The sequence below is a fragment of the Sabethes cyaneus genome, chromosome 3 (assembly GCF_943734655.1).
Source record: "Sabethes cyaneus chromosome 3, idSabCyanKW18_F2, whole genome shotgun sequence".
Taxonomy (NCBI): domain Eukaryota; kingdom Metazoa; phylum Arthropoda; class Insecta; order Diptera; family Culicidae; genus Sabethes; species Sabethes cyaneus.
Genome location: NC_071355.1, coordinates 221,268,532 through 221,412,710, shown reverse-complemented (window position 1 = coordinate 221,412,710; position 144,179 = coordinate 221,268,532). Strand labels below are relative to the sequence as shown.

At 38.5% G+C, this 144,179-nt stretch overlaps 7 protein-coding genes across 7 annotated transcripts; 5 read left to right on the top strand and 2 right to left on the bottom strand.

The window, feature by feature from the left end:
• Positions 1-3,695: 3,695 nt before the first annotated feature.
• On the top strand, positions 3,696-5,401 carry LOC128742413 (probable 26S proteasome non-ATPase regulatory subunit 3). The gene has a single exon (XM_053838768.1). It carries the CDS (start codon positions 3,801-3,803, stop codon positions 5,274-5,276), a length of 1,476 nt encoding a protein of 491 aa, XP_053694743.1. The 5' UTR covers positions 3,696-3,800; the 3' UTR covers positions 5,277-5,401.
• Positions 5,402-10,184: 4,783 nt separating this feature from the next.
• Positions 10,185-24,062, top strand: LOC128741243 (rho GTPase-activating protein gacF). The gene is made up of 4 exons (XM_053836904.1): positions 10,185-11,974; positions 20,401-20,556; positions 20,854-21,096; positions 21,413-24,062. The coding sequence occupies exons 1-4, from the start codon at positions 11,258-11,260 to the stop codon at positions 23,087-23,089; spliced, it is 2,793 nt and encodes a 930-aa protein (XP_053692879.1). The 5' UTR covers positions 10,185-11,257; the 3' UTR covers positions 23,090-24,062.
• A 9,222-nt stretch (positions 24,063-33,284) lies between these two features.
• Positions 33,285-33,962, top strand: LOC128740758 (dynein axonemal assembly factor 6). Its single transcript, XM_053836323.1, has one exon. The coding sequence runs from the start codon at positions 33,285-33,287 to the stop codon at positions 33,960-33,962; it is 678 nt and encodes a 225-aa protein (XP_053692298.1).
• Positions 33,963-37,967: 4,005 nt separating this feature from the next.
• LOC128743832 (serotriflin-like) lies at positions 37,968-43,753 on the top strand. Its single transcript, XM_053840510.1, has 6 exons — positions 37,968-38,043; positions 38,949-39,085; positions 42,359-42,504; positions 42,653-42,853; positions 43,438-43,527; positions 43,591-43,753. Exons 1-6 carry the CDS (start codon positions 37,968-37,970, stop codon positions 43,751-43,753), a joined length of 813 nt encoding a protein of 270 aa, XP_053696485.1.
• Positions 43,754-48,256: 4,503 nt separating this feature from the next.
• On the top strand, positions 48,257-71,876 carry LOC128741963 (protein phosphatase PHLPP-like protein). Its single transcript, XM_053838107.1, has 8 exons — positions 48,257-48,790; positions 53,864-54,155; positions 58,004-58,290; positions 60,941-61,251; positions 68,694-68,847; positions 68,908-69,045; positions 69,107-69,260; positions 69,325-71,876. Exons 1-8 carry the CDS (start codon positions 48,257-48,259, stop codon positions 71,874-71,876), a joined length of 4,422 nt encoding a protein of 1,473 aa, XP_053694082.1.
• A 1,236-nt stretch (positions 71,877-73,112) lies between these two features.
• Positions 73,113-126,669, bottom strand: LOC128740757 (LIM/homeobox protein Lhx3). The gene is made up of 8 exons (XM_053836322.1): positions 126,528-126,669; positions 123,058-123,345; positions 74,663-74,837; positions 74,338-74,549; positions 73,909-74,104; positions 73,687-73,841; positions 73,432-73,623; positions 73,113-73,366 (listed from the first exon to the last, which is right to left on the bottom strand). Exons 1-8 carry the CDS (start codon positions 126,667-126,669, stop codon positions 73,113-73,115), a joined length of 1,614 nt encoding a protein of 537 aa, XP_053692297.1.
• A 6,973-nt stretch (positions 126,670-133,642) lies between these two features.
• On the bottom strand, positions 133,643-139,293 carry LOC128740756 (3,4-dihydroxyphenylacetaldehyde synthase). Its single transcript, XM_053836321.1, has 3 exons — positions 139,205-139,293; positions 134,946-135,180; positions 133,643-134,884 (listed from the first exon to the last, which is right to left on the bottom strand). The coding sequence occupies exons 1-3, from the start codon at positions 139,291-139,293 to the stop codon at positions 133,643-133,645; spliced, it is 1,566 nt and encodes a 521-aa protein (XP_053692296.1).
• Positions 139,294-144,179: the final 4,886 nt, after the last annotated feature.

Below are 144,179 nucleotides of genomic sequence, written 5' to 3'. Positions count from 1 at the left end.
TCACTCATCTTTGAAGTTCAATAGCGAAATGACAATGTTTGCGACGACACACAATGCACAATCAACTACAAAGGTTATCTATCTCTCTTTACGGCATGAAATTAGTATGCTATCACTTTTTCTATTGTATCACAAATCGGAAATGGTATTTCTATCTCTTATTTAAAAACTGACGAACGTTCGTTAAAATACTTTCTTGAAAAAATACTTGTGGAATATTTTTTTATTCTTTGTATGTGCAATGTGAAATAATGGAAATTTGATCAAAAATATCGAATTGATCTGTCATAAACATCAGTTTCCACGAAACTAGTAGTTTCCTGAAAACCAATTTCTCCAATATTAATTTCCCGAAAAACTTTATTTTTGTAAATGTAAATGTAAATGAGGTACTACTTTCATAGAGCAGCATTTTAGAACAGGTATTCGTCCAATTTAACGATACAAATTCGATAACTGCGAAATTTGATAAACTGAAAATCAAAAAACTGAAAAACAAATAAGGTTGAAAAGATTAAAAAATGAACGAGACTGTCGGGATAACATATAACTTAACGTGCTGGTCGAGCTACAGATACTGAACATATAACATAATATTGCTTCTATTATTTTAATTGGGGAACAGACGAAAAACTTTGAGTTTCTTACTTCTTTTAGTATAATTTTTGTACATAAGAAAAATTATTTCCGGATTATATTAATTAGGCTTTTGAACAAGTTTTTTAAAACTCTGTTTCTAAAACAAAATATCTTTGAAAATAACAATTAACAGTTTCCCAAAGCTCAATTATGCTGTCGCAAAGTAATATTTTATGATGGAGTAATATACAAGCATTTATTCTGTTGCAGCTGGAAAATTTCGACAGTGTTGTAGACAATATTCAATCTTAAATTTGATATATGCTGTCCTTACTCGCTGCCGCTCGTTCGGACTTAACTAAAGGATAACCTCTACTAGTCAGTAAGCCTAGGAAAACGCCCGCTCCTAAATAGAGGTGGTTTCTGCGGGGGGGCGGCCCCTCGGCAGTGGCCGGCGCTTCCGACGGCGGGTCCCCGGCGAACACTCGCGGCCTACGACCGTCTCGCCCTGAATCATCTAGGCGACGCTTGCTACTAATTCGGTAATAAGCGTAACTCGGGAATCGATTGCATGAAACCCCTGCTTCCCGTCGGATTATAGATGATTTAGGGCGAGACGGCCGCAGGCCGCGAGTGTTCGCCGGCGACCCGCCGTCGGAAGCGCCGGCCACTGCGGGGGGGGCAGCCCCCCGCAGAAATCACCTCTATTTAGGTACGGGCGTTTTCCTAGGCTTACTGACTAATAGGTGTTAACCCTTAGTTTAGTCCGAACGAGCGGATGCGAGTAAAGACAGCATATACTTAAACACCTCGTTTTCCTAGGTTTACTGACCTCTAGTTACAATCCTAGCCATTCTCCTCGCAATAATTTACAGTCTGAAATTATTAATCGGCAAAGCCGCTGTTATAGAAACTTCAATCCGTTGGTGTTACATTCGGGTATGTGGAGTTCGGGGTATTGCGGACACGGTGAAACGTATTCTTTTTCTAATTTTGCGTCCCGTCTATTTTATTTCGAACTTTCTGGGGAATGGTTTTCTGGGGAATGGTTTTCTAGGGAATGGTTCGTTCTGGGGAGGGTCTTTCTGGGGAATGGTACATTCTGGGAAATGGTACATTCGGGGGAATGATTTTCTGGGAAATGGTGCTTTCTGGGGAATGATTTTCTGGGGAATAGGATTCTGGGAAATGGGTTTCTGGGGAATGGTTTACAATCGGCCAATTCCATTTCATAGAAAAGGAAATAAAAATTTAAATTTGTTACAGTTTTACTAAAGGTATAGCATAAATTTCAATGTCCGCAATAAAAATTGGTAGAGGCATTGTTTTTATTACAAAATTTAATGTAAAACTTTCTTCGGGCAGATAGGTAATTGACCTGTTTTGGTTCCCATCAGCAGCTGTACGTAATTTGGACACTTCCATTTGATTTGGTTGCAAGTGTCCAAATTATGTACAGCTGCTGATGGGGTCCAAAATTCGTTGGTTACCCTATATATCCTCTTTCTAAGGGTTGCTAATGTGTGACTGCATTGGTGGTTTGTGTGCATCGCAAAACGATTTCGCAATGACAAAAAAAATACACGATGAATACAAACCGCGTATTCGTATACGCGGCGAAGTGTGCGTAAGGCTGTGAACCATTTCGCGAAATTTTTAGCTTTTTGGTTAAAATTTGACAGTTCGATAGTTATTTCTCCTTGAGTGGTTAAAATCAGTTCAGAATGTGAACCATTTCATATTTGAAGATAGGACTAACAAAAGGGCGAATGTCGCAAGCGTAAACAAACCGAGTGAGAGTTGATTTTCCTATGCTGGCCCAGCAAAAATTAACTCTCACTCGTTTTGTTTACATTTGCGACATTCGCCCTTTTGTTAATTCTATCTAGATTTGAGGTATTGATAGTTTTTTTGCTCAATGAGAGCATATAAGGTGAGGATGAAAATATTGTTTTTTCTGTCCGAGTTAAAATCGGAGGAATTTTTTATGTTCATTTGCTTTTATTTGATAGATAAAATTCATCTCATTTCAACCCGGGTTGTTTGAACAAATTTATAATGCGATAAGCATCCATACCAATGTAAAAAAAAAAATCTAACGAAAAATCAGTGAAACTTGTCGAAGCTCTCTTCCTCACCTGTACATATCTCATTGGCTCTCAGAACTTGGTTAAAACCACGGGAATGACACTTCCAATACCAACCTGTACAAAAAAAACGTAGCCAACATAGAGCGGGCCCAAGCTGACAGCTTCATAGATGGGCTCAAGCTGACAACCGAGTCGGATGTGTAAATTGTTAAATTTTGTTAGTTTTAGTTTGATTTTAGCCATGGTTTTAGCATCACATAACCAATGACAGGCAGACAATTGATGCGAAATACATGAAATTGTGAAAATGGTTAGTTAAATTCGTTTTGTGAAATCGCTTTGCGTTTGCCGCCTTTTTCATGTGAGCAACGAAAATGTGACGTCATATCAGCCGCCTGGTTAAAACTAACCATGCTCCCGAACAGGGTTATTCTCGGAAAACTATCGAACAGTCAAATTTTTACCAAAAAGTTAAAAATTTCGCGAAATGGTTCACAGCCTAAAGGGTACCGCTAGAGTGCAAGCGACATGCGACGCGACGCGACATTTCTTGCTGTAGTTATACGCGCAGCCCTTTTTCGCCCGAAGCAGGACTGTGCATTTAGAAACATGAGAGCGAAGTCGTGTCGCGTTTACTCTGTACGGGGCCTAAAGAGAAATGTCAGCACACAGCAATTTCTATTAAATCTAGATAGAATTAACAAAAGGGCGAATGTCGCAAATGTAAACAAAACGGGTGAGAGTTATTTTTTGCTGGACCAGCATAGGAAATTCAACTCTCACTCGGTTTGTTTACGCTTGCGACATTCGACCTTTTGTTAATTCTATCTTCAAATGTCCTTGTTTGTACAAAGTGCATGTAAGTGGAAAATACGTAAAGTTGGGTATTATTATTTTTCTGTGTATGAGCAGTGGAAAAAACTTATATAGATGACAACCCAACAACCCCTCGTCCAAAGCTTTTCCAAACTGCACGAATATCCATGACTCGACAATAACGCTTTTGACAGGTAAACCATTTTGGTAATCATAATCATTGCAAAGCAGAATTTGCAGAATTTTCGAACAATAACGTGCCGAGGCGACGATTCCAATTCCATTTTACCAATTTAATAGTCAAAAAAAGTAAAAATGGTGGTCCAGAGCTCAGAACCTGCTATACAGGATGTTGAAATGGAGAGTGCAGAAGACATCGAAGCAACGAAAAAAGACGCGGAACTGATGAACATTCAAGAGATTCGCGAACACACTCGGCAAATTGACAAAGCCGTGACCAATAAGGAACCGAGATTTATACTTCGAGTGCTACGATCCTTGCCAAATACAAGAAGAAAATTAAGTTTGGTAGTAGTTCGATCGCTGGTGGTGCAGTTGTATCCGGCCGGAGCTGAAAGGGATGGCGTATTAACATACATAGAAGAATATCCGGATGGAACTCAGGAACCCGAACTTCCCAGGCCGCGCGCCGCCATCAAGAGTCCGATACCAGAAGTGGATGCTTACTTTCATTTGTTGTTGTTAGTAAGATTACTTGATAAAAAGGAACTTGAAAAAGCTTCAAAATGTTCACAGGATTTAATGTCGAAAATTGTTGGACAGAATAGAAGAACATTGGATTTGGTAGCGGCAAAAAGCTACTTCTACCATTCTAGAGTTGCTGAATTGAACGGAGAATTAGAGAGTATTCGTGGCTTTCTTCATTCTAGATTGCGAACTGCCACCCTGCGTAACGATTTTGAAGGGCAAGCAGTTTTAATCAATTGCTTGCTCAGAAACTATTTACATTATTCATTATATGACCAAGCGGACAAGCTAGTAAACAAATCTGTATTTCCGGAAACCGCTAGTAATAACGAATGGGCTCGTTTCTTGTATTATCTGGGACGTATCAAGGGTGCTAAACTTGATTACAGTGCAGCTCATAAACATCTTGTTCAAGCATTACGCAAAGCTCCCCAACATGCAGCAGTTGGCTTTCGCCAGACTGTTCAGAAGCTAGTTATCGTGGTGGAGCTTTTGTTAGGTGATATACCGGAGCGACAAATTTTCAGACAGGCTGCTCTGCGCCGTTCTCTTGGGCCCTACTTTCAACTCACGCAAGCAGTGCGCCTTGGAAATCTGCAGCGTTTCGGAGAGGTCCTTGAAAATTTCGGCGATCAATTTCGTCAGGATCACACATTTACTCTAATTATTCGTCTGCGCCACAACGTTATTAAAACTGCTATTCGTTCTATTGGCCTGTCCTACAGTCGTATAAGTCCTCAAGATATTGCGCTAAAGCTAGGTTTGGATTCCCCGGAGGACGCCGAGTTTATTGTTGCAAAGGCCATTCGTGACGGTGTTATCGAAGCAACTCTTGATCCGGAAAAGGGCTACATGCGTAGCAAGGAGAGTACTGATATTTATTCGACACGTGAGCCTCAATTGGCATTTCATCAAAGAATCAGTTTTTGTCTTGATTTGCATAATCAAAGCGTTAAGGCTATGCGTTATCCGCCGAAGTCCTACGGCAAGGAGCTTGAAAGTGCAGAAGAGCGACGCGAACGAGAACAACAAGACCTCGAACTTGCTAAGGAAATGGCCGAAGAAGACGATGATGGTTTCTAAATGGTTTGTCTCTACTCACCTGGGCGTATAATGAAATGATAATACCTATATAAGAATTAATTACCATGTTCAACAATGTAACTTGCAGGATACACATTTTTGGTTTGCAATAAAGCTCATTTTGTCTACATTATGTTGGAATTAGCAACATTATCAATGTATGTAAATTGCCCCTTTAAAGGAAAAGTATTCAAATTATTTTCAAATATGAACGGTACTACAATATATGATACATAAATAGAAAATTAGACTATCTGATATAAAAATATAAATTGTGGCCATATAATCTATGCGGGTAATAAAAGCCAAGCTGACTATTTCCTTTTTATTAATGTTAGCGTTGTAATTATAATCCAATCAAATACGTCTTAGGCATAGGAAAGTGCATAACTGTTAAAGTAGGGTAATTAATCTGTTCGCGATGACGATGTTTCTGGGAGGGAGTAGATTGATTGTATACAAAAGAATAGAATCACCCAAGTAACAAGGGTAACAGAATAATTGCGAGAATTGCTGTAATCTATCAGCCCATCGCACAGTGGCCCAATCAGCGAAATATGTGATCGCGTGAGATTACGCCGAAACGTGAGTATTAAAAACTCCTTCTTTTGACAGGAACCGTTATGTGATTAATCCCCTTAAAAGAAAGTTTGGAAATTTATTTTCTCACGTATTCGAGATACAGGTTTAATGTGTTCAGTAAAGATGTAGTAAATATCAATGCAACCAACTTTGTCAAAAATATCATAGCTTTTAGATTTACAAAAATCTCAGAGGTTTGCTTTACTCATTAAATCATAACAATTACTAAGGCTGTGAACCATTTTGCGAGATTTTTAACTTTTTGGTTAAAATTTGGCAGTTCGAAGGTTTTTTGAAAATAATGTTTTGCACGGGCGAGCATAACCTCGCTTTTTTGACGTCTGTCAGTGGTTTGTTTACATGGACTTGGACTGTGGGATGTATATTGCTTATAAGGCCTTAACGGCAAGTCAGAAAAGCACAAAAACTGCCATTCATTCTGAGTAATGTGGTGGGTGACTCTGTTGAACAATTGACCTTGCCAGCGTTGCTGATATTGTTCAGGGTTTTGCGTTAGAAAAAAAGAAAGGGAAGTATTTTTGCTTTTGTCAACACTCACGCGCTGACAGTTCGGCAGGAGATTTCCTGTAAGTGCGAGCAGCCTACGAAATCTCTTTCAATGCTGGCAAGGCCAATACGCTTTTAAAAGGTTTAAGTTTAATTTATGCATATCGTGTTTGCCTAACAAATAGTAAATAAACCACGAGTGAATGTCAAATGGATGTATTTGCGTTCATTCGTGACGTCACCTGTTTTGACAGTTCGATGGTTCGCTTCTGAGAGCCAATGAGATATGCCAGAGGTGAGGAAAGAGCTTCGATGTGTTTCATTGATTTTTCCTTGAATTTTTTTTTCAACAATGTTTGACATATAATAATTTTTTTTATTCAACCCGAAATGAAATGAGATTAATTTTATCTATCAAATAAGAGCAAATGAACACCAAAAATTCATTCAATTCCAACCTGGACTGAATAAATAAATTCGCTGTTATAGAAACATATCTCCATCCTCACCTTATATATGCTCTCATTGTGTAAAATAACTATCAATCTGTCAAATATGAAATGGTACGCATAGAGTGACTATATATAGAGTAGCGACAATGTCAAAATTGGAATGATAATTATCTGTTAGTGTCATTCCAATCGAGCAGACTACCAATCCAACGCGTATGTAGGAAAGAGGAAGAAAATAAGCATTGCTAGAGCATTGCATACTTTTGGGATGACATGTCGCCACTCTGTATATAGTCACTCTAGGTTCGCATTCTGAACTGATTTTAACCACTCGAGGAGAAATAACCATCGAACTGTCAATTTTTAACTAAAAAGTTAAAAGTTTCGCGAAATGGTTCACAGCCTAATAAGCATCAGTAATTTTACAAATTGTTATGATTTACAATTCCAAAACTGTACGAAAAATTACCGAAGAGATTAAGCACAGACAAACAGACATAACTCTTGGAAGAAAAATCAACAAAAAATATCGTACCTCACATTTTGCTTGAACCATCTATGATCGACATTCCCAAATACAGCAAAGTTTCGTTAATTGGTGGTTCGTTAATTGGGCGGTTCGTTAATTGGGTGTTCGCTAATTGGGCTATGTGACAACTTGAATGTCAAAATTGTATGGAATTTTCGAGTTTAGAAATTTCTAACAACTGTCAGTCGGCCCAATTAGCGAATCAGCTAGAGTGCAGTCGTGGCCCAATTAACGAATTCAGGCTGTATCAATCAGCAACAGGATACTCTGAGTATCCCTTGAACTAGCAAGTATTTTTATGGGGTATTCCCCCTCTTTCGTTAAAAATCGCCAGTTTGACCAAAACGAAGATATTCCCAACTATGCCCAAATTTAAAATGACGATTTAATTGGTGCGAAGAATGGAAAACGAGTGTTATGTCTGTTCGTCTGTGGATTAAGTGCGTATAGGGGAAGGACGGTAAAGACGGACACTGCAGGAAAGACGGAATCAAATCTTTGAAGCAAATCTTTGATGGAAAATGTTTTTATAGACTGAATGAACACTTTTAAATTAAACTGCAGATTTCTAGCAGCGCAGCTGTCAAATTTATAAGCAAAACAAAAAAAAAATACCAGATACGCTAACCGATGTAATTTTATGTGTGAAGAAAATAGCTAGTAAATCATTAAAAACAATATTTTTATGCTATATCGACGATATTGCGTTTTGATCCTTCACTGTATATCTATTGGAAACCTGGTGAAGTTTTGAACGTTCAGTGAAAAGTTATTGAAGTTTGAAAAAATGGTGTCCAAGTCGAAAAAGTAAAGAAACTGACTAAAGAAATGACAAAGTAACTCATTTTCGGTTCGTCGAAACCAATTAAGTGCGCATGAATCTCGATGAAAACTATATATGCTGTTTGCCTGTAGGCAACAGATATAGGTAAGCCAAACTTATGCGAGACGACTTCACACCTACGGGGTGAAGTGGCTGTCAAATTCATACATTTTGGATGTCCCACGCATAGGTATCAAGTACAGCCTGAATTCGTTAATTGGGCCACGATTGCACTCCAGCTGATTCGCTAATTGGGCCGACTGACAGTTGTTAGAAATTTCTAAACTCGAAAATTCCATACAATTTTGACATTCAAGTTGTCATATAGCCCAATTAGCGAACACCCAATTAACGAACCGCCCAATTCAAGAGCAACATTTCAATAGGGCCCAAGTGCAAAATATAAAAAACTGGTTTTTTGGTTATATTTAAAGCTTTTATAAGTATCTATAATAATACCAAACATCATAGCGATTTGAAAACTTTATGACTCTTAAAAAGCAAATTTGAAAAAGCCTTATGTGAAAACTGGCAACAAAGTTTTCATTTTGTGCTTCGGCCCTTCTGTATGAAAAAGCCTATACGCAGTTTGTGTTTTGTTTTGCATTCGGCCCTATTTTTGTTGTGGGATTTCTGCTGCTTGCTGCTGCTGCGAAGATGATCCCCGCTGTACAATTGCGCGAGAGACTCGACGGACGACCGAAAAAAACAATACGATGCTACCTGCATAAATAACACGGTCATTCACAGACACGACATGTTTAGTATTTAAGCCTGCGCGGCAACAAAAATTTAAATTACTTTTCGGCTTGGCTTCGGCTTTTCGGCTTACACGAAAAAAGCTATTTCGCTGTATATATATATCACCTGTGGAGGAACCGGACAGAGTTCGTTAGTTGCGCGCCCGAGACATTTACTATCGCTGAACTGCCAAGGCGTGATGCACTTGCACGCTGTGGTGAGTTAGAAATGCTAAATGAATGAACTGCTGCTGCTTCACACTACCAATAGCGACTGCCGCACTGCCGCACCTCACGGGTAACACGTTCCGCTTCACAAACCTGTTCAACGGTGGCAGATTTTCCGAAATTAAACCCCAACTTTTCTAGTAGAAATAATAAAGCTGATCCAGTAAGCTGTCCCAGTTACGAATTTTTAACCTTTTCTAGCCATTGCGCTTCAAAACAACGTGATAAAAAAAAGGCCAAACGCGAAAAGCTGTCTAAAAAACGGCCCAATACCAAAATCATATCACCACTGACAGTAAATAAAAGCCTCATGTCAAAGGCCCCATCAACAATTGATAATCAAATCAGCCTTATGAAAAAGTCGTATTACCGAATGATCTCCGAAAACGGCCAAACGCATATTTTTGCTAATTACAAAGTAAATCAATGTTTTTTCTGCTGGTTGTTGCATTACACATTAAACTATTATGTTTTTGCGTCATAATGTGACATTCAATTCTAAGCAACACTGTTTATATCAAATAAGGAGTTAAAAAATGATGCTCAAGTTTCAACATCGATTTTCTCGAAACTGGCAGTTTTGACTTCGGCCTATTTGAAATGTTGCTCTTGAATTAACGAACCACCAATTAACGAAACTTTGCTGTATCAAAATGTTAGTTTTGACAGGAACCAAAAAATTTGCTGGGAATTCCCCTTTACCAAGCACCATTTGATCAGTTGCTCTCTTCACTCCTACATGAGAAAGAGCTAGCAACACACCATGCCCTTGCTTCACACCAAGCTTTAAAAAAATGAAGCAACGTACCTGCATTTGATCTACTTTGCATTTTCAGTTGTCAAACGAAGCGTTACCGACTGTCACATGAAGTGCTGTCGCGCGCGCTTTACCGCTTGGTTCAAAAAAATTCTGCATCATAGTTTTTAGTCAAGCGAGTGTACAAACCAACCATTTCGATTTATGGTTCTTGATCGGTACCAAAAAGGTATCAAAGTCAGAAGAAGAAAACGAAGAGAAGCGTAAGAGCCAGAGCAGCAGCAGCAAAAGGAAGGAAAATTATATTGCCCTGGACGATTAATCGTGCGATTTGTAATCGCATTTGTTGTGTAGTAAAATATCTTCAATCAGAAGTAGAGAAAAGTTGGTTTATTATTCCACATAGTAATTTTCTTTGCCTTCGATCAGATCTGTCGTAGTTCCAGTGCGTGTATGCAGCCGAAAGTGTTTTCCCGTTTTTTTCTACCATCTTCCTCTTTCTCTTCGGATAGTGTATGATGGTGGCGCAGGAAGTGTAAATCTTGGCTAGCAGCAGTAGTAAAATAAAGTGCCGCGATTTGCATGCATTTTTCACTTTGCGAATGTTATTTCCAAAGGCTATTTTAAGAAAACGGAGATTTTACGAAGTGCGTTCTTGACAGAATAATAAGGAACTCCTTTAACGGGAGTTTGTGAAAAATTTTCATTTTTTACTGTCAAGTATAGTGTTCAGCCGTAGGTGCAACAGCAACGGCATTGGATGTGAAGGAGGAAGCAGCAGAAAATTTCTGACTGACAGTACAGAAAGAGTGTAAGAAAAAGAGTTCGCGGAGCACCCCTAAAAAAAAGAAGTCAACCTTGCTGGCAGAACAAAAAGAAAACGAACAGAAAACGCGATCATCTTGCAGTCGAAGTGAGATAAAGAAAAGTTTTTATAACTTTTATTTTACACTACTTTTGCACTTTCGAATTAATAAATTCAATTAAAAAAAGCTTATTTTTCATACACCGCTTTGTAATTTAATGTTTGACTCTGCAAATTAGCGAGTATAAGTCGGAAAACGAGAAAACTGCAAACTGCTTAATTTTTTCGCATTTGAATGACGGTGTATGCTACTTGGTGTGCTTAAGCATTCGAATGTGTTTGTGCGGATTACTAGTCCGTATGCGGCACCAAAAAGCCGAGAAAAAGGCAGCCAAGAGCCGTTGAAATCTTGAAATTTGATAACGCAAGGATCCTGTTGACCCAAACAGTGCTTGAAGTAATTTTGGTTTAAAATACCAAGAACGACAACAGCTGTAGTAACAAGAAATACAGAACAAAGCCCCTTTGGCCCGGTTGTCATCAAATGTACTGCTGGAAATGATTAATACAAAGGACGAAGTCGTAAACTGGTTCAAAGAGTTACAGAGCTATAACCGGATAGATACGATGTGCACCTTACTCAACATGTGCCTTCCATTCGAATTACGCTTCCTGGGGACTTGCCTGGAAGAACTTGGTAGACGTGATGCTCCGGAATTGCGTGGAATCGAACTTCGAGTGAATAATCCGATGGAGTTCATTTCGGATATCGCATCCTGCCAAAGCGGAGAACCCACGGATCGGAAAAATCGACGAAAAATGGCCCTCTTTCTGGCACTCATAAGAGCGTGTAATCATACCTGCGTTAATGAATTATTCAAAACGCTTGAAGGCTGGGGCACCAGAGACTTTGCGAGGCTCTTCGACGAAGAAGTTTTGCAGGAACTGTTGCTGGTATACACAATGGCCACAAACCATCCTGTTTTCTCGTTTGAACAACGCATGAAATGTGCAGATATTTTCAATAACCTTAAGACTTGTGAATTGAAACCGACGGGCCAGCAAGAGACGGAAAATTTAGCGACTTCGACTCCCCCACCTAGTGCGGGAACGCCGCTAGGAATACCGCCCCCTTCTCAACAGCAGCAGCAACAACAACCACAACATCCTGCTCCACATCAACAACCGCAGCAACAGATTCAAATGCAAATTCCAATGCCACCCCAGCAAGGTCCGATTCCGATCCCGGGTTTTCCGCAGCCGGCGTTGGCACAGGTATGTGTGAAGTTAATTTTATATTTTGATTAGATGAAAACCAACATAGCATAGCATAGCATAGACAACCGTACATACTGATATGGTGTACCCGTAAGTACACCGTACACCTGGCCATGTCCTTACGATTGTAGAAATGGGTACGTTTGCTGAACACCTAATTTATGAGGAAGCGTAAAACTTACGCAATCTTCCTAGGTGTTCATGCACCCAGTAATATACGAGTTGAATATATATATATAATATGAATAAATAAGCGTAAAAATAAAATAAATGAAGCATATATGGACAAAAATAGAACAATCTCACTAGCAATCCGTCGAATAAAATATAATTACGTCATTTAAGAGTCCATCAGTGCATCTAATATCCAATTATCAATTTAATTTTTCACTCTGATATCCATGTGCATTAGTTAACTTGCCTCGGCTAAAGTTTTCACTGTACAGTAGGAGGTGCTTGATGAGCTAAAACAAAACAAATTATTAGAATCATACATTTGGCTTACCTGGCCGTGTGGCTCAGCCGTCTGCCCAAAATCGCAGTTGGCCCCGTGGTATGGCCCCGTGGAGGCGCTAGGTAGAGGCTTGAGATGGCAAGAGTATATTGGTCGCTTTCTTGTTTGCCTTTCCCATTTCATACCCGATTAGATGAAAAGCAACATCTGACATAAAATAGAGCGATATTTTTGCAGTTATACGCATTCAATTCGGGGGACGATTTTTTATGTGTCACAGCAGTTGTTTTCTTTATTATTGAAGATCTACTTTGTTCAATTATGATTTATTTTTCAAGTCAAGCTCAAAGTGTCTTGTTTGCTGATTTTATTTTGACGAAAGATGGTCTTTTCGACAGACCTTGGTTATTATAGAGCACAATTGACACTTTCCAGCGTGTCCCGTTACGACGAGGACCCGACTTTCATTGACATTTTGCTCCCGCCAGCAAAAAATATGTTTGTGACTAAGTTATTAAACAAGTTTTAAATTATGTCTGTTAAATGTACTTTCTAACGTAGTATTTACTTTTTGATTCAGATTGTTATTTAGGTAGGTACAACAAGTATAATTTCGTAACGGTACACCATCACAGAAATTCCGCTTTTTCCACCATGTTTTAATATGTGTACACTTCAATGTGCTAATTATTAAACGTTCTGTATGTTGATTGTGTTGAGAACTACGTTGTTTTTGTAGTTCAATAATCACTGGTTCATATCCAGTAAAATATGGGTTGAAATAAGCAGTTTTAAATACCGATTTCTTGGTGTACAAGCGCGTGGAATGTGTCAATTGTGGTTCTGATCTTGGTTTCAATATATCCTATGGCTGCCAACTTTTGGTTACATCTAAAATTTGGTCTTCAAGCATCTTCGTTAAGAGAGCGTGCATATTTCGAAACCGGGCATCTCTTAAAGGTATTTTGTTGAATTAATTAAAAAATTAAAGAATCGAGGTAATAAAAAGCGACTACGTAACAATTTAGATAATTCATTTTTACATACTGGAAAAAAATTTCAGCCAAATCGGACCACTAGATTCTGAGTTACACGTACCGTCAGCTGAAAAAATATGGTTTCGCAAAAAAAACGTGTTAAAGTTTCATACAGCGATACACTTCTATTGAGGTGACCCTACAGTTTTTGCTGTAACTTTTCAACAAAATCAGATATCAAAAATCCTTTTGGAATGAAATGTCTAAAGGTATAACCTTGACTGAAGTTTTTGGAGCGTCTTGGTAGAATACAAAACCTGGAAAATAAATGAAACGAAAACTTTTCCAATTTAATTCTACTATGTATATTTTATACATGACAGATACGTATTTCGCCTAGAACTTCGAACAGTTCGAAAACAGACACTGAGGAAGCCTGCAAGTCGTAGGCGAAATACGTATCTGTCAAGAATAAAATATACATAGTAGAATTAAATTGGAGAAGTTTTCTTTTTATTTTCCAGGTATAACCTTGTTGAAAATGCAAAAAAATAAAATTCGATTTTTCCGACTTTTCCGAGTAGGGTCCCCCCTGAAGATAAAATATGGCGTTAGCAATATCGTTCTTTGCTGTGTATATGTGAGTCATCTACTATGCCCTGTCTTAAGTTCTGTAGTCTTCGATAAAAAGCAAAGCTTTGGGCTTTACGTTTTTCTAAGATTTGACCCTTCTTTATCGACAGACCGCTGGCTTTTAGGGTCAGGACAATTATGGGGCTAGTGCTACGATTCTGCTGACTTTATCTAGGCAAGCATACGACGACTGGCTTGTGTGACCAGCATCGTACCTCCAAGCTAACTGGGCGAAGGCAAAAATCAAAAAAGTTAAAAAATGGGCAAATTTTCGGGGTACAAACCTATTTTATTTCTTAACGTTTGCTGTCTTTCTTCAATCAGAAATTCAACGAGTTGATTCGCAAGGAAGAAAATCGTATTTCGATTGATTAATAGAAAAAATCAATAATAGGTAAGAAAGTGTAAATTCTTGTCACATTTTCCTTATCATTTCCCAACTTGAAGGAAGATTTTCAATCATGATCGCAGCAAACGTTCACATGTAGTAGAATTTTATTACAGGAAGGTAACATTTTGGCAAGAATGGAACATTTAGTACTTCACAACCTAAAAACGTCTTATCTCGTCGTTAGGTGTTCCTTCTCGATCTATTCGGCAATTCGGTGATAGATAGCGTGGCTGAGAGACACTCTTACAAGGTACATTCTACTACATCATGTGGTGCATAGAAGAATGAAGGTCGACCAGTCTGCCTTACTAAGGCTGTGTCCACATCTAAGTCTGAGTCCAAACTAAATCAAAGTTCAAGTTGAAATCCAATTTCAAGTCCATGCTCGAACCCAAGGCCGTCCAGAACCATCGGCCCCCAACCAGAACACAATGTTTCTAATTCTTTTCTATACGGCTATCATAACAATGTCCATACCCATATGTGTAATACTATTCACACATGCGGTACGGGGTGATTGTACAACGTGTGATCTCGGACATGTATGTCGAGGTTTTCCAGTATTGACGGACAGTCTGCTTGCGAAGTCCGCAAACTATCGCTCTGTTTACATCACGACGAATGTGCGGTGGACTCAGGTCGATAAGTCTGCAGCATTGTTGACAGCTTAGTAGTTGTAAGGAGCCATTCTTCGGAAGTCTCCAAAGAGCAAAACGAACAAATCTACGCTGTTCTGGCTCGATTCGGCTCTGATTTGATAGTAGGGATTCTAAATTATACTTAAAGTTGGAGCGGACTAATGCGCAATAGGGATCTTTGAGACAATACACGTCGTGAAAGTCGTTAGCGATGTACGTAATGAATCCCAGATTCTTGTAGGACTTGTTGATAATAAAGATCGATGCTGGTTGAAATCAAATAAGCAGTTACTATATTTCATGCCGTAAAACCTGATAAACCATACATTTCATGAAGCGCATTTGGTTCGCCATGACCTTCTGTATGATAGATCAACCTCATGTTTTGTTGTCTTGACCTTTATAGTGAGATCAAGCTTTAATTATTAGAATGTACTGACGAAATCAAAGGTGTTTTAGTACCAAACCGAGTGGTACAAGAGGTGATGAGGAAAGGGCGGAAAATTAGCTAAAGGGGGGCCATTGAGGCAACGCTTACTAGGTTCGTAGATCGTTTCTCTTTGCCCAAGCTGGAGGATTTGCGCATTGAACCGAGCTCTAATGTGACCCAATTAAAATTGAAGTCGGTCCAAACTTCTCCCTCAGGCCCTGTCGTGGTTCGCGGATAATGCGTAAAAACGTGCAAGGTTTTCCAAGCATTTTCTGTATTTCTCACTATTCCACACTTGTGACTAATGATATGATATCATTTGATGTTTGGTTGTTGATTAATGTTGGTCATAAATTGGAGATTTTATCAGTCCATTCAGTCGACTCAGCGAAATGATTGTAAAATTGGTTTTCGACGATTTTTGGCAGTATAGGCATTAGAAAACAAAATCAAAAGAGTTATTCTTGAGCGTCTTAGTGAAATCTCAAATATATGTAAGCAAAATTTTTTTCCATTCAATTCCACTATTATGATTCTTGTATTTTACTTCGTAATAGTTTAGGTTTAGGTGCGCAACGACGTTTTCGCTATTTTTTTCTTGGAAATACAGTTTTGCTGTAAAGAAATGGTTGTAAATGAATTATTTAAAATATTGCTTATCACTACTGTGTTACCTGACTCACTGCGAATAGGGGAACTGGGGGTAAAATGAACACCCTTAGCAATTTCGCCATTTTCTCCCCCAGGAACCAACCAAATGCTGAACGCACTATATGAATTGAAAGCTGGATTCATATTCCACGTAGCAATATATAAAGATGGTTGAAAAAGAACGATTTGTCATGAAAAATTTCTTTTTTTCGAAACCGTCACATTCGAACCTGACTATTTTCGTGTGGGTAAAATGAACATGCAGTGAGGGGAAAATGAACATGTCATAGAAAACTACAGTTAACATGCAATTTGGATAAATTAAACATTATTTTACTTTATCATTGTTCTACATAAGCCGTAGATATTCAACAGAGCTGTTGGAATTAAAATGGGACTCCACAAAGTTAACATAATGTATCTTCGCCACGTTCATACAATGCTTGACTTTTAACTCACATGATTTTCCAGCACTCTGTCATTTTCTGTCATTTTTCGAGAGACTCGATCATTTTTATTGCTTGAATTGAAATTATTTCGTGGCTGCTGATAAATGGAAAATAAAATATCATTATACACACTGTTCATTTTGCCCCCATAGTGAGGTGTTCATTTTACCCCCAAAACACCAATTGTTTTCAAATGTTTATTATAAACAAACAGTTGATAAAAATATTTGGAATTTTCGACAGATCCGCAGGATAGTGATGAGCAAACAACACTAAATGATACCAATAGTCGAAATTTAATTTGTTTCGCCAAAATAGCTTATTTACTAATAGTGGAAATTACCATCAGCGTCAGATTTCTGCAAATATTTTTTACTTTTTCAATTTTTTTCACATTGGAAAGGTTATGATCATCACATATTGTCTCAAACAGCTTGGAATACTTCTAGGGGAAGATACCTATTGATCTTGAACAGATTTTAATCGGTTTACTGGGAATTTGGCTGCCTGTTCATTTTACCACCCCTGTTCATTTTATCCACAGTTCCCCTATGCGTTGTATTCGCGGGATCGTGTTGGCTCGAAAGGTTTCGAAAAATATCGCCCTTGTCTCGAAAATATCGTTAATTTTGATCGCTAAAATAACGTACTTAAACGTTATATTTCATGTGCCAGTAGTACGCAATAATTGTATTGTGAAAATGAATTGTTATTCATGAACTTTTTACAAATTAAATGCAATAACAAAAGCACAACTTCGTTTGTTATCGATATTAACTGCATATGCGTTATAAACGAATAAAACGTATGGTAACGTTTTATTTCAATAATACGCATATTCGCAGTGAGTCAGGTAAAACAGTAGCTGAAACTTTTTCCTATATTTCCGTCTGAGCTTGAATACTGCTACGCTAAAAGTCATATGAGCGGAACTGTTGAGAGCTGACCAAACAAACCATGTACCAAACTAATCGAACGAAACAAATACTATCGAATCGCGGTATTGTCTGGGAAATAAGCCGGGTGGGGTAGAACTTCCCATTTGAGTGTTTCCAAGCAGGTTTTAATAAAGCCCTATAATGTAAAGTATGGCAATCAAAAATTCTACAGTTTTAGCAACACTGCTACTCAATAACTGAACCAGCAGCCCGAAAATTTTAACAATACATTGAATACAAGCTTTGTTTTTATTTTAAAATTCAAGTTGGAGTGGAAGCCATTTGGTTCGATTGGCACGCACTCTGACAGTCCAACTGGTGCAGTGTATCACCTCATTGCCATATATTATATTATAGGGCTTAAGCTTTTTACGCGTTTGGTAACGTGAGGAACAGCGTTGTCATGTTGTAGAATCACTTTTTTGTGCCTCTGCTTGTATTGTGATTAATTTTTGTACATGCTTGGCTCAATTGTATCAGTTGAATTTGACGCCGTTCGCTAGTGCTGGTTTCAATAGTTCAAAATAAATAACACGGACCCTGGTGCACAGCATTACCTTTGCAAATACACGAACACATCTACCGCTTCTAGTTCGTGCCCCCTCTGAGCCTCTTCCTTTCATGTATTTGGTTTTCGACCAGGCCAGGCCAACTGTGCGGCAAATACCGCACAGAGAATTCCAAGGAATCAAGTGGAAGCAGAAATAACACCTAATTCCATTAAACTCTTTGAAATCAAAGGGAAGGAAAAAAGCGTGGACCTCCCGTACCGAATGCTTCCCGTATAAATAATGATTTATTTATCTTTGCTAATGAAGGTTAAGTTATACTCCGGACCCTCAGATATGAACTAATGCCATTTAGAAAAAGCTGCTGAAATTGGCTAAGGATATAGCGCCTTATATCAAAGGATACCTATATAGAGTCGTGTAGTTGAATGATTGCCCAAATCTACAATTGGATGGTTAGGAACTGAAAACCACACGACCCCGCATTTCCTAGTTTAGCTACTCAATTATAGAAATTGAAGTTTTTCCAGCTATGGCGCCGTGGAGGTGTTAGGTAGGGGCTTAGGATGGCTATAGCTATGTTCGGCGCTTTTGTCTAGTTGCCTTCCTTTTTATACCCGCTATCGTAAAGCTTCTGGTTATGATATCAAAGTCATCTGCGAAGTTTATGGGGTTGGTGAAGTAGTGGTTGGAGTTACTACTGGAGCCATCTATGGATAAACAGCGGGAACTTAGTCGCATCCCTAACTTTTATTTTGGATTTTTACGAATAACTATTGAAATTAGAATCAATTGCGGAAGTAATTGAAATGGTAACAAAAATAAACTATCTTAGAGACTAGTGAAAAAACTTAATGTGAATAATCTTTGCCTAGATTAAGGTAAAGGTTTGCTCCATTCTAAAGTTTGTGGCAGTTTCGCAATGTGCAATTTTCTTTATACTTGCTCTCGTGTCGCTGCTGAAACCGAATACCGCCGTATGCTAGGCGGTTTGAAACTGTGTTTTATGATGAAAACCGAGCAACTAAATTTTAGCTTCGTTTGCAAACGCATTGACAGCTAATCGGATTGATATGAAACACGAATTTGGTATTACTTCAACCAGCTTTGGTTAGTTTCGGTTATTCACTTTTCGAAAAACTTACTTAACTAAAAATTAAAGTTCTTGAGCAATCATGGAAGAAATAAGAGTTTTTATTTGAAACTCGTTTGCAACAGTTAGAGTGGACTGAAACGTATAACATTGAGCCTATGATCAAACAAATGGAACTGCAAGTAGGCTTAATATTCTCCGAATACATAACGATGAACATGTTCTGAACAAATATAATTTTCTCAATCCTACGGTTGTCGTCTCTTTTCTGTGTGAATATGCTTGGGTAGAGCAACGGGAACAATAAATTGAACTCTTCCACAGTAGCCGACGAATGAGTCATCCCGATGTGCTTTCGCGTATTGTGAATTTTTAATTCCAGTCACCGTCGCTTAGCTTGCGTTGGGATGTGGTTATGGTACAACAACACTAAACCGGTAAGGCGTGCAAAGTGTATGGGTAGTGTAAGAGCAAGATTTTATTAATGGTTGCATCCGTAAGCGTAAAGGCGACGACCGCAACCGAGGCGACACGATACTTGTAGTATGATGTTGATGGCAGCAGCAGCAGCGGTTGCAATTATCGTGGCTGCGCATTGTGCGAATTCCATTCGATTCCGTTCGGTTGCGCGTCTGACCTGTAGTGTCTAGGTCGAGGACGTTTCCACGTTACAGAATAACGTAAGGTTGACATATATTTAAACTAAACTTGCAGTATGCTTGTTTTAGCTGACTTTTAGTTTTATATAAATAGATTGTGAGCGTGAAAAGGCGTCGATCAAATGTGTGAAATAATCTTTGAAAAGGAATTCACAATGATTCTGCTATGAACTAGAACATTTGAAAACAAACTAGGAATATATAAATTACTTCCTCTTAAACTTCTTCGTGGATCTGGTTACATGTTGGATTTGTTGCAAATAAATTGTACGGTCTATTTGGTTATCCGCCTCGAGTAACAATTTGTAGACGCGAGGCAGTAAGAACACTAAGCGATCGCTTTATTAGCGCTGTTTTTCTCTTTTCATTCAGAAATTTAACGCTGATTGATAAAAATCTGTTTACACTGATGTTTGCACCTGTATAACTGTGTGAGTAACTGTCTGTGCTGCATAGGTTAGGTCTGTTCAATGAAGCTATCGCAGCTTGTGCGTTCGTTTAAACAAACTATCAGGTTTTGCAGTGCATAGTTGTAATTGTAGTTGTTGACATGTAATTTGGATTGATTTATGTGTAATATTTGATGTTGTTTTCATTTTAGATGATTCCCGGTGATGGTAGCATGCCGACACATATGACAGTTGAAGGCCTACAGCAGATGCAGATGCAGATACCTCAGGACTTTACTATGCCACCACCGTCGACTGTACCGCCGCACTGGACTTTACGTAATCCGCTGTTCCAGGTGGGACTAGATGTGAGTGTATATCATGCTACTTAATACTTTACCAGCTATTCTCGTAGTTTTCCTACGGTTGCGATCCAATACTTCGCTAACTTTACGTTCAGTGACACATTGCCTGTGTATGTCAAGCAACAAAAACAAAATGTTTTAGCTGTTGATTAACTTCCTGTGTTATATTACTCGCACTTTATTGTGTACAATTGATATAGGATCATTATTAGTTATTTGGAATTAATAAAAAAAATCGTTGCAATTCTTGTCTGTCGAACGGACTTTTGAACTATGCTATCCGGTACTATTCCTTTACAGACGTCTTTTCCACCGCCATCTTCTTCGCCCCATCTGAGCAATCCATCGTCGCCGATTCACAGTCGTACGGCAAGCCCGACAAGAATCCCAGCCAGCAGTGTGCAGCATCGTATCAGTCGGAATCAACAGCCAACACCAGTGGAGCAACAGCAAACTCAGCGTCAGCATCAGCACCAGCAGGATCACCGAGAACGGGAGGTTCAACAACAGTCCCAGCAGCAGCAGTTAAAAACAGTCGATGAGGTCAGTTTCTTTATAATACATTTATAGGCAGTAGTATCATAAGGCGAATTACTGGGACGTATTTATTTCTATTCCGCTTTTTAAAATTGACTTATCAATGTTTTCGATGAAAAAATAAGCGAACTGGCTAGGAAGGAATCCGATACAGATTTCGTTGAACTTCATCAACTTTAGTTTAGTGTTTACCTAGAATCGACTCCGAAGTGCCTTTTGAAACTACATGGGAATTTTTTTTATTGATTAAAGAGATTTTAAACATGGGAATGTTTTTCGTTCTTTGTTTGACTAAATTATTCTTATTCTTAATCTCTTTTAGTCGGTGCTGCTGGGCGTTGACCAAACCATGGCTTTGAACCAGTTGCAGCAGTTACGGAATGGCTATCGTCCCAGTCACAATACTCTGCCTCGTCAATCCAACAAACAGAGCTACGTCAACCAGATTCAGTATCATCACCAGCAGCAACAACAGGCCCATCAGCAGCAACAACAACAGCAGCAACAGCAGCAAACAGGCTTCCATGGCACTAACACCGGAATGGGGTTGTCCTATGCGCTGAATAACATAAGTCTGATTGATCTGACTCAGAAATCTAGTAGTGATTCAGGCAGCTCGGCTGGGGACATTTCCCCTCCTGAGACACCAGGCTTGAATGTGGCACCTTCGAACAACGTTAGCGGACTGATCCGAAGCAGATCATCGAACATGGGCAGGATCAATGGTCGCCCGGACAAGCCGCAGCAATTAGGTACTGGTACTGTGATATATACTCAGACAGCAGCGCAGCAGCAGGTTCAGTCTCAGCAGCAGCAGTTCGTCGGCGGTAGTAACGACATAATGGTAACATCCGCTACACAAAATTTAATTAGTAATAGTAATAATAATAACAATACTATGAATAATAGCAATGGAAATAACAATAGCGTAGTGTCGAGCGCTGTATTATTAGGAGCCCCGACGCCAACGGCCGGCGGTACAAACATTGTTTTGAGCTCGCAGCCTCAGTTTACTGCTCCCTATCCATATCATACGGCGCATTTGGCTGCGACACGACCTCTTATTTCAGCCCATACGGCGACAGGTCTACCGCCGGGAACCGCATTCCGACCGCCAGCTGCGTATCCAACGATGCAGCACAATGGAGAGATCCTCTATCCGTACACGGCCCAAGTTGGTGGAGGCGCAACTATAACTTTTCTGCCCCCAAACGCTGCAGCGCCGGTAGCTGCTAGTACACAGACCCTTCAAACGATTCGGTCAGTTCCATCCTCCCAGCCGCCACCACCAACCCAACAGCAAATTCAATCACCACATCCACAACCTCCGCTAATACAACAGAAAGTGCCCACAGCTTATACGCCACCAGCCGCCATTGGTGCGGTACCACCCCCGCATCCGCCAAGCGCTACTACTCCAACAGGAATGTATTGCGCAATGTCCTGTTTTAACTGCGGTTCCCAAAAACATACCGGACTAGATTGTCAGGAAGCCTCTATGGAGGATGTGACGAGAAACTCAGTCTACAAGCTAGACTACAATGCTGCAATTGCCGCAGCCGCCGCCGCTGCCGCTGCCGCCGGTGTCGGGGTGTCGGGGACATCCCAACCAAACAGCGTCGCATTGGTCACAGGCACAGCCGTAATTGCACCGTCATCGTCAACATCACCGCCCTCATCCGTTTCGGTTGCGTCCCTGCCGTCATCTGCGGTGTTGTCTTCTGGCGCTTCTTCAGCGGCGTCGTCGTCATCATCGTCTTCGTCATCCTCTTCTTCATCGTCTTCGTCCTCTTCTTCTTCTCTAGCGTCCTCCTCGGTTGCGTCCTCGACGGCGACACTGCCACTACCGCTACCACCACACCAACAGCCACAGCACGGACCTAATCTTATTAGCAGTAGCAGTAGTAATAATAGCTCGCTAGATGCCCCTACTTCTGTATCAACACAAACAATAAATAATCAAACCGATAGCAGTAGTAGTAGCACTATCAGTAAATGATTATCAATCTAAAATAATCTTCAGAAAAAGAAACAAAAAAAAAACAACACATATTCTATAAGATAAAAAACTAATTAAAGGTAACTAGTGAGTATACTCTCCAAAAAAAAGGATTAAAATCTAAAAAGTTATAGCAAACGAAAAACACACATACATTCATCTTAAAACTGATAACAGATTAAGAGACGAGGGAACACAACGGAATGATTTTACTATTATGATTATTATCCAAATCTGTGTAGAACAAAAAAAAATGGAAAAGATACTAGCAAATCGCCGAGAAAGTAGCTCTGGAGGCACGCTCCTACCACCAAACACACGACACAACAGAAAATTGTCCAGGCAACGATCACGTTTTTGCAAGCAGAAACAATTTGTTTTGTTCAATGCGTTGTCATTGAGTGCCATTTTCTTAGGTTTGTTTTGAGCAAACAAACAAACAAAAAACAATTTCTTATCGTGATAGTGAGCATCGAAACGAAATTAGCAGTTGGTGGCACAGGCGAAAGGCGCGAAATTTTCTCGAAGCAAAGCTTCCTATCAATTTACACAACCCAAACGGCAAAAAGGTAGGAGCATTAGGCAGAGATGAAAGTGGGCATCTTATTGATTAAGATCATTATGCGCCAGATAGCTACTTTGGAATCCGGTACGCGGCCTCGAGGTGTTTTGTTTGTGTTCGCCCTAATTTAGGACAAGCCGGATAACATGTACTCAAAATATTTATTTTGCCGCATATATTTTTTTCGTTTAGATTTTGCCAATATAGCTATCATTTCGAAAGCTTTTTTTGTTTCGTGCAGTTTTCGGTTTTTAAGATAATTACTTATTATCACTAGACGATAAGGACTACCCGCTCTGCGGGTAGGTAAAAAAGAATGTAGAAGATCAAGTTTAATAGTAATCGAACACACACTTTTTAAAGTTTATTTAAAACATAGTTATGATTTAATGTAATACAGTGTAAATGTACTTGTTGATACGGTTAAGCATACATTTTTTTGTTTTATTTCGTTCGATTCATTCCTTTTTCACTAGGCTACTGGCAGCAGGTGAAGTTAGTGGATACAGTTTCTCGTTGCACTGTTTTGGTGATCATTTTTTTACTTGCTTTAACGTGAAGTAAGTACAGAAACTAGTGTGGTTTTGTACGGTAGAAAGAATTCCGAATTTAGTGGGCTCATCCCATTTCGCGATATTAAAAAGACAACTCAATTTCATCGTTTAACTGATTTCCTGCCGATCCGTTTTCTGATAAATGTTTACTATCTAAAGATACACACCCGTATTCTTTATGAATGGTTTGGTTTTTCGAAGGAAAGTGGATGGTATTCTTTTTTTATTATTTAATGTGGTTTTAACCAGTTGGTCATTCACCAAAGGGATGGTATTCTTTATGCCGCCAGCAAAATCAAAAAAGCAAAACAACCCGTTCGAAACAAATCGAACGAAATAAAGATCCGTTCGAAATAGAAAGATTTTAAAAATTTAACTGGTTGCGCTGAATGTTTACTACCTATATCCTAAGTGAGGGATTTCTTTTCCGATGGTGATAGTTATGCCAGCATTGCCACTATAAATATTTATTTTGATTTATTTGTGTTCTGAAAATTGCGTAGTTCGCAATCGTAATTGATCATCAACGTACCGGCGTTTGGCATATTTTTGGAAAAACGAAACGTTGATCGGAACTCAGCACATGCTTTCTGATCGAAACAGGCCCGATCGGAATGTAGGATCAAGGCATATGTTTGATTATGAAGGAATTCAATAATTTGAAAAAGTTATAAAAGAGATTTCAGGAAAATAAACTAGGAGTAGTATAATTTGAACCTTAAAGTTGGAGTCAACAGCTTGAAAGATGCACAAAATCGTGTAAGAACTTGAAGCAACTTTGAAGCCTGATCCAACAAATTTATTACGAAAGCTGTTCTGTCAAGGAACGCTCTACGAATAAAGATGTACTTTGGTGGAACAAAGCCTTAGAGAAATTTCGAGGAAAAAACCTAGCAGTTATTTAACCGGGCGGCAACTGTGGGTGGAGCATAAACAAACTTTCATTGCCTGTAATAGGGAAATACGAAAATCAAAGGGGATTCACTGGAGGCATATATGAACATACGAGGCATACGCGAGCATTGAAAAAATTCGAGCAACTGCAAAAAATCTTCCTTAAAGATCTTTTGAATGGGTTAGGTACTTTAAAAGTAGAAGAAGGTTCTTTTACTAACTCTAGTAAAAGCAAAGCCTAGGTGCTACATTCCGTTATCGAAACTTGACCTTCTGTTTTTATACGACAGACTTCGCAGCCAGCTGTTAGAGTGCAGGACAATTGCAGGGCCAGTTGTTACGATTCTATTGACTCTGACTAACTCTAGTAAAGAAACTTTTCTCCTGTTTAATCATTAATTCACGCGAAGCCTGAAGTACACCCGCATTGAGAATTGCAGCTCTTGAATTCAGGACAGACATCCATGAAATAGGGAATAAACTAACTGGATTAGATAGAAACAGGTATGATGTTCGCATTTTGGCCAAACAATTTTTTACGAAAAGCGATGTTGAATTGGCAAATGTCCACCTGATAGGGATGTGAAGCAAACGAAATTTCATTGGCATAGAAGGCGCATTACATAATTCGTCTTATAATTCAATTAGGTACTAAATGAAGGAAAACCTTTTCACGATTAAATTTTACTGTTAATTCTATTCACGACAGATAAGCATTTTGCTTACGTCTTCTGCAGGCTTCATAAATGTCTGTTTTCGAAATTCTTTCGAGTTGTAATTGCTTGTGGAAAATTTGATTCTATCATCGCTGCGCTGACCGAATGCAAATTGCTTTAGATTTGATTTCATCATTGTGTGAGAGACAGGGTAATCAGTAATGAGGACTGGATGGAGAAAACAATCCAGTTTTAATCGAATATTTCATGTATCGCCAAGGTTCGATTGTTTTTTACATATATGGTTCAAAAATGGACAATTTAGTGGAGGTAGGAGCAGAAGCTTAACGTGACATTGTGACGCCCTTAGTAAATACCCAATTTTAGCGCGCTCGTGTTTCCTAAATTAGTGTTCCTCCGAAGACCCCATAAGAAGACTGGCAGCTCTGCCAATATTCGACAGACACTGATGGTAGCTCGCTCTACCGGATAATGGGGTCTTCGGTTGCTCCCAAGTTTACATTTTTTCGGAGTTAGACAATCATGCATGATTCATATCTGTTATCCAGTACTTCGATATACTTATTGCTAGGTCCTTACTGTACTTCAGGACCTTTTTGGAAGGCCTCTAGCTAGTACCCTTGGCGGGGCTGATCTGGCCAACCGCTGGCCAATAGACATTCAAATATATGCACCTTCCAGTGTCTAAGCCCTCTAGTTAGCCTCGAGGTACGACGCTGGTCCAACAAGCGAGTCGTCGTATGTTCGGATCTCGACTGGGAGAGGCTGTTAGAGTCAATGGAATCGTAGCACTTGCCCTCCAACTTTCCTGTACACTGACAGCTGGCTGCGAGGTCTGTCATATAAAAAACAGAAGGTCAAGTTTCGATAACGGAATGTAGCACCTAAGTAGGCTTTGCTCAGCTGGGCATGAACCATGCTATCTCGTTCTCGTGTAGGAGTGGAGAATGCTCTGAGATTGCTCTCCGGTAAAGGGAATATCCATGAGCAAAGTGCTAGTTGTTAGTCATGTCTGTTTGATGCTAGTCATGGGGTTTGACATTTATTTTCCAGCCCTGGCACAAACACCATGTTTTGATTTAATATTAACAAACATCAAACCATCAAAAATGACAAAGTGTTACGTGGTACAGTTATGCTTCCACCGGCAGCACAATGATTGCACAATTTTGAATGTTGATGTAACCAATTCTAATCAGAATTTTGTTTTGAATCGATAAACTTTTGTAATCAGCTGTATTACCTATATAAGTCGAGTCGAGTAAATCTAGTCGACTCAGCAACTGTTGAGTCATGTGAAATGGCCACATTCTACAAATCGAATAATGTTTCTTTGCTGAGCGGTTGATCCCAAAATTGACTCGACGCTCTCGCAGTTCAAATCGACGACAACGACTTCCGTTTATCCTGAATGCTACCGTATGTGACAGCTTTTTAAGGACAATGTGTGACTAAGTCGAAGAAAATTTTCATAACTCAAACCACGTAACGTATGTAGAACAAATTCTTAGCAATTCAGAAAAAATAGGTGGAAATTTCTTTTCACCTATTTTTTTAAAGATTTCTAAGACGGAGAAAACTTAAAAAAAAAGTTTAAAAAAAGTTTTCTCGACGACGCGTCGTTGACGAAAAATTTTAATAAATGGGGGAAACCTTCATTTCCAATTTATTTATTTTTATCTACCATCTTTTATTCTCTTTATGCTGAAAATTTCATAATAACATTACTTTTTCATTCTTGAGAAAACAAACGGACACGACCGATCATGTGCTGTCGTCAATTTCAATTGTTAGATTATTGGCCAAAACTTAGGTACAAAAATAACGCTATCTGATGAAAAAATAATATTTTGAAAAGATTCCATAATGTCTACCTGGTTAAATATTTTATTCGAGTTTTTGGGGTTTTTCGCCGCCGTCGTGGTTTATTTTGTGAAAACTTTTTTCAGGTAATATATTTCTGGATTGCTGTGAAAATTTACTTACATTCCCATAAAATGTTTTTACGATGCCTCGTTCAAGAGTTATGACAGTTTGAAATAAGTACGAGAATATAAATCAGATTTTCTTGGGTAAATAGGCTACCTTTAATTTGTTGAACATTTTTCTCGTTTATAAATACATTAGTTAGGGTCACTTACAATATTTCATTTAACTCTGGACACTTCGACTGTATGAATTTTAAACAATTTATGTTTTCAAACCACAAGGGTTAACACAAACAAATTGGTCCCTAGCATATATTTTTAATTTGATTAAACTTTACAGTCTGTCATTGCGTCAGGGGTTGCTTTTTCGACATGCTTACCCAGGTAACCAATAAGCATTAAAATAAGCAGTAAATCAGTCGTTTATTAGCATCCCTGGCGTTTTATACTGCAGGTTGTTGTTTATCAGCTTTTTGACTGCATAACTGTTGTAAATTGGCATCCACAATTCTATTTAAATTCTTCTTGTTGGTAACTAGCTGCAAATAAGCATTGTCAGCACTATAAGAGGGCTAGCAGTAAAGTAGCCGCATATTTTGTCAAAATAGCATTTAAGTAGCATTTAAGGCAACTTAAATGTTTATTGGCTTGCTTTTAAATTGCATTGGAAATGCTTATTGGTTACCTGGGTAATTTACGTTTAAGCAGTTATTGAGTCCTGTTGAGTTTGATGAACAATTACGTTCATTATTTTATACCAGGTCTTGAGAGTATTGCTAGTTAAACTACACAATTTAAAACCAAAGTATTATTTGCTAAAATACCGATTTTCTTAAATCTGACACTACTGCTGGTAGACGCTCATACCTATAGTTGTGCTACTCCGTTTTTTCACCTAGCAATGTATACGTAAAACACGTAATTAACATATTTAAAGAAACACGAATATCTATTAAAGGAACATTAGCGCAACTATTGGTACAATCTAATTGGACAGGAAAATTGATTTTTTATTGAGTTTCTCCTAAAACGAATGCAATTGTCTTGCCTTGATGGATTTTTGCTTTCATGTTGAAATAATTAAAAAAAGAACAGTCTACAAAAGTTTGAGCCTCGCGGACGGATTACAGATATAATGTAATTGTTAAATAATTTTGGAGAAATTTATATCTGTGTATGAAATCAGTTCGTCTTTTATGTTTACATAACTGGTTCAATTGTCATAACATTAATTATCTTAGAGATAAATGGTCTTGCTCAAATCTTTGTGGGGGTATGTGGCGGGACCATCATCATCATCGTCATCATCATCATCATCAACAAATTAATTGAAACATATACCGCTTCTAAAACAAGAAAAAAAATTACATTGTGTTTAGCTGCGCGACTAATGGAACAGCTACCCTATCTACTGTATCCCGTGCCGTGTGCTGAATTTCGTAAACATTACGAACATTGCTGGCATTAAGAATTCGCTTGCCCATTTCCTATCATAAATCGAAGGTTTGGAACTTAGTAGTCATAGTTGTAAAATCATCCTGAACGTAATATTAAATCGTCTGCTGAAACTGCAATGAAAAGTACACGAACGACGAGAGGTGCTTTCCTCGCACCTGCCGATATGTTTTGCTTCAAAGTTTTAAAACTATAGGTGTAAACACAGTAGCGATTGTTTCCGCCTAACAACGACGAATGCTCGATGTTTATTTGACAGCTGTAAAGATTTCATTCGATCAAACCAAAATGAGGCAAAATAAAACACTGAATAAGTAAACACTCAAAAAAAAAATTACAGGCGACGAACGTTATGATGAGTTAAAATAACAAGGAAGACTTAGCTTCAAAAGCGGTAGAAGTATTTTGATATTATTAAGGGGTAGTTTTTATGATAAGACATCGTGTTTTTAACACCTGATGAACGAAAGTGTATTAGGTTTTGTATTGTATCATGGGCTATTGTTTCGCAAAAATATTGGAAATATTTTTTAAGCAATTATATTTATCCAAACCTTTTTTCGCGAGTTTCATTTTTCATTGTAGCAATAGGTGAATGGTATAGTGTGAAACTGCAATTGTGTGTCTAAAATGTTGTAGAAATACAGCGCTTCAGTTTTGTATATGCAAATCGATGATTGATTGCAGAAATAGATAGATTATGGAGGACGAGATAATAGAATCAAAAATTGTTTAAAAGTTGGTATAAAGACTTTGTTAATCTATAAGATAAACTTACTAAAATGCCAATTTTAGTAAATGAAAGAAAATACCGATGGAAGTAATATGATTAAAAACGGAAGGTTGATTTTGTGTACATGTATATTCGGTACCGCATTGTGAACATCTACAACGTGCAGTTGAGAAAAACAGTTTTTCACCGGGACTAATATCTACTACTCTACAGATTCATATAAGCAGATAACGCTTAACTTGAACAGCAGAGCTCGTTTTTATGAAATGGCAATAGCCAATTGCAGATGTAATCACTAAGGTAGTTTCGAATCAATTTCTACCAGCATTGGAATATCCTGAAGAATGGTTCCATTCATACGAGGATTTAAATTGATAGTGAAAATTGGTATGCGAATAACAGCTGAAAGAAATAAGAAGTAATAAGAAATAACATCGGATTTATGCGTTAAAGGAAAGGCAGAATTAATGCAAATAAGTAAATTTACAAACATTTTTGCCGGAATCATCAATAAACTCTAGAGAGCAACTTTCTATTAGTACACATGTAAATACGATGGTGGTAATGTGATTAGGACGATGCGATTCAATTGAAAATGGTAAACATAAGTGACAGATGCAAATTTGGCTTTTTTGCTCGATTTTTAATCTCGTTTGTTCTTTTTTTGTTGACCTTGTCAAGTAGTGTTAAAGTTCACGATAATATATCTATATTGATACCGTTTGTTTTCGATATCCTGCCGGATAAAAATTTTTTTCCTCAAGGACCTCACTGAAGTGCGAAATGGCAGATAGCGACCAGATTGAAGCAGACTTGCTAGTGTGAAGGCGCAGGATGAATAGTCGACGAGAAGCCCAATTTCGGGTGGAAATTGCTGAAGAAGCTGCTGAACAGGAAGGAAGGTTTTACCATGTGTAAGCGTACATGGCTTATAAAAGAAAATCCTTTCAAAAACATCGTCAGACGTATTTTGCCCACTCCCTAACTTCTTCTGTTATATCTTGTAACAATATTTTGTAACTGAAGCATTCTTCGTTGTTTATTGATTGCCTGCGGTGAGTCGCGTCTATTGGTCTGTAGTTCTACTCACACAATTTTTTAAACCATGTTAAATTGGCGATTATCGATCCTAGTGAAACTGTTTTGATCTTATGAAGATCAAATTCTGAAGTGATCGACGTTGCACTCAAGAGACACTACATGAAGGTGCATTAATCGATTCTTAAGAAGGAAAAAAACACGGCATCGTTATTTGACTTCAGTGCAGCAACTTTCAACTTGAACCGCAAAATTTGCAAATATTTTTTTTAATGGGAAAAAAAGTAAAAATTACTTTTAAAACTGTGTTATTTGAAGTAAGTTTGTTTTAAAAGAATTCGCATGAGGCTCGTAAGAATGAGAGCCACATAAAGTTAAACAAAAAACATATCCGCCACTTGTGGATCACATTAACCTTAAACTTTGGAGGAAATTAATCGGCGGAGTATAAAAATTTTGGTTTGCTTCTCTATCTGTTTTGCTTCTCATATTGTTTAAAAAAATCTTTTTAGGTTAGCATGTAAACAATACAGTAGGGGAGAGATGTCTACAGTGACAGAGACTGTTTTTTTCCGGCGCTTCCGATGGCGGGTCACCGGCGAACACTCGCCGTTGCCTACGGCCGACTCGCCCTGAATCATCTAGGAATGCAACCATTAAGTCGTAAAATAATGTTTGAGGAATTATGCCAAATGGCGTTGGGCGACCCCCCGTTCATACAAAGGACTAATCCTGATCATCTGACTCTTAACTTACACCAAAGAATTCATTTACAGTCAATTCATGAGGATTGATTTGTAATTCAACACAAAAAAAAACAAAAATTAAAATAAAATTTGCATGGCAAGAGAATTCTCTTAGTGTTATCCAGGTCTGGTTGTCTCACTGTTCCTAATAGGAATGTTTTGTGAAAAAATAGTGAAATAGTGGTGTTAGCAAACAAATCAGTTTTATATTATTAACTCTTATTACTATGTGATTCCATGAGCAAGGTTATTCAAGAGAGGTTTTCTGATGTCCAAATCACCCACGCTGGGTTACTCTTGACGATCACCGAATTTTTCAAAGTGGAAACTGTTGAATGTGATAAACAACGTCGATGGTTGCTAACCAATCACTCCGTGCACTTCTGTTCAACAAACTGTGAAAACTAGTTCACCTATTTTAACTGACCTTGTCCATGAGTAAATTTAATTTCAATTTAATCATTTTCAGGTGATTTTCAACAACATAATGGTTGAAAACCACCTGAAAATGATTGTAATAAAATTTCTTAGCTTTTGTTGAAAAATATATTAAAAAGTTTACAATTTTGTCTTAAACTACATCACGTGATGTAGGTTCACAAACTTCACTTTCCAGGAAAATATCTTAGAACATAAATACGGTACGACGTAGTTATTCCTGTTGTCTCACTGTTGACTACTCTCCCCTAATCATAATTTTATTGGTCTGTAGTATCATGTATAAAAAAAACTCATCTCTGAATGTCCACACTTTTTATTTGGGCTAGCTGTTTAGAGCATTATTGTTTGATTGCATGTTTTGTTTTTTTTATGAATTTGTAATAAATTCGAATCATATGCTGTATCAATTGAAAAGCGTTTGTCCAATTTAGGATGTGTAAAATTCCGAACAAGATAGGAACAGAGAGATTGTCGATTGTAATTAATGGAACTAAGCAAAACGAAAGGGATAGTCTATTAAAATGAAAACTGTATTTATATATTATAAAAAATCTAACAAATAAAAATAAAATGACAATTTAATATGAGGTTATACATTCAAGCCATCTGTGGTAGATTTTATCACTCTGAAGCTTGTTAAAGTTTTAGTGGGTAATCGTGGGAGTGATATAGCACTACCCAAACAATAATATTTTCATTTGTAGGGTGCCAACTAGCAATAACTCTCGAAACTATCCGAAAAAGGTCGCACGTAATATTCCAACTGTGAATATTTCAACGCTGTTTTATTACTTGATATATTAACTGAACGTAGGAGTATGAAGGAAATACTCAGTTTATTCGTTCACGGTTATTGTACTATGTGATCCATTACCGCTTTTTCTTCTTTTTGCTTTCCCGGATCATTACAACGATGATGATCAAAAGTTGGTCTTAAACCAACTTAAAAAAGACTGAAATTTAAGAAGCTGAATCGATATTAGGTATTTGTTCACAAGGTGTAAGCATTTTCAGCAACTTTTTTCGCTCTTGGTTTGGAAATAAACATAGTAACCAGTAAGCAAAAAGACCGTTCCTGATTGTTGTTAGATCAATAATCATATGCAGTTTGTTTTCTTGATTCTATCTCTAAGAACTGAATTTTAATTTTGTTACATTTGTACGGAAATGTCACTTTTGGGCGCTGAAAATATTAAACTGCTGAAAAAATTATTCATTACGGCTAATGAAGATAGTGATTCAGATGGCGATTCACCAAAGGAAACTGTGTCTCATATGGGTATCAATCAGATTTTTACATGTATACCTACTTTGAAAATTACTGAAATAATTGTACTTTCTTTAGGCCCCGGAGATATTGGATGTTCTAGCAAGTCTAAAAAACCGGATGGAACCACCGAGAGCTTAGTTGACCAAAATTCGTACAAGAAGTTAGAAGTTGAGACTAATCAACCTACGACCCTGGAAGAATGGGAGCAGCAGCAGGAGCAAGAATGTGATGCATTACTGGAGTCACGTCCACGTCCGGATTATAGAATATCATACAAACAGACTGTCTGCACGGAAGATCTATATCTACAAATGAATGGCAAAACACCGAGCACGGCGAGCTGCGAAAATATGGTGGTTGAGATTTTTTTGACAGGCGAAACGGTAGGCATCCATCACATTGATTTATCGGTTCAAGAGCAATGCGTTGTAGTGAAATCTCCGAAATATTTTTTGAAACTTCAATTGCCGCATAAAGTTAACCCCGATAAAGGTAGCGCCGCTTGGCTTTCGGAAGAAAAAATCCTGAAGCTAACGCTAAAAATGGAACGAGAGTTTGATTTTGTGAATTTCTGATTCATTGTTTTGTTTAGGAATGTGGCTAACTAAAAGCGGACGGAATATAAATCTAATTCAATTTGATAAATTAAGTAGCGTTATGTGTTATTTTATATACAAACAGAATAACATACTGCAAATTTTTATTAAGTAGTCAGCTTAATTTCGATTACAAGTATCAATAACAAAAACAAAAAGCGTTTTCACGATATTCAAAAACCTCCTAAAAATGTTAACATACGATATACTGCACCCAAAACAATCGATGCTATGCAAAATCTGCAGGTTGCATAAATCAATCATAAACAGGCTGACAAGTTCCTGGATTGGTTTTGCTTTTTGGATCGCAACGGATAATAATCAAAAAACTGCGCTTGAACACGATTTTCGGCTTTGCCTTTCTGGCCAAAGGCAGGTTATGGTTTCACTCGAAAAAGTGCGGTCTGTGAAATGAAGAATGTCTTACAGGTTCCGAAAACGGAATGTGGCACCAAAAATTTTACTGTTACACACCTATATTGTGTTCAATATCAATAATAAATCAATAAATAGAATAAAACTTCTTTGATTTGTTTGTGTTAAAAAATTAATGGAGCAGAATTTATCAGGTGGTTTTGTACTTTCTCCAAAAAATTTTAAGAAATTTTTATATATAAACAATGCCTTTTTTGCAAGAAGGTTTATGCTTGTTAATAGTCATCGGACCCCCGTTGTTTTCAATTCCCCTTCTTGTCTCCCAGCCACTTGTGCATCCATGCAGAAATTCGTATAATGCGAATCAAACAAAGCCCTTTTTGTTTTCTGGACCTCTCCCCCCACTAAGTTATACCAACCGTTTGTCGACTTTCCTCTACCAATTCCCTTAAGCAGAGAACATGTATGTCAAGTTTTATTAAGAACCGTCCAGGCGTTCCAGAGTTATGACGAAACATACATACTCACAGACACTTTTATATTTAGAAGACATGGTAACTTTGATAAAAGTAGCTTGCCTGTATTGTATCATTGTATGCCTGCGAAACGTGGTACGTCTCAGCGGAGAAAACGCAAATCAACGGCCGATAGCTACAGAAATTCGATAACGTAAGTGGAAGTGGATCCGACACTTCGAGGAGAGGAGTTAGAGCACTGAATTGAGATACTGGCCATGTCACTCAATAACTCGCATCATTAAACCAACGACACTCACTGATTACGTGAAACGTGTGTCGCTGGTTTATGACAAGTTCTCGCGAGCAACTGAGTTACTATGGTCAGTCTCTAAGAGGAGTAGATCTCGTTCGAAGAGAAGCACTCGATTCGAATGCACAAGGACATCGAAGGCAGACTCAGAGGCGCATGGCGACGCAGCTAAGACAACGACAGCCGGGCTGTTGACGTGAACCTATCCTGGCAACAGGTGAAAGTCATGGCGAGTAACCTTCGACAGGAGAGAATTTCATTACTTTGTTCTGCCGGACCGGCGGACTTCGATAAAATAAGTTTAACCTTGGCTTTAACCATAAAAATGTGGTGGTATACAATTTTCTCACAGCTTCATCGTTCCGGAAACGAACGTTGCAACATTAGATTCGGATGAAGGAATGCGGTCATTGATGCTTCTGCTTTCATCTGTTTCACCCCCGAATTCTCGGGGTCAAGTTACTGGTTTCAGCTGGCTGACAATCAGCATGCAAAATCGGGTATGTTTACACGGCTGTAATTTTGTTATATGTAACATCTGAACTTTGAACAAAAACAGGTCGATTAGATTTTTTACCGATCTTCCTTTGTTTCGTAAAGTCCAAGTGATATCTCAAATCTAGCCTTCCCTAGAGTCCAGCCGAAAAGCATTCTTTTTATAAACTGATTTTTAAACGTCCTATCTGATTTTGGTGCATTAAAGTTCCATTGTTCATTGTAATGTTTGTTTTTTAATAGAGGCACTTTACACCGACCATCTATTGTAATGATTAGTTCTCTGTTCTCTGTATAGATCTTAGATTAGATCAGGTTATTTGACTTACACGTAGGTTGTTATTCCTACTATGTAACTGATAACCTTATTTGCGACAAATAAACCTAAATTTTACCATTCAATTTAATTCTAATAGTATTAAAAATGTACCATTTTTGGTGGTACACAGGATATGGAATATATAGATAACTGCTTTCATGTACACTAAAAATAGCAAACGATCCTTCCCCTTAAAAGTAATATTTTGTGGTTGCAAAGGACTAATCACACCGATAGGCGAATTGCTTCCATTGATCTCTGCTGCTTTCGCGTTCTATATAATGTTTCTCTCGAACCAGGTGCGGCGCATCTCAGTTAGCTTGAATGTGATATGTGCGATCGGTGGTGCGGCGGTTTGATTTTGTTTACTAATCGTTCTTCTCCTAACATCATGATACGGTAGATGTAGTATGTAGATATTGTAGATACGAAACAACCACAGGATCTCTTTGTAGAAGCCGGGTATTATGATACTGAGAATTATTGCGCTTTCTTGCGACCGGTTTGCGATATCCGAATCAGTTCACTGCGAGTATTGTCACGGTTCGGACGCGCCAAACCATTCACCACTCTTACCGAATTGAGTTCGAACGTTGCCGTCGATCCTTCTAGGCGCGTATGTCAAGCCACACGTCTGGTTGAGATTGTTTATTAAGATTCTTGTGTTGGCGGGCTGTGCGTGACTAACGCGAAGTGTATTTACAAGTTCCCCCATCGATGAAAATTTTGTGACGATTAGTGTTATGTTGATAGCTGCTGGCTGTCAAAAGTTCGTGCATGCTGAAGATTATCTTTGTTTGAAGATATTAATGGCTTAAAAGAAATTATAGAAACTAAAGTTGATGATTTTTAGTTCTATTGGGCAGATATTGGTGTAGAAGACTAGTGACGCCCATTTATAATTAAATCTAGGCTAGAAATAACATCCAGGTGGGACTCGGATCGACCAAATCAGAAGAAAAGCTTCAGTACCATGCGTGTTTAATATTCAATTTAATTTGTTGAATCAGACTCAGGTTTGAAATCATACTTAACCATCAAACAAAATATAATTATAGTCTTCATTTAATCGCAAAATTTCTTATAGTATTCAAACAAATACCAGACTTTATGGATTTTTGCACTATAACAGATAACACAAAACGTATATCATTGTACGAATGTGCGATCACTTTGCCTTGCGTGTACATTGTTGGCGGGCTGTCTCAGCACTTAACGATTGCAGATGTTTTTGAATTGCCCATTAAAAATAATTTATTGGGACACTTGAATGATCTTCCTTCTTCTTTACTTCCCATGCTGTCGTCACTTTCCGTACGGTGCGTGCGTGCAGAGATTTGCAGAAAAATAATGGAAGTAATGATTGATGTGAGTCACAGTGGAGATTGTCACCAGCTTTTAATTGATTTCTGTCCCCAGTAGCATTTTTTGCGGCAATGTTAATCGCGATGGGTATTATACTATAAGCATTCTCGATGGTGGAATCGTTTCCTTGCAGACTAAAACAAAGAACCATGCGTCTCCATTGCATTATCGCAATTTCATTTTTTTTTAAATTGTATCCCAAAAACAATACCAATTATACTTTTTTGAGTTTTTGATATGTTATGTAAAAATACCAAATTTCTGGAAAAAATACATTACATGCTACTCTTTGGTCTTTGAACCTTGAAAATATAAAACACGAATATTTTTGGTGTCTGCCTTCATAATTGAGATTGAATCCTATATATCTTCACAAAACTCGGTCAAATATCTCTTATTTGATACCAAAACAATTGAAATCGGTTCAGTTTAGCACAAACAATTCAGTGATTGAAAATGTCAGCGATTTCCTATCTAATCGATATCCAACAATGTATTTGAAAACTATCAAGTTTCTTCCAACCGAAAGTAGGACGAGCGTGCTAAACAAGTGCTTTTTTATATTTATTTCTAATAAGTGCCTTTGTAAAGAAAATTTTGATTTCCCTCGCAAAAGTGTTTTTGGAACGATAACTATAGTTAGATACGACAAAGAACGCGGAATGGTTAAGTTGTCATCTCTTCTAACACTGTTGGTACTCACCTTGGACTTAACATATAGTTGGAGATTCGACAGATGTAAGTCGCTATGTACTGTCTTAAAATGTTCGCTTTAAGTACTGCTTTCATTTTCCTTTTTAAACTGATGTTTCCATATTGCCGTATTTTTATTTTAAATCATTTGTTTTGGATTTTGTGCTTATCAAATTCCCTAAATTTGGTGTTGAAGATAATTTTATTCCATTTAATTTTCTAATCTAATTTTATATTGTCACAGTTTCGTGCAAATAAGTAAATTTGACTTTCTTATATTTTGATTTCGTTTTAATTTCTAAGTTGTTATTTTAATGATATTTAACTTATTCTTTTGTCAATTTCATGTCAGTCTTATTGTTGTAAATAGGTCAGTTATTCAACCGAAGTTGGAGGAAACTAAAAAAAATGCAGACAAAATATGTTTGTCAATCTGTTTAGTTCTCGTTTTGTATTTCAAATTAATTTTGCTTCCTCACATTTTGAAATTAATTTTAGCTTGTTTTTATATTCGGTTATTTCAGCTCTGTTTTCTAGTTCTATCCTAATCTTACTGCTGGTAGTATGAAATGTTTCACATTCTTTTTTATACTATTGACTACTTTTTCAATTGTATCCCTATTGTATCCTAACATGTTATAGCTTGATTTCTATTTCTTCAGTGAGGTATTTCAATTTATCTGCTAATTATGAAATGTTTAGCTTCAATTATGAAAACATCTGGAATATATGCGTCCTGAAAATTATCATCAGTCTATATTTTTCACAACAAGAACAAAAAAACCAGAAAAATTTCTTCGTTCATAAACAAATATTCCAAATAAAGCAGTTCGTTCCCATTTTGTTCTCTCCTGGCATTCACAACAAATCGTCATACTCGCGTGTCGTGCGTATGGATGGATGGATCACCTTCTGACGCAACGCAACTTGCCGCGACCGACGGACGGTAGTGCCCAGACTGTATGGAGACCGGCTGTCAATGAAAGCGATATCACCGCGGACGCGCAAAGTTCAGCGGAGAATAGTTGTGTTGCACGATTTTTTCCGCACAAAAGTGGTTCCTCCAGCTTCCAATATGCTGAGTATGGTGAGTATCAGTCGGACTGAACTATTTTCTCAAAGGAGAATGCGCGGAAACAGTTCGGAGGTGTAACTTTAAGTCATATTGCATTGTTGCCCAGACTACGAGAAACTTGGCAAAGGGCTACTTAATGGGAAAATAATTGAAATTGACGAGTTTAATCCTAATTGATTATCGCTGGTAAAGATTTATTCTGTTCGTTTATTATTCTTAATTTCGAGAAATAAATATGAAAGCATCTTGAACAGACAACAACTAATGAATAGAGTATAAGTTTGCCAATAAAAATATGTATGGAAAATATTATTTGAAAAGCAATGAAACATTAAAAATGATTTTTCTGTTGGGAAGAATAAATGCTTAATGCGAGAAATGTAGATTCAGGCATTAAGCATTTCTACATTTCTCGCATTAAGCATTTATTCTTCCCAACAGAAAAGTAAAAAGCCGACTGCTATACGTCGTTGAAAAGAAAGGAAAAAATTAAAAATGATTACTGTTCAAAGTTACACTGATTTAGGGTATCCTCATTTATGGTTATCAAATTTATTGATACGCGAAGTGATTTTGTTGTACATCTTCATAATAAGCTCCAGCAATAAAAATATATGTGAGTGGGAGCTCAATAGCTCCTTTGTCAGTATGGGACTTTTTTCAAATAGTAAATTTAGAATGAAAAATCTAGTAGTTGCTGTGTCATATATTGCATAGATATTTTGCAAATAGTTTCGATAGTGTAAAAGTTGGCGGTTAACAAGTCTGGTTGGAGTTATTGTTTCGAGAACAGGAGACGCTAAATCACCATGGGCGTTGACATTCGCGATGGCTTTTTACCACATGCGGTGGTATAGTTGTTTTCGATTGAGCTAGTTTCCTAAACGGGATGACATTGAGAAAAATTCATGGTACCAAATGTGGATAGTGACGATGGACGGTAGGTTTTCCTTGTCTTTGATTTTCTTTTATAGTTTTGGAGGATGGCAGATTAATTTTTTATTTACATTATTCATTTTGTCTTAGCATTTTGTGGCAAACATTCCACTAAGCCAATTTGACCATAAAAATACCATTTGACAAATGAATAAAGGTGTTGTTGACTGTTGACTGTGATTTTTTTAGATTGACAGAATCGCTTGCTTGATAGACCAGTAATATCCCAGCAACGTCAGGTTCAGGACCATGTGACCTGTGACCTGTGACCATAGTTACCATGTAATTACCATGAAAATAGATAATATTTTTAGCGAATTTTTCTAATAATAAAAACTTTTACCATTTTACAAGCGTGTAGGGCGCTATGTCTCTGCATATTAGCCTTGATAGGAGGAAATGCTTATCAACTTAGAAACTATATCGGCTCGTTTCATTCTGCCTGATTTTTATTTTCATGTAGGTATTATAAATTCAAGTTTGTCACGAGTTTTTCGAGCCACCGTAAATCTCGCATGTGCATAATATTTTTTGATTTAAATTAACAAATTATGGTTGATTATGCAGTACCATTACCATTATATTAAATTTATAAAAAGGTGTATTTTTGATCTTAATTTTCGTAATTACTGCCTTTACAAGAAACCGCCCAGTTAGCTTCTAGGTACGATGCTGGTCTAACAAGCCAGTCGTCGTATGTTCAAATCTCGGTTAGGCGGTGCTTGCTAGATAGAGTCAGTAGGATTGTTACACTGGGTCATTTTGAATTCATTTGAGCCTAGTTAGCAATTGCACGTTTACAAACGGTCTGAAGCTTTAAAAACGTGCATTTGAGTCGTGAAATCGGTTACCTAGGAATATCGTGCGTAATTTCTATAAAGTAGTCAGAGTTTTTAGGCAACTTTTATTATCGAAAGATAATAAGTTATGGTTTTTGATGCAATTAACAAAAAGACACGTTTGTCTCAGGACGGCTTTCGTGCATAGCAACATATGTCTATCGGTATTTAATAACCGCCCGCGCGCGATTTCGAACGAATCGAATATCTGGAATTCAATAAAAGGAAAACTACGACTTGCAGGCTTCCTTAGTGTCTGTTTTCGAACTCCAAAGTTTCCAAAAACTTCAGTGAATCGAATACGTTGATAGCACATAATTTTCGGTGCGCTAAACTGATTTCTCATAGTTTATTTCTGATATCGGTATTTCGGATTTTCAATATCTATTTCGAAATGCTCATGTAACCAAACACGACCTCAAATCGTAGGCGAGCTCGAATGATAGTGATCGCACCACCTGCCTCGGTGGATCCAGATTAATTCCTTTCCACTAACAACAACTCCTTGCTGTGACACTTGTGGATGATACAGAGGATTACTCCGTCTCTAGTAGCAGTAAGTGTCGGCCAAACATTCCTTTCCCTCCCAAATTGACCTGCATGGCCGTGGCCAGCTTTACTATTGATCATCACAATGAATTAGATCATCAGAAAATGCTCACTGAGAATGATCTACTACTCCCAAGCATCATTCTGATGGTTCATGGTGCAATTTCAGCTGATCTGGATTAATCCCAGGTAACTCACGGGCGCTCAAACTATGCTATGCCATGCTAATGAAAACTTTCAGCATTTTAGTAAATTGAAGAACAAAGGAGCAATTTTATTTTGCAGTGTTGTCTCATTTCGCAGTCACCAATTTTATGAATTTTTGTTATATTGTGCTTTGCAGCTGTACCTGGATTAATCCAGATTATTTTCTCTAATGTCAATGTATATGACAAAACAAAACAGCAACATTGCAGTTGTCAGTCTTTCTCTTTCTTACTCACAGCATTCGCATTGTCGCCCTTTTTGTGCCAGTCGCACTTCTAGACTGCGGTGTCCAGTAATGTGCAAAATGCGGGATATATGTCTAGAAACCTTTTAAAACCTTTTTTTTTAGAATTTGGGAAAAATTTGATTTTTTCTTAATTTTTATCAACTTCTCCGAACGCTGCTTTCAAATTCACAAAAAGATGAAAAATTGAACAGTATTGTATTTTGAATCCCATTACAATCTGTTTGTGTGTTAATGTCTCAATTTCAGTCATATTTCATTTCAATTTTGCCTTTCAATAGTGTCCGGCTATATAATCTATGGCAACAAATTCAAAATAGAAGGTGCGGCACGCTCTCAGCGTGCCCCTCCCTAGGAGGCCAATGCTTCGTAGTGTTTATACTTTGAACTTTAGTTCGATTATTAGTTTTCTGGTCAACAATCGACTGTGATACCATCATTTACCTACCTAGATGTAAAATCGAATCATATCTGATGTGAACATAATTTTTGAATGTCATACATTTGCAGAAGTGGCACTATGGGGCAGCGCGATCGGCACAAAAGTGGGCGGATCAGTGCCGGCTGCTAACTCACGATAGTCCGAAGGGACGCTGGATCGACAGTTACGGGGCCTGCGGACAGAACATCTTTGTATCTACCCATAAAGTTCCCTGGTAAGTTCGACTGGTTTTCACGAAACTGGTTTAATCGTTACGCTCTGGTAATGGGCCCATAAAAAACATTTCTTTCTTCATCTGTCGGAGATTTTTTTGCGTAGTATTGATCGCGACACCTGTGTCATATATTTTTTTACGCTTGCAGGTTATTTGCACTCCGAACGTGGTTTCTGGAACGGCAAAATTTTACATATGGATCGTATAAAAATGATTTGGTGGCAGTTGGACACTACACACAGATGGTGTGGGCGGCCACACACAAAGTTGGCTGCGGTCTAGCCAAATGTGCCAGGGGTGGTCCACGAGGTAAACCGTTCTTCAACTATGTATGCAACTATTGTCCCATGTAAGTATAATTATGGAGATATCTGTATGCTAATTGTTATATGCGATGAGTAATTTAGTATATTGAAGTTAATTTACTTTGATTTTTTTTGATTCATTCATTTTGGGCCCTGCAATAATCATTTATTATTTATTTCTTATGTCACTGAAATATTAGCCAAACAAAGGTTCTTTTTAGGAAATCTAGGAAGTATAACTAAATGTATTTCAAAGTATTCTCTAGTTACTTTTAATTGCATTTCTATATCGTAAATTTTCATTTTGCAATTTAAAAAAATGGCTGGCTATCAATTTTTTTTCTAACAATGGAAAATGTTTAATTTTTCTGAATTAGAATTGAAGCGATTGTGTAGTTGCTACTCTCTGAACCGTTCTAACCATTTAGTTGTGTAATTATTTGCTGAAAGTTTTATAAATAAAGTTTATTTCAACATATTGGTATTGTTAATTTTTTTATAAGCTATTTAACTGCGAAGGTGGTATGGAACGGTACCGTCACTATTTCACTGTAATTCTTGTTTTATTCCAATCACAAGCTAACATGGACAAAAATACTTATAACTAATCATTGTCGGTTCGTTTCAGTGGAAATCACGAAGACAAACTGGGAATTCCCTATAGGCGTGGCAAACCATGTGGCTCATGTCAGCAGCAGTGCCACTCGAAAAAAATCAGGTACATGTGAATGATGCATATTTCGGTTACACCTTTGGTAATACATAAAAATGTTCTTTGTAGATTATGCACGAACTCATGCAGCACGGCGGACTTGTGGGCCAACTGTCGGGAATTGTACAAAACATGGCCCGGTTGGCTGTGTAATACGGTATCATCGGAAGGGCTGGAACGACAGAGAAACTGTATGGCCACCTGTACTTGCCAAGGAATGGTACATGACTGATCCCTTTAGGTGCTTAAGGAGAAAGATTGAGCTACAAAAATGATCAGTAGCATTGTCGCCGAAACGTGCCATAATAGTATAATAGTAGGATTGGACTTTATCATCAGTAAAAATAGGAACAGTTGCCATATAAACCACTTCAAACCAAGCTTTGTATAGAAATGCATTGTGAAACTCCAACTTCGGTTGTTGCCGGTATCCTTCGGAAAGTTCAGTGGAATATAAGACGTAATGCAAATTTATGTAACGTGACTTGAATACTACGCTTATTTTCATTCATGATTTGAACAGGCCCTAATTGAATGGAGGGTGTACCACTTTAGGAGATCTGCTGCATGAATTGCATATTGTTGCACTACGATGTCTGCAGTCTAAAATAAAAGGTGAACCACATAAAGAACCAACTGTGCTGTGGTAAGCATAGGAGCGATCACCAATCATTATGATAAACAGATATTCTCTTGTATTTCTGCTCCACCGGCAACGAGCCTTTCTTTAGCTGTTTATGTATTCCATACGCAAACCGTTGAATTTCTGGAAATTATTCTGGTAGGTTTAATGGGAAACTTTTGCTGTCATTGATTGTTTTGCTTTGCGGTTCTCTTTCTCTATGTTATTTATATTGAACCAAAAGAAGAAAGATAGGTACATATATAACTACATGTGTACGCACCAATCTGCTTAATTTACAATTCGGCAGCCGGTGGTCACAAAGTCGTGCTGGTGGAATGCTAACCATAAACGAAGTACTTGGTATGGAGAAGAAATGCCTTTATTGGGCTCAAGAGCCATTTGGCATAATTGATTATAAGTGGCTGTTGGCTAGCAGTAAACAGTACAAGGTCATTGTACGCTGCTATTATTTGCATGATTTCATTTTGCTTTGGATTTACTCTCCTAAATGTAACACTCAGGTAAACTTCAAATATTTATTTAGCATAGATGTAATTTTCACCCTTTTGTTCGCTCTACGAATGTATGAATTTAGTAAATGATCAGAAAGATCGAGTTTGTCGACCATAACTGGGGAACAACGAAAATTACCGGCGCTAGAAGACTAGAACACTAGAAGACTATGAATAACACGGGAAAAAATTGGGAAAATATGCAGTTTTCGCAGAAACCAGCCACTATTGAGATGAGGTCTTTAAATATTAAACTTTTTGTGCCTGAATGTTTGAAAATGGATAGAAAAATGAGAATTACACTTTCAATATCATGAAACAGTGAACTACACGTTCACCAAGGGGCAAGCCAGTTTTTCAAAAAAGTTTTTTTAGGGAATCTTAACTTGTTTAGATCACTGTAGTATTTTTCAGATTAGCAATTATAAGAGACAAACTTGATAACATTAAAAACCATAATTTTGCGCTACCAACCCAACTGAGACAAAGACGAAATAGTCAATAAAAACAAATTTAGCAAACGAATCGAGGCAAAATCAGTAATTAAAACTACCTAAACTAATCACAAATTTATATGGCGGCTGATGCTCCAAAAAGCCATAACCATTTGTTCGTTGATTTTAAAGCTGCATATGATACCATCGACCGAAAAGAGCGATGAATAATCATGGTCGAGAAAGGTTTTCCTAGGATACTGGACAGATTGTTTAAACATAGCAATGCCTAGGTGATACACTTTATTTTCAGAAACTTGACCTACTTGACGCTGGGTGGCAACGATTGGGACCGGGTACTTTACGTCCCCCATCAAGGAGCAAAGCGATCAGCGGGAAGGGTATGGCAAAGCCTGTGGTTTGTCCTTCGGAGCTTATGCCGATCGGGGATTCATACAGTATGAAGTGCCTGCGTGAAGCAGGATGTCTTTTTGCCAGACGTGACATCTACCCATTCTGCTAAGAGATTACTGAAGAAGATAGATCGGTTGAAGTTAAACGTTATAACGAAAACTGTCAATGCTCCCGATGCCCTCCTACTGCGACCAATAGAAATTTTTTTGAGGGAACCTCAAATGGGGGGACTACTCTAATAATTTCATGCTCAAAATGGAGAAGCAGTTGATCACCAAAGACACGAAAGAGCTGAGAACCATGGCTATGGTTTTGTATAATTGCCGTAAGGACACCCGATAGGGCATCGAAACATTTTTGTAGAAGGTTTGATAAACGTTGTTGAGGTAAGTTGTTCCATTGAATTATCTTTCGTAGTTTTTTTCTTCGCCATTCGAAATTAGTCCATTATTGTAATGCATACGTTAGCATATCACTAATTTTTCCTTCTCGTCAAAACACACGGGAATTAAGGCCCAAACTGAACGCAGCGTTAACGCGCCCATCAGCGTTATTCTGACAGTTTTCCCATGGGTTTACTGTCAAATTGACGCTGACGGTTGTGTTTTATTATTATTATTATTTGGATTTTCTAGTGGATTTAGTGGATGGTCACAATTGCACAAAATAAGATATGTTTAAGTGAAAGAACAAAGTTTTGATTTGGTTCAAAAGCTTGCCGATTTATATTTGGGTATTTTTCAAAACAATCGTAAATGTTTTGGCCGAAGGATTCGGGAATTTCATGAAATTTCGTATACAAATCTGGCCTGATTTTTCAATAGGTCCTATCTGCAAATGAGAAATTCCCTATGTGTCTCCTCTCGTACACTTATCCCGAAGCTGCAAATGCATTTGAACGCAACTTGTTGCATGAAATGGTTGCTGACATCATGGGCTAACTAATCATTAAGTAAAATTGCATTGATATGCTTTATGCACGGTGAAAAGCGCAATTGAGGAGTCACGAAGAGAATCTCTCATTTGCAGTTAGGACCTATTCAAAAATCAGGCGAATAATATTTTGTATGAAGAAGTTTGCCTATTTTCTCAGCAATCTAGAAAATTCTATCCGGAAAAAGTTTTTCAAAGCTTCCATGATGATAGAACGTGATAGAACACGCCAAAGATAAACCGTAAAAACTATGATATCTTTTTTGTTTGCCAAATCATAGCCTTTAACGGCTAAAAAAATCACGATAATGTTTTCATTCGTTTATTGTTACGGCCAAAATATCGCGACCGGTCATGCGCCATTTGAAAAAAATATTTTCCTGGACATTTTGCTACTTCAAAAATTAACATTTTCTTGGAAAGTGTAAGCAAACATTCACAGTAATCCAGGCAAATATTATTTGGAAAATTTCTCACAGAATTTTCAACCACCGTCGAAAGCTCCTAAGCTCCAAAAAATTTTGCATTATGATTTTCTTTTCACAAATTACTAACTTAATAGTGCTGGAAATTCACTTTTAGATATTTTATCAGAAGAGAGTTGGATTCATTCGTTGATATATCCATTTTATACACGGCAAATGGGTAAGCATATTTTAGTAGAAACTCCTAATGTTTCCTTATAGCAATGCAAGGTAAACAGTCCGGGGAGGTATTTGAATTTCTCGCTTGTTCATTAAAATATTCAAATTTGTATCCATATGATTAAATCATTTTGTATTTATCTAAAAGGCTTTTTTATTGCAATCTTTTCAAACATTCACCTAATGTACTATCCATAACCTCTGTAACCACTTTACGTGTCGGCACTGGAACTTCCAATCAAACGCTCATGATCCACCGGCTCTTCGTCGTCGGAGCGTCGCCGGGCGTTTTTATTGCAGACACGCGGTCAGCAACGACCAAGCCGCCAGGTGAAGCGTGACGCGTTTTGTTTTTAATTTGAATTACATTTTCGTACGCTCGTTGTTACCTCGTCCAAGTATATGAGGGGTATTTCTGCAGTTTTCGCTTCGTACCTTTCTCGGTCATTTAGTTTTGTTCCTATACCTACCTACCTAGCAATGCAATGGCTCTTAGTTAATCTTGAAGCCGTCCAGAGCGTTGAGCCCCCGCACCGATGACGGTGATGATGGACAGTCCAGTCTAATACCAGACGCGAATCGAGCCGGTGCGTTGTTCCGTCAGTGAAGGTGTTTCTATTGCTATATGTACATGCAACATATTGGGGTGGATCAGTGGACGGTTTACTACTGGTACAGTTCGTTTCAACCGCCGAGAACATGTATGTTTTGCAGCGTGACATTGTGGGATATATACGTATCATGTACCGTTTGATCTAGGCGAACTAGGTGATCTGCAGAAACGAGGTCATTGACAAGTTCGGAAGTGCGCAGTGCTTTAGTGAGAATAGAATAAATTGGAATTTCTGGTCGTGCATTGGGGTTCAATCACACATTATTATCTCATCATTTTCGAGTATTATCTAAGGATAGTGGTTACGGTAGTGGTGTTATTCATGAGTTTGTGCAAAGCGCTGCTGTTATAACTAGTATTATAATAGTATATAAAAATTGTTTACAATAAGAATCATTGTTTAAGGTTGTGAAACATGCTTACGATTGTGTAAAATATTTTGTAAATTTAAGTTTTGTTCAAAATAGGTACGTTATTTTTGAGTTTTAAGCTGTATGAAGCAGTGACCGGAAGTTTTTGTTGAAATAAACAAAATCAAGTGGCAAGTGGCAATAGAAACGATGGAGATCGTAAGCTTTAGCTCTGCCCGGCAAGATCTGTTAATGAGTTGTGGCACTGGAGTAAAGTCCAAACAAGTGCACACCAATGGAACTCTCCGTTCAATCAAACAGCGAAGAAATGCGAAATTACAACAGCAGCAGCACCAGCAAGTGCAAAAACCAGATATTAATCGCATCGTTGTGAGTGCTGAGATAAATTATGATAAATCGACAAATTCAGGTGATAGTGATAACAATAATAATAATAGTGGTAACATGAGCTGTAATGGTGGGAGCACTATCTGGTTAAACAATAGTACAGGATATAGCAAAAGTGGTTCCAGTTTAAGTTCCGCTGGTGGGAAACCGGTAAATTTGACGTTGTCGAAGATGTCATTGTTGTGGAATACGAGCGGTTGGATACGAGTTTATTGCGGTCCCGATCGAAGTGATGTAAGTCTAGAAGATCCCAGCCGGATGGTACATGTTATCACAACTGCGACGACACTTGATGTTGTGAAGGATATGAACCTACCGATGGACTACACATTGTGGGTAAGATAAATTGCTTTATGAGTAATAATTATGAATTCCTTAATGAAGATAGTTATGGGACTTCAGAAGCGTTTTAATTCAAAGCATTGGCTATTTACACCAAAGCATTTTTCTAAAGTTTGTTTGGACAACAGAATTAGGCTTGATTCTGCATTTTTTTTACTACGGGGAATTTGCAGGCATATCAGAATGGAAAAGTTTGGTTATTATTATTATTATTATTATTATTATTATTATTATTATTATTATTATTATTATTATAGAGTTTTGGCACTTCTCAGCAAAAATGCTGGAAACTTTCACCTACCCTCGGGCTTCTTTATGCCAAGAGGGGTTAGGCTCTGTGGTTCTCATTCACATTTTTTTTTTTTTGTTACGTCTGCTCCAGCTGTGTTTAATTGTGGTGATTCAGGAACCTCCTCGTAATATTACAGGTTTCAAGAACCACCGCTTTTTGGATATTGTCCAAATTTTTTTGGAGCTCTAGCTCTTCCAGGGAACGTTGTAGGCTACAGGGCACTACTCCGGTGGCTGAGATGACCACCGGAACTATACGTACGCCCTCAAGGTGCCACATCTGCTTTAACTCCTCGGCCAAGTCGTGGTATTTCGTTATTTTGGCCGAGAATGTTGACTGGACATTGCGATCCAGCGGTACAGCGATGTCTATGAGGGTAACGTGCTTCCTCCTTTTGTCGTAGATCACAACGTCAGGACGATTGGCACGTATAAGGACGTCCGTAATAATCTCACGATCCCAGTACAACTTTATGCAGCTATTTTCCAGAACCGGGCTAGGCAGGTACTTATAGTAGGGTACGTAACAGTTTACCAAGTTGTGCTTCAAGGCGAGTTGCTGGTGCACAATCTTGGCAACTGCATTGTGGCGTCCTAGGTAAGCCGTTTCGGCTAAGGCTGGACAGCCTGCAATCACATGCTCGATCGTTTCCCCTACTGAATTGCACTTTCGACAACGGTCTTCTATATCTTCGTGCAATATGTACCTGCGGTAGTTCTTCGTCGTAATAACCCGATCCTGAATGGCTACCATGAAGCCTTCCGTCTCCGAAAAGAGATCACCTCGCACCAACCACGCATTCGATGCCACTTTGTCTATATGCGCTTGCTCTAATTGATGGGGGTGCGTCCCATGTAGTTCCTTTGCTTTCCACGTTTCGACCTTTTCTGGTACGGTTTTTAGGTCGCAGTTCAGCTGGTAATGCTCCTGCGCCAGATGCAGGGCGCTGAACCCGTGGTCTGCTTCACAGACAGTGCGGTAGACAACATGACGAGTCTGACTATCTATGAAATATCTCCGCAACTGCTCGATCTGGGATACGCATAGCGCTTGGATGTCAGTGACACCTCTTCCTCCTTCCATGCGTGGTAAGGTGATTCTTTCGACTGCCGATCTTGGGTGGTGCGAACGGTGCTTGGTTAGCGATACTCGCAAGGTACGTTCAATCGCTTCCAAATCCGTTTTGGTCCATTTAACCACCCCGAAGCTGTATGTCAACAAAGGCACGGCAAACGTGTTTATCGCCTTTACTTTGTTGCCGGCAGAGAGGAGTGATTTCAAAATACGGTTGACACGATACAGGAACCGTTCCTGCAGTTCTTTCCTGATAGTCGTGTGGTGAATACCTTTCAGTTGCAGGAATCCCAGGTATTTGTACGATTCACCTTCAATCATACTTCGAATTTCCTCCCTTTCGTTGATGCGGAAACTTTCAGCGTCCATTACTTTACCCCGATGGATATTTACGAGACGACATTTGTCGACGCCAAGCTCCATCCGAATATCGTTGCTGAACGTTGTCACCAGCTGCAAGAGATGACGCAGCTTCTCCATAGTTTCCGCAAACAGCTTCAGATCGTCCATATAGAAGGTGTGGGTAATTATTGTACTCGTTGTATTATTATTATTATTATTATTATTATTATTATTATTATTATTATTATTATTATTATTATTATTATTATTATTATTATTATTATTATTATTATTATTATTATTATTATTATTATTATTATTATTATTATTATTATTATTATTATTATTATTATTATTATTATTATTATTATTATTATTATGTTTTGGCACTTCTCAGCAAAAATGCTGGAAACTTTCACCTACCCTCGGGCTTCTTTATGCCAAGAGGGGTTAGGCTCTGTGGTTCTCATTCATATATTTTTTTTGTTGTTACGTCTGCTCCAGCTGTGTTTAATTGTGGTGATTCAGGAACCTCCTCGTAATATTACAGGTTTCAAGAACCACCGCTTTTTGGATATTGTCCAAATTTTTTTGGAGCTCTAGCTCTTCCAGGGAACGTTGTAGGCTACAGGGCACTACTCCGGTGGCTGAGATGACCACCGGAACTATACGTACGCCCTCAAGGTGCCACATCTGCTTTAACTCCTCGGCCAAGTCATGGTATTTCGTTATTTTGGCCGAGAAAGTTGACTGGACATTGCGATCCAGCGGTACAGCGATGTCTATGAGGGTAACGTGCTTCCTCCTTTTGTCGTAGATCACAACGTCAGGACGATTGGCACGTATAAGGACGTCCGTAATAATCTCACGATCCCAGTACAACTTTATGCAGCTATTTTCCAGAACCGGGCTAGGCAGGTACTTATAGTAGGGTACGTAACAGTTTACCAAGTTGTACTTCAAGGCGAGTTGCTGGTGCACAATCTTGGCAACTGCATTGTGGCGTCCTAGGTAAGCCGTTTCGGCTAAGGCTGGACAGCCTGCAATCACATGCTCGATCGTTTCTCCTACTGAATTGCACTTTTGACAACGGTCTTCTATATCTTCGTGCAATATGTACCTGCGGTAGTTCTTCGTCGTAATAACCCGATCCTGAATGGCTACCATGAAGCCTTCCGTCTCCGAAAAGAGATCACCTCGCACCAACCACGCATTCGATGCCACTTTGTCTATATGCGCTTGCTCTAATTGATGGGGGTGCGTCCCATGTAGTTCCTTTGCTTTCCACGTTTCGACCTTTTCTGGTACGGTTTTTAGGTCGCAGTTCAGCTGGTAATGCTCCTGCGCCAGATGCAGGGCGCTGAACCCGTGGTCTGCTTCACAGACAGTGCGGTAGACAACATGACGAGTCTGACTATCTATGAAATATCTCCGCAACTGCTCGATCTGGGATACGCATAGCGCTTGGATGTCAGTGACACCTCTTCCTCCTTCCATGCGTGGTAAGGTGATTCTTTCGACTGCCGATCTTGGGTGGTGCGAACGGTGCTTGGTTAGCGATACTCGCAAGGTACGTTCAATCGCTTCCAAATCCGTTTTGGTCCATTTAACCACCCCGAAGCTGTATGTCAACAAAGGCACGGCAAACGTGTTTATCGCCTTTACTTTGTTGCCGGCAGAGAGGAGTGATTTCAAAATACGGTTGACACGATACAGGAACCGTTCCTGCAGTTCTTTCCTGATAGTCGTGTGGTGAATACCTTTCAGTTGCAGGAATCCCAGGTATTTGTACGACTCACCTTCAATCATACTTCGAATTTCCTCCCTTTCGTTGATGCGGAAACTTTCAGCGTCCATTACTTTACCCCGATGGATGTTTACGAGACGACATTTGTCGACGCCAAGCTCCATCCGAATATCGTTGCTGAACGTTGTCACCAGCTGCAACAAATGACGCAGCTTCTCCATAGTTTCCGCAAACAGCTTCAGATCGTCCATATAGAAGGTGTGGGTAATTATTGTACTCGTTGTCCCACTTTTCAATTGGTAGCCATAGCTGCTTCGGTTAAGTGCTTTGCTGAGGGGGTTCATCGCAAGGCAAAACCATAGCGGACTAAATGTATCGCCTTGGAAAATCCCCCTTTTTATGCTGAGAGTTCTGGATCGTAACAGTTATTATTATTATTATTATTATTATTATTATTATTATTATTATTATTATTATTATTATTATTATTATTATTATTATTATTATTATTATTATTATTATTATTATTATTATTATTATTATTATTATTATTATTATTATTATTATTATTATTATTATTATTATTATTATTATTATTATTATTATTATTATTATTATTATTATTATTATTATTATTATTATTATTATTATTATTATTATTATTATTATTATTATTATTATTATTATTATTATTATTATTATTATTATTATTATTATTATTATTATTATTATTATTATTATTATTATTATTATTATTATTATTATTATTATTATTATTATTATTATTATTATTATTATTATTATTATTATTATTATTATTATTATTATTATTATTATTATTATTATTATTATTATTATTATTATTATTATTATTATTATTATTATTATTATTATTATTATTATTATTATTATTATTATTATTATTATTATTATTATTATTATTATTATTATTATTATTATTATTATTATTATTATTATTATTATTATTATTATTATTATTATTATTATTGTTATGAGCGTCTTAGTGGACGACTAAAAGTTATTGTGTTGATTTAGGGATCAAAGCAAAACCGTGACGGTTTAATCATTAGACATTATCCTTCTTTAACGACAGACTTTGCAGCCGGCTGTTAGAGTACAGGAAAATTACAGGGCCAGTGTAACGATCCTACTGACTCTATCTAGCAAGCACCGCCTAGCCAAGATTCGAACATACGACGACTGGCTCGTTAGACCAGCATCGTACCTCGAAGCTAACTGGGCTGTGTCGCCGAGGATCCGGATTTAAACCCCAACCCCGCAGAAGTCAAAGTGACTATATACAAATAAACTACAAAAGTTCAATTCTATGAACAAACCAGTTAAAGTTCTCCCCCCTAACTAAAAAAATAACCAAACAAAAAAAAAGATATTGATTTAAGACATGAAGATAACTGGGAATACTGGGAACTGTTTTGGAGTACAATACAGTACAATCAAATTCAACATTGCTTGGTTTTTAAAGGTACATTATTTAACATTGTTTCCTTTAAATTCAAGGTTCGAACCAATTATTATTTATTATTTCAACTTTAAACTCACTTCGAAGAATGATCGAGTGTTCATCTTCCAGGTTCAAATCGGTGGTTCCAAAACACGTCGGCTGGAGGAAAATGAATATCCATTATTGGTGCAGGAAGAATTTCTCAAATCACTGGGATACCTAGACGAATCTCGAAGGGGTCGTCTCGGCATTGATCCGGAGCTGAAGCATCTGTTTAGATTTCACATCGGACCGTCCGAGATTGCCATGTGTAAGGGAGTGTTACGGTCAGGTTCGGTGGAAATTCTAAAAGGACTTGTTTTTCCTCAGTGGAGAAAGCGCTATCTGGCAATCGTGGGAAGTAAGCTGATTGTCTTTCCCGGTAAGTTTTACCTTACACTATGTTATGTTATTTAAATGGCACAGTACTTTACAGTTAATGTTGGTTTTTAAAAACTCTGCATGAAACAAACATTTTATTTAATTTCAGCGGTTTGGTTTTTGGCTTGTCTATTGATTTTTCTTAAAAATCGCTGCCAAAATCCTGCAATTAGAATATGTATAAAATTATTTTTCTTTTGATACCAAAAGATTAAATTTAATATAGGGCCACAGTGGGACCAAATCTCAAATTCGTGACTATTTACTATTACGTAAAGAATGAGTAATTTTTCAAGGATGCGTCTTTTAATGCGTCCAAAAATATTATTCTTTAGTAAAGTTGAAGAACAACCTAAAATAAGCAACCTTGTGAATACATATAATTATGAATGCTAAATCGATATATCCAGTTCTGCTCAAAATATTTACACGCGATTATCTCATTGCTTTCAAATACTAAATAATCTTCAGAAAAAATGTATATTTTAACATACACTGAAGTCGTTTTTTACGTGGTTTTTAACGCGAATTTAGGAATTTAGACGATATTTTTTACGTCGAGCGTAACCATCGTGTAAAAAGTGACTTGAGTGTACTTAACAACTTTGTAGAACATTTGAAAAAAATAACAAAATCGCGTGCGAAGCTACTGAGGGATTGATTTTTACGTGATTTTTTTAACAAATCATTATACATAGTTCGCAACCAGTAAGAGATAGATAATTAATATATTCAGCAAAATTGCGTATTTTATAGTGTTATACAAATTTTTTTTGACGCGGATTCACAGTTACCCTAGCAATAAAAAAATATGGGCAAAATTTTATTAATAAACTTTTCCAAAAACCCCCTCTTGAAAAATACGCATTATTACATATCAGCCCCCTGGTTCGAACGGCTGGGTTTCTTTCTACCAGTTTTGCACATCTATCCTTAGTTTTCTCGGTGTGAGTGTACCCAATTAGGCATAGAGATGTTAGGCATACGCACGTTGGGCATAATGGACGTTAGGCATAAATACATAAGGTATAATGGATGATAGGCATAAAAGACGATAGGCATAATGGACGATAAGCATAATGGATAATAGGCATAGTGGGCGATATGTATAATGTGCGGAAGGAATAATGTATGGTAGGCATAATGGAAATTTTCTAGAGTTTTCTGATGTTTTCTAGAAAGCATCCATGTGCTCAGCTGCCACCAGCATAATTATCACTATTTTGGCATCCGAAAAATACACAATACAACTTAACGAAACTCCAACACGTAACTTTAATTCCAGCATCCGAAAAAATTAGAAAATCCCCCATTTTTTGACTTTCCAGTTTGGGTCCACCCTTGAGAGAAAGAAAGCAATTTCAGTCATCTCTACTCTACTATTTGTATCTTATATATAAAAATGGATTTCTGTCTGTCTGTCTGTCAGTCTGCCGGGATGTTCCTTATAGAATCAAAAACTACTGAACCAATCGGCGTGAAAATTTGCATGTAGAGGTTTTTGGGGCCAGGAAAGGTTTTAGTGATGAGCGGGGGGGCTCCCACACAAATGAAACACAAATTTCTGCATAACTCGAGAACTAATCAAGCAAATGGAACCAAATTTGGCATTTGGGTGTTTTTGAAGACAATTTTTTTTTCTATGATGAATTGGGACCCCTCCCCACTTTAGGAGAGGGGGGGGGGCTCCTATACAAACGAAATACAAATTTCTTCATAATTCGAAAACTAATCAAGCAAATGGAACAAAATTTGGCATGTGAAAGTTTTCAAGGGCAAGAATATTTTCTATGGTGAATTAGGACTCCTCCCCACTTTAAGAGGGTGGGCTTCTATACAAATGAAATGCAAATTTCCTCTTATCTCGAGAAATAATCAAGCAAATGGAACCAAATTTGGCATGTGGAAGTTTTTTTGTATGCCAGAAGGGCATTAGGTGTGGGAGTTTTAGATGGCAGAAATTTTTTCTATGGTGAATTACGACCGTTCCCCTTTTAAAAGGGGGAGGGGGGCTCTCATACAAATGAAATACAAATTTTCTTATAACTTGAGTACTAATCAAGCAAATGGAACCAAATTTGGAATGTGGGGCTATTAGGGGGCAGAAATATTTTCTATGATGAATTAAGACTTAAGGTTTAAGGTCCGCTTAAGGTTTTTCGCAAAATAATATTCGGCGAAATGTTGTACAGTCATGGCGAATATTACTATCCGCTTTCTGGCTATGCAATGAGGGGGCAGGGGACTTGTTTTCTACTTTACTGTGAGGAAAAATTGCAAATTTGTATATTAAACTACCCATTCCAGGTAACTAATAAGTATTAATATAAGCAGCAAATCAGCGTATCTGGCATTTTATAATGCACGTTGTTGTATATTAGCTTTTTGACTGTATAGGTGTTGTAAATTGGCATCCAAAATTGTATTCAAATTCTTCGTGTCGGTAATTAGCTGTAAATTAGCACTGTCAGCACTATAAGAAGGTAATCAGTAAAGTAGCTGTATATTTTACCAAAATAGCATTTAAGTAGCATTTAAGGTGACTTAAATGCTTACTGGCCTACTTTTGAATAGCATTGGTGAAGCTTATTGGTTACCTGGGATGCTTTCATAGTTACGTAACCGCCAAAATGAGTCGTCTAAGGTTGAACTCCTCAGAAACTTACAAAACTCGAGATTGTGACAAAGATCTTCCGAGATTCATGATTTATGTACAGCACAGGTTAATTTGTGGCAATACGAAGTTTGTCGGGTCAGCTAGTTACAAATAAACACGAAAATAAAAAATTAGGTGCAAATGAACATTATTTTTATCAATATTATTTGAGAAAACAATTTTTGACGTGATTCGAATAAGATTTGGCCAAATAGGATTTCGCCTTTTTGTGATTCGGCCCAATACAATTTCGGACTTCTGCGACAGATGTTGAATTTTGGCCATTTGGATTTCGGCTATTTGTATCAGCCCGTATACCACCGCAAGTGGTATATATTAACCTGCTTGTACTCATTGGAAAAAATATTGAATACTAAATAAATCAAGCGTTTCCTGTCATCCATTTTGACCTAGGTAACCTTTCGGACCTCATTTCATACAATCGAAATGCAACAACCGGTTATTTACTGATTTTGACGTACTAACAACACTTAACCCTCTAACGGGCAACATCGTAAAAACGTTGCGATCAAGCAAATGACTACTTTATCATGAAAGAACACTCAAAACAAGCTCAAGTGTTGATTTTCATGGAAAAATATTTATCTGGAGGACCGCCAGGAATGAAAAAATCCAATTTCTCTTTTTCGATTTTCATGCCTAACGCTCTACCCAAATATTTTTTCAGTTCAAATATATCATAAAATTGAAATAATGCGTGCAAATTACTCATAGAAAAAATTTGAGGTCGAACATTTTGTTCTAGATGTCCTTTTTCTTCAAAAGTAAAAAAGGCAATATTCGCACCATAATTTTTTTTCGGAATTTTTCGGAATTTTGGTTTTTGAAAGATGATAACTTTTGAACGCAAGGTCAGAATGCTGTGATATCAATATCAAAAGGTCAGGAAATCTGTTTTGAACATATTTTTCATATTTTCAATTCAAGACAAATTTAGTATGTGGCTCTGGAGCTTTAAAAGCGAAGGCCGTCTACAGACGGTCTTACCCGTTAGAGGGTTAAGCAATAGACCTTTGCAATAACCGATCGTCAAACCAAACCGCAGCTAATTGAATCACCTTTGTTAAACTAAAGTTTTTACTGTCACGCTGTTAGCGGGAATAAGACAATGAATCATTCTAACGATCTGATGCTTTGATTAGGCCTAACAATGGAAAATTCTCATTTCGCAGCAAGCTACGGCATGTCACCGGAAGTGTACGACCTAGCCGGAGCCGACATCTTCGAGCACGCACCCGATCACAACCGCCTCATCATAAAAATAGTGCCAAAGTCAGCCGAGAACTGCAGCGGAAGCGACATGAGAGAAAACCTTGGTCGGTTCTTGGACAGTTCTAGCACAGCTCATCTCTACCAAAGCAACGGCAGCATGCAGTCAATCAGCGACCGAGAGACGGTGTTGTTTCTTGGATTCGAAGAATCTTGGGAACGTGACCTATGGAGTGGTTGGTTTGCCGAGGTAAGAACAATATGATCAATATTGAAAAATCTGCTTTCAAAGTTTTATGGAAAATCAACACTTACTAGTCACACTGCGATAAATTGGAGTAATTTTCCCAATGAAAATATGGAGCAATGCGGTTAGGTAATTGCTTGAAGGAAACCGAATCCGGCGCCGCAAGCTTTTTCATTTTTTGATGGATTGATTTAGTTAACAATCAGCCATGCGTTACGAACGGGGTAGCGTCATTTCCATGCGGCAGGGCAAACGAAACAGAAACGAATGACGTTCGCTGGAGATTGAAAGAAGCCGATAGCTGCACTCCACCTGTTCTTTCGCTATACCCTACACTACAACAGGTTGTATGGAGTTGAATTTTGCGATTTAAACTTTTGGCGTTTTCTTGTAAATGGTTAATTATTATCTTTTTATGAAAGTTTGTACGATTTTTCAAATCAAATTTGTCAGTTGATTTATTTAACATTAAAATAAAAAACAAAGCAGTTTGTTTAGTATCATTATTTCAGTTCTTACTACATATTTAGCCATTGACGGAACTAGCGCTCATTTCTAGAGGGGACGATAGCCCCGTCATGTTTTTCGACCATTTTATTGGTCGGCCAAGTCAATTTTTCTAGGGGGGGCTAAATCTCTTCTAGGGGGGGCTAAATTAGCCTCCCCCCTTGTTCCGCCAATGTATTTAACACAAGTGATAACCGCTCACAGAGGCGTAGAAACTGAATTGAAATGATTTACAGACTCCGACATATTACGGTTAGTCTCATCCTGACCTTTCATTATTTGCTTTATGCAGGTTCATATCATCAGCTCATTTTAGAAGAAATTTTTAATTAGCAACCTTCAATTTTTGTTGGGTTAGTGAAGATTTATGAAATTTACTCCAGGATACTTTACTAGCTACCACCATGGTTGCTCAACCATCACTCTCAGAGGATTACTATAAAGTTCAAACACCTGCGCAAAGCGCATGGGGGAGTATCTCTACAGTTTATGGTCACGGATCAAGGCGGCCAGACACGCATGAGAGTGTGCTGCCGTCGCTCTACATATATACATGCTTAATGTCCGTCAAAAAATCTTACTCGTAGTAGGCCTAATAGGGTAATAATTTGAGGTCATGCATCTTGATTCGCACACAAAGGGTAAATTCTTTTATGTGCAGCCAGCAATCATTGTGCAACGTCTGTTGTCTGTTGTCACAAGAATAACTTTGTGGCTCAGATTGGATCATTTGGAAACTCATACTCTTTGTGAAAGAAAACCTTTCATTTTCACTTTGTATTAATGGAATTATTTTTCAATAAAACATTCGTAGTAATTTTTATTGATATTGAATTGGTAACCTACTGTTCACTTTCAATTTCGCTACAACTATAAACAGAAAAGTCATCGAACCGGACAGTAGTGTTGTGTTTGATATTTGTACCCTCCATTCGTCTCCAACAAGTGGAAACCAACCGTGCGGGTGCGCTTGTGTGGTCATCAAATTATTGAGATAGTTGATATTGTTACCGAATATATTATAAAATTCGTACTAATTATAAATTAACAATCACATCTCGTGTTAGGCCATAGTACCTGCCATAGTAAATGACATAATGGATTCAATCAATGATTTCGATGGCCACAGCACAAGAAAAAGCCTAGTGGTCTAATAAATTAATGTCAATTGGACAGGTTACATTTTTTATTTAAAGTTTTTACCGTTTATGTGTCGCCCGCTGTTTAAAAAAGGCTAAACATGCATAATGATGGAGTTTCGCTTAGTCGTAATTGTGTAACCTCTCAGTTTTGCATCAAATTTGCTCCTTTACTTGTGTCTAACTGCACTTATAATGGACTTTTTCGAAACTGTATTTTAACTGGATGGTTTAAACATTGGTTTACTACTAAGCGCACAGATTAACCTGCTTATGTCGTTAAATCCTTGCTGCAAAATCTCTTCTGCCAACGGATGCCAGACGCATGCTAATAATTCATGTAAAAATCATCTTACTAAGACACAGTAAATATCCGCAGCTGGCAATATGATGTATGTTTTCGTTAGAATGTTTCATAGTAATGCTCACTACTTAAACATTTATAATCACCATTATCGATCGCAGTCACAAAAGACGCAAAAGACGCAGCAGTTTGATTAACAACGGCATTATTCATTATGAACAGCGGGAGATCATAAATTGAACCAACCTACCGCAGATATGTGGTTGCAATTTGTCGCACGCTTCTTTGGGTTTGGTGCGCTACTTGTGCGCACACCCGTGGCTGTTTAGTGTCGTCTATTCGGGGCACTCGAATGGGGATTGCCTCCGATCGAGGTCTCTAGCTCTTAGTTCTACAATGGGTACGGGACGGTGATGATCTGTCTATTCTCCGCGTAAGAAGCTTTGGTGGTACTTCTTGGTTGTTGAAAATTAGTAACGGGCAATATGGTATCGAACAAGTGCATCATCAAAACAAACGATGGAACTAGTAGTATAAAATCAAATAAGAGCCGCGTTACTTTTTCCGATGTGGAAGCCATTGAAGTCGACTCATTAGAGATCGATTTAGAACAGCTTGATGACATTAAAGTGCTGGAAGATGCTGTTAGTTACTATCCTACCTGTATAAGATGTAGTTCAAACATTGTTTTCGTTAATTGCAGACCAAAACTGATGACAACAGCGATGGCGATACTAGGCGATTGGACCTAGGAGAAGCCGGTTTGCAACAGATCCCGGAGATTTTCATGCAATCGTCGACCAGTGTGGTCGAACTATTGGCGGGAAAGAACAAACTTCAGGAGTTGGCCTTACGAGCGTTAGGAGAATTCACGGAATTAAAAGTGCTTAGACTGAACGGTAATGGACTGAAGAGTTTTCCGGACAGCTTGTTCAACCTGCGCAATCTAACGCTGCTGGATTTGGAAGAAAATGAAATCAGAAAATTGCCGGAAAAAGTCGCTTCGCTGACGCGGTAAGTTTAGCCAACGTTAGACTGTATAACAGTTGTGGGTGGTGAACTTTTGGTTGGTCTACATTTAGGCGTTTAAGGTTGTGTGTTGCATGCATGTAATTTACGAATGGTTTCATATTTAACAGTTATAAAAACACTTGTTTCCTCGAGTTAGTTATACATATTTCACAGGTTTTGATAAATAATTTTTTACTCTCGTATACCGTCGTCATTTGTTTTGTCTTAAGTATATTGTCCGGCATAACACAGAGCATGCTTTGTTTAGCGCATTAGAGAAAGCAGAAATTTATTCAAATTGTGCAAGTATTATGACTTTTTTACAAGTTTTTTTTTCAAATCTAATATAATTCCAGTTAGGTACATTTCTCCACATTTTCTTAATTGGGACCAAACTTTTTCAAAATACGCTATACCCAGGAAAACAAAACATCAAACATCAACCTTTTTAGGGAATGTTACCTATAAATATCCTAATACAATTTAAGCTCTCTTTAACCCCAACTTGGCACCATAAACACCTGAGCCCGAGCGCGGAGTTTTCTTTGTACCTGTGTGGCATAACTAACGTACATTTTTTTTGCCAAAAGTCATCCAATCGGAAAGAGGAAACGATTGTCTTGCAAGAGCTGCATCGCCGACTGGACTGCTTATTGCGCCTTCAAATGGTCCGAATAAAGGGTGGTTCATTGTTGTTCGAACCTCTTCTTACCTAGCGATGAAGAAAATGAGCACTTATAAGTTGAAACAGTTTCATCGAAAGGAATTTCAATCAAACTTTCAAATTATTTTTGAGAATGTTGCAATCCGGTGCCATGCTAAGCAGTTCAGTTAACTTGTTTGCGATAATTTTTCTACTTCTATTTCTCAATTCACTAAAGGTACCGTTCGATGTCCAGAAGCCGTCGACATGCACTGCCGCAAGCTGGAATGGCGGGCGCGCCGAGTGCTTTATGGCGTGCAGAGTCTTCTTCACGGTGGACGCGTTAGTGTTTCGCGGTTTTTCTGACCGTTCGGTTGTAGGTTTTTCGAACTGAGTTTTCGTTTAACAAAATTGTTCCAACATGCAACTTAGTTATGTATTAGACGAAAGTTGTCTAATTAATTTAATTATTTTCATTAATTAAGGAAATATGCATCACATGACATATTTGAAGGTATACACAAGTGTTAGAATTATTTGAAATCAATGCAAGATGTGACCTAGATATTCCGCATACAATGCTTAATTTTACGTAAAAGTGTGGAAAAATTGAGTGGAAAATCGTAAAGCAAGAATGTGCTGGAAATAGTTTCTAGTTAATGAAGGCACTATTGATGAAGTGTTTAGTAGTTTAGTAGTACTGGCAAAAACGAAAGCTGTGGTATGAACCGTGAAGATCTTCAAAGATAGCTTAGCCATTCATAGCGGCGAGTGAGGAAGGCCGTTCATGTGAGTGTGCGTACAGTGAAACTGAACTAACTGGATAAGCTGCACATTTATTAAGAAAAACTGACCAAAACGGTGGAAAATTTAAGTTGTAATTCAATAAAAAGTCGGCCGTTTATTGAATTTTATGTGTGTTTACTGGTGGAATAAGTGAAGAAGAAATTGAAAGTTAAAATTTTTTCAGTTATGAACGCCTTGCTAAAGAAGCAGAAACAAGAACAACAACATTTATAGACATTCTATCATTATTAATTGAATCAAAGCCTATGCGTGAGTATGTTAACAGCCTTCCGATATTTTTACAACTTGCAATCGCTATCAGACTGCATGTAGTAAATGTTTACTAGAGGGTGAACATATTTCTTGGCATTCGAGCGGCAATCAATGAAAAAACCGCTCTAATCCACGTATAATGGTGAATGCATGTTGCCTTCACAATGACTCTTAGCCTTCTTATATCTAGTCTAATTATGTTTACGAGAATGGGTGTTAAGGAAGTTCTGGATGTACCCATTGGGATGCTTTCGGTACCTAAATGTTTATTAAATCCCAATTTTTCTATAAGCTAAACTTTTACGATTGAGTAGGACTGCTGTTCTGCTATCCTGGTATTAACGAGCCTCCTGTGATTCGAATGATCAATGCAAATCCAGTTAATAGTTTCTTTGCTAGTTGATTACATTCCAGTCAGCAGTCATCCATGATTTAATCTGCATGTCGAGTTAACAAATGAGCCCTTCCGAATTATAGTGGTCTATTGACCATTTAGTTAATTTTACAGGAGACGCAATTGTATAAAAAACTCTACAATAAAGAATTTATTATTTTCAATATAATTATTATTATACAATTATTTTCTCCAAACCAAGTGTTCTAATATGTAGTGTATAAAGTGATTTAACATGAGAATACACAAAAATCCCAACTTTTGACAAAATATGCAATTTATTCATACCAATGTACATAGACCACTATGACTTCATATATATATTTTTACCGTCATCCCCAAAACCTTCCGCAACATAGTGGTCTATATCCAAGGGATTTCTAATTGTCAATAAATCATACAAAATCTCCTATAAAACGGGTATTGATGAAAAAGTATGACGACGGAGTATGGAATATTCTGTTCATTTTGGAATCACAGCGGGCGACTTCCGACTTTCTGAAAATGACCGTATATGTGATTTCGAACAAGAACGTTTCCAGTAAGGACGGTCCCGAGTGATTCCATTAAGGCGGTCGAACGTCCTTATTGGAGTCTACATATGTAACATATCCCTTTAAGCCCGAGCCCTCACAATTGTGTAGGTGAGACATGACTACTTTTAAAAAATTTTCCTTTCCTTTCTAAACGTCGTACTTTTACATATAGGGTAATCAACCTATTTTGGACCCTTTCAGCAACTGTACATAATTTGGACACTTCCATTTGATATTGCTGGAAGTGTCCAAATTATGTACAGCTGCTGATGGGGTCTAAAATACGTTGGTTACCCTATGGCGCCAATCTCTTGTGTAAACACCGTAACTCATAAAAAAATAGAAAATAGCTGAAAAGAAGTTTTCTTTTGTGTTTGGATTAATTATTGTCTAGTCTTCAAAATCTTGTGAAAACAGCAAAAAGTTTTATCTGTCGTATTTTCTTATTGGATCCGTATTTCGAAATTGCTTAGATAAAAAATTATTGGTAATAAGTATTTCTAATTGATGTAATTAAAAATTTACGCGAAATAACTTTTACAACTTACTTATGCACATTGATTTTCATACCTACACAATTGTGTGGCCTTATTGCATACCTACTTTAACCTTTACGTTCCTGCCGGGACTTCAAAAATTAGTGTACTTGCCGTTACACTTTTGGCTCTATCTTGACTTTTTTTTGATCGATTTTTATACAACTTGTCTTCAAAGAACCACCTTAGATTGACCTTCAATGAAAAAATATATTAGCAAATTTTGGATCCATTTTCCCAGAGATATTCCAGATCGCAGTGGGATTATTTTTTCACGTCATAAGTAATAGATAAAATAAAACGAAATTTGCTGCTGCCATCTCATTTTGAGTCAGTAAGAATGAATACATTATACTGTAGAGCATTCGTTTATGCTCCACACTACGGTACTTCCGTTTAGAGTACTACCAGAACCTAAAATTGGTCATTTATAAATTGTAAAATAATAAAGAAGTGTGGCAAATGATGTATTCAACTACGGGATTTTCTAAGACAAATTCTTGGATCAACATTTGAATGTTTTTAAGTCAATCTGGACGTTCCGGTATATCTGTTGTATTAAGGTTAGTTAAAACTTAACTTGCAAAAAGTTGCGCGTATTTCCATAGCTACGTAGCGACCGTTCCGCTGCTTCAGAAGCTGAAGTCTATGAGCCTCGAAGCGATAATCTCGCTCTAAACTAAACGGGGTCAACCCTATTCAATTCTGTGGACTTCTTTACACAAAATAATTAGGTTTTTCATGTTTTGTTTTTTCAAAGCCTAGCTTGGTATAGTCCAAAAAGGGTAAAAAATGTTAAAAATAGGGGAAAATGAGCAAAATGGGGCACTTCTGGATGACAAACAGGACAGCGGTGGGCACCATGCGATTCTCCGGAAAATTTTACATAAGATAATTTACATTTTATCAGCCTGCAGGCCATATCTTATTTGCATCCGTTTTTTCGGCCCATAGTGCAATGGTATAAGATAAGGCCGAACCCACACAATTGTGTAGGTTGCTAAATTTAGCAAACATTTATTGCAATGTGTAGAATACACTGGTTTTGGTATCTTGAGCGATAAAAAAAATTTATGTTGATCCAAAAACCAAAAATATCGTAACTAAAACCCTCCGTGCTTAAAGGGATATGGGAATTGACTTAATTGGTTCCAACATGGAATAAGTTGTGATCCTGGCCGTACTTCAAGGTGGTATGGAAAATAGCGCAGAATTGTCTCACTACGTGGCGCTAGTGTATATGTGTGCTGATCTGCGTATCGAGTTAACAAATATTACACGAATCATTATGCAACAAATTTTGAAAATAAATGATTTTGTGGAATCTATTCGCCTAGAAGAACAACGTGGATGATGTGTTCATACCATGAAAAAACGCATTAACCGCTGTAGGTATTTAATAAAGAAGTTAAACAGTTTATTTTCACACAATTTGCCGTTTCGTAAAAAAATATAAAATTGATAAGTTATATTGATTATTCAAACCTTTCTAAGTTTCTTAGAAATGGGCAACAGTAGTACAGTTAGTTAATTGCAGTTTTTTCGAAACTTCAATTGACCGGAACGATATTGATCTATTTTTCCTGGAAGGCGCAAATGTTTGCTCGGGTCTTGAGAGGCGGGGTTTCCGTTTCCATTCTATAACTCCGTCAATGGGTATAATGAAGTTGCATTCACGTTCATATCTATGTTTTGTAACAAACCTAATGTCAGACTCGTTCGGCTTCTATGCTTTAACGAAAAGGATTGACGAAGTAACACACATTTATATGTTTACTCGTCCTCACCAGATGGACTAAACATTTAATGTTACTCGGAAAGATTCTAGCAACTTTTCCACATTCGAAGTATCAAATATAATAGCCTGCTGTTTTCGCGAGTCAGCACGGAATAACTTCGTGATTATACGATGACATTTGTCGTCGCTTGGCTACAGGCATTATTTTCTCTATAGGCATATTTTTGCTGTTTTGAACTACAATACATTAAACTAAAACTGTAAACTGTCGATTCATAACAGGGGGGTGGGGGAAGGGAGGCCATAACTCCGAAATGCCTAGACAATTCTTCATCAAACTTGGCACACATGTTCCTTGACAAAAGAGAAACAGCACTGGGGGTTAACAAACAGGAGGGGGAGGAACAGGAATAGGCGGGAGGAACAGGAATAGGGGGGAAACCGTAACTCCGAAACGCCTAGACCGTTATTTATCAAACTTGGCACACATGTTCCTTGACATACTGAAAAGGTTGACAAAAGGAGGGCGGGGGGGGGGGGGGCGGTTATAACAGGGTGAGGCTCCGAAATGTTTGCACGGTTCTCCCATAGGTGACGGTGGGGTGGGACAGGAAGGGGAGTAACGCCCACATGACTGTAACAATTTATCCGTATATGCTCGTAGTTGTAGATTTGTCAAGTGTAATTATGCACCGAATCAAAGTGACCCGTATAAAGAGTGTTCGATTATTAACGTAAAGTGTTGTTGGCCGACTCTATTTGAGTTACAAGGGCAATCATTTAAACAGTGTGGAGTTGATCTGAGAACAACATGTTTTTCTCATGCATTAATAAAAAGCTGTGTTCAGAAAAGTACAATAACAAAACTATCCATTTCCAACGGGTGGGGTGGTCATTGTTAAAAGCGGAAGGTGCATATAGCAAAAATGTCTTTGTTTCTCTTTTTTTATAGGGTTTTATAGAGATTTCCGTAAAGAAAACAGATGTGCAAGTGGCCGGGAAAACAAAAAGGGGGAAACTGACAAATGGGGAGGGACGTTAAAAAGAGGAACAAGCGTTATATTTTTGCATTATAAGCTTTTCGGTTATAATAACTGATGTACAAGTGGCTGTGAGACAAAGGCGCCCTGAGTAAGATCGGGCACTCCGCTAGTATTCGAATAAAAATGGCAACGGTTCACCCCAAATACCTAAAAACCTAATTAAACCTAAAAATAAAAAATAAGAAAACTTATCCAATTTAATTCTACTATGTGTATTTTATTCACGACAGATACGTATTTCGCCTACGACTTTATTTTTAGGTTTCGTATTCTACTAAGACGCTCCAAAAACTTCATCCAAATACATTTCCCAAATATTCCGTTTTGTGGGTTATGTCTTGATTCCAATTTTACTTATTTTTACTTATTTAGCCGTACCACTTCTGCCAATCTAAATTTGCATTTGCACTACCAAACAACGAAATGAATTTGATAAACAAATAGTTGAAGAGTTTTTGTAACAATGAGTTCTAATAACAATTTATGGGTGTGATGCATCCTCATTGTCGTCGAAAAAATCGATGTTTTTTCGCAATCATTGAAGTTCGTTCTCCGATACCCCGTTAGTTTCCTGTTTTCTTGAGAGTGTCCACGGGCTAAGTTGCCATCATAAATCACTAATTCATGAAAAAAAAAAACAAATTCATCTTCAAATGTACCTTCACCAATAACCAAAATAAACCTTCAATTAAATTTAATTCCACCATCCGAAAAAACCATGAGTGTGTAATCAAAACTTCTGATTAATATACATTTCATGAGTTTAAAACCTTTCGACACAAGCATTCGTAAATTAGACTTCATAAAATGCATTTGGCTTTATTTGCTTTACGACCATTGATTTTTTATGCCCTTCAGCTTTGCAACAAATGCAGTCGTTGTATAAAAAGTTACATTTCACGAAGCTATTTTTTTACCAACTGTTGGAAACATTTCTTTGCATGTTGTTCCTAGTATTTTTTAGTTACTTTCCCAAATTATTTTTTTTCTTATTTATTCGCATAAATAGGACTACTTAAAGTATTTACCTACGCATGGATGCAAACATGATTGCAATCAGAGAGGGGAATGGTTGAAGAAATGCAACGGTCCACTAATCCACTTGCATTTTCAGATGCAAATTCGCAAATGCAAATGTTTCTTTTTCAAACCAGGCACATTGGTACCTGCCATGTCGATATTGCTCAATCACTTATTGTTTGTTATAGTCTTTGGTTGGTCGCTTACTGCATGGAAAAGAAAATTGGCGTTCAACATAGTTATACCTGTGTTCATTTTTGATTGTTGCAACCTGAAAATTTGCTTTGTATTTGCTCTTGTGTGGATGAAAAAAGTATTGTTTGAAAAGTATTTTGCATTTTTGCAGGAGAAAAAAATTATGTTACAAATGCTTCTAGTTCTGCATATATCACTATTTACGTGCCTTTCTTGTGCTAATTACCGAAATATATTTTGGTTACTTAATTTAATAATTAATTTTGCTGTTTATTTTTTAGTTTAGAGGAGCTAATACTTGAGAAGAATGAACTGCTGGAATTGCCAGAGTCGTTGCAAAAATTAACTAATTTGAAGAGTTTGAATGTTGCCTATAACCAATTAGAAAGATTGCCTTCATTCATGGTGAACAATATGCATTCAATGAGCATTTTCGTAAGTATCATATGTACTTTGCTAGGATCCATACCTATTTTAACATGGAGTATATTGTAGCAAAGAAATGACTCGATTCGGAATAGTCATAGGAGGGATTCACTGGAAAAGGACGATTACAAGATCGATTCTACTTTGACCAAGGTTAATCTGCGAGGAAACCAGCTGAAAGGAAGCATCATTCTGGGCAATTATGGAGTAACGTCATTGATTAATTTACTCAGTTAGCGTATGTAATTTTTTGTTTGTTTTCAAACAGCTCCTTACTCAACTGGATGTCAGTGAAAACTCAATAGAGGTTATGGATTTGTCAGCCTTGGACAAGCTGGAGACGATACAATGTTGCAGAAACAATTTAATAGAGTTAACACTTAATGGTCGTCATTTGCACTCTTTGATTGCTGGAAATAATAGTGAGTAATACACATGTGAAATCCAGCAAACTAGAAACATTTTAATATGTTATTTGATCCGCAGATCTCACTAAAATATCGGTCAGAGCGACTCCAACTAATCTCAAACACATCGATATCAGCTTCAATAGTCTGCGAGAGCTTCCAGAGTGGTTGGTTGGTTGCCATCAACTTCGGACTCTGTACGCAAACAATAACCGGCTCAATGTGATTTCGGAGCATTTGCTCAACAACGAACATGCAAAAATTGTGACTCTACATTTGGCTTACAATAATCTTACGAGCTTTCCACCGATGGTTAAACGGAAGCTGTCACTTCAAAAACTGTACCTGCAATGCAATGCTATCGAAGACTTACCGGAGAATTTCTTTATCGCTTGTGAAAGGCTCACTATCCTCAATATATCCAGTAACAAGCTGATGACTTTGCCGATAATTTTCGGAACAAACTGCAACTTGGAAAGGCTTTATGCGACACACAATAGCCTATCGGATCGAGTTCTTGATTCCCTAATATGTTTAACGCGGCTAAGAATTCTTCATCTAGCTTACAATCTACTGACGACGTTACCGGAAACCTGCATTACCTGTTGGGGTGAATTGGAAGAGTTGGTTATCTCAGGGAACAAACTGAGACATTTGCCGGAAAACTTGACATCTCTTCGTACCTTGCGTGTGTTGAGGGTTCACTCAAATCAGTTGCAAACCGTGCCCGCTCTAGCCAAGAATCCCAGTCTCCGTGTATTGGATCTCGCTCACAATCAGCTGGATAAAATTAACATGGTTTCCATCGTATCCAAGCATTTGCAATTTTTAGATCTCTCGAGTAACAGCCAGCTACAAGTCGATCCGCATCAATTACAAGCTTGTCGGTCACAGCGACCGATGAGTTTAGTTGATGTTTCCGGTAAAAATAGGCCATCTCTTCCTTCTGTACCAAGCTCTTATCAAGAGAATGATGAGTATGAACCCTGCTGGAAGGTGGGCTTTGCCGAGACTCCAGGTTGTTTACCGAAATTATCCATTGCGCAGCTGCGGTTGCCAGGCTTCTGTAACTCAGAAGGCCTGTTTGGCATGTTTGATGGCGAAGTGAGTAACGTAATTCCACGAATGTTGATAAAGTCGATTCCGAAAATATTATTGGAAGAACGAACTGTGAAAGAAACAGCAAACGATTACATGAAGTACACGTTGCTTTCCGCTCACCGAGAACTCAAACAGCTTGGCCAAAACGAAGCTGTTAATGCGATACTGTGTCACATTTCACGGAGTAAAGTTCCGAGTGAGGTTATGAGTTATTTACCACAAGCAGCCAATGGAAGAAAGTTCGTCTTGCGAGTAGCGTCCGTTGGGGAAAGCTTGGCAGTGTTGATAAAACACAATCGCTGTGTTAAGCTGACCAACGGAAATCCCTGTCGACGATTGGGATTGAGTGCTAACTTTCCAGTAATGTTACCTGATCCGGAGATAAATGAGGTGGTGCTAAGCGAAGCGGACGAGTACTTGGTGATAGCAAACAAAAAACTATGGGATGTGATAACGATGGAAACGGTGGCTGAAGAAATTAGAAAGGAGGAGAATATTTTACTTGCTGCGAAGCGAGTACAGGATACTGCCCAGAGTTACGGAGCCGAGGAAAATATTAGTATTATAATTGTGAAATTCAACAATCTGGGAACGGATATTGATTTTTTGATGCGAGAGTTGAGACAAACAATACGCAAAAAGCCAGCGGGAGGAAGTGGTTTGATGTCGGGGTTTTGTAAATGTGGTTGTTGCTGCGAATCGAACAACAACTGTTGTCACTCCGGTGCGGCTAGTGCATTTTCGAGGCATCCATCAGGAAGAAGTGACAGATCATCTCCAAGTGGTCAGAGTGACCAGACGTCGGGAAGTGAAACCCATTTGAGCGGAGTAAAACCTAGGTACTCGGATGTGACTACGCTCAACGGTAGAAAAGCTAATGCTTACTTAACGAACGAGCGAAGAAGTTTAAGGGGAGGCGTTGTGCGAGCTGTTCGAGCAAGGATCGAGGAAGAAAAAGAAAGAGAAGTCGAAGAATCTGATTCTACCATGTCTGAAGAGCAATTTAAATGTTGGGAGTATATGCTTGAACAAAACACTCAGCTGCTTTTTGATAAAGAACTAAATACCATTTCTCGTGCGTTCACAAAACGCCCTCAGACAAATCTGACTAGACCACAGATGAGGTCTCTCTCCTCCAGTTCACCACAGCTTGCGCTAGAAACCAATAACGGCGGATTAAACACTGCTTTGGACGGATACAATACAATTGGGAACAGTACACGGCCAGCGGTTCCCTTTCTTTCGAAGCATTTCGGCAGCACCAGATCTTTTCAACCGACCTCTTCGCAAAGTTTTTTCAAACCTATTCGTTATAATACAACACGGCCGCAACCCATTAACACTGGTCCTAATGCAGCGTATTTTGGCTCACTGCAACGACTCATGCCGTACAACCTGGAATATGACTTTTCCGCGTTGCAGGAACGGTATGACATGAACATCGAGGGTAGCGCTATAGAGTTGGACACGGTGGATCCAGATGGAGGCCGGATGCAACAGTACTGGGGTGTTGCAACGACAGAACTGTGAGATTATCTGTCTTGCTAATAACTGACCTGTGGTAAATGAACGAAGACGGGAATGTATTCATTTGTAAGATCGTCCATAAGTCTCGTTTCTTTTTCCTTTAGCAATAAATTAAATAAATATGTACACAGTAGATTTACAATTCTAGTTGCTTGTCTAGACCTACGGTTGCATTGTATAATTTTGTGTCCTTGTTAATTACATAAAGATTAAATGTTCTTCCTCAGATTATATACAGCTTTCAACCGTACTGGAATTAGGCGAGAAAGTAATTTGTACACTTATAGATTGGCGTAAAACTGATAACTCACTGTATTTGTGACTGTATCTTTTGCAGAAAATTTTGATTCTTCGTCTATGCAGGAACCAAAGCCCGAGTCTAGAGCTTTAAGTGATTTGGAAACCAAAACATTTCTCACCTTGTAAATAGTATACAGTCTATTATTTCAAATCTATAAATCAACTACAATAGTAATATATTTGGTACAGTTTTTGTTATGAAAGGAACTCATACGTGTAGCATGTCAAACCATACTCCCTACTAAATATACATAAGAAGACTATTTTATAGTGAAACTCATTGGGTGTTGTTTGTTTTTACTAGACTTCGAAATCTGAATCATTCATTCACACAAGACTTCACAACGACGATTCCGTGACAAATCATAGACACCATTATAAGTACAGTTTATTTTTGGACTAGCTTGATCTCGCGATTGGTGTGTGTGTGTGCACTGGTAATGTGCTAAATTACCAGCCGGTTGACACACAATCCATTAATTAGCTGCATTGTATCAACTTTAACTTGTTACGTTACTAAAATACATTAGCTTCATTTGACGGGATAACCTTCGAGCTGTGAAGTGACCGTACTGTTTGTTTTTGGATAATAAATAAATCGTATTCCTTTTGTAATTCTTTCCTTAACTTTTTAAACAATAAAATAAATAGTACTATACAGTCAATTCAAAACTTATGCATAATTGTTTAACTGAAAGACAGAATTTGACAATACAAATCACAGGATGAAAATATAACCTTTTCGTGGTTCCCAAGGAACAAGAGAATGAATGTTTCGAAAAAATGTCATCTCTTATTAAAAACTGAGACGGCATAAGCTCACTGCCCAAAGGTTATTATGGTTTACAATAAAAAAAGATCCTAATAAATCCATAAACAAATACCCTGTGCTTATTAAATTTTTTTCTCGAAATGTCCTAGTTGGAACTACCTACAGAATCAATAATGCAACGCGGTTGGAATCTGATTACCGTTGGTTTGCGGTGGCTGCGGAGCCGACTGTTGCTGTTGTACAACCGTTGGAACGGCTCCGTTCGGAGTGCAGGATTCACCAAGCCACGAATCGGGACTGGGTGGAAAATCTGGATACCCGTGGGCGGGACTAGAATCGTTACTTAAATCTGATACGCCACTACCGTGCAGTCCGTGGGGACCCCGGGGATTGCCATGGCGTATCGAGTTGACAGGCTGACCTGACAATATGTGATCATTACTTTAATACAGTTTGAATTAAGAAACGGTTGAGCTACTTACTCACCTAGTGGTGTATATACAATGTTATCCGGATAGGAACCATAGTGGTGACCCGGTCCGATGGGCGGAGGAGAATGACTAGACAAGTACGGTGGAGGACTTCCATTGCCATGTATGTAGGACCCTCGTCCACTGTGTGGCGAAGCACCGTCCTCCAGGCCCATATTTGAAGTACTATAACTATCGTTACTCAGATCTGCAAAAGTGAATAATTTGTATTGAACTAAAGAATATACCAGAGCCTGTGTCTAAATTGTACCATGATGGCTGAAGCTATCTAGATCCAGTTTCAATTCATCCTTATCTAACAGTTTATCGTGTCTACTTGGCGAACTGCCACCCTTGATCGAGCGGAAGTATTGACTCCATCTGGTTCGGCCAGCATCCTTTTTCAGTCGTTTCTCTTTGGCTCTTCTGTGAAAACCAAACATTTATCAATTGATATCGAACATTAAAAGTCAGCAGGAGCATTCACCCTTACCTGTTTTGAAACCAAACTTGGACCACTCGCATATCCAATCCGGTGTCCTGAGATAATTGTTCGCGGACATGTCGTGCTGGTTTTGGACTACTGTTATAAGCACTCTTGAGCGTCTCCAGCTGTTTGGCGGTAATTGTTGTGCGTGGACGTTTGTTTGATGATTCCCCGTCTAATGATCCATCGGAAAGATACAAACCTATGTGGCACAGATGGGAGAGAGAAAATGCGATGTAATCGAGGGTAGTCTTTATAATTAACGAAATAAAGGATAAGTCGCTCATTCGATATGTTATTGAATCATTAACTTATAAGTTGTAGATACAAAAAATAAGAAAATAGAATTTAAAACAACAATTTATAAATTGTTAATTTTTGACCCAGGAAAATCATATAAAAAATCAATTGAATTTTTGCGAGAAACTGTGCTACCTTTCGCTTTAGCGGCTTCGTAGTCCGGCTTGCAAACCAATTTGCCGTCCTCCATCAAGTAGAACTCGTCGCCGGTGTTGAGTTGTCGGGAGCACATCGAACACATAAAGCACTGCAGGTGGTATACGTTATCCTGTGCCCGTCGGACCACTTGCGTAGGAGGGATCCCTAGATCACAGGCCGCACATTTCGTTCCGTACCGCCTGCAGGACCCGCAACATAGAAGAGAGTTAAACATTAACATATAAACAATTTCCTCTCCTAATCAGATGCGTTCGATCCATCTGAGGGTTGGGTAATTGGAGCCGTGATGTTTAATACTTACTTAAAAAAGTCGTCCTTGCAGAACAATTGACCGTTTCGAGCGAAGCATTTCTCGTTCAGTTGCACGTGGCACTCACTACATTGAAGGCACTTGGCGTGCCACGTTCGATCGGCTACTTTTAGGATGAACCTGTCCAGAATCAGTTCATGACAGCCTCCGCACTTCGGAATTGTCGCTGAAAGGAATGAATATACAAACTCATCAGTTTTGTAAAATTTTATAATTCTTATTTTTTCAAAGAATCTATTGTTGAATTTGGTTTTCTATATTTCTTCAGGTTGTGAAAATATAATCAATCATCAAAATTCAAAATTGATAATTCGTCAAAAGCAAATGACGAGTGCATGGTTCCGACAAGTAATTGGCATCTTTGCACGTACTATTATCACAATTACAATAAGCACGGATTTTGTGTATCTTGTAACAAAAATTTTTCTGACAGATGCGCCAGACAGATAATAATGCATTAAAATAATGTTCAATACATTAGCGATTTTTCATGTTATTAACATGCCACCTGGTAGTGTATCGATCTATGCATCGCCAATCATAGCAACCCTGTTCTACATAGAAAAAAAATTACAGTGTTATCAGTTGATTTGCGAAGCGGTCAAGGAACTACGCTTGATGCTTTTGTTCGTACTACCAGCTCCACCCCAGAGCGTAGAAGTTAGACATCGTGAGACATTTCGTGTTTACACGATATAGCTGAACAATCATTTACATCATTTTCTTCCTTCTGGAAAAACATGAGTGCGTCGAACGGAAACCTGGTTCTGGCCGCCCAACGGTACTGCGTCCATAAAGTACGGCAGAAGTTGAGGCAGACCGAGAGCATTGTGGCCTCATAGCCCTGCGTCTTTGGCCGAGTGGCCGGAGCAACCAACCAAATGACCAAAAGCAACAGCCGAGGCCGGCCAAGTCTTAAGTCAAGCAGCTGCAGGTGGTGATAAAATACTTCTTTCAGTTCTGATTCCCTTATGTCTAGGAGCATGTGCGCTAAGTTTATGAAGATCTAACCATTTCGGAGTTTTGGGCTCCCCCTGTTATGAACCACCCTCTTTTGTTAACCCCATCAGTTCTATTCCATTATGTCAAGGAACATGTATGTCAAATTTGATGTAGAACCGTCTAGGCGTTTTGGAGTTATGGCCTCTCCCTCGGCTGTTAGTGACCTCTCCCCCTTTCTTGTCAACCCCCCAGTGTTGATTCCCTTAAGTCAAGGAACATGTGTGCCAGGTTTTGTGGAAAACGTTCAAGGCGTTCAGGAGTTATGGGGGAACGCACAAACATACAAACATACATACATTCTCAAGCTCACTTTTATATATATAGATTAGCATGTTCTGCATATTATTTAGCAAATTTGTTTGGGGGTTCAAACCCCCCCCCCAGGAGAAAATTTGTTATACATATTCAAGCTTGAAATTTCAGCTGTTGTTTAGAGCACAGGAAAATGTACGGAGCTGATTGTACAATCTCCGTCGGCGTCGTTAACTTAGAGCCGGGGTGGTTCGTACTGTTTTAAGCTCCATTCAATTCGATATTGGGTTACTCGTCGCCCATTTCCCACGCATCTCTGAAGTCGCAGCTTTTTACGGTTAGGCTATGTCAGATGTTTTCTTGTAAATTTTTTGGATTTTTTTTGGTTTTTTGGGAAATTTTCTTTGGAAATGTGAAAATAGTTTCGTTCTAAACCTTATATTTTCGGAAAATATAAGCAAAAGGTAATACGCCCTTTTGAAGTTACTATTGACGAAAGAATTTTATTTAATTTTATTTAATTGGAATTATAAAATATTTTTCTTTTGACATCAAAAGATTAAACCTACGTAGCTCTGCGGCATTCTGAGATATAGAAAAAACCCACCTTTTTCGAAAAAATCCCCACGGTGCAATGTTTTTGATTCAGTACTTAGGTATAACACCGTTAAATGTTCTGATCAAGCAGTTCCGTTTTCTAATAATTTTTTTCACATTGTTGTAAGATATGGCAACAAGAGGAAGAACAGACTTTATTTGAAAGCTTCTAGCGTGTAATATCTCAAATGAACTACAAAGTGTTTTGATAACGTTTACCTTGGCGGTGCTAGTATGTAGTTTATAATGCATATATGTCGACCAACATTTGAAAAGGGCGGATAAGCCAAATGTCAAACAGACCGAGCGAGAGTTATGTTTTGCTGAAGCAGCATAGGAAAATGAACTCTCACTCGTTCTGTTTGACAGTTGGTTTTCCGCCCTTTTCAAATGTTGGTCGACATATATTAAGGATAATTACGTTTTAGATTTTTGCCACATATGAACAAAACAAAGTTAAAGAAAAGCAAATTAGAGTCAGTTCAAACTAAAACAGATGACCGTTGATGTAAATTTTTCTAAAACACTGAGTAATTTAGGTCCGTCGGTCACCGAGTTCAGAGAGTTGTTTCAATGGCTGCGTCTGTTTGGGGTATAGGGGAAATGTGTATAATGTGCCCCCCCTAAGAATAAATGGATATATCTCTGTTATGCTTCCCCAAATTAACGTTTCAACTACGAGTATATGTTGGTAATTGAATTGAAAACTAGTTGCAATTGTTTATTTCATTTAGTATTGTGGAATAAATATGCTAGGAATTATTTAATAAAAGCACCTAAATGTTATGTTACTCGTTTGCGCGGGATAAAATGCCCCACCTGCAGTATAATATGCCCAATGCGTTAATTTGAGTATTTCTACCAGTGACGGACCAACTCTATTTTGTAGAAAGTAAAACTATTTCCGTTGTTTTCAAAATATCGTATTTAAAAAAAAATAAACCTAGTTTCGGCCTTCTGGTGCACTTTTTCTTTTCTGCATGGGGCACCTTATACTGCAGCTGTTGCATTTTGCACCGCGTAGTATAATTACCTGGAATTTGGACGTTGGCAATAAATTATTCCCACCACGGTTACTTTAATGGCAATTGATTTCAACTTAGATCTGTTTACCTATGTTTATAGCCACATTTGCAAGGGGATTAATTGCACCACCGCAAGCGGGGCATATTGGCCTGCTTTTATTTATTTGAAAAAATATTAAATGCTAAAGAAAATCAAGCGTTTCATACCGTCTTTTTTGGCAGGGATGTCGTTTTGAAGCTCACTTCACGCAATCGAATCGCAACAACCGGCTATTTACAGATTTTGACATAAAAATAGCTTATGGAAACGACGCAAAAAGTTACATGTTTTTACAGCATGTGACAACTGTCATACTTGCATAGTAGGCTGGTTCTATCAAATACTATGGTTTCTGGGTGGTTTTGCATTTTAATTTCGTTTGTTTAGGGAAAACGAAAGGGGGATGGGGGCAAATTGGCCAGGGGGGGCACGTTCTACACAATTCCTATAATACTGACTTTTCACGGTTATGATTGTTAATATCACAATAGCAACAGAATATAGTTGCATCTACTGAAATACCACAAACAATTCGAGGAACAGCGGATAAATTGACCGTAAACTCTATCACAACACTCAGCTAGTTTCGTTACGTAGTAATAATTTTCCGTGATTTTCGACTAGGAAACTGTAGACATAGAAGTATGTTTTGAAAATATTAGTTCTAGTCACCTCATCGAAAACCATTTTTATTTTGTATCTATTACCCCGATGACTAGTCAAAATGACGGTGAAAATAAGGATCACATACTTCATCATAGGATGTGAAAGGTTTCATACAGGATGTAATGTTTTTAAGTCTATTAAATAGCTTTGACCGTCATAATTACATTACTTTGACTATGAAAGACAGTGTGATGTAGCTATTATCAGCTACTATTTACTTGCACTGTTAGCTGACATCAAGCAAGTTATTTCATCTGTTTTTAATGGAATGAAAATTAGGGAATTACTGATTGAATCGCCTATCGAACTATTTAAATATTCACGGAATTTACCGATGTAGGCATGGGATTGAGGCAACATTGATCCGCCATAAAGTTGGTTAGTTCCTGAGAGGCGGTATCGTATTCGTACATTATTTTTACACACGTTGCACACTAATTATGTTGATAAAACTTTGTTCGATCTTATGCTTTGTTTTAGTAGCATCAAATCTGCAACTTTTCTGCTTTCAGTACCTTGTGTTACGTTGAATTTAGCTTCGATGACAGTGAATAACACAAAAATTTAAAATTATCCACGGAGACAACGAAACGATTTATTTAATAATTGTGGTGATACAAATAAATGCAAACTATAGTTTGCATTTACAGTATATTGTAAGAGAGGTAAAGGGTTCAACCTGTTGCAAATTATAACAGATTTTATTCCATCAACCGATATAAGAAAATGGTCACTAAAAATTATTATAGTTTCGAGATTGTGCTCGTTATTTCTCCGATGGAATTCAAACAGAATCAAAAAAATTCACACTCACAAAGTAACGCTTCGGGCAGTTCGTCCAGATTGATCGGCGGTACCCTGTATTCCGGACTAGGCGAGCGTTGAAGATCCTTCTTGTTGATTTCATTATTGTTGTTATTATTCACATTAGCTAAATTAGCCATGTAGTCACTGGTATCCATCATCAGCTTCAACATTTCCATGATTTCTTCTTTTTCCGACGTCAAATTTGAGGTAAGATATCTCACAACTGTGCAAATCCGCTCCGTTTAATATTTGTTTCCGTTCCATAAACCAACCGACCGACACAGACCGCGCGTTGCACCTCTCAATCACATGTCGATCAGATTTTACGACATTCGTAATTTCGTTATTTCATTTGACCACATAAAAATTCACTGTCAGCAAATTTTCACCACCAGACGCGGGATGCACAGATAGCAAAGTGCTAAAAATAATCGATTTTCCGATTCCTGCTTTTCCGGCTTGCAAACGTGTACACACACCCACCGCGGAGGTTCAGAACGAATATCTTCTACCCGTGGTCCTCATTGGTTTTCTGTTTCTGGTCCGTTTTTCGCGACGTCAACACCGAAAGCTCTATACGTGCTTCACATCGCAAGCACCCTTATCGATCGGTTGACAAACTCGAACTGAGCCCTACATCGCACTGGTTGGCGCCTAGCACCATAGCAGGAGCAGCGTATTGTAGCATAGAGCATGTGGGTGCGAATCAACCCCTCTCAGGTGCCGCGCGCTCTATGCGCCGAGGCTCAATTTTATGCTCGTATTCTTGGCGGAATGCCTTACGCGCATCAGAGTGTTGGTTTTAGTACAAACCGAGCGCGCTCGCTGATTGGATACGCACTTTGACTGTGTGCGAGAGCAGGGTGTGGCTATGTGTCCGTTTTGTTTTGTTCGTTTGTTTGTTCGCCGTAGGTCGAGAGGCTCTTTAAGAGGAAAGAAGATCGTCGAAGATGCAAGCCCAAATTCGCGTGAGGCGAACTGTGGCCAACGACGCCAAGTTGCTGAATTGCCCGCACCGGTAGACATACCTACATATGTGCTGGCAGTATCGCAGTACTTTGCCAATTTTGCAACTTCATAAAAGTAACTGCATTACCGCAAAAAAAGAATAAACTGAGTCATGATATTTTTCAACAGTTTTCAAAATAAACACTAAACAATAAGTGCAAAGTTTAAGTAATGTTCTTCAACTCAAATATACCGACGACTTGTTAAATTGTTTATCGTTTACCGCTATACCTATTAGGGTATAATATTTTTAACATTTTTTAAAATTATGGGACGAAGACAACAAGAGAGTATCTAAGCTGATAGAGAAATTGACTACCTCGGCAGTAACTCTGATGCCATTATCTTGTCGAAGAGTAGCATACATCTAACAAAGATAGTTTGACGTCAAATAACATGGGTTTTTGAGCTGAAGACAGTATAAACTATGTATTAGTTCATTTTCCCATTTATTATTTGTTTTTATATAGTTTGTTTTTATTTGTTTGTTCTTAATTATAAAATGGTAAAGTCTTTTTGTATTTGCGGTTTTATGAAAAAATCAGGACTTTTCCAGCCTCACCGGTTGAAAACATCCGTTTTTACGTACTATATATTCATTGTGTGAGGAGTAAATAGATCTTAGTTTTTTAATATTTCCTGAAAACTTCAGATTTTTCAATACAATGTATGGAAATTCAAAATTCTCGTTTTGTTTATTTTTATTTGTTTTTGAGCTACAATTAAAAAAAATATTTTGATAGGGCAATGGAGACGCATGGCGTTTTTCGGAATTCAAGGAGACGGTTATTTCTGGCAAATTTAATTCAAAAAAGTCAATTTCATCACTGGAATTTGTGGCATCATGTGGCATGTGGCAGTTTAGTAAGAAACCATTTGTTGAGCGATCTGAGAATTAGTCAGTGCAAAGGATATTTTCAAAAATAAAATTTTATCTAGAATGAAAGCCATAATAGTAAACATGGCCCGTCCAGTTAGCTTCGAGGTACGAGGCTGGTCTAACAAGTCAGTCGTCGTATGTTCGAATCTTGGCTAGGGGGTGCTTGCTAGATAGAGTCAGTAGGATCGTTACACTGGCCCCGTAGCTTTGCTGTACTCTAACAGCCGACTGCGAAGTCTGTCGATAAAGAAGGGTGATGTCTAATGACGGTTTAAGCCCACGGCTTTAATAGTCAACATGTGTACAATATACAAAGTACAATATACTAAAGCTGATCAAGTTGTTGATGTCTAAATAGTGAATTCCATTTGGACATGGTAATTTCGATAGTCATAAATCCGTAACATGCAGCTCCAAAATACGTGTTGATAGCAAAACCAAACCTTGCACCCGGTAAAGTTCGCTGCTTTGCATTCACTCCATTAACCTTGACCTGATGTTCGAAACCTGCCACATTTCCGGTCTTCAAACAACCACATTAAATTTGCCTCGAAATCCATATTCACCTCATAAAACAGACACGGACACCAACCTACCGGTACCTTTCACGTACCAACCGTATTGCTGCGGCAGAAATTCAATCGAATAATGAACCGCCACACCCATCTCGGGTTAGCTCAGGAAACCTTTGGATAAAAGGGCTATTTATCAAACGCAGAGCATAAAGGTGGCAGCAAAAACATGTGATATCATCATGACGCTCTCGTTTGCGGGGCATGACTTCGGATCGCGTGGATACCGGCCGTATTGGAGCGGAATGTCTAACGTCTAAATGCCAATTGTATGCGTCGTCAACGTCGTCGTCACTAGTTTAGATGTTTTCGATGAATGAACCATTCATGCATCAAACCGCAATGCTAGGGGCTTCTGTTGTTTTGCCATAATGCGGTGTTGGCGAATAGTTTCACAAAACTCAAAACCATCGCACAGGTGAACTCTTTGTTGAATAATTTGATGCCTGAGCAGCTCTGAATGAGCGAGATTAGTTGTATTTGGCTTTTGAAACCGTAATACTGTGAATGACGCATAATGAACGATTGTTGTCTCAATCACTGTCGAGGTAACTGTATGGCCTAGTATAAATAGGAATACCGGCGATAAATTGCAATAAAGCAAATACTTTATTTTACCGGTAGATGTAATGTCTATGCGATTAAAATCAATACAAAGATGGAAACGCAAATTGTTTGGAGCAAGAAACAGGCACATGTCATGTATATTGAGCGTGCCAAAAATATTGCGGAATATTTTAAATTCTAACCTAAATAACACAACTCAAAGAGGGTGAAATTTACAGCAAACAAAAGTTGAGAAATTATGTGTGTATTTTTTAAAATTGCTAAACAAATCAGACTGAAAAGTACCAGAGTTTTGTGAGATTTCGACACGGGTATTGTTTATGACTTATTAAACGAAAACTACATTTAAAAAAATTCAAGGTCCTTTATTTTCCCAAGAAATTTAAATGAAATTTCTCAATATTCAGGAACATCGCTTATTTAACAACTCTTGAACCAAGCATCCTAGAATAGATATTTTAATGAAAATGTAAGCAATTTTGTTATTTGTTTGTTGTAAGTAATTTTGTTAGCAATCGACGAACAATACAATGTGGAAAATGTTTTAAACAAAAACTAAAAAATTCAAAAGAAAAGTTGGAAAATCCTCATGGAAAATCATAAAAAAATTGTTGTAGTCTTCTGGTGATAAAAGTATTTTTTTTTCCTGGTTTAAAACCGAAAAGAATCTAATTTAAAAAATGCATATTTCATAAAGCATGCATCATAAAATAAACATTTTTTCATTAAAATCGAATTTTTCAGCAATCCAGGAGAAATATTAGCAGGGAATAGATTTTAACATTTTTTCCATGGCAATGAGATCGCATGGAAAGTTTTTCTTGCCATTTCTATTTTTTTAATAGTAAAATTTTACGTGGGTGTAGCCGATCACTTGTTTAGCTTACTTTTCATGTCATATAATCTTAAAAAATATTGATTAATAGCAAAGAATATTACCATATTGGAAGCATTGATTGTGTAATATTTATCAATCACTAATACACAGAATAACGCAACCGTATTTTAAATAACTCCCTTCGAATGATGGTTTACCATCTGCTGTATCAGAGCAGAATCCAGGCTGCAAAAATAGACGGTAATCTGTGACACAAAAGGACCCTGTTTCAATGCCGTGTGCTCAGTGTATACAGTACAGCTCAATGCATGGTAAAGACCCAAATAGAAGTTTTCCTACCATTGCCTAAGCTGGCTTTTTTCTGAACAAAGACTTCAAACAAAAGTCGGTAGGTACGCTGTTTTGCAACAGCAGCAGCGGCAGCAGCAAACCCATCGTATGCTACACCCATAACACCCCAATCCAGTATCCGCACATGTATAACAACATTACTGGGGCGAACATAAACGAGAAGATAAAGTCGAAATACCTACTCTCTCTTTTTCTTGTGACCCTCAAACCTATCGATAGAGTCAGACCGGAATTATGCTCTATCTTCACATAAACCGAACGACATGACAGGCAAAACTCCCCACGTTCGTTCAATGGCTTGGCATGCCAGTCGTATTCATACTGCTATAGAAGCAAAGGGGAGCCAGGAAAATGCTTTTTTCCCGTCACATTTTCACAATTTCTCCACCACTTACCAACAGCTATAGTTCCTGGGTTGAATTGAATGGCGTACGAGCAAGGCAGACTTTCTTCTAGTGCTGCTTTACAAATGTCGGCACGAAGGACGACAGCAAGCTGTGTGGAAAAATGGGAGCGTTTCATGGAAGACATAAATAAAAAGCGGTAAACCCTCTTCGCATACTATATAGAATAGACCATGCATCTGCTCGTGAAAAACGGATCGAAGTCCATGGAAAACGGTACAGCCATGAAGGCGATGCGTACGTGGGAGGAAGAAAAAGAAAAACGGACCGAACGGAACGGCTGAGTTGAACAAAAGAGCTTCAGATCTTTGGAAGGGGTTGACTAGAAGGAGCGCTAATAGCTCATCTCTTTGGCTGCTATTGGCGATTCAGCTGGGGGAGAAAATGCCAACTGGTACAGTCTATAGCAAAGTTTTTGAGACGACTGTAGGCCGTCCTGTTTCTCGGTGGCTTGGTTTAAACAAAAGCGGAAATCTAAATGATTGTTAAAGTCAAACATAGAAGCGTGCCTAGTATCGGTCATTCGATCGAACAAAAAAATAAGGAAAAATGCATTGATATTTGCTAGTCATTGTTGCAAGAGTTAAATTTCATACTATGTATGCATTTGTTATTTGATAAGTAAAGAAAATAGGCTGATCCAAAAATATTATCGAGAAGTCCTAGCTATGAAATGCAATTATGAATTAAAAATCAAATCATATTTATTCTCTAACCGCCGCTTATAATATTTATTTTGCCGCCACTAAACTTCTAAAATTTCACAGGTAAAAAGAAAAAAGTAAAGTGAAATTCACCGTCGGAACTAGACCTGTGCGCCGGTTATATCATCGGCGGCGGCGTAACGCCATTCGTTATCGTCATTTTAAATTTTTGAACCTCCGTATTGTCAATAGCCAGCTCTTCTCCTCTTATACAGAAATCCCCTCTTGTCGTTCACTTACTTACTTATGTGTCCGTGTCCGTCGCGCCGGTCCATCAGTACAAAGGGATGAAATCAGAGATCTCCACTGTTGACGGTTACCCGCCATAGCTTTTACCTGTCACCAGGACAGGTTCTCGTCTACAGCCCGGATGACGTTAGCTAAGCTGCGTCGCCATAAGCCTCTGGGTCTGCCTCTGCTACGCTGTCCTTGCAGCTTTCTGTCGAGTGCTTCTCTGCAGATTTTTTTGCCAAAGATGTTAAATTTGAACTCATCTGCAAAAATAATATCTTACTGGGAAGAAATTCATCATCTTTGGCTAAGATGGTCATCGTTTTGTATTGGGAAAACCAAACGATGAACTAAATATAAAAAATCTTAAAGCAACGGTTAATCACCGCGGGGGTAGAGTGATAGTAAGGGTGGATTACGGCCAATTGCCAATTTAGTCTTTAACGATGGCATAATGGATCAAAATGTCTATTTGAACATTTTAAAGCAAAATATGAAGCCAAGTGCCCACAAAATGGAATTTAGTCAGAGGTTCAAGTTTTCCAGATACAATGACCCACATAAGAAACGCACATGGTTACTTTACAACTGCTCAAAACTTTTTGATCCTCCCCCACAATATCTCCAGACATCAACCCTATTGAAAACCTTTAGGAATATTTCGACAAGAAAGTTAGAAACCATCCAATTTTTAACAAAAACGATCTTAGAAAGCACTTGATGGACGAACGGGACCAAATTCCCACCGAAGACACGAAAAAACTCGTAGACAGCATTCCAGAACGACTATAGGCAGTTGCAATGACCAAGGGATACCATACTAAATACTAAATTTTGAAATTAAGCCACATTTGCGAAATCAAAACTGTTAATTCGAAACCCGTACGAATATGAATTTGAGTGGATTTTTCATGTGCTAATTTATATTTTTTTTTTCAGATAAATAAAAACCATTTTTCCAATACCAGATATCATACCTTAAAATTAACATATGACACTATGATTTTACCTAAATAACATGTCCCTAAAATTTCACGAAATCTGCATGTTATCGTACGAATTCGGATTTGTATCACTGTAAATTGCTATCGGCCGTTGATGACATCAACGATGAAGCTCCTGATTGGATATCATCCAGTTGTTGAGCCACCAGGTATGAATGATATACATCGCAGGCACCGATTAAGAAATACCTGCAGTTTTTGCGTTGTCTCCGCTGAGATGCACCACGTTTCGCAGCCATACAGCAGTACGGATTAACCGTTTGAATTGAAAATTCGGGTTTTCGTATGTAGAGTGATCTGGTTTGAGCGTGAAATGTTTCGCAGACCTGTAAAGGCACCCCTAACCTTCCTGATCCGTGTGGCTATATCGGTCTTGGCACCACCATCATGTGTTGTCAGGCTACCAAGATATTGAAAGGCGTCTACCTGCTCAACTTGTTGTCCAGCTACTGTGAAGATGGTGGGATTGTTAGTGTTCACTACCATAGACTCAGTTTTTGCTACACTGACTGTGAGACCTGCAGCCTGGGAGCTCTCGGAGAGGTCATCTAACTTGCTCTGCATATCGTTTCGGCGTTGTGCAAGCAAGACAATGTCGTCTGCTATGTCGAGGTCATTTAGCTGCTCCATCGTTAGAGGATTCCAAGGGAATCCTCGATTTGGTTTACTATCAATTGCTCCAACTAATATCTCATCCATATCTCATACAGAAGCGGAGATAAAATGCACCCCTGTCTCACGCCAGCAGTAACCCTTATAGGGTCGAACAAGACTCCGTCGTGCAAAACCTTGCACGAGAACGCCTCGTACTGAGCCTCAATGGGATGGACTAGCTTAATTGAAACTTCTCTACGCCCGTGCATCCCAGACGTTTTCGTGCTTGAGACGGTCGAATGCCTTTTCGAAGTCAACGAAAACCAGCAGAAGAGATTCCTGGAAACTAGAATTCGTTGATCTGCTCCAATATAATGCGGAGCGTTGTGATATGGTTTACACATGATCGGCCAGCACGGAATCCAGTTTGCTGCCGCCGAAGAGTAGCATCAATCTTCTCCTGGATCCAGGAGAGTACAGAGTATTTTGAATATACTTATATTACTCCAGAACAACGTGATGCCACGCCAGTTACCGCATGCAGTTAGGTCTCCTTTTTTAAGGATTTTGATCAATGTGTCCAGCATCAAGTCCACCGGAAAAGTTGCGATTTCCCATATATTGCAACTATTGTCGGCGATGAATTGGAAGTGGTTGTATATTTGAGATTTCTGGTCATAACCGACAGTAATACGGAAGGAGATTCAACGGCGCTTTCAAGCCGGAAATCGCGCCTACTTTTTCCTCCACAAGACGCTTCGATCTCTGCATAAAGCTAACGATGTACAAAACGCTAAGACTGGTAGTCCTCTACAGACTTGAGATAGCAACGTTGCTTACGGAAGACATACGTGCACTTGACGTATTTGAACGAAAGGTGTTGTGGACTATTTATGGCGGAGTACAAACGGATAGCGGAGAGTGGCGTAGGCGGATGAACCACGAGTTGCAGGCATTACTTTGAGAGATTCCCATCGTACACCTGGCGAAAGTTGGGAGATTACGGTGGGCCGACCCCGTCGTAAGGATGCCGGACTGTTCAGTGAAATCCGTTCTCTTCAAGAACCCCACTGGCAGGAATAGAGGGACCCAACGTGCAAGATGGCTCAACCAGGTTGAAGCCGATTTACGTGTGTCGAGACGCGCAACGAATTGGCGACGAGTAGCCCAGGACGAAATACAATGGAGAGGAATTCATGTTACGGCAAGAGCCACTCCGGCTCTCGGCTGGTAAAAGTAAGCAAGTATCACAACATTTTGACCATGCGTTCAAAAATGACATCTTTCATAAACAAGAATTTAGGAAAATTAAAAAAAAATTTTGGTCTCTTTTTACCTTTGAAGAGAAAGTACATCTGGAACAAAATGATTGACTTCAAAAACTTTCTATGACTACCGTAAACGCACCTAATATGCGGTGCGCAATATTTTCCTTAAAAGTCATAACATTCTCAAATGAATAGCTTACACTTATTTTCAAATATGTGTTAATTAAGATAAAAATTTGCAGGAATTTGGAAGTCATGGCTGAAATGTGGGGTGCACACCAAATAGTTATTAGCTTGATCGCATTATTTTTACGATGTTGCCCATTAGAGGGTTAAAGAAAAGAAAGCAATACGCAGGAGACCTAACAAATTTTAATACACTGAAGTCGCTTTTTACGCGGTTTGTTTTTTACGCGACTATTTTTACGCGAATTTCGGAATTTACGGTGTTTTTTTTACGCGATTTTCGGAATTTACGCGGATGTGCTCAATTAGTCTATTTTTCACGAAACGTTGAAATCCACAGATACGCAAATTTTTGTTTTTTTGCGCGAATTTTGGAATTCACGCAGTTTTTTACGCGAATTTCGGAATTTACGCGGTTTTTTACGCGAATTTCGGAATTTACGTGGTATTTTTACGCGATTTTGATTTACGCGGAACGTATCCTTCGCGTAAAAAGCGACTTGAGTGTATTATTATACAGTTGGATTTCGATTTTGGCATGGTTCGTTTTTGGCATGGTTCGATTTTGGCATGCCTCGATTTTGGCAACAAAAGTATTCGTTTTTGGCAACACAAGATATTTTGCTTCCCAAAATATGCTTAAATATCAATCAGTTTCTGCATACATACTTTAAATGACGAAGAAATGATGCCCTCAGTATGTTCGTGAAAAAAAGTTATGTGGTTTCGAACAATAATATTTTTATTGCCGTAGGACTACGTCTTAGCGCAGGGTGTCAATAACTTATTTGCACCGGACGGATATCTCTTAGCGAACTTTTTAAACATAAAATGGTTGCAATCGTTGATTAATGATACTTAGTCAATTTCTAAAGCATTTACATTAAATTTTTTCATATCGAAAAAGGGTCTCGATTTTGGCACGGCTTCGATTTTGGCAACATAGGCGACACGCATTTGTTGCCAAATTCGAAATCCTACTGTAATTCAGTTAGCATATAATAAAAACAAAATCGAGAGCTTAAATGAAAGTCAAATAATTTGCAATAGCATCATAACTGAAACTGAATGATGTAGATCTGATGGTTTGCTAAAAATTCCACATTTTTTAAAACTGTCGGGCCCCTTGACGAACGAGGGGTCTACTGGTTTTAAAGTGTAATTCTCATTTTTGAACCTTTTTTAACCAATCAAGTACAGGAATTCTAATATCTGAAGACCTCGTGTCAGTAGTGGCCCCGTTTTAACGAGAATTACTCACTATCACTCGCTTACAGTACTGTAATGACTAATACAGCAACTGCGTTGTTTTCTTTCATTCCTCAACAATGCATTCTGATTGAAAAATAATGATAATAAAATTTGAACGCAATTTATATAAGTTATTTGGTAATGTTGGTTTTGATTTTTTTATTGTTGACGTTTATTTGTATGTTGATATTATTCTATTATTTAAAATCGCACCAAAAAATATTGCGTTATAAAGCCGATACCGGTTAATTTATTCGCGGGTCTCTTTAATCAATTCGGATCTTCCGGTTCCCATTTGTAACCTGTACCGAGTTTAACATCACTCCCTGTATTCAAAACTTATACGAGATTGACGCAAAAGTATCGAAACGACAGTTTCCACTCCCTCAACACGTGCATACGAACGGAACAGAATGAACCGTGTAGGTTATCCGGCGACTTGTGTAACAAAATGCTCAGGGGGCGGCATCCGTACATAGGAACAGTGAAAAACGAACTACGCATTGCTGCGAATTATACCGAAATAAAATTGAAATAAAAATTCATTGCTACACTTTACGGCATGTCCCAGGGAAGCCATTAGGAGTGGCTGCTCCAGAACACTAACCACTCCGGTTTCGGTTTTCCTTAACCTTCTGAGCAGGAGAAAGAATTCCGTTTTATCACGTCTACCGGACGACGCTTGTCTAACGCTGAAAAAAAAACAACAAAAGGGACTCAGGGCAAAGTTCGTTTCAGTTCGACAGAGAAAAAAAACTTGTAGAACTTTAATAGAGTGGTATGTTTCTTTCCTCTTTTTGGCAATGATGTGGGCGGCTGATGGGCCATAGTCCTCTCCCCTCTGGTGGTACACTGGGCTCTCGCAGAACTTTGTCCTCGAGCAGGTCAACCGTGCCCAAAGATTCTCACAGGTATTATAGGACTGACAATTATCGTAAATTCGTTCTCGCAAAATGAAAACGCTTTTCGACGTTTCTACTAGCTAGGTGTGTGAAGATAACGACACATGCCTCTGTATTCTTGCAACTTGCAAAATGATGCTAGTTTATCGAACTACACTACCGATGCGATGGGTTGAACTTCCAGGGATAGTCTCCTGAGCTCTGAGATGAAAATTGCGAACTGTTCGTAATCGAGTAAAAGTTAAGATTCTTCTTATTAAATTATTTCATTATCTTTGCCAGGGAGTTGGCATGTCCTGGCGTGTTCTTCCACGGTTGTCACGTAAACGGAAAAAGGAAACATGTGAGCTGGGAGGGTACGTGAGGTGAAATCGTTTCCGATTCTGTAAGTACCGCACGGCAGCCAGACTACAGACGGGCGGGCAGGGCGCGGTGCCGTAGTGAGTGCAATATGCTCTAATGAAAACAAATGAAACAGTTTAGTTCAGAGCGAATGAAAATTAACGAGGAGACAGACGCACTGAATAATTGATTTTTATCGTTGAACTGGTGTGAACGGGGACCGGATTTTGGTTTATTGGTAAAATTACATGATGGTGATTTTGCCCTGTAAAATAAAAAAATTGTTCTTAACTGAATTTCAATTATAGTTTTAAATACTTTATAAAACAATTTAAAGTGCCAATGTATAAGGATAGCGATCCTTGAAGTCCTGAAACGAATATGAGAGTGAATCTGTTGAACGTTAGACAGATCAAATTCAAGACTAAGTAAATGAGTAATGCAGTCTTGATATGGTTAGAGTTGCACTGTGAGAATCACTAGATATTGCAATGAAGCTGACATTGTCACGATAAAAAATGATATTGAGCCACCAAAAGGAACATATAACGGCGAAAATATTAAGTTCAATATTTAAAGTTGTTGGCTGATTAAAGGTTAAACCTTCTTACCATCACGTTTTTCAATAGTATTTTTCATTAAATGATATATTCACACTATAAATATAAAATATTTATGCTAATTTTCAGCATGTTTATTTCCAATATACAACCACAAACATTGGTCCATTCCAATCCCTGCGTGTTTACGGCAGGGCTTTTAATTTTTACTGCTCAGTGACCTGATCCCTAGCCAGCCAAAGTCAGCGCGCAGATTCACCTGTTCGGGTCACAATACTTTTCATTTATATAATTTAGCTTCCCTTCTAATGGAGACTACCGTGAGCAGTTTTTGGTTAGAATAAGCGACCCTTTTCGTGCTCGCTTGTGGTGGAGCCAAGTTTTGCCATAAAAAAGCAAGATGGCATAACAATTGCCCACTCCGCTAAATGACAGAGTAATGGGCTCTTGGTTCGTCATAGGTTTGCCGGCTCCTTTGCAGAAGAGAAAAGTTCGCTCCACTAACTTTGGATGGAATGGTACAGAAAAGGTGAAAATAAGGATCAGGCGCGGTTAGAGGGCTGACGAGGTAGATAATTTTCATCCAGGCTTTCTGTTTGTTCTATCATCAGTGCCAGCGTCGGGGTTGTTGGCAAAACTTTCTGACGCTGTTGATGCTCTCAAAGTTAGGATTTACACTCGTTCATTTATGAATGAGAAGGCAAAAGAAAAGTCTGATGCTGAATAACACCGTTGCAGATGGGATCAACGCATGGATAAAAGTAAGAGCCAGGTTTGATAAAAGGTAGTTTTCACAAGTTCTCTAAGCTCTTGCTAGTTCTGGTTCTTAGCTGGCTCAATGAACGATTGACTACCGGTGAAAACTTGAAACGAAATGAACTGCACCGAATGGTACCTACCATGAGCAAAAGTTGAAGCATTTAATATTTAAACACACAATTGTGCTGAATATTTTATAAGATATTAACGAGCGCACTTGGTAGGGGGCTTTGGGTGTTGCTGAAACTGTCGGACGGCATTTTGGTTCAGGCAGGTGGCGAGATGACGTGTTTTGTGGTAGGATTTACCAAACTGTAAACACGAAAGGAAAGCAACACAACGGTCCGACGTGACGCTCAACATCAGATTTAATTACTTAATTTCTCCATGATGGCAGGTTGTATCAGTTAGGGCTGAGATTTTAACGATGTTCCTCGGGGCAGGGTAATTTTGTGGATCCTTTGATTCAAAAATTCGTACTTAAAAGAAAACAAAATGTTGGGCGTAACTTAATACCATTGGGACTTTCAACTGCAGAGATGTGATAATCGGAAAAGTGAGATGGGTTTACCGTGGTTTTAGACAGGGCTCCCGTTTACGTTGAAGAATTGGAAGCATATTGTAAAGCTGTAAAGCTAAAAATATAGTAAAAAAAAATATTCATAAAAAAATAGAAACCAAATTAAGGCAATGTATGGTAAAGTTGGAAAAAGGCAAGGTAGAGTCACAGTAACAATGTACAGTATTAGCAGTATTAGCATTAGCATTAGCATATGAGGTTGCACACATCGTAGATGGCTATATAATCGAATTATATACCTGGCTACGTTCGAACAATCGCGGGGAGTAAAAATGTACAGTATATGAAAATAATTCTAACAAAATTAAATCTGAAATGGCAAAAATATTTTGAAGTTTAAAAGATAAAATTGAAGCCACAGCGTTGAGACAAAAACCAAAACTGTTCGAATTGGAACACCGGAACAAAGCTATAGAACTGAAATATTATATCCGAAAAAATGTAACAATTTTATAATAAGGCCATTTCAAATATTTTATAAAGTTTTTGTCCCTCCGGTGTTGGGCCACTGAAGGGAGGGCTGGGGGGCGAAAAAAAACAAAGAGCAAAAAAAATGGTTTTTAGGCACGAAAAAAGACTACGAAAAACTACGAAAACTACGAAAAAAGACGAAAACGAGAGATAATTTTTTTGCCCGATTTTCGGAAATTCCGCTGACGAATTTCTATTTCTATTTCATGCTAGAAGCGTTTACTCAACTTGTACACTCATTTTTCAAGTTTTTCAGGCTGTAGAGCCCACAGACAATTGATTTTATAAAAAACATTTTAACTCATATCCTATAAATTATTTTTTTTGCTCCGCGATTTTTCAAGCCAAGGGGGCCAGGGGGGGGAGACAAAAACTTTCAAAATGATTTGCAATGACCTAACAAATCCGAATAAAACTTACAATACATGTTTTAAATCCTGCCACTAAATTTCTGCCGTCATCCCTGTTGCCGATTGAGGTTTTCGGATCAGCGCGTCACATCCACCCATCCACACGTATGCATCAACCACGTGCAAAAAAATCTCCGTTTAGGTAGGGTATGTTGCTACATCGTCGTAATTGGCTATTCCCGTCCTATTCAACACAAATTATTAAAACTATCAACATTTTTATGACACACAATGCAAAACTAGTTATTCCCTAATATTTTAGTTAGTTGTCTATCATACGCGATCAATCAAAGTGAGCTGAGATCTATTTAAATGCTCTTTATCATTAAAGAGGTCCCAGCAGCCAAATTTCCTAGGTTTTTTCGTGCGACGAAGAAGACAATGTCGACTAATCGTTTTAATTTCCGTCATTCATAAATGAAAATAACTCACGCAAGGCATTGTCGTTATTCTACAGCCAGAAAAACTTGCCTGACCTGCAGAAATTTTGTAGAATAACATTTGTCATGCCGTCCTACACAAATACAAGCGATCGACGGATTTTAAAACGGTACGACGAATTTTAGAAATAAAGTCAGTTGCGTAATTTCAATAATATGCTTTAATAGTCGCTTTTCAGTGCTTTCAAAGTTCACGGATCGGAAGGTATATGTGTTTTAGTCAAATCAGCACAAGAACTTTTGGAGTATTCATTAAATCCATCCAGCAAATGATGAAAATTAGAATGGCTTTACTTATTACGACGGGAATTAGAAAAAGACCCTAGATATTTTCTCACGCACTGCCAGTCCAGGGTGTGTTTCACCAGATTCCAGCTATTTCGCAGGGCCATTACAGAATCCATAGAGAACTTCTCCGACTCTCGTATTCCGTTGGAACTCAGTTCGGGCGTCAATGATTAGTGGTCGGCTTAGAGGGACGAAAGTAAACGATCGAGAGTAAACCATACTTGCGACCACAGAAAGCACTGTAGTCAACAACTCGAACAATATCCACTGGAATTCTGCTATCCTACTTCGTATCCGAGTGCAAGACCTCGTTTTCAGTGGATAACAAACAATCCAACAAATCCCAAAGAGTCGAAAATATTCATGACGAGTCGAATCATCTCTCGCTTTAAAAGAATCGATTGTTAGGATACTGCAGTTCGAGTCACAAATGCTACTACTGTTAACCAGTTTTGACACTTTTTTAGAAAACTTCATTGAATATGTGAAGGTGTCCTCGTCGTGTTGCCAACTCATTGCCAGTACTTGCCTTACCCAAGCTAGCCAATACGGTTCGATCGCTAGACGTCCCGTTGCGAATATGAAATCCTGCTGGTGCTTGCCTGTGTATCTCAATTACTTCTTTGGCTAATTCGATCGACTATCTGGCACTATCGAAACTGTCCACGTAATTATCCAAGTAATGCTTTCTGGTCACTACTCCTGCTGGGTTCAAATCCGGTTATAATTAGCTTGGTTCGATCTGCGGATCCCCCCGTTTGGGTGAAAGTTGCGGTATACAACTTTTTAAGCGTTGCTTTAATGATCTTCCCGACCCTAACCTAATTTTCTTTCTACTTCACACCTTGTCCCGTTCATTTTGGACACTATTAACACCTTTGTTTTATTACTTTTTTCTACCTTCCTTCCTTCCGTCAATTGTAAAAAAAACTACCGTTATAAATAAATAATTATTAGCCTGACCTCATTAAAAGTCTGACTGAAGTTTTTGGAGCGTCTTAATAGAACGAAACCTAAAATTAAAAAAGAAAAAAACTTATCCAATTTAATTCTACTATGTATATTTTATTCACGACAAATACGCATTTCGCCTACGACTTGCAGGCTTCCTCAGTGTCTGTTTTCGAACTAGTTCGACCTGGTGAATAAAATATATATATAGTAGAATTAAATTGGATAAGTTTCCTTCTTTTTTAATTTTAGGCTCATTAAAAGGTCAAAGCAAAAAGCCCCAGATGGAAACTGTAGTGAATACCAGTGATTTGGTGGAATGTAATCAAATCAATAGCACTCATAGAATTATGAATTATAAAATGTGTCACTCAGGAGCTTGAACACAACACATTTATATGCTAACACTGCTCTAACACTAATTAAGTTGGATGTATTTATGGAAACCATGTAAAGAATTCTTTAGCGTGTGAGCGACATATCCCGTAAGGTCGAGTAACATTAGAAAAATGTAATTGATGATTCTGTGTGCAACTTTTGAGAAAAACAGACGTATGGTTCTAGATCTGAATACGACAGAAACATCTACCTGCGCTGCGTCGCGTATCAAAAGTTTTGGTTGACGCTTCAACAAACTTAACACCTTCCTAACCTTCACCAGTTCAGTTGTGTCCGGTTTTCTGCCTTGCCTAACCGAGAACGATCGCCTGTGATTCCTTGAATGAGTTAACCACCCGGGACACCGTTGAATGACGGATACTCAGGTGTTTCTCGATCCATCTGTGGGATGTAGTCGAATATTCCACGACGGCGCCCCTAATTTTTCGGCGAATCTGCTCTTGCTGCGATGAATACTCAATAGATTGGCAGAAATTCTGCCAACGGAAATATTACACGCTTTGCTATTTAGTTCCAGTTACAAATTTGTCAATTGTTTACCACACTCTAAAAAGTTACAAACTAGTCTATGTGTCTCACTTTTCTCGAGTACAGTCCGAATTCTAAGTGAACTTGACCTCAGATAGCCTACACTCCTTTGGCTGCTTATTACTTTTCCCAATAAAATGATTTCAAAAAGAATATAACTTCAACTAGAAGCACAATCAAAAGCAATGGGCAAGAATGACATACATACATGTATTTTGAACATGATGTATAAAATTTTTTTTGGCAAAATACCAAAAAAACTGTAAAATGTGTGAAGTGTCATGTAGATATTTTGCTACACACAAGCACTATAACAAACGATAATCCAACATACTCAATTGTTAGTTTCATTTAAGTTAGAAAATTTAAAAATAAATTTTCTTATCCCCAATAATCTATAAAAGCATACTATATAAAGAACAATGGATTATAATAGTGAATGGAATATTTCAAAATGGAAAGGTTGTACAGACCAACGTACAGTATTACAGTCTCTGTACGACTGCAGAATGCCTATAACAGTCCGAACAAAACGCAGTCTCCCTTTTTATTTCATTCAGCTCAATGCAGCCGTATCAAAACGCAACCTGCCATCGAGTACTGCCGGAGATAAATATGTTTGTTTTAACGTCGGAAAGGAAGTGACTTTCCAGTTGGTGCTACGCTTTTCGGTTTCCGATCATCATCATCATCGCAACAGATTGCCTCTCTTGAGAGGGGTGGTATTTACCGACAACTGTACTGCTTTGCAAAATGATTTCGAGGGTTTCCCTGTCACGGAAAACAATCGTGCTACTCGGAAGGGATGCTTGACGTATTGTTTGCTCAACGCACCCACCGAGAGAGCCAGTTGATTTGGTATGGTTTCTTTGGTTTTCTATCCCGATTTAGTGTTTTGCGTAGGGGAAGAACCGGGAACGATAATTAAATTAATTATATAAAAATATACAGAAACCGAAGCCCAGCAATAAATTGTTTATTGGCATGCATAAAAATGGTAATTAACATTCGAGTGAAGATATTTTAGGTTACGAAATTTTGTTCAAATTATTATACAAAACAAAAATTCAGAATACAAAAAATCCGTTGATAACCAATATTTCATAGTGATTTCATTCTATTGAATTTAGTAGTTTTTTTTCCATTCCACTCATTACTGCGATTTAGTAGTTTAATGTAGTACCTGGAGCTCGCTCTGTGTGTTTGTAATGTAACCAGTAATAAAAAAAATAAAGTCCAGGCGCTACATGTCGTTTTCGAAAATTTACTTTTTTTATTCGACATATTTCATAATCAGCAGTTGACTCTAATAGCCTGTCCCAGTCGAGATTCGGACATGCGACGATTAGTTTATTAGACCGTAATGGACACAACTTTAATATAGTAGTCAATATGAAACAACCAGCTCTTTAATTTTGAGTCATTTGTGTCATGTCATAGCTTTGACAAGTGTCACCCTCAACCATGTTTAGAAAAAAAATAAAATGTAAGGGCTTAAAACTTTGTATATACGCCCAATAACAATTACTTAACCGCATTCATATTCATGACCCGTAACGTTTTGCATCGCGTTACGCAAAAATCCTACCACCCGCCCGATGGGTGAACGAAAGAGGGAACGACACAGGACTATTATAGCAGACTTATATAGATTTATCCACATGGTGACAAATGTTGTAAATGGGTGATAATCACTTAAAAGCCAACGACTCTAGAAGAGCTTGTTCTCGGTCGGGGTAAATCCCAAATGCTGTGGCACTGCGAAAGGACACTACACAGCAGCATACGATCCAGTCCAAGGGATAAAGTTGCGAACGGCTGCACATACCGGTTCTAGTGATAAATGTTGGAAACCGGCCCGGTCCCCATAATAAGTATACTGTTTCAACGTTCTATCTGTAGTCGTCAACAATGTATACGTTTTCATGGGAACTAATCTTTCTTAAGTCTTGCCCACAGTTATGTTGGGGAGAACAAACGCTGCTGGCAGCCGACCAAGCAACATATTTATGTACTACGGCAAAGCGTTTATGTAGTAATGGCAGATATTTTTGCATGGCCTCCCCTGTGCCCGTCGGGCAAAAGTGTCGAGTGAATATGTTAAGTAGAAATAACAATAATAATAACGATAATAGTCTGACCATATCCTCCGTATTGTAAGCTGAAAGAGTTAGAGAAGGTGTACGCTTGCGTATACCGGCGAGGAATAATATGATGGTTCTCTTGGATTTCGATTAGTTTAATTAAACATTCAATGTTTGTTATTGGTTTGATAAAATCACGTGCCAATCAAATTTGATTATATAGAATATCCAACAATATTTACTTCTAAATTGGATTTTTGCCAGCAAATAGGTTGAAATGTACCTCAGACTCTATCATTCACAGAAAAATCATGAAGTGCTTTCTAGCATCTATTCTAGCGGTGAATTGCAAAATACGACTTTCGTGATGTTGGAGAGTCCAAATAAAATATTGCATGTGAAGTAAAGCCTACGAATATTTTCACCGTTTACGGCTATCGTTAAATTGTCTTCTAAGGCAATCTATTTTCCAAAGTGTAAATGCATCGCTAGAGCAAACCACATCCATCAACAACTTTGTTCCGCTTACAAGCAGAATATGTTGCGCGGGCCATCTGTTCAAATGCCACTCGGGTACCGTGAACAGTGACATATTCGACTGCGATACGACCTAGCCAAAACGGGTGCAAATGTTATTGAGCCATAACCGAGCGAGACAGAGAGACGATCGAAATCTTGGTCTTTTGTTATGGGCTTCGTATTAAACGCATTAAATACTTCTGTCGACTAAGTGCGCTGTAATGGATTGATGTCTTTTGCCACCCTCGTTCCGAGTCTAAATGCTTCTGGCACGGCTCAACAGGACAGTACTTCGCCTTGGAGGGATTATTGTTAACGCTTTAGTTCCAGTTCCAAGCAGGAGGGTGACAAAACGGGTAAAATGCTTTGGTAAATCGGCGAAAATACCTTATTGACATTTATATGCATTTTTCAGCACGCACTGTTTACAGGGATCATTACCAACTGCCGAGCTTTTGGGTAGCGAATAGCCGATCTACGGGAGATGGGAGGATGCATAAATAAATTAAGGTCAATTATGAGGAGTAGGGGTGGATTACATTGACACCGATTTCCGTAGGAAAGTGGATAATTGATATTGGTTTACAAACCAAGGGATGATACTGATACGAATATCTAAGAAAGTTATGAACCTGAAGTTTTTAGTTTCTTTCAAATATCATTATGCAAGTACAAATTTATAAAATAATACATATTTACAAAATAAAAACTGGCGACTTTTCGACCACCCTAACTCGAACGCTCAACTCATTTCTAAATGCGTTCGAATGCTGTCAGACATTAACTGACACTCTGGTGGCTGCCAAAGGACATGCGATAGGACAGTACATATGAACCAGTTCACCTGGTTCAGGTGTGTCTGTCTGTAATATGACATCGTACGTATATATTGTGGATGGAAAGTAAGCAGAAACCGTATGCATAACGTCGGATACGTAGCCCATTTTGTTGAAGTGGTATTCTGATAGTATCTTCTCCATTAGAGCAGCCCGTACTACATTTGCATTTACTTTTCATAAGTTATCATTGAGCCTGCTCTATGTTATTACAATAAAATCGTCTGCATAATTCACCATACTTTGAGTTCCGATGGAAACTATGATGTTTTCATACACATCAGTGGACCTAATACGATTTCTAAGCTCTCTGGTAACTATGTCTAGTCCTATGTCGTCGGGCACCGTGCGCAATTACAATCGGAGGCAATGAATAGTGTATAACAGTACTCGCAGGCAGAATCAATTGGATCGATATCCATTAGTGAGCATTAACATTTAAACAATCAACGATCATCAAATTGCGTGTATGAGGGATTGTGAGATTACGAGCTGGGTCGAAATGGTTCGGAGATGAACTATCATTGGATAAAACTAAATGAATATGTCACAATTGTTTACATGATGTATTTTTCCATTCCAGCAAATGATGGGCTTGACTATTATATGATAATATGAATTACTCATTGGTCAATTTCTTAATAGTTCTTAATAGCTAATCCATATGAATATTTTATATACACTTTTTGCTTACTATCTACTCTTGTGGCATTCATGAGAGTAAATGCTGCAATGAATCAGGATTATGAATTTTTGGGAAAAGCTTTTTCTAAGAGTTGCATATTATGTCCAAAGATAAAAACCCAACGTTCAGAAGAAATTAAGAATAATTTCTTCTGCCGTGATTGTTCGATATTTGCATTTTATAGATATCGTAAAGATAAAAGAACAGGTAGCCAAAATTCCAATAAACCGGATAAAATCTGGCCCATATTAATAATTACCTTCTCATAGGAGAATTACAAGCTGTTTGAAACATTATGTGCGGATCATAAGCTTTCTAATGTGAAAAAAATTGAAAAAGTCTAAAATTTTTACTAAAGTAAGACACCGATGGTAATTTTCACTAAAAGTAAATAAGTTTTTTTTAACAAAAAATTAAATTTCAAAGTTCAATTTATCCGGTATGCTATCTTTAGTTTTTTATGATATGTTCATTTTGCCCCCACTGCACGTTCATTTTAGCCAAACAAAAAACAAGCTCGAACGTGACGTTTATGAAAATAAAGAAATTATCATAGAAAATCTTTTTTTTTTTCAAACATCTTAATGTTAAACATCTAGAAAATGAATCGAATTTTCAATTTACGTAATGTGTTCAATATTTGGTTGGTTTCTGGAAGAGCGAATAGCGAAATTACTAAGGGTGTTCAATTTGTCTCCAGTTCCCTTACAGTAGTGATGATAATAATGCGGTCCATGGGCCGCATGCAGCTCTGGTATATGGTCCTTGCGGCTCGCGGACTGGTTTGAAGGATGGTGGACTGGAACTATAGGTTGAACTAATTAATGTCAGAAGTTATTCCGGACCCAGATCTATTGAGGAGATCTGATTTAACCCGCATTATGCTTATACCATGGCCACCACTGCCCTACACGTATTTTTGGCTATGTACACTGGGAATATAACATGTTTTATACACTAAGAATAAAGCATGTTTTACCTTTGTTATACTATAACAAAGGTTTAGGAATTGGTCGAAAAACACGAAATTGATCCGAGGCCCGGAGGGCCGAGCCACATATACCAATCGACAGGGTTTGACGAACTGAGCAATGTCTGTGTGTGTGTGTGTGTGTGTGTGTGTGTGTGTGTGTGTGTGTGTGTGTGTGTGTGTGTGTGTGTGTGTGTGTGTGTGTGTGTGTGTGTGTGTGTGTGTGTGTGTGTGTGTGTGTGTGTGTGTGTGTGTGTGTGTGTGTGTGTGTGTGTGTGTGTGTGTGTGTGTGTGTGTGTGTGTGTGTGTGTGTGTGTGTGTGTGTGTGTGTGTGTGTGTGTGTGTGTGTGTGTGTGTGTGTGTGTGTGTGTGTGTGTGTGTGTGTGTGTGTGTGTGTGTGTGTGTGTGTGTGTGTGTGTGTGTGTGTGTGTGTGTGTGTGTGTGTGTGTGTGTGTGTGTGTGTGTGTGTGTGTGTGTGTGTGTGTGTGTGTGTGTGTGTGTGTGTGTGTGTGTGTGTGTGTGTGTGTGTGTGTGTGTGTGTGTGTGTGTGTGTGTGTGTGTGTGTGTGTGTATGTGTGTATGTGTGTATGTATGTGCGGGGCGCAACTTTTCTATCGCCTGTTTCTCGGAGATGGCTGAACCGATTTGTTCGCTATTACTTTTGTTTGAAAGGTATTATTACCTAGTATATCACTATTGAATTAGTTCGAGGTCCGACATTTCGTTTAAAAGTTATAAGTAAAAACGTGAAAATTACGTGACACGATTTTCTCCGGAACCAAGTGACCGATTTCAACGATCTTGATATCGAATGAAAGCTCTTGTTAACGCTAAATTTTTCGGGTAAATTTTATTGAAAACAAACAAGTAGTTTAAAAGTTATCCTAAAAAAACCTGTTTTGACAAGGTAATAATTATCGCCTGTTTCTTAGAGATGGCTAAACCGACTTAGGCGCTATTAGTCTCATTTGAAAGGTAACATAGCCTAATAGATCACTATTGATTTGTTTTTTGATTGGACGTTCAATTTGAAAGTTACGAGCAATTGAATACAACACATTAAAATTTATAATAATTTATAACCATTTCATCTAAGATGCTTTATCTAGTTTGAATTATTTTGACATCAGATTAGAGATTTTAATGCTGCAAATATATCTGCAAAATTTCAGTAGAATTGGTTTTGCTGATCAAAAGATATTAACCCTCCAACACTCGCGCCAACTTTTGTAATACGGGTTATTCGCGCGCACAATGGCCCAAAGCCAAAGAGACATGCGCACTAGAGTTTTGACTGGGAAAACTTGGTTTTAGGTTTATGGAACCTTTGGAAGAATTTCTTGAAATTGAAAGTTCTATCGTCTGGTGCAATTTAAATTTTGATTAATCCCCCTAAAAGTGGAATAAAAAAATTATTTTTCTTCAGTTTCAATATAACACATTGATGTATTCTGCAAAGTTTTAGAGTATATTATTACAAGAAATTTTGCTGAAGACAGTAACCCCCTATCTCTTCAGCGAAGCTAGAAAAATATTATTTATTGTATATGAATTAGTGAAATCAGTTTTTTATTTTAGCTCTTTTCGTAATTGTTGTATGACTTTTTCATGTATTACAAAGTTGCACAAATAGTAAAAATACACAACTTTGCTGAATATAGTATACCTCTATGTTTGCTTGTTTAGGAACTGTAGAACTTTGATTATAAAAAATACCCTAATTTTGACCCCGAATTACTCGACTACCAACAGACGGATACATTTTAAACATTTTACATTATTGCTGATTGTTTTGATGCATACAGACACCATTTTTCCATATGAAGAAACGAGAGAAAATTCCAGGCCAATTCCGGTACACCTCATATGCTGATTGCTTCATTTCTGTGATGTCAGTTTATGCTGATCAATTTTCCCAACAATTTAAAGTATTAATGCATTGAATAATTATGACATTTTGCTCATAACAAGTTTATTGAAGAATATACGTTTGTTACACAACGGTTTGTAACTTTATAACAATATGGCGTTCAAAAACCTACACGTGCTATACAAAATACAACAGCGTGAGTAACCGAAGGTTAATAAAAATTGATAAAATTTATTCTAGAAAACTTTATTGGTGTGAATCAAATAGGCATTACAGGAAATTATGCGTAGTTCAAAAATCTATAAACTAGACCTTTACTACGCAATGTATATGTTAAAGAATAATATTTGCCCTTACAACCTACTTTTACTTGCACTTACTCAAATTATTAACAACTTACTTATCCTTATTCAGCAATTTCATGAAAAAAGGATCTATCAAAATTTATAAGTAAACGTATTCAATTTTCAAAAATTTTATGTAAACCAGCGCACTACGCAACGTTAACCAATAGATGGATTATACTCCGAAGACGTGTCGGTTTCTATCTCAAATAGCAAGTAAGACCGTATAACAAAGGTTCCTTTCACCACTAGGTGGATTAAATCGGGTTTTATAGTATGAAAACGAACGTTTGTCTCACAAAATCTTTTGTTGTTTTCTATCACGGAGTATATTCGTAAAATCATTCCTGAATGAATCGTATATATTTATACTAAGTTATATTTGTGCGAATTATTGTATTTAAAAAAATGCTTCGTGCGTTTTACGAATATACGAAAAAGCTCACGATAAAAATAGTATAATACCTACCGATACCTATCGGAAAATAGCGAAATCCCTTTTTCTCTGTAAAAAGCTGTCATAATTGGGAATCGAACACCGACACCGCAAACCACAGAACCACGACAATTGCACATTACGCAGGTTACAATTGCACAAGTATATTTTCTCCTTTTATACAACCATACAAAATGCGTTCTGGTGCAAAATGTGCTACGAATGAGTTCTCGTACCAAATACGAATCATTCGTTATAAAATAACATTTGCGGTAATAAATTAGCCTATAAATGTTTTAAACGGAATGGTTCTTTCTCAGTTACGAACATGTTTTACGAATATTTTTTCTAAAAAATACGAAATTATGTTCTCAGTATAGTGTGTAATGGTTGCCAATGGCGACAGAATTTAAATTTATTTGATAGCAACACCAACTGTACAACAACAGTGGTCGGCTCTGAAAAATTTTGGCAATAGTTTCAGTTCTGAAAATTTCGTCTTGATACGTACAGTTTCATAGAAATCAAATTGAGCTGACCCAGTTGACTTAAAAATCTCGTAAACGCTAAAATTTGTTAATGTGCACCTGTAATGAAGGATTCCTATAACAGTATGTTAGTACAAACCTAAAGCTATTGAGAACCAGGACGGTGGATCCATAGACGTACAAGCACGTACTAGCAATCCATGTCTATCACTTAAAGATAACAATGGAGTCATCAACGTGCAAACGTTGGGAGAGAGGCCCTTGGTGTCGGCGGGGTTGTTGTAGACAGTCGTTTTCGTCACCCTGTCATCCGGTATCCTTACGACGTGTCTGATCCACTGTAGCCTTTCGTCTTTCACCAGATGTACGATGGGAATTTCTTCAATCTGTAGTTTGTGAATTATACAACTCCGCCACTCTCTGCTTTCAGTTTGTACTCCGTCAATTATCGTCCGCAGTACATTCTGCTCCAACCCAAGGGCAAGGGCACCTATGTCCTCCGTGAGCAGCATCACAGCTTCAAGTGCATAGCAAACTACTAGTTTCGTGAGAGTTTTTTACGTTGTCAGCTTCGTACAGCGAATTAAGTTTCTTGAACGTAGCGTTTGCAAAGGGCTAAGTAAGTTCGATTTTCTGCTTCAATGCGCTGTTGGGTCTTTTTACTAATGTCGTTGTTTCTTCAATCAACAGTGATCAAATACACGAACTCATCTACCATTTCTAGTTCGTTGTCGTTAACGGTTACGTTCGTGTAAGGTGCGCACTTGTCTCGTTTGAGGCTCTTTCTTTCGTGTATTTGGTCTTCGACGCATTTATTTTTAGCCTAATCGTCTTAGATTCCGCCTGTCTTTTGGCGTAGATTGCCTCCGCCGTCATAAATTTCCAGAACTTCGGATCACCACCTTAAGAATGATGATAAAAAGTTTGCAGGATAAGCCGTCACCTTGTCTTAAGCTCAAAGGGACTCGACTCGCGTCTCAAAGGGTCTCGAGAGTGTCGCACGAGATGCGCACGAAACACATCACGCGATTTAATGATAGCTCTAAAGAGTCACGTTGGTTTGTCCGCGTTCATCAACATTTAAACAACATAATATATGCACTGTATTGGTTGCCTTGTGTTGTTGTTTTCATTGACAAAAATAATAATTGGCTCAAATTATAGCTTGGTTCGATCAAGGGATGCCCCCAGTTTGGATAAAGAGGAGCGGTACACAACTTCTTAACTCTTTCCTTACGTAATTTTCCGCTCTTTCCACTTCACGGCTTGTCCCATTCTGTTTGGAAATTATCAACACCTGTGTTTCATTACTTTCTTCTACCGTCCCCTCCGTTGATTATTAAAAACTAGCGGTATAAAAAAAATTAAAAACAACCAAAAAACTGATGCTAAAATGTGAAAAATCAATGGCGTTTAATGTTACTGAAATATTAAACGAGAAAGCGCAAACCTAGCGAAACAAGAATTCTAATAAAAGCGAAAATACTGTCAGATGGTCTGTCAAAACCGATGGTTTCGCGATTTTCAAACAAAAGGTTTTGATCACATTTAATACCCGTGTATACATTATGCTTTAAAATGTCCACATAGATTTCAGATTATGATAGAAAAATAGGCAGTTTTCTAAATAAATTTACTAGGAACCTAAATACCCACAAACTGCTTCAAAAATTACAACCAATATCTTGTATAATGATATAAATAAACTATTAAAGCGTTGTATTTTTTGCTTTTGAACGATTTATGGCTGATATTTTATTTTTTTTAAAAACAATTTGTCATTAGGCCGAACATACATATAATATAAGACAAATTGATAAAGTGATTAGGACAAGTATTTTTGGTTGCCTGGATAGTTGGATATTGTACGAATATCATCCCGATACATTTGTGTGACACAAACGGCAATGAAAATTTCATGTTGTCACCAGAATCACCAGAGAATCCGTATAATTTCCGTTCGGTTTCAGGACAAACGACAGAGCAGGACCATAAATTCATTTTACACCCCAGCAGACATCGCAACCACTCGCTTTCGTCCATAACGCAGCTGGCTGACGCGCTCTGCTGTAGGTTTGTTTATTTTTATTGTATTTTATCACTTATAATGCAATAAAATTTAATATTTATACACTTAACCCCTCAGAGTGAGAGAGCCGTTATCAAATTACGCTGCTCTTAATTCGGTTTAAATTCGAACATGTATTTTCGAGCGTCGGGCGAGTACACTCCCTTCGCTTTTGGAGCAATATTTTCCGCTTAACGCTAACACTAGTGTGGCATCACCAGCGGAAAATTAAGGAAATGGGGATTGTTCGCTGTTAGTATTTTGTGGTAAAAGGCACTTTAATGCACAGTGATAATACTATAGTTTAGATCGGTTTGTGTGACACATAATTTCTGCTGAGTGCTTTTAAGTCGCACATTTTTGTTTTTTTAACATCATCATACAAACTATTTATCCGAATTTATTGTGAAATGTTAAAACGTTTTGTGTTCCTATTTCAATTGACTATTATTTCTATACTCCTACAAAATATTCAACATTGTTTGCTGTCTGATGTTAACCCCATCCTACTCTTGTCAACAGGAGTAATTTGGAAACCCAGGAAAACAGGGGTCGTTGAAAAAGAGCAAGGACATAAAATATTATTACACGCGAGTGACATTTTCGCAGCAGGATGCCACTACATGTGAGTTTTCGGAGCAGAAAATTTTCCGCCTATTACAACATGCTGCGTCTGTACAGACACAGCGATACAGTGTGTTCCCGTTTGGCAGGATCGGTGCGGTGGTTGGAGTTTTTCCTCTAGAGCCGGTTTGTACATAACAGGGGCAGACAACTCTTTTGAGTGCCCATATGGGACCAATTGGGCCGGCAGGAAAAGTTCAATGCTTTATGTGCTGTGCTAAATCATTCGGAAATGTCAGCAAAATTAACATAAATGGCTTGGTGCAAACATCTGTTTAGGAAACACGCTCACTTAACTTATGAATAAAATCAATTTTAGAAGCCTACACAATATTTCGGAAAACGTTAAAAATATGATACTGACTTGAACTAAAATTTTATTTTACGCCTTATTTAAATATTTTTTGTGATTATCTGTAGAAACAATAAAATAAGATAATCACATAATTCGGTTCAACTTACCAATCTTTTACCAATGCTATTCTGCAAATGTTTTATGCAAACGATACCTCAAGCTCAAGCGAATTGAATCGCTAAACAATCGATGATGGAACTAACGGGAAAACCTATATGCAAATATTTTATACATGAGGCCATTGGACTTGGGCTACAAAATGGAGGTGCTCCAATTTTCTCTGATGAGCAATATTCCTATGTTCATTTATAAATACATATAAGCCAAAAATAAATTATATTACGCAATTTTGTTTGTTTCAAGGAGCGAGCGTAATCCTCAGACATGGATTGTGACCGCACCGTGACAAATATTTGACAAACACATCAACATTTTGTTTCGTTTAAATAAGGATTACAACATCAGAAATATTATAATAATATCAAATCACTATTAGGGCAAACATTATTTACTACACCTGAATTTACTACAGAAAGAAACAAATAAATCACGTGCTTATTTATTTGTCTGCTGGGTTAAATAAATGAGTTGAGAGTTTTGCCGTCGTAACGAAATAATGGCAATAAATTTGATCAAAAGAGCGAACCAGTGCGCCGACTATATCTACATAGAACAAAAGAAGGAATATTTTCTAGTCCGTAGGCTAAAGGAGTTGAATACATTCGTGAAGATAGTGTCGTTTTTCATATACCGTTCATGGAATTTTAAATTTATTTCGCTAAACATTAAATTGAGTATTTTGCTTATAAAGTATGGGTTAGGTATGTTTGAGAATTCTTTTTTTAAACTAATAATGAAATAGCTCAAAACTTGTGAAAAATTAATTTAAAGTTAAAGTTTGACTTTGAAAATAGTACCTAATCATTATCTTTTGTGTGTATGGATGTGAAACCTCGTCGCAACCGAATTGGCGTAAAGCTGTTCAAATACATCCACCCGAATTCACAATAAGTTGTACGTCAAACGTCGCTTTTCTTGGTGAGAAACTATGAATAACAAAGCTGGTTGAAATTTCAGATGAAAGCTGACACGCTATTGCGGACGACTTTGCACACTCGAACCGAAGCAGCACGCTGTGCTTGTTGACGTTCAATGAATCCTCATAAAGGTTCCCCGCCAACAGACGTCAAGCAGAGCAAAGCCACCCGAATCCTCTGGGGACGCCTAGTTTGTGCATTGCTGCCGCCTCGCTGCTGAAGCTGATCAGCACAATCGGAACGGCATCTAGCAACGAGATTATATTAAATTAGTTTTGATAAATTCTGGTATATTCGCCGTTCATGCACGTCTGGCAACGAGCGGGCACGGGTCGAACTCTCATGGGGTTTCTTGTGATACGTCTACGGAGATGCGCGACGACCACCGCACCAGGCGATCTACCAATTTCAGCCGAGGGAGTGTTATTTGTCTTCCAGAAATCCCACTAGTGCACCAATGCAAAGGCAAGGTTCAGATGATGTGGCTACAGATTCAAAAAAGCGAACTAATTGGTGTAAAATGTGCGTATTTAATACGATTGAACTCAATACAAAAGGGTGGGAAAGATAATTCCAACCTTGTTTTTCACGTATCCACGCGACCATAAATAAGTACAAATCCATTCCATAAACATAAATGATATTAAAGTGTTTATTAACATCCGATGAACAAATCCACAGGAAACCAACTTGTCCTTTTTGATGTTATCACAACACTCGACATGCACGCTTTACAAATCTGTCCGCCCTCACTCCTACCTAATAGTTATCGGATACAGCTCGCACGTGACAGCTCTCCAAAGCCGCGAACAATCCACAGAAATCATTCCCACCAGGCGATGCGTTATCCATGTGTGTCAATCCCGAAGGAAACCAGTAATTAAATTAGCAGCACGTGCTTCTCGGGTTCTGCGTTCTAACACTACATTTTTCACACAGAATTTGCAATTTTCCTTTGTACCAACTATTCCCGGCTGTTACCCACACCGAGATGTTTATCATAATCGATAGACATTAATCACTTTTCGTCCACCCACCACCGACGAGAGCAGGAACCATTTCGGTTGAACAAACTGGGAAACGCACTTGTTCTTAGCTCATGCACGTGGCGCTGATTGTGTTCGGTCTCTCGCTCAAAGCGTGCGGATGCTGAGAAAGGATGTGATCGAAAAGAAGAAAGACATTCCGATTTTGCAAACACATTCGTTCCTTTTGTGGAAATGGGGCAGGGTGAAAATTATAAAGCTACCATGCTAAATATATGCTTCAACACGGACCAAGTCACGCCTCGTACTTTGTCCTGACTGACACGGGCGACAAACTCGTGTAGTATTAATGTTTAATTAAAGCAAATGTAGTTGCATGAAACATATGAAAAAAGATACAAACCTTTACGTGTTGCATTCATTTCTATCATTTGTAGGTTTAAATTATGATTGCCGACTTAATATAATTTCATTTTGTTCTTGTGTTGCAAAATAAAGGACAAACCAGAATGCTGCGTCAACGCATCCGTCAGCGTCAATTTGACAATTTACTCATGGGATAACTGTCGGTCTACGGGCTGTCGAATTTCTCTATACCACACTTCCTTACTCTCCGACAAATCCTCCAGAAATGTCGAAAGTACAACATGCCCACGCATCATATTTTCGTGGTTTTCAGAGCAGCATACGATACAGTTGAACGCGAACAGCTATGGCAGGGTTGCGGCAAGAGGATGGACTGTCCTGTATGTTATTCAATATTGAACGTGTGATCCAACGAGACGGCATCGAAACGAGAGGTATGATCTTCACCAAGAGTTGCCAATTCCTAGCCTTGGGACTAGAAACCTTGAGACGGCGGAGGCAATCTACGCCAGACTAAAAACGGAGGCTAGCAGGATAGGGTTGCAAATGAATGCGTTGAAAACTAAATATATGGTAGGAAGAGGCTTCATAAAAAGCAATGTTTGCCTCCCACGGGCAGTGACTATTGACGGCGATGAACTGCAAATGGTAGATGAATTCGTATATTTGGGATCTCTAGTCACCGCCGTCAATAATACGAATAAGGCGATCCAACGGCGCATTCAAGCTGGAAATCGAGCTTACTTTTCTCTCCGTAAGACGCTTCGATCAAGCAGCCGTAATCCTCTATGGACTTGAGACTGAAACTTTGCTTACGGAAGACATACGTGCACTTGCCGTATTTGAGCGAAAGGTATTGCGGACTATTTTTGGTGCTATAAAAACGGATAGCGCGTAGTGGCGCAGGTGTATGAACCACGAGTTGCAAGTACTACTTGAGAAATTCCCGTCGTACATCTGGCGAAAGTTGGGCGGCTACGGTGGGCTGGCCACGTCGCAAGGATGCCGGACGACTGTGCAGTGAAATCCGTTATCTTCAAGAACCCCACCGGCACCAGGAATAGAGGGGTCCAACATGCTAGATGACTTGACCAGGTTGAAACCGACTTACGTGTGTCGAGACCAAGGAAGGAAGATCAGTGATTTTGATAAAATCTGTGAGTTATCGCCATACGCACAGATCACGATCCGTACAGATCATGACAAACAGCGTTGAATCTTTAGCGTTGATCACAAGATTTTGTTCTCTAAACAGTCTCAGCAGTCGATCACAGTGTTACATCTTACTTAGCTGCGTGAAAAAGGTCATAATCATGCAATGAACATGATCTGACATGAGGTTTGTCATAATGTGTACGGATCGCGACAAAGTGTTTGTCGCTTACAAGTAGTGATGTTAATGAATCTGAATCTGATCGCTTCTATGATTTTGGTCGCTAGAAGCGATTTTTTCCATCCCTGGTCGAGACGCATTACGAATTGGCGACGAGTAGCATAGGACCGAGGATGAATGAATGAAGAGGAATTCTGAATACGGTAAGAGCCACCCCAGCTCTCGGCTGCTAAAGCAAGTAAGTAGTACCAGGGGATAAGCAAAATGATCGCAAAATTTAAAAAAAATCAACAAACAATAACGTTGCCTCCAGCTGCACATAGAACGCTTCCTTCTCGTCGTCGGGTCTACCTTCGTGTGGACAATGCACGTTTATAATGATGTAGTGGAAGAAACGGTCTTTTATCCTCAACACGCACATCCTTTCATTGATCCCTTTCCAGTCAATTACACGATCCTGCATTTTGCCCAACACTACGAAGCCCGTTCCCAGCTTCCCTACTAGTGCGGTTGTTCCAAAGTAGTTGTGGTAACCGAATTATGACTAATTTCAGTCGTAATTCGGTTGCTTCAACTAAATGGACCTAAAGTGTGCTACTTGGGTTGTTGGTCGTCCACACCTTCTCACCTTTGCGACAGATCTACTGCAGTGCCATGATGCCAAACTTTCGGGATTCTAACTGTTCGAGCAGCACCTTGTCGCGACCAACGAAATTTAGCGATCTGCAGTTCCAGGTGCCAAGCTACCATTCCATGTCCTTATTTCGTCGCCTTTGTTCATGCCGAATATTCCGCGTAGAATTTTCTTGACTCTTTTTAGCTTTTAGGGTTTAGATAGGTAGCCGTACTAAGGCCTACACTATTGTATCTCGTGATGGGGCTGACATCTTAAAGTGTTGAGACATACTGTGCCTCCTTCCCTGTTGATATACTACCTTAGTTTCCACCGGGGTTGGTTACCAGATCTCCGCTCCGGTTGTTCGTATTCCGGCTGGTACCACGGGGAGGTAAGGATAAGAGTTGCTGGATAAGAGGCTAACGACCACTATGGGATCTGTTTTATGCATTTTCCAACAATTTACCAAACCCCCTGATAGTCCTACATTAAAAGAGTGTAACACACAATGTTCCCTGAAGAATATTTCAACAAATGGATGAAAGTCCGATCTCAGCATTTCCGGATTGGAACAGAAAATCGTGAATTGTATTCATAAGAACAAATCTACCACTATCCGCGCTTTGACCAAGAAATTTATGACGAGCTTCGGAATGATCCAAGTGGATTAAACAATCACGGAGCAGCAATATCGTATGAAATAGTGCATATGACCGCATTTTTCAAAGTACCGAATAGTCCATTTTGATGGACGACGTGACATATGTGAAAGAAGACTCTAGAACGCTGCCGGGGCTTTGTTTTAAACTAAATCGGTTGGGAAGAGTTTATCGATAGCGTTTTAAGACTTTTCTACATTCAAAATATAAGCTTGTTCAGTGAGCCCCAAAATTTAAACGATTTCAAATTTTCAAAATAGTTTGCTGAGCAAAATAGTCTCGAACAAGAATCGTAATAGGTTAGTAAATGGCTTAGGAAGATTACCTGATAATAACACCGTAGTGGACGAGAATCCTGAATCATTAACATTGGCATTTTTCCTATACCATTTGCTCTTCGAACTACATCCTGGCACACATCAGGCAAGGTAACGATTAACCTTTGATCGCATTACGTAAGCGCACGCGATATTTCGTTCACGCCAGATGGTGAACGAAAGAATGCCAGTCGGCGAGTTCTCCCCTTGTAATCCAAATGTTTTTTTTCGTTCGGTGTTTTACTCTTCTGATCACACTTCGGTTAAAGGATGCGTCAGGTATTTCGACATTTTTATGGGCTTTTTTATGGCTTTCAGACGGGTGCCCCGATGTTGGTGCCGTGAATGTTATATCGGTGCTCTATTCTCGAGTGACTGTCGTGCCCCCGATTTGTTTTTGTTCCTCTATGCGTCATATAGGAACCTACGCTGCAAAGGATATCGTTAGAGTAGGGGATAAAAAAGTGGTAATGAATATGAATTGATTCCTGTGTAGTTTGTTTTGTTGGCGGTAATACAGGCGAAGGTTCTTCCTAATGAGAGGAATTCCCCTGATAGTCGGAAGTGACTTTTAGCCGCGGCATCAAAATAGGGTAGGGGAAGAACATACAAAAAACCTTATAGTTAACAGGCCTGTACAACCATGAAATATTAATACGCGTATTATTTGTCATGTGCGGCCAAATGGGAATCCGCATAAATCACTCACGGATGTGATGAAGATATCGACCATATGGCATCTTCTATCCGGATATCCGAACGTGGCTTGCTGATGAGGTGTTTCGGAGAAGTGACTTTTGAACGATTGCAATTACCGTTTAAACTTTAAAATTGTTGCGAAAAATGTTGTACAATTTTTTTTCTTTACTGAATCCAAACTGTATGACGGTGCAGCTAACATACTTTTAAATTGAAATATTGCCGTGAAGTGGGACTGCAGGCTTAAGAAATATTTAACCAAAATATCAAACATCACTTAATTTATTCATCATCATATTTCCTTAGCAAAAAAGGAAAAATCAAATAAAACAATACGGGCTCGCGATTTGCTTCTAACTTTTATTTGCCAGCCTGTTAGTCCTGATTACTTCGTGTTCCCCTGCGAATCAGTGCACGGTGAAAAATTAAAGGCAAATAAGATTTATGAATTGAGTAAATATTTGCACACTTGTCTCCCGGTGTAACAACATCAAACTTTTGTGAATTACCAAACCCAACCCTAAGTCGGAAATGGAAAACGTTGGCCGTATCCAGTGAATCTACAGCACACGCTGCGCTGGTGGTGGATAGGGAAAAGCGGGAATGGGTTTTGTGCTTCAGCACACATAACCATGCGACGCACCACGTCAACATCAAAGCATAGCCAAATATTTGTCCTTCAAAGTAGGTACTCGAAGCAGAAACCCAGCTCATAGTTGGCTTGCGGGTACTAGAGTAGGTATTTGTACACACTTGGCAGCCAGTTACTTGGCGGGAGGCTTTCAGGTTAATTGTGAACAGGTGAAATGTGGGCATCAAGTTTTTATGATGTAGCAAAATTATATTTATAGATAAACATATAAACTTAAACAAAAGTTGTATTTTCATGCACAAGTCAAATCATTAAAAATTTATTGTACTTTTAAAGTGGACCGGTGAAATACAGATATACAATACTCCCATGAATTTAAAAGAGAGCAACTTTTGCAGTTTTACTGAATAAGACGTATCATGCTCAAATCACATACATGGGTTTGCCGAGTGCCGTTGGTTCTTTGCAAACAGCATGGGGAAGGTGTGGGAGCAGTTGTACGCATGCGTTGCCCCACACCTTATTCGGGGTTTTGCTGTAAGAATAAACACTGAAATAAAAATCAACATGGCGTTTGCTTCGAGTATTGCTGGAGACTAAAAGTTCTACACGACGTGTTCAATTCGCTACCGAACTTGGATGCTGTTGTTTGTTTCAAGTTTTTTTTTATCAAATAATTTTATGAAGTAATTTTAACCGAAAACTAATGAAGGAAATATATAGATTCAATCGAATATTAATAAGCACTTTTGGATGCTACCACGAACAAAATTGATCTTTTAGTTAAGTTAGGGCGTTCAAGTTTGGACAAACTCGATTTTTAATACGTTTTCAAACGCTTATCTTGTTACATTGTCAAAAACAAAGTGCCAATAAATGGGTCAAGTGTTCAGAAATCGTCGCGTTATTCTTCGAACACCCCAGTAAAACTCATATTTATGAAATAATTTTCAATATCTTGCATTGCAAATGCACTAGTAGTAAAAAGAAAAGGATTATTAGAACCAACCCATATCTTTATAACATACCCTAGCGAGGATTTCTTTTTCCGAACCGTGCCAGGGTATCTAATGCTTTTATATGCGTTTTACGGTCACCCATTCGCCGTGGATACTTTCTTAAATTCGAATAAAAAGCCAATAAATTTTCATCGATTGTACTCGACATGACAGCTTAACATACAACCCTACAATCTCCCATCATCTACCGATATCAGGTGAATGCAGTGTGAAGACCCCCTCCCCCATCTATGAATTATCACCATCAGCCATTCTTATACGGGCACTGTATTCGATTGATACAAGTATTTAAAGTTGGCCACATACTGAAAGATGCCCCGGATTGTCAATGTATGCAGGCAAAGCTTTGATTGATCGACGTATTGATTGACAAAAACAATTTGTTATATTGAACTTTACAAGAAAACAATTTCTATTGAAATGAAGATACTTTAAATTAATATTTTGATTTCTATAAGCGGACACTTGATCAGGTGTATATCTGGAAAATGACAATCGCACACGGTAGGGCACACCTCTGCGCTCCAGAGCTGGCGCCCCGAATGTTTGATTGTTTAAGACTCTGTCGCCTTATCTGCACGGTACGTTAGGCTCTCCGGCAGTATCGAAGACATAATATCTAATCACCGAACCCGCCGTGATTGATGGTCCAAATTTAGAGCGGTTCGTAGACGTGCTTCTCGAATTTGTACAGTTGATGTCCCAGGAGTGCGCCTACAATTTGGACAGTGACATTGGCATCAGCATGAACGATATGGACGCAGCGGGATTTGCTAATGCCGGAGCAAATCCCTTGAGAAATGGCAGCTTTTAAAGTCACCTGGCTTAATTCAATTTCGCTAATTTGGTGGATGATGAATTAATAGGCTCGAAATTGGGCTGCGATGATTGAGCTGAGTGGTCGAGGAGAGCAATCATACTGGCCGGTGAATCTGTGCCACAATGTCGATAATGTGTTGCTGTTTGATTTATGGCATACGAAATCGAGGTAATTAGAGTGATTAGTCACAATAGTGAGGCATTGCTGTCAGTTGGATTGTTGTTCGTTGCATGTTCGATGCATTTGCGCAATGACTTGTGGACGGTAAGCTTTGCTGTGTACAAGATAGTTGGGTTTGGGAAAACTGTTAGATTTTTATTGGAAAAACAGGATTTTATTCGGCACGAGAACTGGTAACCATAAGCATTAAAATACTCGTATCTCTTGATTCAACCAATCAACTGTCTGCAATTCGTGGCTCTCCAGTTATTTTTGTACACCAAGAAACTCAAAATCCCGAAGAAATCCTCGATTGAGCGCACTGAGACAGATTTTACGGGTCGTGGTCTTCGGGTAAAAATGGGATCGAATGGGTATTCAGGAGCTATTGTGTTTTTTTTGGCATAATGCGATGATGCTCTATCCGGCCAAAATACGTATTGTACATCTGCATGACGTTTTTGTAGAAATTTTCAAAATTTTCTTCGAACATTCGTCTGGCACATCTTAATTGGTAGCCAAACCAGCGGGCTTGTTGTTGAAGAAACGAGAAAGAGAACGATGTCCTTCTGCGTCCATAATTTTGGCTGGTCTTCCACTACCTTGCTTGCGAATAGTTGTTGGGCATCTTAGGATATGGTAAACAGTCGAAGCCGCAACATATTCGCTTTTTAAAGGTTGTACCGTAAACTTTTTCCTGAGATTTCTGTGGAGGTTCGTACAAGTGTACAACGCGCTCGCGGAATGCTTCTTGTTTTGACGCCATTTTTAGCAAAACTTGGCAAGCATAAACAAAACAAAAATACTGACATAAAGAGGAGAGAAAGAGCTAACACATACACACTCTCATTTCTCCCTGAGCTCGTTTGTTGTTGAGTGTAGGGGTCTTGAAAAAATCTCATATTTTAGTTGTCACCCGTTATTAGCGTTGGTAAGAGGAAATGCTTATCAACTTAGGGACTATATTGGCTCATTTCATTGGACCTGATTTTTATTTTGAGGTATAAGTAATTCATGTTTGCCACGTGGTTTCGAGACCCATAAATCTCGCAAGTGCATAGTATTTTTTGATGTAAGTTAATAAATTATGGTTCTTTATGTAATTGACCAAACTCGTGATTTTAGTCATGACCTTGAAATGCGGTCAGGCATATATTAATATTTTTTTTGAAACGATGATTCTACAATTGTTGAAGGGACGGAAAGCGAAAGTAATGAAGAAGGATTTTTGGGAATGGAGGGAAAAGAGTGGAAAGGAAGGGGGGGGGGGAGGTAAAAGGTAGCTACGCTTAACAAGTTGTCGTTGTGACTCCTATCTTTTGTCCAATGCTGGAAGGTGCATGGGTCGAACCAAGCTATAATCAAAGATTATAACCGGATTTGAACCCACAACACCTGCCAGGGCGTGTGGCTCGTTGGTACCCGTGTACCTTTGAATCATAGAGGCGCTGGACAAAAGAAGTCTGCACAACGCCCCTTATTAACCGTAGCGACATGGGTTGGGCTATTTTTAGATACAAATTATGCCTCTTCCTCCACCTACTGTAGAAACCACCGACCGAGAAGTACCGTCCCTTCAACAATTGTAGAATCATCGTTTCAAAAAAAAATATTAATATATGCCTGATCGCATTTCAAGGTCATGACTAAAATCACGAGTTTGGTCAATTTCAAAGGAACGAAGCCTTTCTCCGAAGAACCGCGCTCAGAAACGCGGAGTAACACGCTTTCGGACGAACAACGTCACACGCAGTACCTTGCAAGTCGTAAGGGCCTGCATAGTGTCGTCGTCCTGAAAGTAAAAACAAGTTAGATTAAAACTTCTCGGTCGGAGGTTTCTACAGTAGGTGGAGGAAGAGGCACAATTTGTGTCTAAAAATAGCCCAACCCATGTCGCTACGGTTAATAAGGGGGGTTGTGCAGACTTCTTTTGTCCAGCGGCTCTATGGTTCAAAGGTACACGGGTACCAGCGAGCCACACGCCCTGGCAGGTGTTGTGGGTTCAAATCCGGTTATAATCTCTGATTATAGCTTGGTTCGACCCATGCACCTTCCAGCATTGGACAAAAGATAGGAGTCACAACGACAACTTGTTAAGCGTAGCTACCTATTACCCCCCCCCCCCCCCCCCCTTTCTTTCCACTCTTTCCCCTCCATTCCCAAAAAATCCTTCTTCATTACTTTCCCTTACCGTCCCTTCAACAATTGTAGAATCATCGTTTCAACAAAAAAACAAAAAAAAATCTTTATGTAATACCATTACCATGATATTAAATTTATAAAGGTGTATTTTGGATCTTAATGTTCATAATAATACTAATTTTACAAGAAAATTTTCGATATTCACGTTGGTCTTATATGGCCGGTGCTTACATACTGAGTATCATTTCGAATGGCAATTTGGCATCGATTGCTTTCTTGCCTCTCTCGTTGTATTTTTCCGAAAGCGGTTGTTTTTGAAGGTCATTATGAATTCACTAGGGCACATTTAGCAATGACGTGCTTACAAACCGGAATTTCTATTGCAGCGTTATAAGCGAGGTATCTCATGCGTTCGAGTCGTCAAATCGGTTACCTAGTGTGGAACATATACGATTTACGCGAAATAATTTTCCAGAGAACTTCTCAAAACGGCACGAAAGTAGGACGTTCGGATTATGGACCAGCTTGTCTTTATCTAAGATTAATTTCGACTGACTGTATATTTAATAGAATTTATCATTTTATATCAAAAGTGTTTATATGTGTTAGTAATTTGATCGTCGATATCTTCTCTCCAATTGGACCGGTAGCACCAACTTCTTATTGATTTACACTAGGAACTGAATAGCTTTTGTACACCTCTCTGATAAAGTAGTCAAGGTTTTTAAGTATGTTTTATCTAATAATCATTTTCGTAGTGTACATATATTTAAGTATGCACACAGAAAATTTCGTACCAATCCGGCAAATATTAACGAAGTTAAACGTATTTTTGTAACGACGTATCAGAGCGATTGCAAAAGGAACGCGAAACTTTGAACGGGCGTTTCTCCAAACCGTGTTTTAAAAGTCGGTGAGCAAGATTTCTAGAAAACGGCTGAACCGAACCACTTCAAATTTTGACACAAGTATAAGATAAGAATATATTGAACAGATTAATCGAAGATTTTTCCTCACCGATTAATATTTCTTATTTTATGGACAATTTAAGAGCAAAATTTGCCCCAAAAATCGATTTTTTATGTTTAACAAGCCGCAATTTCGTCAAAATTAATTATATTGCTAAATCCTTCGATCAATCTATAGATAATATATTTTATCACCAATTTCTTTTTGGTTTTTCGATTTTCGATGATTCAGTCCAAAGATATCGTGCTCACCGCAAGACGCGTTATTTTTGAAGAGTTCCAGGAGATTAACTATAGAAGCTATTTAAATAACTTTTTTCAAAATAGAATATGTTAAAATACATCCGAAAGCTACTGTAAAATGTGTACAAATTTTCAGTTGAATCAGCTAAAGGGTTTGCTCTAGAAAAATTCTAGAAAAATCCACTTTTTTAAGCCTCTTAACTGTACATAACTCCTTTATATCTCGAATTTCCACCACCTGTTTCACCGTGGCCACGTGACCAAACACGTCCTCAAATCGTACCCGAGCTAGAATGACAGTGGTCGTACCACCTACCTCGGTAGATCCAGACCAATTCTGTTCCACTAACAACAACTCCTTCCTGTGACACTGCATGGGATGATGCAGAGGATTCCTCGGTCTCTAGTAGCAGCAATGTCGGACTAACATTCCATTCCCTCCCAAATTGGCCTGCATTGGACGCGGCCAGCTTTGCTATTGATCATTACAAAGAATTGGATCATCAGAAAATGCACACTGAGAATGATATGTTACTCTCAAGCATCATTCTGATGGTTCTTTGTGCAATTTCAGCTGATCTAGATCAATCGCGGGCAACACACGGGCGGTCAAACTATGCTATGCTGTGCTGTGCTTTTGACTTTTAACATTTGGTTTTCAAACCTTGACTCTGACCGTTAATTTTTACCTTTTGAATTTTGATTTCGGCTGTCAACCTTTGAATTGTGATTTTTGCTTTTTGAATTTCATCTCTTAAATTTTTGACTTTTAATTGTTTATTTATATTTTGACTACTAAATTTTTACTTTGGCCTTCAACTACGGGAATTTAACTTTGGAATTTAAACTTTTTATGTTCATATTTTGGCTTTTACTTGTTGCTTGTGGCTTTTGATTTGTTGCCTTTGGTTCTTGATTTTCAACTATTCTGTGTGTGACTTTTGGCTTTAGACTTTAAAGTTCAATATCAACTCCGATTTTAATTCTACTTTCAATTCAATTGTAAGCCTTATTTCAAATCCTATTTTAAGTTCTACTTCATGTTTAGTTTCAGATTCAATTTGAAGTCCAATTTCTAATTAGTCCAATTTGAAATAAAACTCTAGGTTTAAGTTCAAATCCAAGCCTGAATTTCAATTTAACGGTAGTTTAAAAAGGTAGTTACTTAAATTGCAACGATAAACAAAATAAGACGGCTAAAACACGATCCCGGAAGTTGTACACGATGATGCTGCCGAAGTTCGATTGCGTGGAGATGAACATCGAAACCTACATCAAGGCAGACTTTGAACAGCTTCCTGGGTAAGACTTTTCTACCTCAACAAGAAGAGAAAAGATGACAGAGATTTTCAACCATAAAAAGCTGTCAAAGCTCACTAAAAATATCTGGTTTGTACCTCTGGCTTGAAAAGCGACATTTTCATTGCAACCGGGACTGTTTTTTTTTGTTTTATTTGGTCGGCCACCAGCACACCAAATGGCTATTGGGCCACAACCGGGACTGTGAATTAGGTGATTTACGTGAAGAAGTGTCTGGAAACTCGTTAGTTGCCTCTTTTTCGAGCGACACGTTCTTGTTCTAGGGGCCCTGGAGCGGTTTGCCGTCAAGAACGTGCCCGTGGTGCTCAAGAACAAGAACTCTTCAAACAACCATAGCTCCACCCAATCAAGAAGTGTTGACCCATCGTCAAGCGGAGCTTTAAGAATTATCAAAGCCAGGAACACAAAAATGCTGAAAAATAACAACTTCACAATAACTTTCTGGGTGGATATATACTGTTAGGATCATGCTGCAGTTACAATAATTGAAATTGACGTAGCTATGGTAAACCAGCTTATAGTAGTAACTAAATATAGTTAGTAAGAGTTGAGCCAAATAATCGCGTATTTCGTAGATCTACTGTCAACTAAACATTCTCCGTCCACTTCTAGAAATCCGATATCCCTGACAATTTGGAAACCATACAGGTCTTGCATTATTCTGCTACTTGGCTGTCACGTGTCGGTTAAAAGTACCGAAACTGCTGCAAAGCGACGTGACGACGGTTTGTTCACTGCCTGGGGACAAATATTGTGTTACAAAATAACATTTACTCTTTACTGTTCACTTTTTTTCTGGGCGCACGCCCTCACTGTTGCAATAACACCGAGCAACCGTCTCCCGTCAAACGAAGCATGGGCAGGAGCAACAACTCCGAGCGAATCGCTAGGGGTTGATCTAAACATCCTGTTCTGGTTGGTATTTAAAAACATAAAATCAAAGAAAAAGTTTTTCTACCATTTTCCCAGCGAAATCAACTCACTCACCCGCCTCGATCACTAACTCGTGTTATGGGTTATAATTGTTTCCTAAGGGCAAAATCCATGCGTAAATTCTCGAGAGATTCGGTTACACTATGCTTCCAATGCGAAACAATTACAATCTGATATGCGATGCAATTCGAAGCGCGGCTGTGTGGTTGTGGTGGGAACATATTTTTTCGGACGTCAGAACGCCGGCAGAGAAAACCTGTAGTTAATGGAACAAAAAATAATCGACAGCCGAATGTACGAAAAACTATCGGAAACTAGTTAAACTGCAGTTTACGCATTCAATTAGGGCTGTGGTTTCCACACGGGTAAGTCAACAAGTTTTCCCTTTACAGTCAATCTACAACTTCCGCTGCCAGGGTGTAAATAGCGCCCGTGAACAGGCACAAGGCGGGCACCCTTTTCGGTATGATGTGCGTAGTGTGGTATGCTTTCAGAGCGTGCTTGGTGTACATTGGATCTTCTCCGGCACTCTGGAACAAATACGCCCGGAAGCTAATGAGTGTGGCCGGCACGTGGCTACTGGAAAGTGGCTAAATGAAAAATAAATTTAGTTTTTCCGTTGGTAAATTTGCTCTTTTGCTGCCCCGTCGGAATTGTGTGACGGTTTGTTAAATAGTTTTTCAGACCACGCGCATCATTTCGCTGGTTGTAGATATATCTAAAAGGAACTACTAATGCTAATCATACTTTAAAATATTGAAGTTTTTATCAAATCAACTATTAAATGTCGTTCATGCGAAATCTATTTTTGGAAGTGTCGTGCTTTTAAGCTATACAGAAAAAATCGAATATGGGACAACTTGTGTTACAGTACAGTAGGTAGTTAAAGGCCTTACAATGTGTGCATAGAGGTGCCACTTACTCTCTACTCTACTGAAGCAAAGCGCAAACATTACAACTTGTTGCGTACTCGAACCTTCGCGCGTCTATTTAATCTAAGATAAGGGCGATACCCCTACTTAGCAAAGTTTACTCATCGGTCTGGTTCTGGTTTCAAATCGTTTGCCAACGGATTAACGTAGAAGCTACTTGACTGAAACAACACCAGAAGCACTTGTTCTTCAAATCCCTTAGTAAACCTTACTACGCACACGTGTGTTTGGCTGAGTGACGCCGAACATCTTACACTCAATTTTCACCGAACCGAAAAACAACGCGGTTCTTGCCCGTAGAGAAGTAGTGATGTCGAATATGCTTTTCAAGTAACGTTGACGTAACATGACAGTATCGCGATTACATGTCCCGTTGGACTGCCGATAACAACGATCGTATCTTTTGTGACCAGCATTTTAGACCTGTTTCGATAACTTGTAACAAGGATGTGCTGCTACGTTGGCTACCCATATAGATAAGTACGAACATGTGGAAATAGCGGCGAACAGTAATAGGCACTTAGGCATCCCCCATAACCCTCGGCAGATTTTTTGTCGCTTGTTCCAAGAAATATGTAGTTGGTACTTCCTTCTCAGGGGTTTTTATTACTTTAAAATATGATAAATTCAGCGAGATTTTACAACTTGCACTTTATCATTGACTATGAATCTTCATATACAATACACCGCGTAAGTTAAAAATACATTAACCAAAAACAATGGTAACGTACGATACCCTAATCGATATTTTGGTGACCTTTACCGCAAACAGAAAGAGATTATTATCATACAAAATACTCGGCTGGAAGAACTGTGTTTTTTTTCTTTGCGATAAGGTACAAACAGTTTTCTTTCGCTACTATAAATATCGGAAGGTGCTGCTGCTGCTGCGTTAGCTGTTCAAAAGTATAAACAGTGATAACAACCTTGATTTGGTTGATATAATATAAGTCCGACGCCGCCCAGTACCTCAACCTTTCCTGCGCAATATTACTGGGCCAGATTATGATTGAGCATTTAAGCGTTGGATTGGCTTTTCGATGTGCTCGATGACTGCTTACAGATTTGGACCCCTCATAAATCACTTACCTTCGAATGCTTTATTCCGTGCTATCAGTGCCAGCAGCAGTTCCGGATTAGGTGGATCCACCATATCGTTCCGTGGGGATTCATTGCTGACCGCCGGTAGATGTAGGAGGTTGTGATGCTGGTAATGATGCGCCTGCGGTTGTAACAGGCTGGACGTGTTTTGCGGTTGATCAAGTCCCGGCATTGTCAGAATCGATGGGTGGGACAATGATTGCATCATCGACGATGCCACTGACATGTACGGTGGACTGGAGACCAGACATGCAAATCGACATAAACCAGTTGTAGCTGTAATTTGTCTAGTGACACTGAGAATTATCCTTCATGATGCTAACAACGCACACTGTAGTATAGTTTACACAACAGATATCACTGGTATTCCATTGAAACTTTAACTCTTGCTACACAGTTATGTTCAAATCATTCTTGTTGTTTAGTACTGAATTGTACTAAAAATTGAATACCCCTTACATACTAGCATACGCAACTACGACGAGTGTAATTTTTTATCTATTCGATTTCCGCATTCAGTTCATTTCGCGTTACCTATCCATACTGCTACTTGAACTTTTGATGCTCTGTGAACATTTGTGAAAATTCCTGAAATTATATAAGAAAAGTTTTGAATTATCTCATATACTGATCAAAGTAAGCTAGTCGATAGTATCGCATTTAATCATCACCTGCTCCATGCATAAAACGGGTAAAAACCCCTAGAAGCCTGAAGCTAGCTGTTTTAGTGTGAAAACACGATATTTTGAGAATATCTAAAATAGTTTTACTATCGATAACATTTACGGTAATTAATTTGGTGCTAGGGCGTTTGGCCGGTATATTCGAGGAACCTAAATTTGAGTCGCTCCGTCAATAAACAACTCCTTGCATTTTTATTCTACAATATGAACAGCTGAATAGTTTTCAAAAGTATTCCTCAGGTTTTTTGCCGAAAACACTCAAAATTTCGCATACGGGTATGGTTTATGGACTTATTAATGAAAACTATATTGAAAAAATTCGAGGTTTCTGTATCCTTAGAATATTCCAAAGGAAGTTTTCCATTTTTCTCGAACATAGCTTATTTCCAAAGTACACAATTCCTTAACCAAGCATCGTAGAACAAAATCTTTCTTGTGAAAATGTAAGAAAATTTTCTCAGCAAACTGGGGCAAATTTCAATTGGTTTTTACTGATAACATTTTTTTAATATATTTTTTTTCATTTCCCAATTCATTATTTTTTAGTGACAAAAATTTCTCAATAGCGTTTTAGTTATTTTTGAATTACGGTTGAGCTCTTATTTTTATTTCAAAACATTTATTTACTTCAATTATTCATATTTCAGGAACCAAGCATCACAGCGTAAGTATTCTTCCATGAAAATGTTAGTAAATTCCATTATCTATCCAATGTATTACCGAATTGGGGCACAGACTTACAACTATCCCGCGCAACTCCACCAATGGGTATGAGCGGTCCGTAAACTGTGCACAGCAATCGGGGCCTGCCACAAAAAACGATCATTGTCGACTGTCGCAATTGCCTTTTAACCCAATGCCCTTCTGGCATACAAAAAAAATATTATCTATCCAAAAAAATAGCGATGTCCGAGAAAATCAGAAAATTGCCTTTGTCTTTCAGAAAATCAGATAATTAGAGTGGCTTTACTTACTACGACGGGAATTAGAAATAAACCCTACGTCTGTAAAGTCTAAGATGCAATTTAGTTTCTGATAAAATACTTGCAATCCTTGATAATTTTATTGTCAACTTCAATTTCAATCGTTGTAAAAATTATTCAAAAAAAAAAAATGTGTGTCAATTTATTGACATATTTTCAGATTAATTTCTTAGATTAGGAATTGTGAACTATGCTATTCTATAACTATTATTGTCATTTGATAAAGCTTTCATATATTAAACATCAGTTGATAAGATAGGCAACTAAGATGAGAAAGATGCTTCAACATTATTTTCATTGCTTTAATGTAGGTACTCTCCAATAGACGAAGCAATAAAATTTGTACTTGAAGCAACAGTTTTGGATATAAACACTCAACCCGTATGAAGTGTAACAAAATATTCGACTTTTAAGTGACATACAGTTTATCGAAAATAAAATGACATGATAGGACAGCTGACTAGGTACATACCTACCAAAACCTGTCGCCTAATAGTACACCCGTGTAAACTGACAGCCGGTATCGGTACGAAACTAGGTACATATTACGGACCGCGTGGCAAAACAGTTGATAACAGACAAATTCGCGCTGCATATCCACGAAAGAAACCGCGAGAGACAACCGGCAGCGAGAAATATAAAATATTACGAAAACGAGTTTTATCACCCGCCAAACAAGAACAAATAGCAGGTCCTATCGCTTTACGGTTTATTTTGTACATTACAAACGTGCAAGCTTCTAGAGGAAAAACGGAACGGGGGCGATTTCGTGGCCAAGCAAACGCACTTGTTATCATTTTTCGCTTGTTTCTTCGTATTGTTGAGCTTTTTTCGTTTCACTTTCTCGGATACCGCACACCGGCACTAACTAGCTCTGGAGTCTTGTTTTTATCGTGCTATGTTGTTTCGGTCGGACAGTTGCTTCCGATACAAAGTGCCTACCAGTTGGAAATAGGTAGCTTATCTTTTGTGATTATATGTATTCGGAGAGTTTGTCTTTGTCATAACTATTCAGTTTATATACTAGCAGTTTATTCGGAACCGAGTAAACATTTGTGCAACAAATCCTCTGCTAGTTCTACCTTCGAATTCATGGAATGAAATTTTCCACAGAAGTATTTTATTGTAATACTTGTAATGTTGGCCTCCCAGATGGTCGCGAGGTACGACGCTGGGGTAGCTAGTCGGCTTCAACCTTGTCGAGTCTTCCAGCACGTTGGGCCCCTCTATTGCTGGTGCCTGTGGGGTTCTTGAAGAGAACGGATTTCACTGCACAGACGCCCGGTATCCTTGCGACGTGACGGGCCAACCGTAGTCATTCAACTTTTTGCGGAAGACACCCCATTAGCCATACATACGTTTGCTATACATAAAGGACTGCGTAGAGGAGTACCGGTCTGGATTAACGTTTTGTACATCGTCATTCGTCAGTTTTGTGTGGCGACGTATGCTCCTTGATTTAAGGGTCTTCCGGACGGAAAAGTAGGCTCTACTTCCAGCTTAAATGTGTCATTCAAGCTCTTCAATTATTGTCGGCGGTGACCAGAGATATGAATACTTCAATGGTCATTGTCCGTGGGAGGCGAATGCTGCTTTCTCTGGAACATCTTCCTACCATATATTTGGTTTTAAACGCATTGATTTGTAGTTCAATCCTCCTAGCTCCCGCTTTTAGTCTGGTGCTTGCCTCCATCGTCCCAGGTTTCTAGTAATGATGTCAAGGTCATCTGCGAAGGCTAGAAGTTCGCCAGTTTTTGTGGTCTCGTTTTGATACCCGTGTGTCGGATCACACCTTCAACGTCAATGTTGAAAAGAGTAATATGCTCAAGAGTGCCCCCGAAGCACGCATGCAGCACATCATTCGCTCCAGTGTAGCTTCGACCAACCACGTTAGTTTGTCCGCCGGAAAACCGTTCTCGTGCATTACCTGTCATAGCTGTTTGTGCTCGACTGTATCGTATGCTGCCCTGAAATTCACGAAAATATGTGCGTGGGCACGTTGTACTCACGATATTTCAGGATTTGTCGGACAGTAAAAACTTGATCCGTAGTAGCACGAGCCCTCATAAAGCCCGCCTGAAACTGCTCTACGAAATCCCTCGTTACTGGGTTGCAAAGTCTGTCGAATGAAAACAAAACGTAAATCTTCGAAAACGGAATGTAGCACCTAGGCTGCCTAGGCTGCAGCACCTTAGTGTCGCACCAACGACCTATAGCTTAATTTGGAAATTATTTTTGAATTAATGGAACAAAAATATTTTACATAGTCCTTTACTGAATGCAGTCGATATCTTGCATTGTCCTTTTTGATATGAAAGAAACGTTGCATAAAAACTTTTGGTGCCAGGGAATCCCGATCAAACGAAAATCGCATATTTATAACTGAATGAATACCAAATAACAAGTTTTTTTATAACAACATTTCCTTTGAATTTTGTATTAATCTAGATTCCCTTGGTAGTTACAGGGTGTCGTACATCAAATCGCATCACGGAAAAAACGCTGTAGGAAATTATCTAGTGGATTCTTTTTAAACTTTCAGAAAATAAAATATAATTCATTAGTAAGCTTTTGGCATATAACCGTTTACTCGCACCCTACGCTCAACTCTACTCTTAAGGTTCTGTACAACATCTGGCTGCAGGTTATTTTGTACAGAAACCCCACTTTTTCTTCATGACTTTCTCAGATTTGACCTCCTTGGGATGCTCCTTAGTGCCTGCTTCATAATAGCGCAATATTTTTCGATGGGCCTTAGTTCCTTAGGTGCATTGGGGAGATCCATGTACTTAGGTAGTGTACTCGTGGGCTTCGTACCACTCCAGGGCAGGGATGCCACATATAATTCTGTGTTTTCTGTTGGAAAAATCTGGCCATCTGTACAGCGAGGAAAAATATCTGTGCAAAAATCTGTCCAATGCAAAACAATGAGAGTGAAAGAGACGGAGAGTCATTTTGCTGACTATTTCCGTCTCTCTCGATCTCATGTAAAAGCTCAAAAATCTGTTTAATCTGTGTAATTGGCGAAAATCTGTATTCTGTGCATACAGATTCTGATTTCTTTCAAATATCTGTTAAACACAGAATAATCAGTGCATGTGGCAACCCTGCTCCAGGGCATCCTTTGAATAGTGGCACGAAGCTAGATCCGGCCAGAAGATCGTAGGGCCCTAGTATTGCTTCAACAGATAGAATTGATGACACTCATTTAGGTAGATCTGCCCATTTACAGTCCTGGTAGTGTCGAACGGCGTACTCTGTTTGCCACATGGGTAGATCGTTTGCCAAATCATGTATTTCTTGGCAAACTTTGAAAGTTCATATTTATGATTATAACTAACGCGAACTATAATCAAAACGACTAAAATTTTTCTCAGACAACTAGAGTGGTATACCTTTCAAATGGATTGAAGAGCTAACTGGTAGCTATCATCATTTTTTTTTAATTTTTGAAAACAAAGTCTCTCACTGCGGACGTGGGTATGAAAGGGGGAAGGCAATGAAGATGCGTCCAACATAGCTCTAGCCAACCCAAGTTCCTATCTAGCACCTCCACGTGGTCATATCCGGTAATGCTCTTTCCTTAAGATTGAGTAGCTAAGCTAGGAGGTGCGATGCTGCGTGGATTCCGGCTGCCTGATATTAAAATCGTAGTTTTGGGCAAACGGCTGATCCACCCAGCCCCGTTGGTGGGTAAGCCCCTAAAATATATTTTAATTGTTTGTTTCGTTCTAGCTCTTCAAAAATCTACTATACAATGAAAACATTGACCGTAAAACTTGCTAATAATGTACATGGATATTGTTGGGTTGTTGTACATGTAGGATTGATGGAAAACCAAATGATGGCATCATTATGATGCGACTATATTTGATGCAAAGGACTGCTGGTGAGCTGAGGTGGTGAGGTTTATTCATATTAATTTCATTTCATTATATATCATGTGATAAATTCATTATATGCATTAAATCCATGAATACTGAGGCAACATATGAGTGGAAGACTGGAGAATGGAGTAAGGAGTCAACCGGAATCACTAGGAGGAAACTCCTGAAGGTCTGAAACAATATTTATGTTGCACTCTTCGAACAAACAAACCATCACGTGGATTAAAGCTGGTGCAGAGAAATTGATTGTTACATATATGGATCCTAATGCTGGAAAGAAATTCTTATAATCCCGGAATGCGCACAAGTGTCTCTGCTTGTGGGTCCGCCCAATCCCTTTTGCCCCTCTACAACAGCTTTAGTGTGAAATTCATTTGACAATCAAATTTGGATCTACTGTAAGTCTACCCACATATACTGGCAGGACCTTGAACTGATGGTGGATTCCCCCCATACATACATACATACATACATACAAAGTCTCTCAGTGCGGACGTCTTTCTTCTACTGTCCATATCTATAATTTCATAGCTTTCTTCTACCATTTCCTTCGCATATCGTAATAACAATTATTTAAATACCTAGTAGCTTCTAAGGTTGAATTAAGACAAACGACAAACCCATGAGGTACAAGGTAACATGTTACTGGTACAAGAAAAACATTTTCAAGGATGGCTTAAGGCCCAGATACAACGCATACGGGTTTTAATTCTCCGTTGTGAGACTTTGTCATCAAACCCATAGAAAGACCAAAACCATCGAGTTTCCACAATGTTTTAAAATCCGTATGCATCGTGTCTGGCCCTTTGGACCGCCAGTCAAAACAATTGCTAATAGAAAATAGTTTTCTGTTGAGTCGCCGTGGAGTTTTAATACGTAGGTAGCTGCCATAGTTATAAAATCTACAAAATAGCTCAACTAAGCTAAACGATTGAAGGTAAATATTTCTTGCGTTACTTTTCAAAAGGACTTTAGCAACAATGAAAGATTCTCTTTTTTCTTTCGCTTATCACATTTGCAATTTATGTAGTGTAGATATTTTAATTGTATTTTAATTTGTTATCCAATGGAATCCGGATTAAATATTTTCAACATCAAACTTTAATAAAAGATGATATGCTAAATGATTGATCTCGTTCTAATTGTGAGTAAAGGCGAAATTTCAGGGAAAATGCCATTGGTGGCGCACAGTTAAACCGGCGGTATTTTCCGAAACGTTGTTAAAACAATATTTTCGCAGGATACGTACTCGTTTACGAGAACACTTTTGGATCATTTGATTTTCTCTATCCTAATTTCTTACACTACAGCTCTTTTAATATTTTCACAAGCACAAATAATGATTAATTTCATCATAAGAAATCGTGTTCTCTCCAAACTCCTTCCTAAGTTGTTATCATTCAATTGAAAATATCGTCAGTTAATGTTAATGATGAAAAGTGTTATTTCTGTGTGATGAAGCGTTAGTAACGAAGCAATCGTAGGTAACAATTCGAGCAATAGTATATTTTTAAAATTTATCAGGAAACCAACCTTTTTTGTCAGATTAAATTGTTAGTCTATCCAAATCTATTCAATCAATACTTTCTTTTAAATTTCGTTACACTAATTCTAAGAGAAATCCACTTCCTGGAAGAACACCGCACTGAACTCAACAATTAGATTACTTTCGAACTATGTACCTGTATTCTATATTAATCAGATTTGTCACATTAAAACAACTTTTTCAGTCAATGGTTTGTTACAAGACCGAATCTTCACTCATTACAAAAAACGTCCTATTCCGGAGTTAAAGTATTATATTAATTACCACGTTTTTTTATTTCAAAAACCGCTAATAAAAATCCTTTCTGTGGCACACGCGCTTGACATACCCTTTTGCCGAAGAGCTAGGATGACAGCTAGAATTTCCCAAACGACGGAGACCTTCTTCTGAGATAAAACGGCAACCGTTGCCGGACGCTATGCTACAAACCTGCGCAATCTAACATTTCTGACTCTTGAAAAATGTTGCTGGCTTGCGTGAAAGAAAAATACTTTAATGGGCATGTAAAGCGAACAGACCTGTTTGGTTTGCTTCAAGTTTCATTCAAATCGTTGAAACACTGTCGCATTGTGCATTGGTTGGTTGGAAGGGGCTATTTTCAACAGATCTCTGATTTTCCGTACAAAATGGATAGAGAAGAAATAGAAAATTTTAGTACAAGTCTCTTGGTGGTGGAAAACCATCGACTGGTAAGCTCCACCCACCGTTGCTAAGGGCAATATTTTCCCGATACATTCACAGCGGAAACTGGAGGAACGAAACATACAACCATTAGATGTGTTGGTGTGTTTAACTTATCTCGTTTCTACTGAGTTGTAACAGAGATTTGCACATCCCCTGTATGTGGTGTCTTTCGTCCCCCGGGATCAGTTGGCGGAAGGATAGGAAACTTCTCGTTTTCTCCTCCCATACTGTATTGCCATCCCCAACCATCCGGTCGGGTTGAATGTATGCTAATCTCATGCTGCTTATGGCGCTACTTTTATTTTGTATGTATGTACTATTTATGTTATGCATAGTTTCTTCTTCTTTTTCTTCGAGTCACATATGAATCAGGAGCCCCAAAGTGTTCCAAGAGTGGCAAATGTGCAGCGAACCGTGGGTTTTAACACTTTTCACCCTCGCTTATACTACTCTATACACATACTTACATATGGTTGCACATGAAGGACAAAAACTATAGCTACTACAGGTTCGAGGCGTTGAAGATGCGTTATTTGCCATACCGACGTTATCGGACCTATCAGCAAGCTCTAATCGATGCGAAATGTGAATTTCACAGGCAGTACAGGAAGAACCATAATTCAGGCACTGTTTTTCTCGTTTCGGAAAAGGCCAATGAAACGATCAATGACCAGTTGATGGATTTGAGGGCTGCTACAATTGCTGGCAATTGATAATAAAACTTGGAGGTAACCTTCAAAAATTAATATGGACATCCCGAGATCAATGAACCACTGAGGACTTAATAATTTCTTAATAATAAGAAAAGAAAAAGTGTTGCTTAATATGACAAATGAGGCAATATTTTGGTTTTAAAGTTTCTTCAGGATTTGCAAAAATGATAATGAAAGATTGGAAAGTGTGTTTTCACCTAATCTACATATTTGAAATTTTTGAAAGACAAACGGTAACAGTGTGGACATATTTCCGATACAAATAATGTAAGAAATAAAATCATTTTTAAGATTACCAATTTCGTTAAGCCTTAACTATAAAGTTTTCAGATACAGCAGAAGAAATACCTTGTATTCACTTGAAACATACTATAGATAAACATCAAATATTTTTTTTGGAAACATGTAATATTATGTTACGAGTTGATACCAACAATGCCAGAGCCGAGTTTAACGGGCATTATATTCCTTCTCTTTGTGGTTTGTCTAAAAGATCCTAATAAAGCCTAATATCGAGCTTCAGTATGCATAATATAGGAATCCTTCGAATAAGGCGATGGGTGGTCCATTAATCATTAAAGTTGATTTTTGGTAGTTTACTACCAAAAAGGAAAGGGAAATACTTGTAGGGAAAGACTTCCAGAACGCACCGGAGGTTAGAATGGTCCATGCTATTAATTGTTTAAAAACGCGGAAACTATTTTGTGTAATTATGAATGCACATTTTATTTTGGTGCAAAACAAGCCAATTCATAATTGTGTAGCATGTAAAAGCATCAAACATAGCCACATCCAATAAAATAAAGCGATTATCCGCGATCTCATTCCCCATATAAGAAATCAAGGTTTTCTCTTATGCTTTTACCACTAGTCGGTATGCAAATTTCATAATAAATACAGTCTATCTAATTGATATACTGTCCAATTCTGTGTAATTGATATACTGTCCTGTCCTGTCCGATGATTCATCACAAAAACTGCTTTAACTAGGCATGTTTTTCACATAAATTGCAAAAAAACTTCAAAATACAAAACAGGGGTAGAATGCACCACAGCGGATCGAACAATTTTAAAATATTTTTAATTTGCAGTACATCTTTTGTTTCAGATTATTTATTAAAAATGTAGCAATATTATGTATTGTATAGAACTTAGAATTTGCCTTAAACCTAATTGTACTTTGTTTAACTTACAATATTTCATCCCACATCAGTTGGAGAAAAATAAATGAATAAATTTTATTGCCAATTATGTTGAGATATGAACCCATTATAACCCAACAAACAAACGTATGGACAAACGCTATAACAAACGCTTCCGCCTAGTTTCAGGAGTTTATACAACATGTGATTATATGTAAATTTGCAGGTTGCGTTTAACGCCTGACTGGGCAAACTTGGTGCGTTTTGCCCACGGGTTTTGGCGTTTTGCCCCACATAATGATTTTGACTCTAGCTAAAAATCGTCAAAAAGAACAAAAATTACCGGTTTTTGTTAGGAAATTTCACCAGGAGTAAGTGTAAAAAAGATTCCAAAGTCTTCTAGAGGTTGAAAAACGTGGAACAAATACACCGTTGCTCTGCAAAATGATGTTTTGCTTAAGCGGTGCGTACTGCACCACTTTACCCTACCAGTACCCTACCCTACCCTACCAAAATCAACTTTATTGAGTAATGGACAACTAAGAAATCGCTTTAGGCGTACATCACCACCCAGCACCTACCTTATTCGGGGGTCTGCTGTATACGTATAAGTCGATTGCTATCAATTGACCTCCAATCAACAGCCACTCGCTTGTCCTAGCGAAAACAGTCCTCAGATATCGGTCGAATAGCTCTTCGGTGTACTGGTGGCCGACCAAATAAAACAAGCCTCAGATATCAAAACGTATGGAAAACACTTACAGGAAAAACACATATAATATTACTAATAATTTGATTTTAATTAAAGTTAATTGTTTGTTAGCTTCTTTTGTAAATGTTTATAGCTTACAAATAAAAAAATATTCTACAGATACCTGAAGCAAAATAAATGTTATAAATCAGAAACTTCAATTTCGAAAAGCTTATCGACTACTTTAATGTGCTTTCTCATTTGCTAGCACCATTCCACTGAGGCGCTCCGAAACTTTTTCGATGGGTTTCTCCTTTTCGAACATCTCTTGCTGCACTACATCCTTAATGGAAACAGTGTTTCCATTGTTGTCCATTCCCAGCAACAAATCCGTTTGTGTTTTCACCTCATTCCAAGCGTAATCGATGTCTTCCGGTTGTGGATCGAGTCCGGCGATCATGAATCGTAGAATGTATTTACCCTGGTAGGTGGCTGGGATGATGAAAATTTTCTTACGTTTGGTAATATTATCCAACAACTGTTTCGAGAGACTATCCTCGCCCTTCAGGCGGAAACAGATCAGTGCCAATGTGGACGATGTTACTTCAAACCTTTCATCAGCACGAACATATTGCTCGAATTTCTGTGCCAAACTTATGTGGAATCGTATAAGATTGCGAATTTTTTCAGCGCCCATGGTTTTTAGAGTGATCCATACCTTTAGAGAACGGAATCTTCTGCCGAGTTGGATCTGCCAGTGACGGTAATCTGGTGCTCTACTTTGACCCTGATACTTGTGCTGTAAATAGATACGATCTACGCTGAACGCTTCGGTGATCTTTCCCGCATCTTTAAACCACATAGCACAACAATCGAAATTTACAAAGAGCCACTTGTGTAAATTAAATATAACTGAGTCCGCAGTTTCCAATCCTTTTTTGATCCACGCATATTCCGGAAGACAAAAAGAAGCCCCTGCATAAGCTGCATCTATATGAAGCCATATTTTGTTTTCATTGCAATACGGACCGATCTCTTCCAAATTGTCATAGGCACATGTACCGGTTGTTCCAAGTGTTCCCACCATGATAACAGGGAATAAACCATTTGCTTTATCTTCTTCGACGGCATTGATCAAGGTTTTTCCTCTCAAAACGCAATCGTCGTCTGCCGGCAATAATCTCATTTTAATTGCGCCCAATATTCCGGATTTTTCCACCGAACTGTTACTTTGATCACTGGTATAGGCAACCAATCGGCCTCGAATTTCCGCCTCTGTTAATTCCGGATGTTCTAGTGTTAGTCTGCGAACTGCTTGTTCCCGAGCAACGAGAACCGCTACGAAAGTTGACTCACTAGCTGAACCCTGAATAACTCCACCACCGTTTCCTTCATCGCTATTAAGAAAACATTTCGGGAGATTTAGAAGCTGTCCAATCCAGTTCATCATGATGACTTCCAATTCAGTGCATGCAGGACTGCAAATCTAAAATTTAACCAGAGTTATGCACAATTGCTAATGCTTCTGCTAATTTAATTGACTTTACCCAGCTAAACCCAACGACTCCGAGTCCAGCTGCAATAGTCTCGCCCACTATGGACGAGTAGGACGTTTGCGAAGGATAGAACGCGTGGAAGTTAGGTGACTGCCAATGTGTCAGACCTGGCAGGATGGTGCGCTTGAATTCCTCCATAATCGATCTCCAATCCTGGCCGTGTTCCGGAATTTCCTTAGCTAGGAGGTCGTGCAGATATCCAGGCTCCACCGATGGGAGAACGTCCCTAGAATAGTAAAAAATGTACGAGTTAATCCTTGTAATCAGTAAAGAAAATATCAATTAATGTGTTTGTAATTGTTATGATTGGTTGGTGAACGTCTGGAGCGATTCCTCGCTGCCACTGCACCACTGTGGAGCCTATTTAATACCTGTAGGTATTACCGCCCAGTTAGCTTCGAGGTACGATGCTGGTCTAACAAACTAGTCGTCGTATGTTCGAATCTCGGCTAGGCGGTGCTTGCTAGATAGAGTCAGTAGGATCATTACACTGGCACCGTAATTTTCTTGTACTCTAACAGCCGGCTGCGAAGTCTATCGATAAAGAAGGGTAATGTCTAATGACGGTTTAAGCCCAGGGCTTTAGGTATAAAATAGGCCCTACAATGATTATTAACCTCTCTCTTACAACCCCTTTACCCCGGTGGAAACTACGTTCATATGCGGAGAGAGAAGAAGGCACTCATACGAATGCTGAATGCACAAGCACGGGTAGTTTTGCCAGCCATCACGTTCCTCAACCTATTAAGCACCTATTTTCCAGGTTAGGAACGGTTCACGACAGCGTCTGATCTTGGGTGACATTGCGATTCTCGTTTCGAGTGATTTTGGTTCGTTTCGCCCATTTGTTTAACGTGGTCGAAACGAACCAAAATCACTCGAAACGAGAATCGCAATGTCACCCCTGGAGTGGGAGGATGGTGAGCACGGCGACTCGGCACTGAGACTAGGTTGGCAGCACCATCATGAGCTTGAAACTCGATACTTGAGCTTGAAAAGAGGTTTGGAAGAACCGCGGCAGAAAGAGCGCAGGTCCTACCAACGAACTGGGAACGTGTTTTGTCGTGTTGGGCATAATGCAAGATCGCGTTATAGATTGGAAGGCGATCAACGAGAAAATATTTCTATTGAGGATAAGGGCCGTTTCTTGAATTACAGCATGATCAACGTGCACTGCCCACACAAAAGTAGTCCCATCAATAAAAAGGAAGCGTTCCAGCGGCTGAAGCAAAGTATGACAGTAGCTGTTCATCACGGGACATCGTCTTCGGGAAAACATCGTCCTCAGGCCCAGTTCGGCAGGGAAGCAATGTATAGGCCGGTGATAGGGCGCCGTAATCTACACACCGACACGAACCAGCAGAACCACTTTTCCCCACGCAACGATATCCACAACGCCGCTTCGAAATCACTCGACCGAGTACAATGAACCCGATTGATCACAGTTTTATAGATGACCGGATGAAGAATAACCAAACATATGTTTCCTGCAGGGTGCGGAGGATGACTCTGATCATTTGCTAGTATCAGTACATGTTCGCTCAAAGGGGTTCACCTCACCTGAACAGTAGGCCCAGTGAACAAATCTCGTAAGGGCTGGGCACGGAAACCTGACATGTGTAGGGACCAGAAAGGCAATCTGATCACAAACGAGAGCTAGGTGGTGGACAAAGGGAAGTAGTTCTTCGATGAGCATCGAGAGTTAACAGAAGGAGGGTGAACACAAGCCTGTAAGTAATTACAAACGATAGCTGCTTAATGGCTTTTATGGGGCCTTTATATAGCCTTTATGGGGGCCCGTGCTACTACCGATCAAATTTTCACTTTCCGGCTAATCCTTCGCGACTGATCAAAGCTGGCAGTTAGTGATGTGTTCCAAGTGTGCTTCGGGAGTACCATAGAGCTTCCTCGAATCGCGCACAGGGTTGCGGTAAAGAAATGAACTGTCCTGTGTGTAAAACATCGCAATTGAAAGTGTAATCCGAAGAATGGGTATCGAAAAAGGACGCACAATTTTTAGTATAAGGTATCTTTACTTTACTTTTGCGTTTCGCAGATCGAGATCGACGCTACTCTCCGGCGCAGCACGCTAGATTCCGTGCTGGTCACACGCTGGCACAACGCTCCGCATTATATTGAAGCAGATCAACGAATTCCAGGACTCTCTTCTGCTGGTGTTCGTTGACTTCGAAAAGGCGTTCGACCGACTCAACCACGAAAACATCTGGGGCGCACTTAGGCGTAGAGGAGCTCCAGATAAGCTAGTCCATGTCATCGAGGCTCAGTAGGAGACGTTCTCCTGCTAGGTTTTGCACGACGGCGTCTTGTCCGACCCCATAAGGGTTACTGCTGGCGTGAGACAGGGCTGCATTTTATCACCGCTTCTGTTTCTCATCGTTATGGATGAGATATTAGTTGGAGCAATTGACCTCTTCGAGAGCTGGGAGCTCACAGGTACAGGTCTCACAGTCAATGTAGCAAAAACTAAGTCTATGGTAGAGAACACTGTCAATTCCACCAACTTCACAGTAGTGGGACAACAAGTTGAGCAGGTGGACGCCTTTCAATATCTTGGTAGCCGGAGTATAGAAGGCTTGGGCTAACAATAAATGAGCCAAAGACCATATACATGGAAGATCGAGGCTCAAAGGAAACGAATACATGCCTCCCAGGGACGGTAACCGTAGACGGCGACGAACTACAAGTGGAAGATGAGTTCATGTATATGGGATCGCTTGTTACCGTAGATAGCAACACTAGTAAAGAGGTCCAACGGCACATTCAATCGGGAAACCGGCCCTGCTTTGCCCTTCGCAGAACGCTATAATCAAGAAGCATACGCCGCCGTACGAAGCTGGCAACGTACAAAATCCGTATTAGCCGTGACGCTTGTCACAGAGAACATAAAGGTAAGGGTGCTGTGGACGATATTTGGCGGAGTATAAACTGAAAGCGGACAGAGGCGGAGGCACATAAATACGAGATACAGTTGAAGAGATTCCCATCGTTCATCTGGCGAAAGTCGGTAGGCTACGGTGGGCCGGGCACGTTGTAAGGATGCCGGACGACAGTGAGTTGAAAACTGTTCTCTTCAATAAGCCCACCGGCACCACAAATAGGAGGGCTCAACATGCAAGATGGCAAGACCAGGTCGAAAGTGATTTACGACTTTGTAAGTTTCCGGATAAGATCTGGCTAACCTCTAAATTGGGAGAGTAGACCATTTCCAACCATTTTTATTTGATTGAAGAAGTTTAGTGGAAAGTTTGGCGCATGCCATGTTTTAACATCTAGTATGGGCATTTTCAATTTAATCTAAGGTAAAACTTTTATTAAATTACAATATTTTTTACACAACGGGATGAAAAAAATAACAAAAAGCGAAAACTTGTTTTACCGACTCTTTTTTAAATTCATTAAGTCAAGCATAATGGATTGTCAAAAATTATTTTACAACTAACTACTTAGGTATTTTTCCACGGTTGTAACGGTTTTTATTTCACCGAAATTGTTTATGATCACAATAAGAGTCAATAAGTGCCACAATAAGAGTCCAATAAAACATTAACGGTTACTTAGATCGACAACGTATTATCGAACTGCATGCCTTTAGTGCAAATTTATCTAAATTATTCGTTTAACCTCTTCTCAGACATCATTCTACCGATTTATTGAATCATTTTAAAGTTGTTATTTTAGAACAATTCACTTATCTATATGTTTCTGTATGAAATAAAACTATCGCTCAAACGATAATGCCATAGTATGATATGACCAAGTTCACTCCAATTTTTTTATCAGTTTCTAGTTTTCATTTCATTTTACTTAGCAAAGAAAACAAGAGCCTCACTCGTTTTAAAACGGAACTTTGTTGCAACTCAGTGTATCACTATAGCATACTATTCAACATGTAGTAAAACGTCCAGAACAAGTTCAGATTTTTTCAACCGACATTCGACAAATTATGATCAAACACATCACAAACACTTTATTTAGAGAAAAATAGTAAACGGTTTCGACTTCTCAACGTAACCGTGACATTAAACCCGCAATAAGACACAACGGTAAATGTTTTGTATTTTTTAAACCTTGTTTTCAAGATCACCAGTTACACCGACTGTTTTTGTGGACTTTATTCACTATGCACATATGACTTGCGTTCTTTATTTGCAAGTTTCAATTCCAAGATGCATTTTTATAATGTAACCGTTGTAACTGTTAGTTGATTGAAAGCTCGATTCCTTGCATACCTCTCCCTGATGTTCTCCAGGTAATCAGCAACAAAGTCTATTGCAGCTTTACCGAACTCACGAAACTCACTGATGTCCATATTGGCCATTTTTTGAAACCAATTTTAATCACTGCGTATCTATCAATGCAAAATAAACACAATTTCACCGAACAACTTGATCACTATCACTATTTTTAGTTCACCAAATTAACCGATATACCGATATATTCCGAGAGGCTCGCATCACGCACGCAACCGAACTTGATCGCAGACTGAGCGAAAGCCTTTCAGGCCCAGACTTATTTATGCACAGAACTGCTGAGTGGCCACGCATTGCCCAGCGATTCCTCAGACCCCCGAAAAACAACAACAGAGCAAAATTCATAACAGTGGCAATCTGGCGATGCACAGTCATAAGGCAAGAGTATAGGCTAGTCTACACCTGAGCGGTGGTTGGGTGGTGGCTGCGCGGTTACTTTTGAATGTACCGCGGGACCGGAAGGGACTCGACGCGACAGGTTAATAGGTGCTTAGCGCTCGTGAAAAAAGAGTCTGCAAGAGGCTTGTGGTCTGAGATGATATGTAAACAATGAACTTCGTATGCCAACAGAGCCTTTCATCGCGGTGGCGTCTTCGTACCTTCTTCGTAGAGCATCCGATCATCTGGAATAGCGGTGAGCTAGAGTCAGAGACCAGAAGTTCGCCGGTTCAAGTGACCAAACTCTAAGTGGACGTGGACATGAAAGTGATGCAACTGATGGATTGTGAAGAGGATCTTGTTGAGACGATGATTATGCTGTGGTGTGATAAGATTTTGTTTTGCAGTTAGGGTGGATCTGGTGCGAAACATATGCTGAGATGAAAGGAACAAGGATACATAAAATGATATGTTGTACTACTTCACACTATAATTAGCTTCCAAGTTATAATCCATAAAAGTTTTTCGAAAAACATCATTTATAAACATGTTATAAACATTTATATGTAGCGAACCACCCTGACTGCTTTTTTTGAAATAATATTATGTAATAAGGATCTCTCAACCAAAGAGCCAGACCTCGTTGGATATGTAATCCAACGGAAGAGCATTTTATTATGTATTTTAAAATTAATTATTCTCATGCTAATTAATTAGTCAATCATCGAAAGTTCGGCAAAAAATATCTCAGGACCGAAGGTTGTGGAAAGTGAAATGGAAAATGGAATAGACCTAAAATCATAAAAAACGCGCTGTCATGCTTTAGTTAGGTTTAACGCTTGGGATGGACCAGAAGAAAAGTGGTGCAAGAGGCCAACTGGATTTCATAAGCTAAACTGTCGCGTTTTTCTGGCTTGCACGAATGCGGTGAAAAGTTTTTGTTGCATATGTGCCGCAATGCCCCCTTCGTCCATGTTTCAAGTGGACAATAATAATGAAAGCTCGTGTATAACAGCAGCCTCCGATTATCGAAGATATGAAGACGTATAATCATTACTGTATGAAACGTTGCAACGCGTTGTTGTAATTGCGAACGTTTAATTTTGGACGCTATTTTTATTTATGGCATTAGTTATTGTATCTGTGACGAAGCATGTAAAAAACATAAAAAGGTGTTTGCATAAGTCTTATTATAAAGTGCTATAATAGCAACAACAAAAATCTTTTTTACAATTTCTATAAAATTAAATACCTAGAAGTCCATATTTTACCATTTCCATATTTTACCAGTAAACTGTGTACAGCAATCGGAACCAGCTGCAAAAAACAGTCTTCGTGACTGTCGCAGTAGCATTTTTGAATCCAATGCCCTTCTGGCATACAAAAAAAAAGTTTTATCAAATTTGAATAAAATTTATTAAATCTCATAAAACATTCATTGCGTAGATAACGCTTTATTGTTAATATAACAAAAATAAAATATTCATCCCATCAGTAACATGAAGCTATTAAAATAATTCTTCCATGAAATAAAGCTCTTGAAATTTTATATCAGAAAAAAGTGGCTTTCCACGATATTTTTCGCCTACCACCCATTGGATAAAACCGTATACGTGCCGCGCAAACCGTGCGAATATTTCTTTTATTCTGAGTGGACGCTTCGGTATTTCATCTCATGCTGGCGAAAACGAGTCAAGTCTTCAGGGCATCGAGGGCCATTTGTGAAAATGTTACGCATGTAAATATTACAGTAGTTGTTCCGGTTTTTTGTTTACCATTTCTGTTTTCGACCTTTTACTGTGCGAACTGCAGCGATTGCAGTCTATATATTGCTTAATTTTCGATACGGGTTTTCATGTTCAGACTTCCGTGCTGGTCAGAGTAGGGTTCGATTGTTTCCAGGTATAGTACCGGACCAGTTTCTGCGGCCTACTTTCTGTCGTCATATATCAGGGGAAAACCTACCACCACTTCTTGCTGATAGGTATTATCTTGATTGTACATTCGGCTTTCGGTACTTTCGTGTGACACGAAAGCAGACAGTTCCGAATAATTAGTAGGCTGCCAAATATACCATTCCATACCCTACACATTTTTAGCGAATCATTTGTTCTTTTCGCGGCGAAATTATTTCTGTAGTTTTCAATCGAATTGATGGTGAAATAGGTTAAATTTCTCAAGTAAGCACGCTGATACAATAAACATAGATGTTGCATCACTAAAATTAGTGTTAATTTTGGGTGTAACAAAAATATCTCTCAGCTTACACAACACCTGCTTGAGGGACCCATATGTAAATAAGCAAAGCTCTGGAGGTGCATTCCGCATGCTGAACTTGGCCTTCTTTGTAGACAACGACCTGTAGTGAGGTACCCTTACTGCAGGTGGCACACCGGTTGTAGTGAAATAAGATGAAATGTACAAATAAACTGATTAACTTATGTTAACTTGAAAAATTATTCAATGCCATGTAAATTTACTCCAGATAATACCTTTCCTAATTCACTGAGAAAATTTGTTTATATTTTTGTATGTTTGTAAGATTGACATAAGCAAAGTCCAAAGAAATTAGAAAACCCTCAAGGTGCTCTCCCAGATCTTGTTACGTCGTCTATCTCCAATAGCAAGAGATTTCATCGGGCAGCATCAGGCTGACTTTATGGAGGTCCGTGCAAGTACGGATCAAATTTTCACACTCTGACAAATCCTCCAGAAATGCAAAACCGGTAACCGGGCAATCCAGTAAAAAGGCTAGTTTCCCGACAAAAGTAGCCGCAGTTTTTTTTGTGTTTTTTTCTAAAAGTGTCAATTTGATTTTCAATAGATGTTTTTAGTTCATAAACATTTTCAATCATTCAACTAATTCATTTCAATTAATTTTCCATTAAACCTAAAATTGAAAAAAAAAGAATTCCTATTTTTTGTTCTATTCTCTCACGCGTTCTCTCTACTCTCGGTTTCGTTTTTTATCTTTTACAGTCCCGGTTTTTTATTTTTTTGCTTCGTTTTTCTCCATTCCTAAACGCTTTTCTTGGTTTTTGCTCTACTTTTTTTGCGTTCTTCCTCTTTTTCTCTCGCTTTCCTTGTTTTGTTCCTTGTTTCCTATTTCATTGGTCCGTTTTTCTTCGTTTCCTGTTTCATTTATCCCATTTTAGTTCTGTTTTTCTGTGTCGTGTAAGACCAAATGGTTCCCGTTTCCGTATTTTTCTTCTCTTTTTTCTTATTTTTTTTCTTTCCAGTTTTTGTTTTCTTCTGAATCTATTTATCTTCTTTGCTTTTTGTTTTTCATCTTCGGTGCCCCGTTTTATCGTCTTTTCTGTCTCGTTTATTCTATTTTTAGCTCCTTTTTCGCACTTTCCTCTCTGGTTTTTCTTTTTTAACTCCCGTTTTTCGTCTTATTCTCTTTTGTTTACGCTCGTTTTTCTTGTTTTTCTTTTCTTCCTTTTCTGTCCTATTTCCCCGTTTTTGTTTCATCTTTTTTGTTTTATTTATCCCGTTTGACCTGTTTTTCCCGTTTTCCTCGAAATTTATTTTTTCCCTCACTAGCTATGCTCCTTTTTTCTTTTGATTTTGCTCGTTTTCTGTTCCGTACTCCCTTTTATATCACGTTTTCCCTGTGTTTCTCTCTGGGTTTTTCTTTTTCTGTTTGCATTTTGATCTTTCTCTTTTGCATTCCCATCTTTCGCCCTTTTTCTCAATTCTGAATTTCTTCTCTTCTACATTTCTATTTTTTTGGTTCCGTTTCTTTGTTATTTTCTGTCCCGACTTTTTTTTCTGTTTTACAGTCTCGAATTCCGTTTTTTAACTTCTTTTATATCCCGTTTTTCGCTTTCGTCTGAGGGTTCATAGCAAATTATTTTTAAAGTTTTTGTCACTATCGAGGGGCGATAAAAAATTGTTGATTTGTATTTGTATTTGTATAAAATCAATTATCTGTGGGCTTTATAGGTTTGAGAGTTTGAAAAATGAGTGTAACGAGTGCAGCAAACAAAAGTGGAAATTATAATGTAATTCTTTCGATTTTTTGGTCACGGTTATTCTTCCGTTTTTCTTTTTTTATGCCTCTCTCTCTCGCGCCCGTATTTCCTCTCTTTCCATCCCATTTGTTTAGCTTTTGTCACGTTTCCTTTGTGCTCTTTTCCGTTTTATTTTTGTTATACTATACTAGCTGACCCGACAAACTTCGTATTGCCACAAATTAACCTGTATTGTACATAAATCATGAATCTCGGATGATCTTTGTCACAATCTCGAATTTTGCAAGCCCCCCAGTGGGCGGCGCTTCCGACGGCGGGTGACCGGCAACACTCGCGACCGTCTCGTCCTGAATGATCTAGTGTTACTATAGATAGTTTTTGTGGTCTTGTATTGACTAATGTTTTATAGAAGAGTCTCGAATTTCTCGAGTTCGATTAGTTTTTGAGTTTCGCAAAAATTTCTGTTTTATTTGTATGAGAGTCCATATCCCCCTTCCACAGGGGTGAGAGGTCTCTAACTATCGTAAAATAAATTCAAGACTCCAAAATCTCCCACTTGCCAAATTTGGTTCCATTTGATTGATTAGTTCTCGAGATAA

What these genes read in the sequence shown, in the direction of transcription:
- LOC128743832 (XM_053840510.1), top strand. Translation starts at nt 37,968, where the DNA reads ATGGTTAAGTTGTCATCTCTTCTAACACTGTTGGTACTCACCTTGGAC. An exon ending in TCTACCCATAAAGTTCCCTG is followed by an intron (nt 42,505 to 42,652) that starts GTAAGTTCGACT and finishes TTACGCTTGCAG; the next exon opens with GTTATTTGCACTCCGAACGT. An exon ending in GTATGCAACTATTGTCCCAT is followed by an intron (nt 42,854 to 43,437) that starts GTAAGTATAATT and finishes GGTTCGTTTCAG; the next exon opens with TGGAAATCACGAAGACAAAC.
- LOC128740757 (XM_053836322.1), bottom strand. Translation starts at nt 126,669, where the DNA reads ATGACAGGTAATGCACGAGAACGGTTTTCCGGCGGACAAACTAACGTG. An exon ending in TGCAAGGACGACTTTTTTAA is followed by an intron (nt 74,550 to 74,662) that starts GTAAGTATTAAA and finishes TCTATGTTGCGG; the next exon opens with GTCCTGCAGGCGGTACGGAA. An exon ending in CATTGTATATACACCACTAG is followed by an intron (nt 73,367 to 73,431) that starts GTGAGTAAGTAG and finishes ACATATTGTCAG; the next exon opens with GTCAGCCTGTCAACTCGATA.
- LOC128741243 (XM_053836904.1), top strand. Translation starts at nt 11,258, where the DNA reads ATGATTAATACAAAGGACGAAGTCGTAAACTGGTTCAAAGAGTTACAG. An exon ending in TGTTCCAGGTGGGACTAGAT is followed by an intron (nt 20,557 to 20,853) that starts GTGAGTGTATAT and finishes ATTCCTTTACAG; the next exon opens with ACGTCTTTTCCACCGCCATC. An exon ending in AGTTAAAAACAGTCGATGAG is followed by an intron (nt 21,097 to 21,412) that starts GTCAGTTTCTTT and finishes AATCTCTTTTAG; the next exon opens with TCGGTGCTGCTGGGCGTTGA.
- LOC128741963 (XM_053838107.1), top strand. Translation starts at nt 48,257, where the DNA reads ATGGAGATCGTAAGCTTTAGCTCTGCCCGGCAAGATCTGTTAATGAGT. An exon ending in AAAGTCGCTTCGCTGACGCG is followed by an intron (nt 61,252 to 68,693) that starts GTAAGTTTAGCC and finishes TTTATTTTTTAG; the next exon opens with TTTAGAGGAGCTAATACTTG. An exon ending in TCATTCTGGGCAATTATGGA is followed by an intron (nt 69,046 to 69,106) that starts GTAACGTCATTG and finishes GTTTTCAAACAG; the next exon opens with CTCCTTACTCAACTGGATGT.
- LOC128740758 (XM_053836323.1), top strand. Translation starts at nt 33,285, where the DNA reads ATGTCACTTTTGGGCGCTGAAAATATTAAACTGCTGAAAAAATTATTC.
- LOC128740756 (XM_053836321.1), bottom strand. Translation starts at nt 139,293, where the DNA reads ATGGCCAATATGGACATCAGTGAGTTTCGTGAGTTCGGTAAAGCTGCA. An exon ending in CTGGAGAACATCAGGGAGAG is followed by an intron (nt 135,181 to 139,204) that starts GTATGCAAGGAA and finishes TTACTATTCTAG; the next exon opens with GGACGTTCTCCCATCGGTGG. An exon ending in GAGTCGTTGGGTTTAGCTGG is followed by an intron (nt 134,885 to 134,945) that starts GTAAAGTCAATT and finishes GTTAAATTTTAG; the next exon opens with ATTTGCAGTCCTGCATGCAC.
- LOC128742413 (XM_053838768.1), top strand. Translation starts at nt 3,801, where the DNA reads ATGGTGGTCCAGAGCTCAGAACCTGCTATACAGGATGTTGAAATGGAG.